The sequence below is a fragment of the Taudactylus pleione genome, unplaced genomic scaffold, assembly GCF_031769625.1.
Source record: "Taudactylus pleione unplaced genomic scaffold, aTauple2 ptg000054l, whole genome shotgun sequence".
Lineage (NCBI taxonomy): Eukaryota > Metazoa > Chordata > Amphibia > Anura > Myobatrachidae > Taudactylus > Taudactylus pleione.
The window spans coordinates 10363422-10507600 of record NW_028284456.1 but is presented as its reverse complement, the minus strand read 5'-3'; positions in this window follow the sequence as shown (position 1 = coordinate 10507600).

The following is a 144179-nucleotide window of genomic DNA, read 5'->3' as shown; positions in this document are numbered from 1 at the left end:
CCATAACCTTGGCCAAGATTATGCTAAAAACCTCTGTTGATTGCAAAATTGTATTGCATTTATATATTATTAATAATTTGGAGTTGTGCACCTGAGATTTGTCTGTTTTTGTGCCTGCAATTTGTCTCATCAGGTAGCACCTCCCATTATATATATATTCAGGGCGTGCAGTCCTGAAATCTTGCCCATATACTCTATTTAATGTGCTTTATTGCACACCTGAGGGAAAGGAGACGCCCTCAGTATGGATTAGCACCCCTACCTTATTGGTTTAAAAGCATGGAGTCTTGTAATGAATATGCACACTAGTAATAGGCACAATTCTAGGTAAGTCCTACAAGTTTTATATACTGTAGTGCAACTTTGGTTCATTTTTGGGGCGTGGGTCCCCCTGGATTGCCTTTGTTGATCTGTTTCAGGGTACCGCATTATAACACATTTTTCTTTTATAACACATTTTAACCCTTCACTGTTTGTTTATTATATATGTACCTCACTTTTTATTTTCATTCTTTATATGCAGCAGTAGCTGCTCCTAACTATCTCTTTCACACTGCACTTTTCTTACTATGGTGGTGCCCTGGGGTGGCTTAGCTGGGCTAGTTTGGGGGTGTCCTGCGCTCTGGATTTGAATCGTAGTATGTTAGGGACCTACCCTACAGAGGTTACCTGGATATGGTGGGTAGGCCCATAACCTTGGCCAAGATTATGCTAAAAACCTCTATTGATTGCAAAATTGTATTGCATTTATATATTATTAATAATTTGGAGTTGTGCACCTGAGATTTGTCTGTTTTTGTGCCTGCAATTTGTCTCATCAGGTAGCATCTCCCATTATATATATATTCAGGGTGTCCAGTCCAGAAATCTTTCCCATATACTCTATTTAATGTGCTTTATTGCACACCTGAGGGAAAGGAGACGCCCTCAGTCTGGATTAGCACCCCTACCTTATTGGTTTAAAAGCATGGAGTCTTGTAATGAATATGCACACTAGTAATAGGCACAATTCTAGGTAAGTCCTACAAGTTTTATATACTGTAGTGCAACTTTGGTTCATTTTTGGGGCGTGGGTCCCCCTGGATGGCCTTTGTTGATCTGTTTCAGGGCACCGCATTATAACACATTTTTCTTTTATAACACATTTTAACCCTTCACTGTTTGTTTATTATATATGTACCTCACTTTTTATTTTCATTCTTTATATGCAGCAGTTGCTGCTCCTAACTATCTCTTTCACACTGCACTTTTCTTACTGTGGTGGTGTCCTGGGGTGGCTTAGCTGGGCTAGTTTGGGGGTGTCCTGTGCTCTGGATTTGAATTGTAGTATGTTAGGGACCTACCCTACAGAGGTTACCTGGATATGGTGGGTAGGCCCATAACCTTGGCCAAGATTATGCTAAAAACCTCTATTGATTGCAAAATTGTATTGCATTTATATATTATTAATAATTTGGAGTTGTGCACCTGAGATTTGTCTGTTTTTGTACCTGCAATTTGTCTCATCAGGTAGCACCTCCCAATATATATATATTCAGGGTGTGCAGTCCAGAAATCTTTCCCATATACTCTATTTAATATGCATTATTGCACACCTGAGGGAAAGGAGACACCCTCAGTCTGGATTAGCACCCCTACCTTATTGGTTTAAAAGCATGGAGTCTTGTAATGAATATGCACACTAGTAATAGGCACAATTCTAGGTAAGTCCTACAAGTTTTATATACTGTAGTGCAACTTTGGTTCATTTTTGGGGCGTGGGTCCCCCTGGATTGCCTTTGTTGATCTGTTTCAGGGCACCGCATTATAACACATTTTTCTTTTATAACACATTTTAACCCTTCACTGTTTGTTTATTATATATGTACCTCACTTTTTATTTTCATTCTTTATATGCAGCAGTAGCTGCTCCTAACTATCTCTTTCACACTGCACTTTTCTTACTATGGCAGTGCCCTGGGGTGGCTTAGCTGGGCTAGTTTGGGGGTGTCCTGTGCTCTGGATTTGAATCGTAGTATGTTAGGGTCCTACCCTACAGAGGTTACCTGGATATGGTGGGTAGGCCCATAACCTTGGCCAAGATTATGCTAAAAACCTCTGTTGATTGCAAAATTGTATTGCATTTATATATTATTAATAATTTGGAGTTGTGCACCTGAGATTTGTCTGTTTTTGTGCCTGCAATTTGTCTCATCAGGTAGCATCTCCCATTATATATATATTCAGGGTGTCCAGTCCAGAAATCTTTCCCATATACTCTATTTAATGTGCTTTATTGCACACCTGAGGGAAAGGAGACGCCCTCAGTCTGGATTAGCACCCCTACCTTATTGGTTTAAAAGCATGGAGTCTTGTAATGAATATGCACACTAGTAATAGGCACAATTCTAGGTAAGTCCTACAAGTTTTATATACTGTAGTGCAACTTTGGTTCATTTTTGGGGCGTGGGTCCCCCTGGATGGCCTTTGTTGATCTGTTTCAGGGCACCGCATTATAACACATTTTTCTTTTATAACACATTTTAACCCTTCACTGTTTGTTTATTATATATGTACCTCACTTTTTATTTTCATTCTTTATATGCAGCAGTTGCTGCTCCTAACTATCTCTTTCACACTGCACTTTTCTTACTGTGGTGGTGTCCTGGGGTGGCTTAGCTGGGCTAGTTTGGGGGTGTCCTGTGCTCTGGATTTGAATTGTAGTATGTTAGGGACCTACCCTACAGAGGTTACCTGGATATGGTGGGTAGGCCCATAACCTTGGCCAAGATTATGCTAAAAACCTCTATTGATTGCAAAATTGTATTGCATTTATATATTATTAATAATTTGGAGTTGTGCACCTGAGATTTGTCTGTTTTTGTACCTGCAATTTGTCTCATCAGGTAGCACCTCCCAATATATATATATTCAGGGTGTGCAGTCCAGAAATCTTTCCCATATACTCTATTTAATATGCATTATTGCACACCTGAGGGAAAGGAGACACCCTCAGTCTGGAGTAGCACCCCTACCTTATTGGTTTAAAAGCATGGAGTCTTGTAATGAATATGCACACTAGTAATAGGCACAATTCTAGGTAAGTCCTACAAGTTTTATATACTGTAGTGCAACTTTGGTTCATTGTTGGGGCGTGGGTCCCCCTGGATTGCCTTTGTTGATCTGTTTCAGGGCACCGCATTATAACACATTTTTCTTTTATAACACATTTTAACCCTTCACTGTTTGTTTATTATATATGTACCTCACTTTTTATTTTCATTCTTTATATGCAGCAGTAGCTGCTCCTAACTATCTCTTTCACACTGCACTTTTCTTACTATGGCAGTGCCCTGGGGTGGCTTAGCTGGGCTAGTTTGGGGGTGTCCTGCGCTCTGGATTTGAATCGTAGTATGTTAGGGACCTACCCTACAGAGGTTACCTGGATATGGTGGGTAGGCCCATAACCTTGGCCAAGATTATGCTAAAAACCTCTGTTGATTGCAAAATTGTATTGCATTTATATATTATTAATAATTTGGAGTTGTGCACCTGAGATTTGTCTGTTTTTGTGCCTGCAATTTGTCTCATCAGGTAGCATCTCCCATTATATATATATTCAGGGTGTCCAGTCCAGAAATCTTTCCCATATACTCTATTTAATGTGCTTTATTGCACACCTGAGGGAAAGGAGACGCCCTCAGTCTGGATTAGCACCCCTACCTTATTGGTTTAAAAGCATGGAGTCTTGTAATGAATATGCACACTAGTAATAGGCACAATTCTAGGTAAGTCCTACAAGTTTTATATACTGTAGTGCAACTTTGGTTCATTTTTGGGGCGTGGGTCCCCCTGGATGGCCTTTGTTGATCTGTTTCAGGGCACCGCATTATAACACATTTTTCTTTTATAACACATTTTAACCCTTCATTGTTTGTTTATTATATATGTACCTCACTTTTTATTTTCATTCTTTATATGCAGCAGTTGCTGCTCCTAACTATCTCTTTCACACTGCACTTTTCTTACTGTGGTGGTGTCCTGGGGTGGCTTAGCTGGGCTAGTTTGGGGGTGTCCTGTGCTCTGGATTTGAATTGTAGTATGTTAGGGACCTACCCTACAGAGGTTACCTGGATATGGTGGGTAGGCCCATAACCTTGGCCAAGATTATGCTAAAAACCTCTATTGATTGCAAAATTGTATTGCATTTATATATTATTAATAATTTGGAGTTGTGCACCTGAGATTTGTCTGTTTTTGTACCTGCAATTTGTCTCATCAGGTAGCACCTCCCAATATATATATATTCAGGGTGTGCAGTCCAGAAATCTTTCCCATATACTCTATTTAATGTGCATTATTGCACACCTGAGGGAAAGGAGACACCCTCAGTCTGGATTAGCACCCCTACCTTATTGGTTTAAAAGCATGGAGTCTTGTAATGAATATGCACACTAGTAATAGGCACAATTCTAGGTAAGTCCTACAAGTTTTATATACTGTAGTGCAACTTTGGTTCATTTTTGGGGCGTGGGTCCCCCTGGATTGCCTTTGTTGATATGTTTCAGGGCACCGCATTATAACACATTTTTCTTTTATAACACATTTTAACCCTTCACTGTTTGTTTATTATATATGTACCTCACTTTTTATTTTCATTCTTTATATGCAGCAGTAGCTGCTCCTAACTATCTCTTTCACACTGCACTTTTCTTACTTTGAAGGTGCCCTGGGGTGGCTTAGCTGGGCTAGTTTGGGGGTGTCGTGCGCTCTGGATTTGAATCGTAGTATGTTAGGGACCTACCCTACAGAGGTTACCTGGATATGGTGGGTAGGCCCATAACCTTGGCCAAGATTATGCTAAAAACCTCTATTGATTGCAAAGTTGTATTGCATTTATATATTATTAATAATTTGGAGTTGTGCACCTGAGATTTGTCTGTTATTGTGCCTGCAATTTGTCTCATCAGGTAGCACCTCCCATTATATATATATTCAGGGTGTGCAGTCCAGAAATGTTTCCCATATACTCTATTTAATGTGCTTTATTGCACACCTGAGGGAAAGGAGACGCCCTCAGTCTGGATTAGCACCCCTACCTTATTGGTTTAAAAGCATGGAGTCTTGTAATGAATATGCACACTAGTAATAGGCACAATTCTAGGTAAGTCCTACAAGTTTTATATACTGTAGTGCAACTTTGGTTCATTTTTGGGGCGTGGGTCCCCCTGGATTGCCTTTGTTGATCTGTTTCAGGGCACCGCATTATAACACATTTTTCTTTTATAACACATTTTATCCCTTCACTGTTTGTTTATTATATATGTACCTCACTTTTTATTTTCATTCTTTATATGCAGCAGTAGCTGCTCCTAACTATCTCTTTCACACTGCACGTTTCTTACTATGGCAGTGCCCTGGGGTGGCTTAGCTGGGCTAGTTTGGGGGTGTCCTGCGCTCTGGATTTGAATCGTAGTATGTTAGGGACCTACCCTACAGAGGTTACCTGGATATGGTGGGTAGGCCCATAACCTTGGCCAAGATTATGCTAAAAACCTCTGTTGATTGCAAAATTGTATTGCATTTATATATTATTAATAATTTGGAGTTGTGCACCTGAGATTTGTCTGTTTTTGTGCCTGCAATTTGTCTCATCAGGTAGCACCTCCCATTATATATATATTCAGAGTGTGCAGTCCAGAAATCTTTCCCATATACTCTATTTAATGTGCTTTATTGCACACCTGAGGGAAAGGAGACGCCCTCAGTCTGGATTAGCACCCCTACCTTATAGGTTTAAAAGCATGGAGTCTTGTAATGAATATGCACACTAGTAATAGGCACAATTCTAGGTAAGTCCTACAAGTTTTATATACTGTAGTGCAACTTTGGTTCATTTTTGGGGCGTCGGTCCCCCTGGATTGCCTTTGTTGATCTGTTTCAGGGCACCGCATTATAACACATTTTTCTTTTATAACACATTTTAACCCTTCACTGTTTGTTTATTATATATGTACCTCACTTTTTATTTTCATTCTTTATATGCAGCAGTTGCTGCTCCTAACTATCTCTTTCACACTGCACTTTTCTTACTGTGGTGGTGTCCTGGGGTGGCTTAGCTGGGCTAGTTTGGGGGTGTCCTGTGCTCTGGATTTGAATCGTAGTATGTTAGGGACCTACCCTACAGAGGTTACCTGGATATGGTGGGTAGGCCCATAACCTTGGCCAAGATTATGCTAAAAACCTCTATTGATTGCAAAATTGTATTGCATTTATATATTATTAATAATTTGGAGTTGTGCACCTGAGATTTGTCTGTTTTTGTACCTGCAATTTGTCTCATCAGGTAGCACCTCCCAATATATATATATTCAGGGTGTGCAGTCCAGAAATCTTTCCCATATACTCTATTTAATGTGCTTTATTGCACACCTGAGGGAAAGGAGACACCCTCAGTCTGGATTAGCACCCCTACCTTATTGGTTTAAAAGCATGGAGTCTTGTAATGAATATGCACACTAGTAATAGGCACAATTCTAGGTAAGTCCTACAAGTTTTATATACTGTAGTGCAACTTTGGTTCATTTTTGGGGCGTGGGTCCCCCTGGATTGCCTTTGTTGATCTGTTTCAGGGCACCGCATTATAACACATTTTTCTTTTATAACACATTTTATCCCTTCACTGTTTGTTTATTATATATGTACCTCACTTTTTATTTTCATTCTTTATATGCAGCAGTAGCTGCTCCTAACTATCTCTTTCACACTGCACGTTTCTTACTATGGCAGTGCCCTGGGGTGGCTTAGCTGGGCTAGTTTGGGGGTGTCCTGCGCTCTGGATTTGAATCGTAGTATGTTAGGGACCTACCCTACAGAGGTTACCTGGATATGGTGGGTAGGCCCATAACCTTGGCCAAGATTATGCTAAAAACCTCTGTTGATTGCAAAATTGTATTGCATTTATATATTATTAATAATTTGGAGTTGTGCACCTGAGATTTGTCTGTTTTTGTGCCTGCAATTTGTCTCATCAGGTAGCACCTCCCATTATATATATATTCAGAGTGTGCAGTCCAGAAATCTTTCCCATATACTCTATTTAATGTGCTTTATTGCACACCTGAGGGAAAGGAGACGCCCTCAGTCTGGATTAGCACCCCTACCTTATTGGTTTAAAAGCATGGAGTCTTGTAATGAATATGCACACTAGTAATAGGCACAATTCTAGGTAAGTCCTACAAGTTTTATATACTGTAGTGCAACTTTGGTTCATTTTTGGGGCGTGGGTCCCCCTGGATTGCCTTTGTTGATCTGTTTCAGGGCACCGCATTATAACACATTTTTCTTTTATAACACATTTTAACCCTTCACTGTTTGTTTATTATATATGTACCTCACTTTTTATTTTCATTCTTTATATGCAGCAGTTGCTGCTCCTAACTATCTCTTTCACACTGCACTTTTCTTACTTTGAAGGTGCCCTGGGGTGGCTTAGCTGGGCTAGTTTGGGGGTGTCGTGCGCTCTGGATTTGAATCGTAGTATGTTAGGGACCTACCCTACAGAGGTTACCTGGATATGGTGGGTAGGCCCATAACCTTGGCCAAGATTATGCTAAAAACCTCTATTGATTGCAAAGTTGTATTGCATTTATATATTATTAATAATTTGGAGTTGTGCACCTGAGATTTGTCTGTTATTGTGCCTGCAATTTGTCTCATCAGGTAGCACCTCCCATTATATATATATTCAGGGTGTGCAGTCCAGAAATGTTTCCCATATACTCTATTTAATGTGCTTTATTGCACACCTGAGGGAAAGGAGACGCCCTCAGTCTGGATTAGCACCCCTACCTTATTGGTATAAAAGCATGGAGTCTTGTAATGAATATGCACACTAGTAATAGGCACAATTCTAGGTAAGTCCTACAAGTTTTATATACTGTAGTGCAACTTTGGTTCATTTTTGGGGCGTGGGTCCCCCTGGATTGCCTTTGTTGATCTGTTTCAGGGCACCGCATTATAACACATTTTTCTTTTATAACACATTTTATCCCTTCACTGTTTGTTTATTATATATGTACCTCACTTTTTATTTTCATTCTTTATATGCAGCAGTAGCTGCTCCTAACTATCTCTTTCACACTGCACGTTTCTTACTATGGCAGTGCCCTGGGGTGGCTTAGCTGGGCTAGTTTGGGGGTGTCCTGCGCTCTGGATTTGAATCGTAGTATGTTAGGGACCTACCCTACAGAGGTTACCTGGATATGGTGGGTAGGCCCATAACCTTGGCCAAGATTATGCTAAAAACCTCTGTTGATTGCAAAATTGTATTGCATTTATATATTATTAATAATTTGGAGTTGTGCACCTGAGATTTGTCTGTTTTTGTGCCTGCAATTTGTCTCATCAGGTAGCACCTCCCATTATATATATATTCAGGGTGTGCAGTCCAGAAATCTTTCCCATATACTCTATTTAATGTGCTTTATTGCACACCTGAGGGAAAGGAGACACCCTCAGTCTGGATTAGCACCCCTACCTTATTGGTTTAAAAGCATGGAGTCTTGTAATGAATATGCACACTAGTAATAGGCACAATTCTAGGTAAGTCCTACAAGTTTTATATACTGTAGTGCAACTTTGGTTCATTTTTGGGGCGTGGGTCCCCCTGGATTGCCTTTGTTGATCTGTTTCAGGGTACCGCATTATAACACATTTTTCTTTTATAACACATTTTAACCCTTCACTCTTTGTTTATTATATATGTACCTCACTTTTTATTTTCATTCTTTATATGCAGCAGTAGCTGCTCCTAACTATCTCTTTCACACTGCACTTTTCTTACTATGGTGGTGCCCTGGGGTGGCTTAGCTGGGCTAGTTTGGGGGTGTCCTGCGCTCTGGATTTGAATCGTAGTATGTTAGGGACCTACCCTACAGAGGTTACCTGGATATGGTGGGTAGGCCCATAACCTTGGCCAAGATTATGCTAAAAACCTCTATTGATTGCAAAATTGTATTGCATTTATATATTATTAATAATTTGGAGTTGTGCACCTGAGATTTGTCTGTTTTTGTGCCTGCAATTTGTCTCATCAGGTAGCATCTCCCATTATATATATATTCAGGGTGTCCAGTCCAGAAATCTTTCCCATATACTCTATTTAATGTGCTTTATTGCACACCTGAGGGAAAGGAGACGCCCTCAGTCTGGATTAGCACCCCTACCTTATTGGTTTAAAAGCATGGAGTCTTGTAATGAATATGCACACTAGTAATAGGCACAATTCTAGGTAAGTCCTACAAGTTTTATATACTGTAGTGCAACTTTGGTTCATTTTTGGGGCGTGGGTCCCCCTGGATGGCCTTTGTTGATCTGTTTCAGGGCACCGCATTATAACACATTTTTCTTTTATAACACATTTTAACCCTTCACTGTTTGTATATTATATATGTACCTCACTTTTTATTTTCATTCTTTATATGCAGCAGTTGCTGCTCCTAACTATCTCTTTCACACTGCACTTTTCTTACTGTGGTGGTGTCCTGGGGTGGCTTAGCTGGGCTAGTTTGGGGGTGTCCTGTGCTCTGGATTTGAATTGTAGTATGTTAGGGACCTACCCTACAGAGGTTACCTGGATATGGTGGGTAGGCCCATAACCTTGGCCAAGATTATGCTAAAAACCTCTATTGATTGCAAAATTGTATTGCATTTATATATTATTAATAATTTGGAGTTGTGCACCTGAGATTTGTCTGTTTTTGTACCTGCAATTTGTCTCATCAGGTAGCACCTCCCAATATATATATATTCAGGGTGTGCAGTCCAGAAATCTTTCCCATATACTCTATTTAATATGCATTATTGCACACCTGAGGGAAAGGAGACACCCTCAGTCTGGATTAGCACCCCTACCTTATTGGTTTAAAAGCATGGAGTCTTGTAATGAATATGCACACTAGTAATAGGCACAATTCTAGGTAAGTCCTACAAGTTTTATATACTGTAGTGCAACTTTGGTTCATTTTTGGGGCGTGGGTCCCCCTGGATTGCCTTTGTTGATCTGTTTCAGGGCACCGCATTATAACACATTTTTCTTTTATAACACATTTTAACCCTTCACTGTTTGTTTATTATATATGTACCTCACTTTTTATTTTCATTCTTTATATGCAGCAGTAGCTGCTCCTAACTATCTCTTTCACACTGCACTTTTCTTACTATGGCAGTGCCCTGGGGTGGCTTAGCTGGGCTAGTTTGGGGGTGTCCTGCGCTCTGGATTTGAATCGTAGTATGTTAGGGACCTACCCTACAGAGGTTACCTGGATATGGTGGGTAGGCCCATAACCTTGGCCAAGATTATGCTAAAAACCTCTGTTGATTGCAAAATTGTATTGCATTTATATATTATTAATAATTTGGAGTTGTGCACCTGAGATTTGTCTGTTTTTGTGCCTGCAATTTGTCTCATCAGGTAGCATCTCCCATTATATATATATTCAGGGTGTCCAGTCCAGAAATCTTTCCCATATACTCTATTTAATGTGCTTTATTGCACACCTGAGGGAAAGGAGACGCCCTCAGTCTGGATTAGCACCCCTACCTTATTGGTTTAAAAGCATGGAGTCTTGTAATGAATATGCACACTAGTAATAGGCACAATTCTAGGTAAGTCCTACAAGTTTTATATACTGTAGTGCAACTTTGGTTCATTTTTGGGGCGTGGGTCCCCCTGGATGGCCTTTGTTGATCTGTTTCAGGGCACCGCATTATAACACATTTTTCTTTTATAACACATTTTAACCCTTCATTGTTTGTTTATTATATATGTACCTCACTTTTTATTTTCATTCTTTATATGCAGCAGTTGCTGCTCCTAACTATCTCTTTCACACTGCACTTTTCTTACTGTGGTGGTGTCCTGGGGTGGCTTAGCTGGGCTAGTTTGGGGGTGTCCTGTGCTCTGGATTTGAATTGTAGTATGTTAGGGACCTACCCTACAGAGGTTACCTGGATATGGTGGGTAGGCCCATAACCTTGGCCAAGATTATGCTAAAAACCTCTATTGATTGCAAAATTGTATTGCATTTATATATTATTAATAATTTGGAGTTGTGCACCTGAGATTTGTCTGTTTTTGTACCTGCAATTTGTCTCATCAGGTAGCACCTCCCAATATATATATATTCAGGGTGTGCAGTCCAGAAATCTTTCCCATATACTCTATTTAATGTGCATTATTGCACACCTGAGGGAAAGGAGACACCCTCAGTCTGGATTAGCACCCCTACCTTATTGGTTTAAAAGCATGGAGTCTTGTAATGAATATGCACACTAGTAATAGGCACAATTCTAGGTAAGTCCTACAAGTTTTATATACTGTAGTGCAACTTTGGTTCATTTTTGGGGCGTGGGTCCCCCTGGATTGCCTTTGTTGATATGTTTCAGGGCACCGCATTATAACACATTTTTCTTTTATAACACATTTTAACCCTTCACTGTTTGTTTATTATATATGTACCTCACTTTTTATTTTCATTCTTTATATGCAGCAGTAGCTGCTCCTAACTATCTCTTTCACACTGCACTTTTCTTACTTTGAAGGTGCCCTGGGGTGGCTTAGCTGGGCTAGTTTGGGGGTGTCGTGCGCTCTGGATTTGAATCGTAGTATGTTAGGGACCTACCCTACAGAGGTTACCTGGATATGGTGGGTAGGCCCATAACCTTGGCCAAGATTATGCTAAAAACCTCTAATGATTGCAAAGTTGTATTGCATTTATATATTATTAATAATTTGGAGTTGTGCACCTGAGATTTGTCTGTTATTGTGCCTGCAATTTGTCTCATCAGGTAGCACCTCCCATTATATATATATTCAGGGTGTGCAGTCCAGAAATGTTTCCCATATACTCTATTTAATGTGCTTTATTGCACACCTGAGGGAAAGGAGACGCCCTCAGTCTGGATTAGCACCCCTACCTTATTGGTTTAAAAGCATGGAGTCTTGTAATGAATATGCACACTAGTAATAGGCACAATTCTAGGTAAGTCCTACAAGTTTTATATACTGTAGTGCAACTTTGGTTCATTTTTGGGGCGTGGGTCCCCCTGGATTGCCTTTGTTGATCTGTTTCAGGGCACCGCATTATAACACATTTTTCTTTTATAACACATTTTATCCCTTCACTGTTTGTTTATTATATATGTACCTCACTTTTTATTTTCATTCTTTATATGCAGCAGTAGCTGCTCCTAACTATCTCTTTCACACTGCACGTTTCTTACTATGGCAGTGCCCTGGGGTGGCTTAGCTGGGCTAGTTTGGGGGTGTCCTGCGCTCTGGATTTGAATCGTAGTATGTTAGGGACCTACCCTACAGAGGTTACCTGGATATGGTGGGTAGGCCCATAACCTTGGCCAAGATTATGCTAAAAACCTCTGTTGATTGCAAAATTGTATTGCATTTATATATTATTAATAATTTGGAGTTGTGCACCTGAGATTTGTCTGTTTTTGTGCCTGCAATTTGTCTCATCAGGTAGCACCTCCCATTATATATATATTCAGAGTGTGCAGTCCAGAAATCTTTCCCATATACTCTATTTAATGTGCTTTATTGCACACCTGAGGGAAAGGAGACGCCCTCAGTATGGATTAGCACCCCTACCTTATTGGTTTAAAAGCATGGAGTCTTGTAATGAATATGCACACTAGTAATAGGCACAATTCTAGGTAAGTCCTACAAGTTTTATATACTGTAGTGCAACTTTGGTTCATTTTTGGGGCGTGGGTCCCCCTGGATTGCCTTTGTTGATCTGTTTCAGGGCACCGCATTATAACACATTTTTCTTTTATAACACATTTTAACCCTTCACTGTTTGTTTATTATATATGTACCTCACTTTTTATTTTCATTCTTTATATGCAGCAGTTGCTGCTCCTAACTATCTCTTTCACACTGCACTTTTCTTACTGTGGTGGTGTCCTGGGGTGGCTTAGCTGGGCTAGTTTGGGGGTGTCCTGTGCTCTGGATTTGAATCGTAGTATGTTAGGGACCTACCCTACAGAGGTTACCTGGATATGGTGGGTAGGCCCATAACCTTGGCCAAGATTATGCTAAAAACCTCTATTGATTGCAAAATTGTATTGCATTTATATATTATTAATAATTTGGAGTTGTGCACCTGAGATTTGTCTGTTTTTGTACCTGCAATTTGTCTCATCAGGTAGCACCTCCCAATATATATATATTCAGGGTGTGCAGTCCAGAAATCTTTCCCATATACTCTATTTAATGTGCTTTATTGCACACCTGAGGGAAAGGAGACACCCTCAGTCTGGATTAGCACCCCTACCTTATTGGTTTAAAAGCATGGAGTCTTGTAATGAATATGCACACTAGTAATAGGCACAATTCTAGGTAAGTCCTACAAGTTTTATATACTGTAGTGCAACTTTGGTTCATTTTTGGGGCGTGGGTCCCCCTGGATTGCCTTTGTTGATCTGTTTCAGGGCACCGCATTATAACACATTTTTCTTTTATAACACATTTTATCCCTTCACTGTTTGTTTATTATATATGTACCTCACTTTTTATTTTCATTCTTTATATGCAGCAGTAGCTGCTCCTAACTATCTCTTTCACACTGCACGTTTCTTACTATGGCAGTGCCCTGGGGTGGCTTAGCTGGGCTAGTTTGGGGGTGTCCTGCGCTCTGGATTTGAATCGTAGTATGTTAGGGACCTACCCTACAGAGGTTACCTGGATATGGTGGGTAGGCCCATAACCTTGGCCAAGATTATGCTAAAAGCTCTGTTGATTGCAAAATTGTATTGCATTTATATATTATTAATAATTTGGAGTTGTGCACCTGAGATTTGTCTGTTTTTGTGCCTGCAATTTGTCTCATCAGGTAGCACCTCCCATTATATATATATTCAGGGTGTGCAGTCCAGAAATCTTTCCCATATACTCTATTTAATGTGCTTTATTGCACACCTGAGGGAAAGGAGACGCCCTCAGTCTGGATTAGCACCCCTACCTTATTGGTTTAAAAGCATGGAGTCTTGTAATGAATATGCACACTAGTAATAGGCACAATTCTAGGTAAGTCCTACAAGTTTTATATACTGTAGTGCAACTTTGGTTCATTTTTGGGGCGTGGGTCCCCCTGGATTGCCTTTGTTGATCTGTTTCAGGGCACCGCATTATAACACATTTTTCTTTTATAACACATTTTAACCCTTCACTGTTTGTTTATTATATATGTACCTCACTTTTTATTTTCATTCTTTATATGCAGCAGTTGCTGCTCCTAACTATCTCTTTCACACTGCACTTTTCTTACTTTGAAGGTGCCCTGGGGTGGCTTAGCTGGGCTAGTTTGGGGGTGTCGTGCGCTCTGGATTTGAATCGTAGTATGTTAGGGACCTACCCTACAGAGGTTACCTGGATATGGTGGGTAGGCCCATAACCTTGGCCAAGATTATGCTAAAAACCTCTATTGATTGCAAAGTTGTATTGCATTTATATATTATTAATAATTTGGAGTTGTGCACCTGAGATTTGTCTGTTATTGTGCCTGCAATTTGTCTCATCAGGTAGCACCTCCCATTATATATATATTCAGGGTGTGCAGTCCAGAAATGTTTCCCATATACTCTATTTAATGTGCTTTATTGCACACCTGAGGGAAAGGAGACGCCCTCAGTCTGGATTAGCACCCCTACCTTATTGGTTTAAAAGCATGGAGTCTTGTAATGAATATGCACACTAGTAATAGGCACAATTCTAGGTAAGTCCTACAAGTTTTATATACTGTAGTGCAACTTTGGTTCATTTTTGGGGCGTGGGTCCCCCTGGATTGCCTTTGTTGATCTGTTTCAGGGCACCGCATTATAACACATTTTTCTTTTATAACACATTTTATCCCTTCACTGTTTGTTTATTATATATGTACCTCACTTTTTATTTTCATTCTTTATATGCAGCAGTAGCTGCTCCTAACTATCTCTTTCACACTGCACGTTTCTTACTATGGCAGTGCCCTGGGGTGGCTTAGCTGGGCTAGTTTGGGGGTGTCCTGCGCTCTGGATTTGAATCGTAGTATGTTAGGGACCTACCCTACAGAGGTTACCTGGATATGGTGGGTAGGCCCATAACCTTGGCCAAGATTATGCTAAAAACCTCTGTTGATTGCAAAATTGTATTGCATTTATATATTATTAATAATTTGGAGTTGTGCACCTGAGATTTGTCTGTTTTTGTGCCTGCAATTTGTCTCATCAGGTAGCACCTCCCATTATATATATATTCAGGGTGTGCAGTCCAGAAATCTTTCCCATATACTCTATTTAATGTGCTTTATTGCACACCTGAGGGAAAGGAGACACCCTCAGTCTGGATTAGCACCCCTACCTTATTGGTTTAAAAGCATGGAGTCTTGTAATGAATATGCACACTAGTAATAGGCACAATTCTAGGTAAGTCCTACAAGTTTTATATACTGTAGTGCAACTTTGGTTCATTTTTGGGGCGTGGGTCCCCCTGGATTGCCTTTGTTGATCTGTTTCAGGGTACCGCATTATAACACATTTTTCTTTTATAACACATTTTAACCCTTCACTGTTTGTTTATTATATATGTACCTCACTTTTTATTTTCATTCTTTATATGCAGCAGTAGCTGCTCCTAACTATCTCTTTCACACTGCACTTTTCTTACTATGGCGGTGCCCTGGGGTGGCTAAGCTGGGCTAGTTTGGGGGTGTCCTGCGCTCTGGATTTGAATCGTAGTATGTTAGGGACCTACCCTACAGAGGTTACCTGGATATGGTGGGTAGGCCCATAACCTTGGCCAAGATTATGCTAAAAACCTCTATTGATTGCAAAATTGTATTGCATTTATATATTATTAATAATTTGGAGTTGTGCACCTGAGATTTGTCTGTTTTTGTGCCTGCAATTTGTCTCATCAGGTAGCACCTCCCATTATATATATATTCAGGGTGTGCAGTCCTGAAATCTTTCCCATATACTCTATTTAATGTGCTTTATTGCACACCTGAGGGAAAGGAGACGCCCTCAGTCTGGATTAGCACCCCTACCTTATTGGTTTAAAAGCATGGAGTCTTGTAATGAATATGCACACTAGTAATAGGCACAATTCTAGGTAAGTTCTACAAGATTTATATACTGTAGTGCAACTTTGGTTCATTTTTGGGGCGTGGGTCCCCCTGGATTGCCTTTGTTGATCTGTTTCAGGGCACTGCATTATAACACATTTTTCTTTTATAACACATTTTATCCCTTCACTGTTTGTTTATTATATATGTACCTCACTTTTTATTTTCATTCTTTATATGCAGCAGTAGCTGCTCCTAACTATCTCTTTCACACTGCACGTTTCTTACTATGGCAGTGCCCTGGGGTGGCTTAGCTGGGCTAGTTTGGGGGTGTCCTGCGCTCTGGATTTGAATCGTAGTATGTTAGGGACCTACCCTACAGAGGTTACCTGGATATGGTGGGTAGGCCCATAACCTTGGCCAAGATTATGCTAAAAACCTCTGTTGATTGCAAAATTGTATTGCATTTATATATTATTAATAATTTGGAGTTGTGCACCTGAGATTTGTCTGTTTTTGTGCCTGCAATTTGTCTCATCAGGTAGCACCTCCCATTATATATATATTCAGAGTGTGCAGTCCAGAAATCTTTCCCATATACTCTATTTAATGTGCTTTATTGCACACCTGAGGGAAAGGAGACGCCCTCAGTATGGATTAGCACCCCTACCTTATTGGTTTAAAAGCATGGAGTCTTGTAATGAATATGCACACTAGTAATAGGCACAATTCTAGGTAAGTCCTACAAGTTTTATATACTGTAGTGCAACTTTGGTTCATTTTTGGGGCGTGGGTCCCCCTGGATTGCCTTTGTTGATCTGTTTCAGGGCACCGCATTATAACACATTTTTCTTTTATAACACATTTTAACCCTTCACTGTTTGTTTATTATATATGTACCTCACTTTTTATTTTCATTCTTTATATGCAGCAGTTGCTGCTCCTAACTATCTCTTTCACACTGCACTTTTCTTACTGTGGTGGTGTCCTGGGGTGGCTTAGCTGGGCTAGTTTGGGGGTGTCCTGTGCTCTGGATTTGAATCGTAGTATGTTAGGGACCTACCCTACAGAGGTTACCTGGATATGGTGGGTAGGCCCATAACCTTGGCCAAGATTATGCTAAAAACCTCTATTGATTGCAAAATTGTATTGCATTTATATATTATTAATAATTTGGAGTTGTGCACCTGAGATTTGTCTGTTTTTGTACCTGCAATTTGTCTCATCAGGTAGCACCTCCCAATATATATATATTCAGGGTGTGCAGTCCAGAAATCTTTCCCATATACTCTATTTAATGTGCTTTATTGCACACCTGAGGGAAAGGAGACACCCTCAGTCTGGATTAGCACCCCTACCTTATTGGTTTAAAAGCATGGAGTCTTGTAATGAATATGCACACTAGTAATAGGCACAATTCTAGGTAAGTCCTACAAGTTTTATATACTGTAGTGCAACTTTGGTTCATTTTTGGGGCGTGGGTCCCCCTGGATTGCCTTTGTTGATCTGTTTCAGTGCACCGCATTATAACACATTTTTCTTTTATAACACATTTTATCCCTTCACTGTTTGTTTATTATATATGTACCTCACTTTTTATTTTCATTCTTTATATGCAGCAGTAGCTGCTCCTAACTATCTCTTTCACACTGCACGTTTCTTACTATGGCAGTGCCCTGGGGTGGCTTAGCTGGGCTAGTTTGGGGGTGTCCTGCGCTCTGGATTTGAATCGTAGTATGTTAGGGACCTACCCTACAGAGGTTACCTGGATATGGTGGGTAGGCCCATAACCTTGGCCAAGATTATGCTAAAAACCTCTGTTGATTGCAAAATTGTATTGCATTTATATATTATTAATAATTTGGAGTTGTGCACCTGAGATTTGTCTGTTTTTGTGCCTGCAATTTGTCTCATCAGGTAGCACCTCCCATTATATATATATTCAGAGTGTGCAGTCCAGAAATCTTTCCCATATACTCTATTTAATGTGCTTTATTGCACACCTGAGGGAAAGGAGACGCCCTCAGTCTGGATTAGCACCCCTACCTTATTGGTTTAAAAGCATGGAGTCTTGTAATGAATATGCACACTAGTAATAGGCACAATTCTAGGTAAGTCCTACAAGTTTTATATACTGTAGTGCAACTTTGGTTCATTTTTGGGGCGTGGGTCCCCCTGGATTGCCTTTGTTGATCTGTTTCAGGGCACCGCATTATAACACATTTTTCTTTTATAACACATTTTAACCCTTCACTGTTTGTTTATTATATATGTACCTCACTTTTTATTTTCATTCTTTATATGCAGCAGTTGCTGCTCCTAACTATCTCTTTCACACTGCACTTTTCTTACTTTGAAGGTGCCCTGGGGTGGCTTAGCTGGGCTAGTTTGGGGGTGTCGTGCGCTCTGGATTTGAATCGTAGTATGTTAGGGACCTACCCTACAGAGGTTACCTGGATATGGTGGGTAGGCCCATAACCTTGGCCAAGATTATGCTAAAAACCTCTATTGATTGCAAAGTTGTATTGCATTTATATATTATTAATAATTTGGAGTTGTGCACCTGAGATTTGTCTGTTATTGTGCCTGCAATTTGTCTCATCAGGTAGCACCTCCCATTATATATATATTCAGGGTGTGCAGTCCAGAAATGTTTCCCATATACTCTATTTAATGTGCTTTATTGCACACCTGAGGGAAAGGAGACGCCCTCAGTCTGGATTAGCACCCCTACCTTATTGGTTTAAAAGCATGGAGTCTTGTAATGAATATGCACACTAGTAATAGGCACAATTCTAGGTAAGTCCTACAAGTTTTATATACTGTAGTGCAACTTTGGTTCATTTTTGGGGCGTGGGTCCCCCTGGATTGCCTTTGTTGATCTGTTTCAGGGCACCGCATTATAACACATTTTTCTTTTATAACACATTTTATCCCTTCACTGTTTGTTTATTATATATGTACCTCACTTTTTATTTTCATTCTTTATATGCAGCAGTAGCTGCTCCTAACTATCTCTTTCACACTGCACGTTTCTTACTATGGCAGTGCCCTGGGGTGGCTTAGCTGGGCTAGTTTGGGGGTGTCCTGCGCTCTGGATTTGAATCGTAGTATGTTAGGGACCTACCCTACAGAGGTTACCTGGATATGGTGGGTAGGCCCATAACCTTGGCCAAGATTATGCTAAAAACCTCTGTTGATTGCAAAATTGTATTGCATTTATATATTATTAATAATTTGGAGTTGTGCACCTGAGATTTGTCTGTTTTTGTGCCTGCAATTTGTCTCATCAGGTAGCACCTCCCATTATATATATATTCAGGGTGTGCAGTCCAGAAATCTTTCCCATATACTCTATTTAATGTGCTTTATTGCACACCTGAGGGAAAGGAGACACCCTCAGTCTGGATTAGCACCCCTACCTTATTGGTTTAAAAGCATGGAGTCTTGTAATGAATATGCACACTAGTAATAGGCACAATTCTAGGTAAGTCCTACAAGTTTTATATACTGTAGTGCAACTTTGGTTCATTTTTGGGGCGTGGGTCCCCCTGGATTGCCTTTGTTGATCTGTTTCAGGGTACCGCATTATAACACATTTTTCTTTTATAACACATTTTAACCCTTCACTGTTTGTTTATTATATATGTACCTCACTTTTTATTTTCATTCTTTATATGCAGCAGTAGCTGCTCCTAACTATCTCTTTCACACTGCACTTTTCTTACTATGGCGGTGCCCTGGGGTGGCTTAGCTGGGCTAGTTTGGGGGTGTCCTGCGCTCTGGATTTGAATCGTAGTATGTTAGGGACCTACCCTACAGAGGTTACCTGGATATGGTGGGTAGGCCCATAACCTTGGCCAAGATTATGCTAAAAACCTCTATTGATTGCAAAATTGTATTGCATTTATATATTATTAATAATTTGGAGTTGTGCACCTGAGATTTGTCTGTTTTTGTGCCTGCAATTTGTCTCATCAGGTAGCACCTCCCATTATATATATATTCAGGGTGTGCAGTCCTGAAATCTTTCCCATATACTCTATTTAATGTGCTTTATTGCACACCTGAGGGAAAGGAGACGCCCTCAGTCTGGATTAGCACCCCTACCTTATTGGTTTAAAAGCATGGAGTCTTGTAATGAATATGCACACTAGTAATAGGCACAATTCTAGGTAAGTTCTACAAGATTTATATACTGTAGTGCAACTTTGGTTCATTTTTGGGGCGTGGGTCCCCCTGGATTGCCTTTGTTGATCTGTTTCAGGGCACTGCATTATAACACATTTTTCTTTTATAACACATTTTAACCCTTCACTGTTTGTTTATTATATATGTACCTCACTTTTTATTTTCATTCTTTATATGCAGCAGTTGCTGCTCCTAACTATCTCTTTCACACTGCACTTTTCTTACTATGGTGGTGCCCTGGGGTGGCTTAGCTGGGCTAGTTTGGGGGTGTCCTGCGCTCTGGATTTGAATCGTAGTATGTTAGGGACCTACCCTACAGAGGTTACCTGGATATGGTGGGTAGGCCCATAACCTTGGCCAAGATTATGCTAAAAACCTCTATTGATTGCAAAATTGTATTGCATTTATATATTATTAATAATTTGGAGTCGTGCACCTGAGATTTGTCTGTTTTTGTGCCTGCAATTTGTCTCATCAGGTAGCACCTCCCATTATATATATATTCAGGGTGTGCAGTCCAGAAATCTTTCCCATATACTCTATTTAATGTGCTTTATTGCACACCTGAGGGAAAGGAGACGCCCTCAGTCTGGATTAGCACCCCTACCTTATTGGTTTAAAAGCATGGAGTCTTGTAATGAATATGCACACTAGTAATAGGCACAATTCTAGGTAAGTCCTACAAGATTTATATACTGTAGTGCAACTTTGGTTCATTTTTGGGGCGTGGGTCCCCCTGGATTGCCTTTGTTGATCTGTTTCAGGGCACTGCATTATAACACATTTTTCTTTTATAACACATTTTAATCCCTTCACTGTTTGTTTATTATATATGTACCTCACTTTTTATTTTCATTCTTTATATGCAGCAGTAGCTGCTCCTAACTATCTCTTTCACACTGCACTTTTCTTACTATGGCGGTGCCCTGGGGTGGCTTAGCTGGGCTAGTTTGGGGGTGTCCTGGCCTCTGGATTTGAATCGTAGTATGTTACGGACCTACCCTACAGAGGTTACCTGGATATGGTGGGTAGGCCCATAACCTTGGCCAAGATTATGCTAAAAACCTCTATTGATTGCAAAATTGTATTGCATTTATATATTATTAATAATTTGCAGATGTGCACCTGAGATTTGTCTGTTTTTGTGCCTGCAATTTGTCTCATCAGGTAGCACCTTCCATTATATATATATTCAGGGTGTGCAGTCCAGAAATCTTTCCCATATACTCTATTTAATGTGCTTTATTGCACACCTGAGGGAAAGGAGACGCCCTCAGTCTGGATTAGCACCCCTACCTTATTGGTTTAAAAGCATGGAGTCTTGTAATGAATATGCACACTAGTAATAGGCACAATTCTAGGTAAGTCCTACAAGTTTTATATACTGTAGTGCAACTTTGGTTCATTTTTGGGGCGTGGGTCCCCCTGGATTGCCTTTGTTGATCTGTTTCAGGGCACCGCATTATAACACATTTTTCTTTTATAACACATTTTATCCCTTCACTGTTTGTTTATTATATATGTACCTCACTTTTTATTTTCATTCTTTATATGCAGCAGTAGCTGCTCCTAACTATCTCTTTCACACTGCACGTTTCTTACTATGGCAGTGCCCTGGGGTGACTTAGCTGGGCTAGTTTGGGGGTGTCCTGCGCTCTGGATTTGAATCGTAGTATGTTAGGGACCTACCCTACAGAGGTTACCTGGATATGGTGGGTAGGCCCATAACCTTGGCCAAGATTATGCTAAAAACCTCTGTTGATTGCAAAATTGTATTGCATTTATATATTATTAATAATTTGGAGTTGTGCACCTGAGATTTGTCTGTTTTTGTGCCTGCAATTTGTCTCATCAGGTAGCACCTCCCATTATATATATATTCAGAGTGTGCAGTCCAGAAATCTTTCCCATATACTCTATTTAATGTGCTTTATTGCACACCTGAGGGAAAGGAGACGCCCTCAGTCTGGATTAGCACCCCTACCTTATTGGTTTAAAAGCATGGAGTCTTGTAATGAATATGCACACTAGTAATAGGCACAATTCTAGGTAAGTCCTACAAGTTTTATATACTGTAGTGCAACTTTGGTTCATTTTTGGGGCGTGGGTCCCCCTGGATTGCCTTTGTTGATCTGTTTCAGGGCACCGCATTATAACACATTTTTCTTTTATAACACATTTTAACCCTTCACTGTTTGTTTATTATATATGTACCTCACTTTTTATTTTCATTCTTTACATGCAGCAGTTGCTGCTCCTAACTATCTCTTTCACACTGCACTTTTCTTACTTTGAAGGTGCCCTGGGGTGGCTTAGCTGGGCTAGTTTGGGGGTGTCGTGCGCTCTGGATTTGAATCGTAGTATGTTAGGGACCTACCCTACAGAGGTTACCTGGATATGGTGGGTAGGCCCATAACCTTGGCCAAGATTATGCTAAAAACCTCTATTGATTGCAAAGTTGTATTGCATTTATATATTATTAATAATTTGGAGTTGTGCACCTGAGATTTGTCTGTTATTGTGCCTGCAATTTGTCTCATCAGGTAGCACCTCCCATTATATATATATTCAGGGTGTGCAGTCCAGAAATCTTTCCCATATACTCTATTTAATGTGCTTTATTGCACACCTGAGGGAAAGGAGACGCCCTCAGTCTGGATTAGCACCCCTACCTTATTGGTTTAAAAGCATGGAGTCTTGTAATGAATATGCACACTAGTAATAGGCACAATTCTAGGTAAGTCCTACAAGTTTTATATACTGTAGTGCAACTTTGGTTCATTTTTGGGGCGTGGGTCCCCCTGGATTGCCTTTGTTGATCTGTTTCAGGGCACCGCATTATAACACATTTTTCTTTTATAACACATTTTATCCCTTCACTGTTTGTTTATTATATATGTACCTCACTTTTTATTTTCATTCTTTATATGCAGCAGTAGCTGCTCCTAACTATCTCTTTCACACTGCACGTTTCTTACTATGGCAGTGCCCTGGGGTGGCTTAGCTGGGCTAGTTTGGGGGTGTCCTGCGCTCTGGATTTGAATCGTAGTATGTTAGGGACCTACCCTACAGAGGTTACCTGGATATGGTGGGTAGGCCCATAACCTTGGCCAAGATTATGCTAAAAACCTCTGTTGATTGCAAAATTGTATTGCATTTATATATTATTAATAATTTGGAGTTGTGCACCTGAGATTTGTGTGTTTTTGTGCCTGCAATTTGTCTCATCAGGTAGCACCTCCCATTATATATATATTCAGGGTGTGCAGTCCAGAAATCTTTCCCATATACTCTATTTAATGTGCTTTATTGCACACCTGAGGGAAAGGAGACACCCTCAGTCTGGATTAGCACCCCTACCTTATTGGTTTAAAAGCATGGAGTCTTGTAATGAATATGCACACTAGTAATAGGCACAATTCTAGGTAAGTCCTACAAGTTTTATATACTGTAGTGCAACTTTGGTTCATTTTTGGGGCATGGGTCCCCCTGGATTGCCTTTGTTGATCTGTTTCAGGGTACCGCATTATAACACATTTTTCTTTTATAACACATTTTAACCCTTCACTGTTTGTTTATTATATATGTACCTCACTTTTTATTTTCATTCTTTATATGCAGCAGTAGCTGCTCCTAACTATCTCTTTCACACTGCACTTTTCTTACTATGGCGGTGCCCTGGGGTGGCTTAGCTGGGCTAGTTTGGGGGTGTCCTGCGCTCTGGATTTGAATCGTAGTATGTTAGGGACCTACCCTACAGAGGTTACCTGGATATGGTGGGTAGGCCCATAACCTTGGCCAAGATTATGCTAAAAACCTCTATTGATTGCAAAATTGTATTGCATTTATATATTATTAATAATTTGGAGTTGTGCACCTGAGATTTGTCTGTTTTTGTGCCTGCAATTTGTCTCATCAGGTAGCACCTCCCATTATATATATATTCAGGGTGTGCAGTCCTGAAATCTTTCCCATATACTCTATTTAATGTGCTTTATTGCACACCTGAGGGAAAGGAGACGCCCTCAGTCTGGATTAGCACCCCTACCTTATTGGTTTAAAAGCATGGAGTCTTGTAATGAATATGCACACTAGTAATAGGCACAATTCTAGGTAAGTTCTACAAGATTTATATACTGTAGTGCAACTTTGGTTCATTTTTGGGGCGTGGGTCCCCCTGGATTGCCTTTGTTGATCTGTTTCAGGGCACTGCATTATAACACATTTTTCTTTTATAACACATTTTAACCCTTCACTGTTTGTTTATTATATATGTACCTCACTTTTTATTTTCATTCTTTATATGCAGCAGTTGCTGCTCCTAACTATCTCTTTCACACTGCACTTTTCTTACTATGGTGGTGCCCTGGGGTGGCTTAGCTGGGCTAGTTTGGGGGTGTCCTGCGCTCTGGATTTGAATCGTAGTATGTTAGGGACCTACCCTACAGAGGTTACCTGGATATGGTGGGTAGGCCCATAACCTTGGCCAAGATTATGCTAAAAACCTCTATTGATTGCAAAATTGTATTGCATTTATATATTATTAATAATTTGGAGTCGTGCACCTGAGATTTGTCTGTTTTTGTGCCTGCAATTTGTCTCATCAGGTAGCACCTCCCATTATATATATATTCAGGGTGTGCAGTCCAGAAATCTTTCCCATATACTCTATTTAATGTGCTTTATTGCACACCTGAGGGAAAGGAGACGCCCTCAGTCTGGATTAGCACCCCTACCTTATTGGTTTAAAAGCATGGAGTCTTGTAATGAATATGCACACTAGTAATAGGCACAATTCTAGGTAAGTCCTACAAGATTTATATACTGTAGTGCAACTTTGGTTCATTTTTGGGGCGTGGGTCCCCCTGGATTGCCTTTGTTGATCTGTTTCAGGGCACTGCATTATAACACATTTTTCTTTTATAACACATTTTAATCCCTTCACTGTTTGTTTATTATATATGTACCTCACTTTTTATTTTCATTCTTTATATGCAGCAGTAGCTGCTCCTAACTATCTCTTTCACACTGCACTTTTCTTACTATGGCGGTGCCCTGGGGTGGCTTAGCTGGGCTAGTTTGGGGGTGTCCTGGCCTCTGGATTTGAATCGTAGTATGTTACGGACCTACCCTACAGAGGTTACCTGGATATGGTGGGTAGGCCCATAACCTTGGCCAAGATTATGCTAAAAACCTCTATTGATTGCAAAATTGTATTGCATTTATATATTATTAATAATTTGCAGATGTGCACCTGAGATTTGTCTGTTTTTGTGCCTGCAATTTGTCTCATCAGGTAGCACCTTCCATTATATATATATTCAGGGTGTGCAGTCCAGAAATCTTTCCCATATACTCTATTTAATGTGCTTTATTGCACACCTGAGGGAAAGGAGACGCCCTCAGTCTGGATTAGCACCCCTACCTTATTGGTTTAAAAGCATGGAGTCTTGTAATGAATATGCACACTAGTAATAGGCACAATTCTAGGTAAGTCCTACAAGTTTTATATACTGTAGTGCAACTTTGGTTCATTTTTGGGGCGTGGGTCCCCCTGGATTGCCTTTGTTGATCTGTTTCAGGGCACTGCATTATAACACATTTTTCTTTTATAACACATTTTAACCCTTCACTGTTTGTTTATTATATATGTACCTCACTTTTTATTTTCATTCTTTATATGCAGCAGTAGCTGCTCCTAACTATCTCTTTCACACTTCACTTTTCTTACTATGGCGGTGCCCTGGGGTGGCTTAGCTGGGCTAGTTTGGGGGTGTCCTGCGCTCTGGATTTGAATTGTAGTATGTTAGGGACCTACCCTACAGAGGTTACCTAGATATGGTGGGTAGGCCCATAACCTTGGCCAAGATTATGCTAAAAACCTCTATTGATTGCAAAATTGTATTGCATTTATATATTATTAATAATTTGCAGTTGTGCACCTGAGATTTGTCTGTTTTTGTGCCTGCAATTTGTCTCATCAGGTAGCACCTCCCATTATATATATATTCAGGGTGTGCAGTCCAGAAATCTTTCCCATATACTCTATTTAATGTGCTTTATTGCACACCTGAGGGAAAGGAGATGCCCTCAGTCTGGATTAGCACCCCTACCTTATTGGTTTAAAAGCATGGAGTCTTGTAATGAATATGCACACTAGTAATAGGCACAATTCTAGGTAAGTCCTACAAGTTTTATATACTGTAGTGCAACTTTGGTTCATTTTTGGGGCGTGGGTCCCCCTGGATTGCCTTTGTTGATCTGTTTCAGGGCACCACATTATAACACATTTTTCTTTTATAACACATTTTAACCCTTCACTGTTTGTTTATTATATATGTACCTCACTTTTTATTTTAATTCTTTATATGCAGCAGTTGCTGCTCCTAACTATCTCTTTCACACTGCACTTTTCTTACTATGGCGGTGCCCTGGGGTGGCTTAGCTGGGCTAGTTTGGGGGTGTCCTGCGCTCTGGATTTGAATCGTAGTATGTTAGGGACTTACCCTACAGAGGTTACCTGGATATGGTGGGTAGGCCCATAACCTTGGCCAAGATTATGCTAAAAACCTCTATTGATTGCAAAATTGTATTGCATTTATATATTACTAATAATTTGGAGTTGTGCACCTGAGATTTGTCTGTTTTTGTGCCTGCAATTTGTCTCATCAGGTAGCACCTCCCATTATATATATATTCAGGTTGTGCAGTCCAGAAATCCTTCCCATATACTTGCAGAATAGCCCTGAACCTATTTCCCTATTGTTTAACAATTTTTTCCCATTTTTTTTTGCACCCTAATTTTTAAATTAATTTTTTGGGGTGTCCCTAATTTTTTTTAAAACTTTTTTTGACACAGTTCTTTTTTAAATGTCAATCTCAGGGGTGCAGGCTATTTTTTTTAAGCCTGCACCCCTAAACCCCAATTCTGCACTTTTTTTCGACACCTATTCAGTGGTGAAAACTTATCACCGTTTTTTATCAAAGACTTGTCAAAACTGCGATAAGTCTTTGAAATTGAATAGGGTGTAAAAGTAAAACAAGTGATATTAACGCAAAAACGTTAAAAAGTGCGATATTAACGCAAAAAACGGTTATCGCACCCATATTGAATACCTCTAAAAGTGTTTTAAAGCTGATTTTATATTAAATCAATTGTTTTATATGGTGCTTGTGTCATTTTTCTATAGGTTTCTATTGTTAAACCACATGTTCCAAATGAGCCTGGTTGCCATTGGCATGATGGTGCTTGTAGTTCTACAAACATCATCACTTTCTAATAGCCACTGGCAGATATGGACATGCTGTCATATGTATTTCCATAAGCACCAGTGTTACTAACTAAAATAGTCAATGGCTGTCTTGTAATTCCACAATTGTATATTTAATCTATTTTTAATTGGCAGGGGTGCCAGAAAGAGCCTCATTGGTATACAGTATGGGACTTGTCCTCCTTAGGGAAAGAACCAACCCAGCCTAACAAACCCTGGAACTGGTTATGGAGTTTTTAGAGGGACACCAAGCTCATTTTCATCATTCTTTGCTGTAAACCAGCCAAGGCCGGACCTCTATCCAGATATTAATACATATTATGGAGTAATAATGTAGCTCCTTTTTCTGTTGAAAGTAGTAGTATGTAATTGAAGTGATATGTGGTGGGGGGAAGCCTATTGAAGCTTAATTCCCAGAGTAATAGGCAGGGGCTGGCTGGCAAAACTTAGCCTGGGGAGCAAGAACATAGCATGTCCCAGGAGCAGTGGTCAAGGTTGTTTAGGGGCATATTTATTAAACAATATTTGGGGGTACTCACAAATATTAATGAGCCAACCAATATACCATGGCTGTCCCCCCATTTCCAACTGCAAAACAGCAGCCTCCATAGGTTTCTATGGGACCTGCTATGCTGTCAGATTTACCAAGCTCCAGAATGCTTCACTTTCTGGAGCTTGGTCCTGGTAGCGAATGCCATCTGAAAATTACGTTAGCCTATAGTAGCCTATGGACTACTGTACTGCAAGTTTTTTCGGAGAGGGACCCCCATTGACGCAGGCACTGGCAGATGGACGCACATGCACAGTAAGTGCACAGATGCCAAATCCGGAAGAAGACGGGCTGTTATCAGAGGCTGTTTACTGGCAACAGATCTTTATTAAATTTTGGTGAAAATTTACATTTTCACTTTGCGAATTTTGGCATAACATATTTATCACATCCACATTATAAATGCAGATTGTGATAAATATTCCCCTTAATATATAAAACACATGGACTTTCTCTGGCTATGAGGACATTTTGTAATTACCACTTTTCGCCAACACAATTTCTCAATCAAATACTGCTAGGGCAGCTGTATACTGGCATTGAGTGGTACGTTAACTTGCCACTTCACCTAGCAAATCTCTGTAGATACAGTATGACAGTATGCACAATACATGAGCTTACTAGCCCACTAAAAGATTAGATTTTGGCTTTTGAGTTCTATAAAAAAAATAAATCAATCAATCGGATTAAATATATACAAGAAATTAACATATATATATATATATATATATATATAAACAAACCTTTAAATATAAACAGTATATATTTATATATATATATATAGAGAGAGAGAGAGACACAGGAAATCAGTAGGGGTACCAAGAGAGGGGGGTGTGGGTACTAATTAACCAGCTTGGGCCTGATGGAGGGACCCAGTGAGGGTCCAGATCAACTGTCCACCTCCCTCTCCCTTGTCAGCAGCAGTGCCTATGTCTCCCCAGCACACGTTGCTGTGTGCTGGGCTGCGGTGGGACCAGTGAGGCTGCTGCAGCAGATCAACAGCAGCAATCTCCTCTGGCTGCGCAGGGAGGGTTGGAGCGATCACACTGACCATTCCCCTGGATGTGCCTCTGACTGAGGGGCACACAGTGTCCCCCTGTAGAGGACAAAGAGGTGCAACATATACTATTTTTTTCAATTACTTTTGTAAGGTGGCTTTGGCCACACCTCCTTAGAATAGATTATGCCCCCAGGAAGTACCAGGGCATGGCACAGCTCTCTATGGCCCTGGCTGCGAGTAGTATTTGTAGTAAGACAAATGGCACGTGATAGTTGGGGGTAGTAGTACTGTCACACATGAGAGCTGGGGTTAGTAACAGGGACACAGATGGCAAGAAGGGTGTAGTAATAGGGACACACATGACAGCAGGGGTGTAATAATAGGGATACACATGAAAACATGAGTGTAGTACTAGTGACCAGGGGTGTCAGAACGATTTTATGTTTTATGATCTTATGTTCATACAATGAAATAATGCAATTTAGATTAAAAAAATTATATATTAATAAAATAGAAAAAAAATCAAAAAATTATTTAATAAAAATTATTTTATTTAAAAACAAAATACATAGTTCAGAAATGAAAAAGTGGAGAGAACCAATGGGCGGTTACCTAGCAACGCATTTCACAGAACCAAGGAAGCAGATGTCAATCTATAATTTTTTTAATCTAAATTGTCTTATTTCATTGTATTCATTTTTTTTCAATGTCATCTGGTGGAATTAGATAACACCATTATAGACTAATAAATTATAAATTATTTGATTACAGGATTTTTGTAAGCAAAGTCTTTTGGATTTGAATATCAACACAAAGATCAGCAAACTCTATATTAAACTGACGGACATTGATATTAAAATATAAATGTCCAAGGCTTCCATCACAACCCATTCAAGGTGAGTATACTACTTAACCCTGTAGGACCTTGTATTGGATTTACTGATTGCACTATGGAAGCTTGTCATATGTGTTTTCCCCCATCTATGGAGTGATCCAAAGGTATCCAGATCTACGTTGCATTTTGTAACCACCGCAGGACCATGGAAAATTGTGTCCAATGCCTATCACCCACCAGTAAATGGTGAGTGCGTTTATATTTCTTAAAAGTGTTATACGATATTACATATCTCTGAATACATTGAGAACACTATCAAACAAATTCGTAGGATAGATCATAGAAAGGGCTGGAACCATCCTGTATTTCCATAACTGTCTTTTGAGGGGCATTGTTGAAAGGCTCCTACCGTTCCAAGCTGCACATCTGGATCTAGTTTTGGATCTAACAGGAAAATTGGTGCCAGTCTCACGCATCCTTTACACATTATGCCACAGTTTGGCTCCTTACACATTATGCCACAGTAAGGCCTCTTTTACATTAAGCCACAGTAAGGCTCCATCTACCTTCTCTTACGTGTCAGGGCCATGCAGTGGGTAAGCTCGGGGCAGTGTGGGACAGGGCTGCCACATGCTGGGGAACTGTCAGTACTGCCGTCATTGTATTGTGGCACTGCTCGCGAACCAATTGGAGCTCATGGACCAGCAGCCTCTATTGATTGACTGCCAGACCGCGAGCACTGATTGGCTTGCGACTGGCACCACATTAGACTGACGGTGTTTCTGTGCCTCTTAAGGCCGGGAAGTGACTCCAAGAGCAACAACCTAGCCTCCCAACAGCCTCTCCCCTGCACCCCCTCAAGTCCAGTGCACAGGTCACATGCCCCATTAGCCCTCCTCTTTAGTTGCGGCCCTGTAGTACTAATAGTAGTAGTAACAGCAGTAGTAGTAGTTGCAGTAGTAGTAGTAGTAGCAGAAGTAGTTGTGGTAGTAGTAGTAGTAGCAGCAGCAGTAGTAGTAGTAGTAGTGGTAGTAGCAGTAGAAGTAACAGTAGTAGCAGCAGTAGTAGTAGTAGCAAAAGTAGTAGTAGTAATAGTAGTAGAAGCAGTAACAGTAGTAGTAGCAAAAGTAGTAGTAGCAGCAATAGCAGTAGTAATAGTAGTAGCAGTAGTAGTAGCTGTAGTAGTAGCAATAGTAGTAGTAGTAGAAGCGTAGTAGCAGCAGCAGTAGTAGTAGCAGTAGAAGTAGTAGTAATAGTAGTAGTAGCAGCAGTAGTAGTAGTTGCAGTAGTAGAAGCAGCACTAGTAGTAGCAGCAGCAGCAGTAGCAGTAGTAGTAGTAATAATAATATTAGTAGTAGCAGCAGTAGTAGCAGTCAGGGCCGCCATCAGGGGGGGGACTGCAGGGACTAGTGTCCTGGGCACGGACTCTGGCAGAACAGGAGGGGGCCAGCACCTGCTCCTCCCACCATTGCACATGCATAGCTCACAGTGCACTACCCACTCCCGCCAGGGACAGATACCACTATTCAATCCACGATCAAAATGGGGTTGGAGCCAAAGCGGCAAGACCCGCCCCATACATCTGCAAATCGCGTCATTGTAGAGGGGGCAGGGCCTAATGATGCAAGGTGCCCGTGGCTACCTGCTGTTGCATCATAAGAAGTAAGTATGTATGTGTTTCTGTATATGTTGGTGTGTATGTATTATAATGTATATATGTGTGTGAATGTTAGTGTGCATATGTGTATGTATTTGTTAGAGTGAATATATGTGTGTGTATGTTAGTGTGTATATATGTGTTTGTGTATACTGTATATGAGTTAGCGTGTGTATACTGTATATATGTATTAATGTGTATATATGTAGTAGTAGGAGAAGCAGCAGCAGTAGTAGCATAAGTAGTAATAATATTAGTAGTAGTAGCAGAACTGGTAGTAGTAATATTAGTAGTAGCAGCAGAAGTAGTAGTAGTAATAGTAGTAGGAGTAGCAGCATTAGCAGTAGAAGTAGCAGCAGCAGTAGTAATACTAGTAGCAGCAGCAGTAGATGTAGTGGTAGTAATAATAATGTTAGTAGTAGCAGGAGTAGTATTAGCAAAAGCAGCAGCAGTAGATGTAGCAGTAGTAGTAGTAATAATATTAGTAATAGCAGCAGTAGTAGAAATAATAATATTAGAAGTAGAAGCAGCAGTAGTAGTAATAATAATAGTAGTATCAGCAGCAGAAGTAGTAATATTATTAGTAGTAGTAGCAGTAGTGGTAGTAATAATAATAATATTAGTAGCAGTAGTAGTAGTAGTAAAGATATTAGTAGTAGTGGCAGTAGTAATAGTAGTAATAATAGTATTAGTAGTAGTAGTAAAAGTAATAATATGTGAAATAGTAGCAATGGTAGTGGTAATAGTAGTAGTAGCTGCAGTAGTACTAATATTAGTATTAGTAGTAGTAATAATATTAGTAGTAGCAGCAGTAGTAGTAATAGTAGTAGTAGTAGCATTAGTAGTTATATTATTAATAGTAGCAGTAGTAGTAATATTAGTAATATGCAGTAGTAGTAATATTAGTAGTAGCAGTAGTAGTAATAATATTAGTAGTAGCAGCAGTGGTAGTAATATTAGTAGTAGTAGTATTAATAATATTACTAGTAATATTAGCAGTAGTAGTAGCAATAGTAGTAATAATAGTAGTAGCAGTAGTAGTAATATTAGTAGTAGTAGTAGTAGCAGCAGCAATTTTAATAGTAGTAGCAGCAGTAGTAGTAGTAGTACAGCAGTAGAAGCAATATGACAAGTAGCAGCAGTAGTAGCAGTAGCAGTATAAGTAATAATATTAGTAATAGCAGCAGGAGTAGTAGCAGTAGTAGTAACAATATTAGTAGTAGAGGTAATCATAGTAGTAGTAGTAGTAGTAGTAGTAGTAGTAGTAGCAGAATTAGTAGTAGCAGTATTAGTAGTAGTAATAATATTAATAGTATTAGTAATATTAGTAGCAGAAGTAGTAGTAGCAGTAGTAGTAGTAGTAATAATATTAGTATTAGCAGCAGTAATAGTATTAGTAGTAGTAGTAATAATATTAGTAGTACAAGTAGTAGTAATATTAGTAGTAATAGCAATATTAGTAGTAGCAGTAGTATTAGTAGTAATATTAGTAGTGGCAATAGTAGTAGTGATAACATTAGTAGTAGTAAACTTAGTAGTAGTAGCAGTAATAATATTAGTAGAAGTAATAGCAGTAGAAGTAGCAGCAGTAGTAGAAATAATAGTAGTAGTAGTAATAGTAGTAGCAAAAGTAGTAGCAGCAGTAGTAGTAATTTTAGTAGTAGCAAAAGTAGTAGCAGCAGTAGTAATAATATTAGTAGTAGTAATATTAATATTAGTAGTAGTAATATTAGTAGTTGCCGTAGTAGTAATATTAGTAGTAGTAATATTAATAGTAGTAGTAGTAATAATATTAGTAGTAGTAATATTAGTAGTAGCAGTAGTAGTAGTAATATCAGTAGTAGTAGTAGTAGTAATATTAGTAGTAGCAGCAGTAGTAGCAGTAGTAGTAGTAATAATATTAGTAATAGCAGTAACAGTAGTAGTAACAGTAGTACTAGTAGTAATATAAGTAGTAGTAGCAGTAGTAGTAGCAGCAGTATTAGTAGTAGTAATAATAGCAGTAGCAGCAGCAGCTGTAGTAGTAATATTAGTAGTAGTAATAATATTAGTAGTAGCAGTTGTAGCAGCAGTAGTAGTAGTAGTAGTAATAATAGTAGTAGTAGCAGTAATATTAGTAGTAGCAGTATTAGTAGTAGTATTATTAGTAGCAGTAGTAGTAGTAATAATATTAGTAGTAGCAGCAGTGGTAGTAATATTAGTAGTAGTAGTAGTAATATTAGTAGTAGCAGTAGTAATAGTAATAATATTAGTAGTAGCAGTAATATTATTAGTAGCAGTAGTATTAGTAATAGTAGTAGCAGTAGTAGCAGTATTAGTAGTAATAATATTAGTAATATTAGTAGTAGTAGTAATATTAGTAGTAGTAATATTATTAGTAGCAGCATTAGTAGTAGTAGTAGTAGTAATAGCAGTAGTAGCAGTTGTAGTAGTAATAATAATAGTAGTAGTAGTAATAATATTAGTAGTATCAGTAGTAGTAGTAGTAATATTAGTAGTAGCAGCAGTAGGAGTAGTAGCAGTAGTAATAATATTAGTAGTAGTAGCCGTAGTAGTAATATTAGTAGTAGCAATATTAGTAGTAGTAGAAGTAATATTAGTAGTAGCAGTAGTAATAGTAATAATATTAGTAGTAGCAGCAATATTATTAGTAGCAGTAGCATTAGTAATATTAGTAATAGTAGTAGCAGTAGTAGAAGTATTAGTAGTAATAATATTAGTAAGAGCAGCAGTAGTAATAATATTAGTAGTAACAGTAGTAGTAGTAGTAGTAATATTATTAGTAGCAGTAGTTGTAATAATATTAGTAGTAGCAGTAATATTAGTAGTTTTAGTAATATTAGTAGTAGTGGTAATATTAGTAGTAGCAGTAGTAGGAGTAGTAGCATTAGTAGTAGTACTATTAGCAGCAGTAGTAGTAATAATATTAGAAGTAGTAGTAATAATAGTAGTAGTAGCAGCAGTATTAGGAGTAGTAGCATTTGTAGAAGTACTATTAGCAGCAGTAGTAGTAGTAATAATATTAGAAGTAGTAGTAGTAATAATATTAGTAGTAGCAGTAGTAGTAGTAGCAGTAGTAATTGTAGTAGTAGTAGCAGCAGTAGCAGTAGTAGTAGTAGTAATAATATCAGTAGTAGCAGTAATATTATTATTATTATTATTATTAGTAGTAGTAGTAGTAGTAGTAGTAATAGCAGTAGTAGCAGTTGTAGTAGTAATAATAGTAGTAGTAGTAATAATATTAGTAGTATCAGTAGTAGTAGTAGTAATATTAGTAGTAGCAGCAGTAGGAGTAGTAGCAGTAGTAATAATATTAGTAGTAGTAGCCGTAGTAGTAATATTAGTAGTAGCAATATTAGTAGTAGTAGAAGTAATATTAGTAGTAGCAGTAGTAATAGTAATAATATTAGTAGTAGCAGCAATATTATTAGTAGCAGTAGCATTAGTAATATTAGTAATAGTAGTAGCAGTAGTAGAAGTATTAGTAGTAATAATATTAGTAAGAGCAGCAGCAGTAGTAATAATATTAGTAGTAACAGTAGTAGTAGTAGTAATAATATTATTAGTAGCAGTAGTTGTAATAATATTAGTAGTAGCAGTAATATTAGTAGTTTTAGTAATATTAGTAGTAGTGGTAATATTAGTAGTAGCAGTAGTAGGAGTAGTAGCATTAGTAGTAGTACTATTAGCAGCAGTAGTAGTAATAATATTAGAAGTAGTAGTAGTAATAATATTAGTAGTAGCAGTATTAGGAGTAGTAGCATTTGTAGAAGTACTATTAGCAGCAGTAGTAGTAGTAATAATATTAGAAGTAGTAGTAATAATATTAGTAGTAGCAGTAGTAGTAGTAGCAGTAGTAATTGTAGTAGTAGTAGCAGCAGTAGCAGTAGTAGTAGTAGTAATAATATCAGTAGTAGCAGTAATATTATTATTAGTAGTAGTAGTAATAGTAGTAATATTAGTAGTAGTTGTTGTAGTAGTAATAGTTGTAGTGGCAGCAGTAGTAGTAGTAACAGTGGCAGGAGCAGTAGTACTACTAGTGGCAGCAGCAGTAGCAGTAGTAGTAGTAGTGGCAGTAGTAGAAGTAGTAGTGGAAGCAGCATTATTATTAGTAGTTGTAGGAGTGGCAGTAGTAGTAGTAGCAGTAGTAGCAGTAATATTTGTAGTAGTACTAATATTAGTAGTAGAAATATGTGTAGTAGTAGCAGTAGTAATAGCAGTATAGTAATAGTAATATTAGTAGTAGTAATATTAGGGCCCAGCGGGTAGTAGTTGCAGTAGCAGTAGTAGTAGTACTAGTAGCAGTTGTAGTAGTAATAGCTGTAGTGGCAGCAGTAGTAGTAGTAACAGTGGCAGCAGCAGTAGTACTACTAGTGGCAGCAGCAGTAGCAGTAGTAGTAGTAGTAGTAGTGGTAGAAGTAGTAGTGGAAGCAGCATTATTAGTAGTAGTAGTAGGAGTGGCAGCAGTAGTAGTACTAGTAGTGGCAGCAGCAGTAGTAGCAGTAGTAGTAGTATTGGCAGCAGTAGTAGTAGTAGTGGCAGAAGCAGTAGTAGTAGTAGAAGTAGTGTCAGTATTAGTGGCAGCAGTAGTTATAGCAGTAGTAGTAGTAGTAGTAGCAGCAATAGTAGTAGTAGTGGCAGCAGCAGTAGTAGTAGTGGCAGCAGTAGTAGTGGCAGCAGTAGTAGTAGCAGCAGTAGTTATAGTAGTAGCAGTAGTAGTAGTAGCAGCAATAGTAGTAGTAGCAGCAGCAGTAGTAGTAGTGGCAGCAGTAGTAGTGGCAGCAGTAGTAGTAGTAGTGGCAGCAGCAGTAGTAGTAGTAGTAGCAGTAGTAGTACTAGTAGTGGCAGCAGCAGTAGTAGCAGTAGTAGTAGTATTGGCAGCAGTAGTAGTAGTAGTGGAAGAAGCAGTAGTAGTAGTAGAAGTAGTGTCAGTATTAGTGGCAGCAGTAGTTATAGTAGTAGCAGTAGTAGTAGTAGCAGCAATAGTAGTAGTAGTGGCAGCAGCAGTAGTAGTAGTGGCAGCAGTAGTAGTGGCAGCAGTAGTAGTAGCAGTAGTAGTTATAGTAGTAGCAGTAGTAGTAGTAGTAGTAGCAGCAATAGTAGTAGTAGTGGCAGCAGCAGTAGTAGTAGTGGCAGCAGTAGTAGCAGTAGTAGTAGTAGTAGTGGTAGAAGTAGTAGTGGAAGCAGCATTATTAGTAGTAGTAGTAGGAGTGGCAGCAGTAGTAGTACTAGTAGTGGCATCAGCAGTAGTAGTAGTATTGGCAGCAGTAGTAGTAGTAGTGGCAGAAGCAGTAGTAGTAGTAGAAGTAGTGTCAGTATTAGTGGCAGCAGTAGTTATAGTAGTAGCAGTAGTAGTAGTAGTAGTAGCAGCAATAGTAGTAGTAGTGGCAGCAGCAGTAGTAGCAGTAGTAGTAGTATTGGCAGTAGTAGTAGTAGTGGAAGAAGCAGTAGTAGTAGTAGAAGTAGTGTCAGTATTAGTGGCAGCAGTAGTTATAGTAGTAGCAGTAGTAGTAGTAGCAGCAATAGTAGTAGTAGTGGCAGCAGTAGTAGTGGTAGTAGTGGAAGAAGCAGTAGTAGTAGTAGAAGTAGTGTCAGTATTAGTGGCAGCAGTAGTTATAGTAGTAGCAGTAGTAGTAGTAGCAGCAATAGTAGTAGTAGTGGCAGCAGTAGTAGTGGCAGCAGTAGTAGTAGCAGTAGTAGTTATAGTAGTAGCAGTAGTAGTAGTAGCAGCAATAGTAGTAGTAGTGGCAGCAGCAGTAGTAGTAGTGGCAGCAGTAGTAGCAGTAGTAGTAGTAGTAGTGGTAGAAGTAGTAGTGGAAGCAGCATTATTAGTAGTAGTAGGAGTGGCAGCAGTAGTAGTACTAGTAGTGGCAGCAGCAGTAGTAGCAGTAGTAGTAGTATTGGCAGCAGTAGTAGTATTAGTGGCAGAAGCAGTAGCAGTAGTAGAAGTAGTGTCAGTATTAGTGGCAGCAGTAGTTATAGTAGTAGCAGTAGTAGTAGTAGTAGTAGCAGCAATAGTAGTAGTAGTGGCAGCAGCAGTAGTAGCAGTAGTAGTAGTATTGACAGCAGTAGTAGTAGTAGTAGTGGTAGAAGTAGTAGTGGAAGCAGCATTATTAGTAGTAGTAGGAGTGGCAGCAGTAGTAGTACTAGTAGTGGCAGCAGCAGTAGTAGCAGTAGTAGTAGTATTGGCAGCAGTAGTAGTATTAGTGGCAGAAGCAGTAGCAGTAGTAGAAGTAGTGTCAGTATTAGTGGCAGCAGTAGTTATAGTAGTAGCAGTAGTAGTAGTAGTAGTAGCAGCAATAGTAGTAGTAGTGGCAGCAGCAGTAGTAGCAGTAGTAGTAGTATTGGCAGCAGTAGTAGTAGTGGAAGAAGCAGTAGTAGTAGTAGAAGTAGTGTCAGTATTAGTGGCAGCAGTAGTTATAGTAGTAGCAGTAGTAGTAGTAGCAGCAATAGTAGTAGTAGTGGCAGCAGCAGTAGTAGTAGTAGTGGCAGCAGTAGTAGTGGCAGCAGTAGTAGTAGCAGTAGTAGTTATAGTAGTAGCAGTAGTAGTAGTAGCAGCAATAGTAGTAGTAGTGGCAGCAGCAGTAGTAGTAGTGGCAGCAGTAGTAGTAGTAGTAGTAGTGGTAGAAGTAGTAGTGGAAGCAGCATTATTAGTAGTAGTAGGAGTGGCAGCAGTAGTAGTACTAGTAGTGGCAGCAGCAGTAGTAGCAGTAGTAGTAGTATTGGCAGCAGTAGTAGTAGTAGTGGCAGAAGCAGTAGTAGTAGTAGAAGTAGTGTCAGTATTAGTGGCAGCAGTAGTTATAGTAGTAGCAGTAGTAGTAGTAGTAGTAGCAGCAATAGTAGTAGTAGTGGCAGCAGCAGTAGTAGTAGTGGCAGCAGTAGTAGTGGCAGCAGTAGTAGTAGCAGCAGTAGTTATAGTAGTAGCAGTAGTTGTAGTAGCAGCAATAGTAGTAGTAGTGGCAGCAGCAGTAGTAGTAGTGGCAGTAGTAGTGGCAGCAGTAGTAGTAGTAGTGGCAGCAGCAGTAGTAGTAGTAGCAGTAGTAGTACTAGTAGTGGCAGCAGCAGTAGTAGCAGTAGTAGTAGTATTGGCAGCAGTAGTAGTAGTAGTGGAAGAAGCAGTAGTAGTAGTAGTAGTAGAAGTAGTGTCAGTATTAGTGGCAGCAGTAGTTATAGTAGTAGCAGTAGTAGTAGTAGCAGCAATAGTAGTAGTAGTGGCAGCAGCAGTAGTAGTAGTAGTGGCAGCAGTAGTAGTGGCAGCAGTAGTAGTAGCAGCAGTAGTAGTAGCAGCAGTAGTTATAGTAGTAGCAGTAGTAGTAGTAGCAGCAATAGTAGTAGTAGTGGCAGCAGCAGTAGTAGTAGTGGCAGCAGTAGTAGTGGCAGCAGTAGTAGTAGTAGTGGCAGCAGCAGTAGTAGTAGTAGCAGTAGTAGTAGTAGAAGCAGTAGTAGTAGCAGTAGCAATATTAGTAGTAGTAGTGGCAGCAGTAGTAGTAGTGGCAGCAGTAGAAGTAGTAGTGGCAGCAGTAGTAGTAGTGGCAGCAGTAGTAGTAGTAGTAGTAGTAGTAGTAGTCGCAGTAGTCAGAGGTGGATTTCCTGCTAGGCAACAAAGGCACCCGCCTAGAGCCCAGCAGGACCTAGGGGGTGCGTGGTCATGGCTGTATGCAGATCTTTTCCAGCGGATCATGAACTCACCTGTAAATGTCAATGTGCACGCTGTGCTGGCTGGCTTAATACTCTGGAAGCTAGCTACACTAACAGCCTGCCGAGCTGGCTCAGGGTGCGCATGCAAGTGTCTGTACTGTGTTGTGCATGTGACATCATGATGCATGAGCGTATGACGTCACATGCATGGAGAGCAGAACCAGTACCAGCTGCAAAGGATGAGCAGCAAGGTGAGTAAGATGCTGAAGGCTGCTGTTACATAATGCTTAGGAGATGGGGCCTGGTACTATATGAAAAGGATGAGGGGCGGCTGGGTGGCACTGATTGGCCTAGCTTTTATATACTACAGTATATAGATGATGGGGGCCTGTTTCTATATGATGGGGGCCACTCCTATATGATGGGTGCCACTCCTATATGTGGGGGGCCTGCTCCTATATGTGGGGGGTCTGCTCCTATATGATGGGGGCCAGCCCTATATCATGGGTGCCATTCCTATATGTTGGGGGGTTTGCTCCTATATGTGGGGGGCCTGCTCCTATATGATGGGGGCCTGCTCCTATATGTGGGGGGGGGTAAGCAGTGGCACCCATCCCTTAGTACTTATTGTTACACCCAGGGGCCAGGGCCATTAGTGACCATTGCCTGCTACAATTAGTGAGGGACACAGATATATTAGGTGATCACTAATGGCCCTGGGTGTAAGAACAAGTATTAAGGGATGGGTGCCAGTACAATCAGCACGACCCACTCGAGGGCAGTTCTTGTGGAGCATCCGAAACGGAGCACAGTGCGGCCACTGGGAAATATCTGGCAGACCACTGCTACACCAATGCCTCCATGCCCTCCAGAATCCGCAACCGCATTGCAGGTATCATGGCTGAGCCTGCCATTATACGAATTCCTGGCCACTGAAGCCCTGGGCTCTTCTGTCATAGGTCACACTGCCGCACGCTGTCCAGCACGCGCACGCAGTGCAAATGCAGCCAGTGAATTATAACTGAGGCTGCTGCTGTGTGCAGGTGCATGGTGGGCTTAAGGCAAATGAGGGCTTCGCTCGCTACAGGATTATATTCCCTCTCTATGCCCACGTAGATGGTAGGGAATGACGTTGGACAGTAACTGATGACGTCAGGGTATATCTACAGAAGGGGATCTATCCACAAGCGGCAAGTGATGGTCAGGATGGCTACTCACTGATTCTAATGGTGACTATGTAGCTGCTCCTGTAACTTTCCCTGCAGGTGAGGTGAGGTCACTCAGTTTTCTGGGAGGGGTGGGGGTCCAAGAATTAATGTATATATTTTTTTCCCTGTGGCGGACAATGTGTGTGGCTTTTTTTTCCTATGCCGTACAATGTGTGTATTTCTTTCCCTGTGGCAGACAATTTGTCTTGACTTCTCTGTATTTCTTTACTTGTCTTTTGTGGAATAATGTGTTAAATTAAAAACTAGGGAATATCTTTTCTAGTTAATAAAAGTGTTCACTAGGAAAATAGCTGGATTTGGGTGGAGGGGAGGGGTGCCCCAAAATTTCTCGCACAAGGTGCAAGTAGACCTGGGGACGGCCCTGACAATCATTAACGGGGGCACTGATATATAGAGCAGTCACTAATGGCCATGGGTGTAACAATAAGTATTAAGGGATGGGTGCCACTGCCTGCACAATCAGTGGGGGGGTGACACATATATAAAGAGGTTACTAATAGGTGCAATAATTAGTATTATAAGGGTTAGGTGCCTGCTAAAATCAGTGGGGGATTGGTAGACTGATATATAAAGAGGTTACTAATGGGTGCAATAATTAGTATTATAAGGGATGGGTGCCTGCTAAAATCAGTGGGGGAGGGGTAGACTGATATATAAAGCAGTCATTAATGGGTGTAATAAGTATTTTAAGGGATGAGTGCCTGCTACAATCAGTGAGGGAGAGTCACTGATCTAAAATATGGCAACTGAGTGGTATAATAATAGAAAATAGAGTGAAATGGTGCAATCAGTGAAGGAGAAAGTAATATAATAGTAGGGGACATAGGGGGTCATTCAGACTCACTCGCAAGCGGCAGTACGCTCGCAAGTGGGTCGATGTTCCCCACTGCGCATGCGCACGACGGAGGGTGCTCCGTCGTGCGCATGCGCGAGACCCGGACTGCGACAGCCAAGCTGTCGCTCCGGGTCTCGCACCAAAGGGGGCGTGCTGTCGATGGTGACTGACAGCACGCCCCCTGAAGCCTGAAGCCGGCCCCACTGACATCACTAGTGATGTCAGTGGGAGTGATTTTGGCTCTGATAGAGCCAAAATCACTCCAGGGCTTGTGGCTGGGAAACCCGACCGCAGGGTTTCCATCGCAAGTCCGATGGTCGCGATGGTCAAGACCATCGCGACCATCTTTTTGGATGCTCGTATATGCTGTGGGTGGTGACCCACAGCTATACGAGCGTCCAGGAGGACGCTCCATTTTAATGGAGGAGGGCCCTGATTCAGAGCGAGCGCTCTGGTCAGAGCGTCCGGCTCTGAATCAGGGCCATGGTGCAATCAGTGAAGGAGAAAGTAATATAATAGAGTCTATGAGTGAGGTGTTTAATAATGGGAAGGCGTGCAGTCAAGCGCGGACTAATGTAGGTGGGCTGTGAACCCTAATTAAGTACAGTAAATGATCAATTCACATGAAGCCTGGCTCTGATGAGTTGTGAATCTTATAGTGTAGCCTGGCCTGTATCTATGAGAAACACAAATGTGAATCCTTGGTATTTTATTTCTACTATTTTGGAGAGAGCAAACTGAATAGGATAGCTATGGATCAGGGCTCTTTAAAGGTGGCGATTTTTACATACATTGATTGCACTTTCTGTGATATCAGGAATAAAATTTTAAAATATTATGTTTTATATTTGCACTGTGTTTTTATGTGCCTTTTTAATGTTTCTAATGTTTGCAATCTTTGTAATGTTTAAAGCTTTAAAAAGAGGATAAACAACAAATAATATAAGGGGCATGAATAAGGAACAAAATTATAGTGCCATGGATTGTTTGAGGGAGGGGGGCCCCAAACCAGTATCTTGCCTAGGGCCCCAAGAGGTCTAAATCCGGCTCTGGCAGTAGTAGTAGTAGTGGTAGTAGTAGTGGCAGTAGAAGTAGTAGCAGTAGTAGTAGCAGCAGTAGTAGTGGTAGTAGTGGCAGCAGCAGTAATAGTAGTAGTAGCAGCAGTAGTAGTAGTGGCAGCAGTAGTAGTAGTAACAGTAGTAGCAGTAGTAGTAGTAGCAGCAGCAGTAGTAGTAATAGTAGTAGTAGTAGTAGAAGTAGTAGTAGTAGTAGCAGTAGCAGCAGTAGTAGTGGCAGTAGTAGTAGCAGTAGTCGTAGCAGTAGTAGTAGTAGTAGTGGCAGCAGTAGTAATAGTAGTAGTAGCAGCAGTAGTAGTAGTAGTAGTAGTGGCAGCAGTAGTAGTAGTAATAGTAGTAGCAGTAGCAGTAGCAGCAGCAGCAGTAGTAGTAATAGTAGTAGTAGTAGTAGTAGTAGTAGTAGTAGTAGTAGTAGTAGTAGTAGTAGTACTAATAGTAGTAGTAGTAATAATAATTATTTTTGGCTGGGGACAATTATGTAGACCCTATTCCTCATTAAGCTCCAGATATATGGGGATAGGGTTTACAGCATTAGATTGTAGGCTGTCAATTTCATCCTGTGCCAATATAGTAGTCCTCCATCTGGAAGTTGGCTTCATGGTGTGGAATGTAACTCTGCACCACCCAAAACCATTAAGATGGGTAGAGTCTCAGTGCTAGAAGGGTGTATAGCCCCTAGCCTCACCCTGTTTCATGTGATAGTTAAAGCAGCTGGTGATATTTACATATATCACTGTCCCCAAATAAACCATTAAAAAAAGTTAAAACAATGTTTTTGAATTCTATTGTTTAATTCGTTTTCTAAGAATTAATAAAACACAGTTTAATGGCATGACATTTCACTTTTTAATCAATTGTTTTAACTGTTTCAATTAGAAGTATAGTGGGGAATTCCAATTAAATGAAGAGTCTGGTGCTCTTCTTATAATGCAGTCTCCAAACAAACTGTTTCATTAAGTGGAAACTGTGTTTTACATTTAAGTATCATACTTGAAACCTCTTTTTTATAATTATGGGGTACAAACGCTAATAAAACATTTGATGAATGTTTGGCCTAGAGTTATTCTAAACATGGTCTTTAATAGGCATCTGACCAAGATTTTGCAATAATTATCCAATTTCCTGAGTGTTTTAGCAAATGTTCTATTCTTCAACATCTTATTACACTACTCAGCGTGAAGTTATCTAAAGCAGAAAAATTGAAAATGAAGAAAAAATGACATCCTGCGGAAAATAACAATCATTGTCAGAAAGAGGGACTTCGAGTTCAGATTTTGTTCTGTACATATGGTCATTTATCACGATGATATCACCATAACCTGGTCGATATGGAACATGATAAACTGCACAACATGTTCAGCAGATATTTATTGGCTCTGTTTAACTGACATGTAACTACTCTGTCACTATTGGACATTGCACTCCCTCCTATACATCATATGCTTCTGGTTTTCTTCCCATGCTCTAGAAAGTAAGACTAAGCAGAAATCACAATGGGAGGAAAGGCTGAACGCAGGAGAAAGTGCACAATGAGTCGTACTGGGAAAGCAAACAGTAAACCAGACAAGTGATGCTTTGAGAGAAAATTATTATTTATGACAAAAATGTACTATGGAAATATTGATCCAAAACTTATGCAAGGGAAAATAATTGCTAGATCAGCAAAGCCAATGAAATAACTATGTAAAAGCAAATTTGTAATGCACATATAAAATGTCGGAGATGTATGTTCATTTGCATTAAAAACTTGATATAATGTTTTTCCTATCTATATTATTGGATCTTAAAAAAGATATTTTAACCAATGATATTAACACAGACATACAGTAGGTTAATGTATTGTTTGCCACATCTACAGATGCTGGAAAATATTAAACTGGTTTCGATCACATTTCACCTGGTTGAGGTTCTTTTTTTGCAGTACAATCTTCAATATTCAATGTACTCTTGTTCAATTTAGTGGTTTAAATTTTGCGGGTTACATTTATTGTTCTTAGGAGCTCATTCAGACCCGGACGCTAAGCTGCTCTCTCACGCAGCTAAAAGGGGCCGGGTATGCAAATGCTGCGTTCGCACTGTCTGGTGAAATGACGCCCTCTATTACTTAGAGAGCGACGGCAGTGAGCGATCGCCGGAGTACAATGACGCCCACCTTTCTCTCATAGCACACATCATCTCCAGGAAGTGTGCGATTAATCGGTGACATCGAGAGCCATCGGAGCTGCACGCAGCGCTTGAGGTAGACCCTACCCCACCGCAAGCACTGCGACCACTGCAGACTGAAATACAACCAAGTGACGTTTACAATGACGCTTCTTTGCTAATTATGCACACCCATAAAACTCAATTTTGACAGCCAGACACGCCTGCATTCGCAGCCCCGCTCCCCCGTTCACAAGCACCTTCCCATGTTACCACCCACAAACGGCACTGTCACTCAAAGTAGCGTCCAGTCTGTGTACTACGAGCGCACGATTCCCGGCCGCAGTGACTGGTTCGCTCATTCATACTTTGATGCATACGCATGCGTAAATGTGCTATAATCGCCCCTAGCGAGCGAGCGCAGCTTAGCGAACAGGTCTCAATCAGGCCCTTAGTTCACAGGTTCACTTTTTGCATTTGAAATTTACAGTTCACATAAAAAAAAGGTTTAAATTGATAAGTTTATGTAACTTTTTAATTTGAACAGAGATCATTACTGTTCCCTACAGCTAGTTTGTAATCTACAGTATCTTAAATAAAGTAGCAGTAAGTATTAGGCACTGTGCAAAGGGTCAGATTTGCAGCCATTTTTCTCTGTCTGTCTGTTTATGTACATAACAGTTATGCTCCACATTGTCTTTTACTAATTAATGTTAGAAATGCTTCCGAATACTTGAATAAGTTTGAGGATAGATAAGCATCCTGTTTGATATGTAATTTTGTTAGGTAAATTAAGGGTTAAAAGCTGGGGGGGTGCGGTTAGTTATTGGTCACTTGAGGAGTATAAGCCTATTGTAGGATTTAGGGGAGGGCTTAGAGGTCCCATATAAATAGCCTGGTGAGGGGAGCCATCTTCCTCTTTCCAGTTTATTCAACCCCACCCACCCACCCGTTTTAGCTGGTTTGTATAATTTTTCTTTTGTTGGATTGTGAATTTGTCTGTGGTTTCTCCCAGCAGGTAGAGGTGCAGCCTGGCAGGAAGCAGTGCTCCTGGATGGCCTATTATTAACACAGGAGTGCCTGGGGTAACATCTTTCCTTTGAGAGCTGCCAGCTTGTCACAGCCTAAAGCGGGGACATGCTCTCCGTACCAAGGGAGGGGCCAAGGCTGTGCCAATTAGGGGAGGATGGTACTGCCCCAGGTCAGTCTGTGCAGGATGGGGATCAGCCCGATGTATACTAATATTTAGTATTAGTATACATCGGGCTGTGGCCTCGGAGCACTGCTTTCTTCTTGCCACCTATTCTAAAATTTCAATATGATCAATAAATTCTGTCTGTGACCTCTTTAATTTCATATACATGTGTCAGTGCGTTTATTCCAAGGTCCAGGATTAAGTTAAATTAACAAAAGGGAAACAATAATTAATAAAACAGATGGGTGACTTATATTAAAGCTGCTTGAAAGGCCAGTTCTATAAATGTTTGCAATATGTGCAACATTAGTATCTTCTGAGTGTGTCTTCTTTTATATAAGGCTGTCATTTGTCCTGCTTTGCAATTGAATAACTAATTAATATCACCAGTTGTCATCAGTGATGGAACTACCAACACTGTTGGGCTTGCAGTCGCCTGCAGAGTAGGATTAAGAGGGGGGGGGAAGCAGGGGGCAAGATCCCCTGGGCCCGTGTCTCTCAGGGGGGCCCCCAATCCTTTCATCAGCTGCAGTTCAGCGTTGTGCTGCACTGGCAGCTGTAGAGCAGAAGGGAGGTGGAGTCTAAGAAGGGGGCGGAGCTACATGGCACTGTACAATCAGTGCCTGCTGAGTGGAAGAGAGGAAGGGAGGAGACCTGACTATCCAGCAGCCTATATGGTAAGCCTGACCCCGGGGAGGGCAATTTACTGTATGAATGTATGTATGTTAGTGACTATGCATGTGTATATATGTTTAACTATGTATGTATGTTTGTATGTATGTGTGTGACTATGTATGTCTATATATGTAACTGTATGTATGTGTGTGAATATGTATGTGTATGACTGTATGTATATATATTTGACTATATATGTGTGCAACTATGTTTGTGACTATGTATATGTATACATGTATGTATATAGTTGTGATTATGTATGTATATGTGTATGACAGTATGTACATGTATTAGTGAGTGATTTTATGTATGTGTGGCTATATGTATGTGTATATGTGTGTGACTGTATGTCGGCATGCATTGTAAAGGTATGTATATATTTATATATGTGTGTGACTGTATGTGTTTAAGTATGACTATGTATGTATGCATACCACCCCCCCAACTATCTCAATTTTGGTGGGACAGTCCTGCTTTTCAAGTACCCCCCCTTGGGCTACATTGTCCTGTGGGGAGGAAAAGGCTCTCACCAGCTGTGTGCAAAGGGAGGGGGCAGCCCAACAGCTGAGGAAGCGATATATATGCACAGAGCCGGCCCTAGGCATAGACAAACTAAGCAAATGCCTAGGGTATTTGGAATGCCTAGGGGCACCGAAGCCCATCTGGGGCCAGCAGCGGTTTATGGCATGCACGGCCGGGGCACCTCCTGCTGGCTGGGCAGATACTATGGCAGCTGCTACTGTCACTGTGCAGCGTCCATGTTCGGAGGTCATCTGACAGCTCCAATCTGGCCTCACAGCAGCACACTGTGAGCGGGCAGTGGCAGTTTGCGGGGATGAGGCACCTGGATAATGGATAGTGGTTAGCGCGGGTGCTGTACAGGTAGAGGGGTGCTGTGCTGGGATGGGTGCTGGGTAAGGGGTACTGTGCTGGTAGAAGGGTGCTGTGAAGTGTGCTGTCCTGTGATCTGTGCTGGGTGAGGGGTGCTGGGAGCACAGCACAATGGGAAGGGGCCACAGCACATTGAGACAATGCCCCTTCTGTGAGGCCACACACTTTTTTGGGATCCTATGGTGGGGCACCACCCAAAACTTTGCCTAGGGCACTAATTTGGCTAGGGCTGGCTCTGTATATGCACCCTGAGTGACATCAATTGGGGGCGTGATGTGTTAATTCTTCCTTTTCATGTACGTACCAAAGGCTTGCGCACAAAACCCCGATTTCTGCGTCCCAAATTTTGCTCATTAGGCCCCCCCCCCAGTCTTGAGTGCCCCGGGCCTCCCAAAGTCTTATTCCAGCTCTGCCCACCTGAGACCCCCTCTTTGCTATTCGGAGCATGAGTATGGGCCAGTGTATGTGCAAAGAATGTGCCGTTTTGCCCTTCTCCAAATTTTTCAGTGGAACAATATGTGTCCCACTCTTAGTTATCAATTACAGGTCTTATTGCCAAAAAGCAGCCGAGGTCTTAAACATTTATACTACAGTACATAGACAAGTGACTGTAATTATTACTGTGAAAGGCAAAAACTGATAATTTTCTTAAAACCAGTCACTAACTAAAAACTAGAGATGAGCGTTCGGTTTTGCTGAAAACCGAACACACATGAACTTTGGGATTTCTGAGTCGAAACTGAGGGCCTGATTCAGAGCCGGACGCTATTTGCGCTCGCTCGTCCAGAAAAAGGGGCTGGCTATTTAAATTGACCGTACGCTCTTTGCGGTCTGTTGACGCCTCTATGTCTGAGCGAGCGAACAAAACATACGGACGTTTTTTCGTAAAAAACGCCCCCTGGCCGCTCGCATCATACGTCATCTCCGCTATTTATTAGATTAATTGAGTACATCGAAAGGCGAATGAACTGCTCGCTATTCTTGTGGTTGCATTTTCCTACCGCAATCATGCGAGCAGTTCTGGCTAAAGACACCCAACTGACGTGGTCGATGACACTGCTTTGTTAATTATGCACACCCTTAAAACCCCCGTTTTGACCTTTTGGCACGCCTGCGTTCGGATCTCCACTCCCCGTTTTCAAGCACCTTCCCCTGTTACCACCCACAAACGCCTCATCCTGTCACTCAAATTAGCAGGCATTTGCTATTTTGCGAGCACACGATTTTCGGCCGCACTGACTGGTTCGCGCATGCGTACTAAAACCCATACGCATGCGCAGATGTGCGAACATCGCTCGGAGCGAACGAGCGGCCGCTTACGAGCGGCTCTGAATCAGGCCCTGAATCCCAAATTGGGTCTTCTCGCAAGTTTGGAATTCAAATATGATTTTAGCTGTTTTTATAAATTTTGAAAGAAATCTGAAACCGAACCAAAACACTTGAGGGTGGTTTTGCAAAAACCGAAACACAACTATGATTTAGGGGTCTATTTACTAAACAGTGTTAGGAGACAAAGTGAAAAGTGATAAGAAAGTGAAAGTGATAAGGTGCCAGCCAATCAGCTCCCAACTGTCATCTCACAGGCAGTGTTTGAAAAATTACAGTTGGGCGCTGATTGGCTGGCACCTTATCACTTTCTTATCACTTTTCACTCTGCCTCCTAACACTGCTTAGTAAATAGACCCTTTGGAACCAAAAGCAAAAGACGGGGGTCGGCACAAATAACTACTACTAACTAGTAGTGAGAGAGATTTCAATCTGTTTCATCCTTATTAATTGCAGGGCATTAAACTGAGTGTGTGTGTCATTATAATCCTTAGCAGTTATAGAAAAGGTATCCCATGCAGGAACTGAGAGGTCTGTAATAATAAATATCCACAGAACTATTAACACGTAGAAAGTGTCGGACTGGGGCATGAAGGACCCACCAGGGAAATGCAGGGTAGGGGCCCATGCTTAAGAGGAGTGGTCACCCAGCAATCTGAAACCTGACCCATAGAGCATTGTGTGGGGCCCTCAGGCATTGGGGCCCACTGGGGATTTCCCCTGTACCCCTGTGGCCCAGTCCAACCTTGATGTGCTCCCCACCTTTGGAACTCTCTTCCTCTCCCCATCAGACTCTTTGCCTCTCTACAATCCTTCAAATGGGCTCTAAAGACGGGATGCAGTCAGGAAGCCGACAGTCGAAATGCCGACCGGCGGCTTCCCGACTGTCTAATCCCGGCAGGGGTCTAATGACAGGCATCTAAATCCCGACGCCTGTCATTTTACTGACGCTGGCAGCCCGATGCCGGGCATACTGATTGAAGGTAAGCCGGCCGCCGGCCGGGGACGGCAGCAGAGGGGGGGTTAGATTAGGAGCTTCCGGTGAAAACTTAGGGTTAGGCACCCTCCCAGGAGGGTTAGGTTCAGGCTAGGGGAAGGGGGGTTACGGTCAGGCACCCCGGGGGGAGATTAGGGTTAGGCACCCTCCCGGGAGACTTAGGTTTAGGCTGTGGGGAAGGGGGGGTTAGGTTTAGGCACTTTAAGGAGGGGTTAGGGTTAGGCACTTGGGGGGAGGTTAGGGTTAGGCACCCCAAATGGAGGATTAGGGGGAGAGGGTTAGGTTAGTGATAGATAAAATACTTACCTGTCGGGATCTTCACTGACGGTCTTCCGCCGTCATGATTAAAACCGATCCCCCCCAAGACCCACTACTATATCAATGCTCTCCATCTCTCATCCTAACTTGCTGTTACATGCTTCCTCCTCTCTGTCTACCCCATCTGTATCATGCCTGTCTGTCTGCCCCTCCCTTTGAGAATGTAAGCTCTTGCGAGCAGGACCCTCTACCCTCTTGTGCTTTTCCTAACTTTATTTTCATCTACTTCTTATTCACCGCTAGGACACGTAACATTTGTTTGCTTATGCTCTGTTGCTTATTTGGGTGTTATGGCCACCAATCTATTGATGTATATTATCCATGTCCTTGTCCTGCATTGTATTGTACTGTAAGTCACTTTTTTGGTTATGTACTTTGTAAGGCGCTGCGGAACACTTGTGGCGCTATATAAATAAACAATAATAATAATAAATGTTAACAAACTGAACAATGATTACTAAGAACACCATGGACACCACTAGAGCTGGTTACATCCACCACTGCCGCTTAAAACGAACATTGCCATTATTTTTTTACTCTGTGGTTATATTTGGTTAATCTATTTGATCCCATCATTACATACATCTGGTTATTTTGTTTGACCTTATAAGCTATCTGCATTGGCTCATTTAATGAACATGATCTACTTACATATGAATCAGAAGGCTATTGGTACTAATATTGTATTTCCTGTTGTTATTATTATAGCATGATTTTTATACAACAAAATTATTTTATATTCATGAGAGACATTTTATATTATTTATGTATTTATTTATATTCATTAAAAATATTTGTGATTTATCATATTTACACTTCTGATCTATGGCCCTGATTCAGAGCCGGACGCTACGACCAGAGCGCTCGCTCTGAATCAGGGCCCACCTCCATAAATATGGAGCGTCCTCCTGGACGCTCGTATAGCTGTGGGTCACCACCCACAGCCTATACGAGCGTGCAGGATGATGGTCGCGATGGTCTTGACCATCGCGACCATCGCCACTGCGAGCAGAAGCCTGTGGTTGAGTTTTTCAACCACAGGGCCAGGAGTGATTTTGGCTCTATCAGAGCCAAAATCACTCCCACTGACATCACTAGTGATGTCAGTGGGGCCGGCTTCTGACGGTAGGCGTTCCCTTGGGAACGCCTCCGTCTGGCAGGCACGCCCCGGGCACGCCCACCAAAGGGGGCGTGCTGTCAATCAACATCGACAGCACGCCCCCTTTGATCAGACACTACGAGCGAAGGAAAGTCCTTCGCTCGTCGCGCTCCCTCCGTCGTGCGCATGCGTAGTGCAGACCATCGGCCACTTGCGAGCGGACAGCCGCTCGCGAGTGGGTCTGAATCAGGGCCTATGTCTTTATTACAATATTAATTTACTGTTTATACACCGGTTCTCATACAAGCGCAGTTTCCTTGTAATTGTTGTGATCCATTGTTTAAGGTAAACAGCCTCACTTTTGTTACTGCTATTTGGGTTTCCTCATATTAACATTATATTTTCCTCATAGCGCCATCATAGGTCTTTTCTGATGATCATGGGATCATGTTTGATGCACTGCTGTATTTGTCAGCACCTGACTGGCAGTGCTAGAAAACAAAAGTGTTCCTACACACATAATAAACAACCCCTGGGCAGTGTATTAAAGAATGCCCTGACCCTAACCCCCCATCTCCTCCCGCAGCCTAGACCTCCCCCTAGTGCTTAACTCTAACCCCTAACCGTAAACCTAACCCTAGTGTCGGGATCTCAACCGTCGGGATTCCACCACCAGGATTTTGTCCGCCGGCATCTTCTCTGCCAGGGTGGTCACTACATCCCATTCCAAATAAACACATAGGTTCATGTAGACTTAAGGCGCGTATCCGCTAGCGATAAAATGAACGATAACTATATTGTTATCGTTCAATCGTTCATTATATTGTGCAGTGGACATTGAGCCCACACTGAACAATAACTCATTCAGTGCCGGCACCCTCCCTCATCCCCGAACCTGCAGCAGGTTCGGGCAACGCGCGATGTCATAAATGACTAGCGGGAGCATGCATCGCTGGTCATTGACGGCATATCCACTGGCCGATGTAATGAACGATAACAATATCGGCAAGTGCATACACCCCTATAGGGGCATATTTGCACTACAAGCATTAACAGGAAACACTAGCATATGCCAGGATCATGCCAAGAGCAGTGCTAGTAGCAACTTTACAAGTCACATTTTGGCCTATTCATCATCACAAAAACAGGTGAAAATGAACATTTTCATCAGCAATTGTAGAAATTAAGTTATCGGGCCAATCATTAAGACGGTAATGCAGGAGATATCACAGATATCTCCTACTTACCTTCTTTTTGCGGAATGGCCTGCTGTCCCCATACACTAGTATGGGGACAGTGGGGGTCATTCAGACCCGCTCGCGAGCGGCAGGATGCTCGCAAGCGCGTCGATGTTCCCCACTACGCATGCGCACGACGGAGGGAGCTCCATCATGTGCATGCGCGAGACCCGGCGAGCGACGGGCTCACCATCGCTCCGGGTCTCGCACCAAAGGGGGCGTGCTGTTGATGTTGATTGACAGCACGCCCCCTTTGGTGGGCGTGCCGGGGGTGTGCCTGCCAGATGGAGGCGTTCCCATGGGAACGCCTACCGTCTGAAGCCGGCCCCACTGACATCACTAGTGATGTCAGTGGGAGTGATTTTGGCTCTGATAAAGCCAAAATCACTCCAGGACTTGCGGCAGCGAGACCCTACAGCAGGGTCTCCGTCGCAAGCCCGATGGTCACGATGGTCAAGACCATCGCGACCATCATCATGGATGCTCACTATAGCTGTGGGTGGTAACCCACAGCTATGCGAGCGTCCATGAGGACGCTCCAAAAAAAGGTAAGAGGGCCCTGATTCAGAGCGAGTGCTCTGGCCAGAGCGTTCAGCTCTGAATCTTGCCCAGTATTCATCAAGCTTCGAAAATACAATATTTTCAGAGCTTCAGTGCGGGAGCATTCGCCATCTTCAGATGGTGAATGCTTTCGCTTGTGGATCTCAACCCACTCCTTCCCTATAGGGAAGAGGTCCGGGTCTTTTCAGATCCCTCAGCCCCTGTCCAGCTCCTTCCTACATGAATAGAAGAGCAGAGGAAAAGTATGGGTGCAGCAACTGTCTATATAATGATCTTCTGCTGTCAGTACTGAGTAGCAAAAGGATGTCTCTTTCAGAGACTTCTTTAATTTTTGTGCTGGCGACCTCAGTCACTTCAATGGTGCCTCTCAGGAGCTGATGCCCTTAGGTAGCTGCCTAAAGCTGGGTACACACTGACAGATGCATTGGTCGATCAATTGATTGGCCAATGCATCTGCTGCCAGTCAGCCAGTGTGTACCCGCGATATGTCAGTGAACGTCGCCGTTCACCGACATATCGCATTGGCTGTGCTGCACAGCCGATGGATAGATATGTAGTCAAAAGGTCGACAATCGTCATATCGAAACCACAATGTCAACAGCTATGATGTCAACACTGTAAATGATGTCAACATTTGATGGTCATTTGATGGCCAGTAGCATAGCTAGGGTGGGGCGAGCAGGGCACGTGCCCTGGGTGCGGTGGCAGGCCCAGCAGAGGGGGTCGCCACTGGCCAGGACAGCGTACCCTACCGCCTGCCACAATCTCGCCATTGCACCACCGAACAAGATCCATGGTGCTCATGGTCATAACTGTTGTCAAAGCGTCAAATGCAGCGTGTCGACATGCTCGCAATGTTGACATTGGGCCTGATACAGACCCTGACGATAAGCAGCGATCGCTCGCTATGGGCAATTGTCGCCCATCTGCGCATGTGTATGCATCGCATTGCGCGTGCGCGAGCCAGTCACTGCGATCGGGAATCGTGCACTCATAGCACAAAGACTGAGCGCTACCATGAGTGACAAATACTGCCGTTTGTGGGTGGTAACAGGGGAAGGTGCTTGTGAATGGGGGAGTGGTGGTGCGAACGCAGGCATATCTGGGTGTCAAAACGGCGTTTAAAGGCATAATTAGCATGGAGGCGCCATTGTACACGTCACCTGGTTGTATTTTAGTCAGCACTGATCGCAGTGCTTGCAGCGGGGTAGGGTCTATCTCAAGCGCTGCGTGCAGCTCCAATGGCTCTCGATGTTACCGATTAATCATACACTTCCTGGAGATGACGTGTGTTAAGAAAGGAAAGTGGGCGACTTTATACACCAGCGTTCGCTCACTGCTGTCGCTCTCTAAGACATAGAGGGCGTCCTTACGCCACGCAGTGCATTTACTGAAATTGGCATACCCGGCCCCTTGTGGCAGCGAGCGATCGTGGCTTAGCGTCCGGGTCTGAATCAGGCCCATTGTCAGAATGTCAACATTAGGGTTAGGTAGCAGCAGGAAGGGGGGTTAGAGTTAGGCACTCACCCTAATCTTTAACCCTAATGCCTAGCCCTAGGGATTAGAGTTAGGGATAGGTGAGAAATACTCCAGAAGAGCGGAGGTCTGAATAGGAGGTGAAAGTCACATGATTGCTGGAACCTGGAAGCCACTGCAGCTGCCCGGAGCAGGACCTCCGCTAGATACATTGTCCCCTGCCGCAGCCGCTGTAGGTCCCCCGCCGCGGCTGTCGGATCCCGTGCGCTCCCGCTGAGACCTGCTGACCGAGTAGAGCCCCCACCGCTGCTGCTGTGCGAGGGACTTACTCGGCCAAGCTGCTGCTGGAGACATGGCCCGCCCCCCATCATACCAGGTAAGAGAACACAGCAGAGAGGGATCCCTCTGCTGTATCGGATGCTGAATGCCACCACTGAGTGGCGTTCAGCATCACTGTCAAGTTCTGAAAAAAATGCTTTTTCGGAACTTGATGAATTTCATAATTTCGACATCCCTATACAATAGTATGGGGACTGTGGAAATTATCAATGCACATTTGTAAGCAGGACATATCTGTGAATGATGAATAGCCCTGACACTTAAATTATACAAAATTAGGTGAAAATGTTATTTGTCACCTGCTTTTGTATAAATTAAGTAATGATGAATAGGCCCCTATGACTGTAGACATATACCACACCCACCCAGTGTACATGTTACTATTTCCTACAAGATAAGATGGAGACAATGAGACAAGTTACTTACAAGTTTAGAATGTGTGTAGTTTCACAAGTTTATGTAATCTGGCCCTGATTCAGAGCCGGACGCTCTGACACAGCGCTCACTCTGAATCAGGGCCGTCCTTCTTGTTTTTCAGAGCGGCCTCCTGGATGGTCGCGATGGTCAAGACAATCGTGACCATCGGGCTTGTGACGAGACCCTTGTGGTAGGGTCTCGTTGCCACAAGCCCCAGAGTGCTTTCAGCTCTAACAGAGCCGAAAGCACTCCCACTGACATCACTTGTGATGTCAGTAGGGCCGGCCCCAGATGGTAGGCGTTCCCATGGGAACGCCTCCGTCTGGGCAACCATGCCCCCGGCCCGCCCACCAAAGGGGGTGTGCTGTCACTCAACATCGACAGCACGCCCCCTTTGGTACGAGACCCGGAGCGACAGATTGCCAGCGCTATCCGAGTCTCGCGCATGCACACAACGGAGCCGGCTCCGTCGTGCGCGTGCACACTGGGCCACCATCGACCCGCTTGCGAGCGCTCAGCACTTGCGAGCGGGTCTGAATCAGGCACTCTGTTCTTTCTCTTTTTCATGTATGATGTTGTTTATGATGTCCCACAAAACAGTGCTGTAGGAGGCATGTCATATTTATACCTTACAATTGTTACAAATGATTTTTTGTAGTTCTCAAATTGAGAACTGAAATTAATCTTTTCAATCTACTCCAATGCCAAACTGCATGTTAACAAGAATATTAGTTTGCAGTTACTGTGCCAACTTTATAAAGCACATCAGGATGTAATAAAATGAATTATTGATTATTTTAGTGATTATAGCTTCTATGAGAATTAATAAACCATGTGTTCAATAGTTCAGGAAGGACAAAAAAGTCTATCTGATATATAAACCGCATACTCATGTACCATCTGCAAAATGATGTCATTATGAGTATATTACAGAAACATGCAAGACGTAGAAAGTAACTGCAAGATTAATAATATTTCAGTTTATGGGACTGAAACTGGCATCAACTTTGTAATATATAAAATCTTTACTTTTTTCTCAAAATGCTCCTCGGCTGTAGACAATTCCTAAAACTGTACATATTACATAAACAGGTTACTTATACAGCATTGGGCCCTTTAGAGGCCTGTAAACAATAGCTTTGAGTCTGATTATAAGTATTAGATCATGTGTAGACAATGGTGGTAGTATAGAGCGGGATAATTACTGGTCTTTGGTAAATATCCAGTCTCACAGATAGTGGAAGAGAGATGGAAATAATGACTATCACCCTACAACCGATGCACCGATCTTCTCAATACTGTAAAGGAAAGCATGGTTTTGCCAATAGCAATCAATTTGGGCCGAATTCAATTCAATGCGATGATGAATAGCCGCGGGACGGAGCTCCCACAGCTATTCAATACACTGTGCTGTTTGCCTGGTTGGGAATTGGTTAAGTCAGAGAATGCTGGTTCTCGCAACTTAACCTGGGTGTTTAGGTGCACTAAGCCGGCAAACAGCTGCATGCCCGGCCAAAGGGGGTGCGAGAAGAAATCCTTTAGCCCGCCCAAACAGTTTGGTGAATTGAATAGTTGCGGGAGCTCTCCGCGGCTATTCATCTTCGCATTGAATTGAATTCGGACCAAAGCGTGACGTTTAGAAAATGCTGAAAAAATAGTGGATTTATCTACTAAACCAGAACTTTCACTACCTAATTATTATGTGCAAATCCCAATATCACATTCTAGGTTTATGTTACCACATTGTGAACCTGAGTCCTGCACCTGCGCCCACTTTGCTTTTCTGTCACATTAGCCTACTCATGTACACTAATAATCTATGCATTTGGAAGCCTATCTCACCCTTACGCCATCATCACTAGTATCTGGCGCAGAAGCCAGAATACACACCCACAACATGTCATATGACTCTCAGTGCCTGATTCAGAGATGGATGCTAATGCAGGGAGCGTATCTACAACAATATTCTAATAGTTCCAAAGCTTACCAGAGCATAAGGATGCCCTCCACTGCCTTCTCATCTGCGTATGACGTTGCTTACCTGCGTAAATATGGGTAACATTGACGCACATCGAGCAGCCATCTTAGCCTTGCAGCAGGTCTGACCAGCCTGACTCAGCAACTCTCCAGACACGCAGAGGGCTCTCATGATGCTAACGATACTGCCTTTGAATCTCTATACACTCCTGCCTATACCTTCTGATATCCTGCCTATAAACCTCTAAGGATGACGCTATTTTGCGTAGGCAGTTATACAGTAAATAAAGACTCCAGACCTAGAACCTGTGGTTCCAAAGCACAAAGTATTATTCAAGTAAAAGTACAGTCAGTTACACACTAGTTATAAGTACAATTTAGCGCAAAGGAATTATACAGACCCAAGTACAGTTATACATACAGAGCGCTCTGGACCAGATGTAGGCATCAGCAAGAAACCCCTCGTCAATCAGCATTCAGCACGAAGACTAGAAACCCAGGGTCAGAGCACACATATTTATACCCCCCCAGAAATAGACAACACAATAGAGAAGTTTGTTGCTAATACCATTGGTCCTAAAGGAGAGGGCATATGTTACAAGGCATTTAACAGGTTGGTTCAAATAGACACAGTCCAGCCTCTAACAACTGGTGGTCTCTGGTTTCCCGCCTCATGCAAATCCTAACAGTTGTTCATATAATGTAAATTTTGTTGCTTGAAGTCTCTGCGGTCCATAAATTGAGAATGCCTGTTGCGATTTCTACATCGATGTTACCGGAATACTGTTGAGAGGGTACGCATCAGTACAATACCAAACATGGCTTACTTATCACATATAAAACCTTAGTTACAAAATAATCTTTATTTCATAGCAATTATAGTAAATGTGCATACTTGAATCTTATACCTTAAAGCTTATGGAACCTTGTATGTGAATATGTAATGTGTGAGTATGTGGGGTTTGATGTAAAGACGCTAGTTAACTTGGGGCAGATGCGTGTGCATGATGCTAATATTCGGCGTTTTCATACAGGATCTTATGTATTTGCAAATATGCGACTAGTTAACTGCACAATTGTGCGTATTAATGTGTGTATGAGAAATGGTGTAAGATGCAATCGCATTATGCTAATAGTAATATCGCCACATGTACTAAAGTGTGAGTTTATCTAAAATGGCGCTTGGGCGGCCATTCACAAAATGGCATCTTGTGATTTAATTTCCAAGATGGCGTCTTGCGCCCAGATGCAAGATGACGTCACTGCGATTCAATTTTAAACTGATCTTGTCTCAGCCAATAATCCAGCTTCGATGGTCCACCCTTTGATAGCGAACAACATGCTATCACAATCTGATTTTAAAATATAATCTGTAGGCTTACATTTATATACTATTTAGTGTTATTATGGGATGGCACAAGGTGGTTCTTAATCCATCAATAATGTGTCTCTGAGTGGGGACATAAAACTACCATTATACGCACACCGTGGATTTTGGAAGATCATGTGAAAGGTGTGGGGATACACCAGTCCTATAAAGGCAGTCTTGAAGGGGAAATTTGAGACTTTACATTATCTGAGGTGTTTTAAAATAACATTTCAATAATACATTCTTTGCATGTCTAAATATAATACATTAAATGATGGTATTTCCTAGTTCAGGGTTGTAATGCAATTCTGTATTTACCTCAGTATTCATACTGACTACCATCATAATTTTGTTCTTTCATTTTACTCTATTTTTAAATTTTCCACACTCCAACACAATAAGAACACACCGGACACATATGCCAATTATTATGATGATAATCAGTATAAGGATTAAGAATTTGCCTATGCTGGCGATCACTTCTTGGACCCATTCCCCTAGACCTGTGAACCATCTCACTGGGTTCAGCCATGAAACCTATCCTTCTATCTTCTCCCCTACTTCAGCCACTGAAGCATTATGGTTCTTACGAAATTCCCATTTTAGCTGCAGAATTTCATCCATCTTCCGGTCTATCACTTTCTTAGGGTCACTGGTATCATTGGTGACATAGATGCAACATTTTACTCCAAATTGGGTGGCCAACATTACGCAATACCCTCCAGTAACAGCAGTTAAATAATTTAACACTAGCCTGTGTTGCACCAGTTCTTTCTTGTACGCTTGCAATTCTCTCCCTGCATACCTGAATGTGTCATCATACATCTCGGTGATATTATCTATTAATTTAGCAAGTTCCTTTTATGTACCCCGAGCAATCCTGGTGGGATCCAATGCAACTAAAACTTGAAAGCCAGTTGTCTCACTAATTAACTGAGTGGCTTTGTGCATGTCACCGGGTATCATATTTCGTTTGCCTCTGTGTTCATATTGCGTGTGATATGGTGATGGTGTGTTTTTATGTATACCAAGCATTTCAACATGTGTGAGGGTCATAACTTCTGGGACTACTCTTCCCAGGTAACACAAACCTTCGGAACTCGGGGAGAGACACTTATACGCTTTTCTTCCACATATAAAATATACATTATCAGGGAGAACATAAGGAATGGTATGCATTATTATCATTAAGCACATTTCCCTTGCAAACAATCCTATTTCTGGGTCTTCCATCTGGTACATGCAAGTCTCTGGCTGTATTATTTTAGCACAATAACCATCTGGCACCTTACCAATAATTTCTTTGGTGTAACTCAATGCATACCGGTACCTAAAATGTCTCCCACTAGATTTAATCGAGCGTAACAGATCATGGTTTATGGACTCATTATCAGCTCTTTGTGAGAAGGTCATCGTCTGATTATTCCCTGTCACTTCTCAACTCCCGGGTTTATTGGGGTTGGTTATGTTTAAACACAAAAGTGATCTATCTACTTGGAATTGATAGAGTTTGAAATAAGGTGGTTTGGATGAGAGGAATTTTCCATCCAATGTCTTCCCTTTCTATAATTCTAAAATTTCCGTGATATTCAGTGGAAATGGCAACAACCCTACATTATGCTGTCCCTGTGGCACATGTGAACACACCCAGCAATCAGGTTGATTTAACACTTTGCCTACCATACTATGATAATCCTCTAAAGGATACCCACCCCAGTACGGATTATATTTAGGCTGGCACCATTGGATACAATTCTCATCAACTAGGGACCCACAAAGCTCACAAATACAGGAATCTTCAGACGATAAACCTCCACACCGTCCCCGAGTATCCGGGATAACAGCTCTCTTAACAATAACAGTACTAAGATTGGTCAGACACTCCCCTGATTGGCATTGCACTCCTTCCGACTCCACTCCATCAGCACTCCCATCAACTCCCCTCTCCACAATCGGTACCCCTTCACAGAAACTGGACATTCCCGAACCGACCAGGATGGTGAACACTCTAAAAGAGAACAGGAAAATGAACACAGCAGGCCTGTCCATTGCCACAACAAGACCTGCAGATTTCATTTAGTTCAGGTATCTCACTACGACCTTTTCAATCCTCCCGGAACAAGCTCACGAGCGACAGGTCCATGCTATCAGCCTTGTCTCCGACTCGTTTCTCCACTGGTTGGTTGACCTTTTTGCAGTGAGTGGAATGGACCCAGGTATCTCTCTCAGCCACCTTCAAAGATGTAGTACTTGTCAGCAGCACCTGGTCCGGACCTTCCCACCGATCAGTCAAACAACCTGAACGCAAGAAATTTCTGATCATAACATATTCTCCTGGTTCAACATCATGACAGTTAGTTTCAGGCATATCATTGGACAACAATTTCAGTTTCTGCTGCTGTTGTTTTAACTGCTTACTCATTGATATAAGATACTTTACAGTTACCTCGTTGTTACCCTTCAAGTCTTCCTGTGGACTTATAATCAAATGAGGTTGTCTACCGAACAGTATTTCAAATGGGGACAGATTTAGAGGGGATCTAGGAGTGGTCCTTATACTATGTAGGACCAAAGGTAATGCTTCTGGCCATCCTAGTCCAGTCTCTGCCATGATTTTACTCAACTTATTTTTAATAGTCCCGTTCATCCTCTCTACCTTGGCACTGGCTTGCGGTCGGTAGGGGGTGTGAAGTCGACTATTAATACCCATCAGCTTACACATATTTTGAAAAACATCACCTGTGAAATGAGTACCCCTGTCACTCTCAATGATTTTAGGGATACCGTACCTGCATACAAATTCCTGAACTATTTTCTTGGCAGTAAACGCAGCAGTATTAGTGGACGCTGGGTAGGCCTCAACCCAATTAGAAAATACATCAGTGCACACTAATACATACTTAAGATTCCTGCAGGGTGGTAATTGGATGAAATCAATTTGTATCACCTGGAAAGGTCCATCAGTCGGTGGAATGTGGGACGGTTCGGTAGGGATCGCTTTCCCTATGTTCTTCCTCAAGCAGGTCAGACAGGACATTGCTATCTTTTCTGCTTGTGAAGAAAAACCTTGTGCGCACCAGTATGCTCTCACCAACTTGCACATACCTTGCTTTCCCAGATGAGTCAGATCGTGTGCTGCATCAGCCAGGCGGGGGTAATATGCCTTGGGGGCTATTGGCTTACCTTGTCCATCCCTCCAGAGCCCAGAGAACTCTTGCCCACATCCCTTGGACTTCCACATGGACTTTTCCTGAATTGAACACAAATTTTGCGTCTCATATAATTTCAGCATATCAATTGTTTGGAAGACATAATTTTTTCAGTGGGAGAAAACATTTTTAACCCCGCCGCCCATTTTGTAGCTTCATCGGCTCTGTTGTTGCCCAATGACACCGGATCATCCTCACATGTATGGGCTTTACACTTGATTACTGCCACCGCTTTGGGCAGTTGGATTGCTTCTAAAAGGTGCTTTATGTGTCGGGAATGTGCAACTGGTGTGCCTGCTGCTGTCATAAAATTTCTCAGATGCCATAGAGCCCCGAAATTGTGCACCACCCCGAACGTGTACCTCGAGTCAGTGTAAATGTTAGCAGATTTGCCTGCTGCCAGTTCACACGCTCTAGTTAGTGATACTAACTCTGCCACCTGGGCTGAGTGAGGAAGACCAAGAGGTTTAGCTTCTATGATGTCTGTGTCATTTACAACAGCATAACCTGTACATAATTAACTTATGTCTGTTTGTCTATGACAACTCCCATCCATGTAAAAAGTCACTTCTACATTCTCTGAAGGTGTGTCGTGTATGTCAGGTCTAGCAGTAAAGGTCTGATTCAGATATTCCATACAATCGTGTGTATCATTATGTCCGCTGAACTCACCCCTCGCCAGCAACTCGTCTCCTTCCACCCTTTGTACATCATGTTGTACATATGGTAAATACGTTGCTGGATTCAGTGTGCTGCAACGTTTAACAGTGATGTTTGCAGGTGCGATTAGAGCTAGTTCCCATTTGGTAAACCTAGCCAAAGAGATGTGTCTGGTTTGAGCAGAATTCAGCAGAGCAGATACAGTGTGGGGAGTGTATACAATCATATCATGACCCAATACTATGTCCTCACTTTTACTCACCAATAGAGCGGTAGCTGCTACACTTCTCAAACAGGTGGGGAGTGATCTCACCACAGTGTCCAATTGCGCACTGTGGTATGCTTGTGTAAGGACACCTGCAGCACAACCATCGGCTTCCGTACAATACAAATCAAAAGGTTTTTCATAATCAGGTATTCCCAATGCAGGTGCTTTTGTCAGACTATCTCTAAGATTAAGGAAAGCCTGCTCTGATTCCTCTGTGTGTATGACATGATCGGGCTTTGAGGAAGCGATTAAGTCCTGTAAAGGCTAGACCAAAATAGAGAAACCTGGGATCCACATTCTACAGTATCCACACATTCCCAAGAAGGTATGAATTTGCTGTTGATTCTGCAGCAGTGTCATGTTCTGTATGGCCTGGATTCTATAATTTGTGAGATGTCTTAACCCCTGGGTTAGGCAGTGTCCCAAATATTTTACTCTGGATTGGCATGGCTGTAGTTTGTCCTTAGCCACCTTGTGTCCTGTATGCGAGAGATGAAGCAACAAAAGTTTAGTATCATTCAAACATGACATAAATGAATCAGAACACAGCAATAAATCATCCACATATTGAATTACAACAGATCCATTGGCAGGTTGAAAAGATTGTAAACAGTCGTGCAATGCCTGGGAAAAGATACTGGGGCTGTCTATGAAACCTTGGGGCAACCGTGTCCATGCATATTGCACACCTCTGTATGTAAATGCGAATAGAAACTGACAGTCAGGGTGGAGAGGCACAGAGAAGAAAGCAGAACAGAGGTCAATGACAGTGAAATGGGTTGCATTTGGTGGGATCTGCATCAGGATGACAGCTGGATTTGGCACTACAGGTAAATTGGCTCTCTACAACCTTATTAACACCTCTAACCCTCCCACCGCTCTTTTTCACCGGAAAGATGGGACTGTTGGCTACACTAGCTGTACGGACTAAAATTCCCTGTTGCAATAGTCGCTCAATTATTGGAAAAACCCCTAATTCTACCTCCTGTTTTAGTGGGTACTGGGGAATTTTTGGAGCTTGCCTACCGCTTTTTAAATTTGCCATTACGGGGCTTACGTTTGCCATTAATCCAGTGTCCTGTCCATCCTTAGTCCAAAGGGAATCTGGAATTTGGGACAACATTTGATCTACCTGGGATGGATTTTCATTTAAACTGGTAGAGTGATACATTATCCTTTGGGGAGTGTCCAACATATCCCGCACCTCGTGCGCAACTCTCTCAGGGATATCTAAAAATACACCATCAGGGGTGCAATATATAACACATCCCATCTTACAAAACAAGTCTCTGCCCAGCAGGTTAGTAGGAGGCAGCAGCCAAAAGAAAAGAATGCCTGATATGCAACGGCTCAATAGTAACCTCTGTGGACTTTGATAAAGGAAAATGTTCCACTTTACCTGTTGCACCCATTGTTGGTACTGTCTCATTGGTCACCTGTAAATTAATGGGAGATTTTATCACTGACCTGGTCGCCCCTGTGTCTACAAGAAAAGGATATTCAGTACCAGCTACATCAACCATCATGACCGGTTCTTCCCTAGTAATTCCCGTTAACCTGACTATCTGTAGACTTCAGGTATGACCTGACCCCTAGTGTTGGCTACCATTCTCCAATAATGCATTAACGGCCACAATTGGAGCTGGTGCCTGCTGGACATTTGCTGTTCTCTGTGCATATCCCTTATGGGGATATCCAGGTACTCTCTGGTTTGGGGGTCCTACCCTTTTTACTCTGCAGTTTTTAATTAAATGTCCTGGCTGGTTACAATTAAAACATATTCATGGATCGGATGAAGACACAGCTTGTTGTGAGGTTTGAGCAGGGGGAAAAGGTGGTGGATATGGGTAGGGATATGGAGGATAAGGGTATTGTGGGGGATATGAAGTTTGTGAGTAGTGTGGGACCTGTGGTTGTGTAGGGTATGTAGAATAGAGCTGTGTTTGCTGTTGTGTGGGATAAGTGAGGGCATATAACTGTTCAGGTGTAGGAGTGTGTAGATGCAAGTGTGTCTGTTCGCTGTGATGTTACCGTCATTTTCAGAGCTTGAATACTAACAGCCATTCGTTTTTCGCTCTGGGTGTCTCTCTTCTTTGAGATGTTCTTATCATATTCTATGGCAGATTCTATGAGTGTATCTATTGAGACTCCCCTCCTGCCAGGTTGTGAGGTCTGAACCCGGATCTTTAAGTTTTCCTTAAGACCATCCATGAGCACCGTGACTATCATTCCCCTGTGGTGAGTGCTATCTTTAATATCTTCTATCCCAGTGTACTGGGTGATAGCCTGCAGAGCCCAGTTGCAATACTCTTCTGCAGATTCACTCTCCTTTTGCTTATGATGAAAATTTTGTTCCAGTTAACTACTACCGAAAAATATATACTCAATTGAGTTACAATGCGGGAAACGTTACCTTGGTTTATTTGGTCTGTTAAGGGAACGTCACCATCCAATACACAATCCATGATAAATTTTGTCACATCGGTATTGCATGGTAGACAGGCCCTTAACACCACCCACCAATCTTTATTAGTTGGCTCATGAGAACTACCCAAATTCCTCAAAAATCTTTGACATTTGGCTAGTTCCTTTTTGGGATTGGGGAAATCATTTATGATGGAATTTAGTTCTGCTCTTGTCCAAGGACAATGCATTACCACTTCCCTCGTGGGCACTACACCGTTTGCATCTGCATTTCCATTCGGAACAGTTATTGTCCGAATGGGATGCAGACCGGTAGCGCTGCTACCTTTGACCTTGTTACCTTGCTGGGGGTCTAATCTGTTGCTGCTATGTATGGTATTAACAACTTCCTCTACGGGTGCAGAGGGTGTTAGTACTTCCCTTGCTGTTACCGATGGAGATGGCGGCACCACTCGTGATTGTCGTGGCATAGCATCTATCATTTGTACAGCATGGGAAATGGCAGACTCTACAATAGGCTCATCATCCACATCATGAACATTTTCTTTATAGTTGCTTAAGAGAGGGTACAAATTGCTTGTTACATTTTTATGGGTATTTTTGATAACTGTACTTGCACCTCCATCCACATAAGGTGGGGGTGGTGAGCGTGAACTACTGGCAATACCTTCCGCAATGCTACCTTGCTGCACATGCGCACAATTTTGCGGCTCGCCCGTATTGCAATTCAGTGTCGCAGATGTATTCTCTGGCAATGCGCTCGCAACGCTAGTTTGCGTCGCTTGCGCATTTTTAATCCTCGCATCCCCTTCATGCTGCCACAACTTTAAACATTCATAATATTTGACCTTTTTCTCTCGTGAGCGCATCAGACTGATGTGATCCCGGACATTATCCAATGCATCTTTATAAAAACTACCAATTCTGGGAAACGGTCTAACACTCTTCATCATCATTTTAAACCATACATCACAATACCTTATTGCATAAGTACCATACTTAGTATGCATAATATGATTGGCCAATCCAAGCGGCGCTTCCATTAGCAGCACATCATTGTCTAACATCTCTATTGTTTGCGTGGCTCCCATTCTGAGACAACTCCTACGTTTTTCAATAAAGATTTAAACTGGTGAAAGACAGTCAAGATACTTTCACTTACCTGCGAACGTCTTGGAAAAAAGGTGTATTCGCAAACCTTATGGAGGACCTCTAGACGCTTCCACTCACCTACGGAAGTAAAGGCCGCTTCCGCTCAGCAATCCCTTTTTGACTACTTCTCAACTGCTAGGGGGCAGCAAAGTATACCCTTTGTGTTCCAGTTGATTTCGTCCACTCTCCCAGCAGCTCACAATCACAATCTAGCCAAAATTATGTGGTTCAATTATAGTGTTCAAATAAGCCTAACAGATCACACACATTGATTACTGAACGCTATAATCATGCTGGGGGCTGAACCCTAACAAAAATAACAAACCATACACCTGCTTTGTGTAAAATAAATGGTAAGCTACTACCGAGTCACTAGGCCAACTCCTGCGCCTAGCACTTAATGGTCCTACGATACCCTTAACATTTAGGTCCCATGTTACACCCTAAACAAACACTCACAGTTACACACCTTCTTCCTGCGCAGAAAAATACACGTTAACCCAGATATTTAGCAACAATTGATAATGTAAACTCAATGGCTTTGTTTAAACATGTGGCAGCACAACTGGAAGTACGTATACGCTATTGTGCGACCAGTCGCATACACAATAATGCGACTACCACACAACTGTATGACAGCCTTTAGCTTCGTACACAAAAGTGCGTCTTTACTGTGCGCAAAACTGCGACTCAGCCGCGTGTTTAATACTGCGGCACCCCTTTAAATGTTAGGTTCTATCAACAAAGGCAAACAAACTTTTTCCTCTCTTTTCCCTGGATTCTAGTCAGCGTCCCTGGCTCACACGAAAACGGGTAGCAATCTCTCAGCACCAAGCGGTTGAAGGTAAACCCTGCATGTGGCCACTCCACCCTTTGGTGAGATATCGATAACCGTATGTGCCGTGTGAGTGGCTAAGTGACTTCACTATGAGCCCCCAAATAACGATACTGCCTTTGAACCTCTATACACCCCTGCCTATACCTTCTGATATCCTGCCTATAAACCTCTAAGGATGATGCTATTTTGCGTACGCAGTTATACAGTAAATAAAGACTCCAGACCTAGAACCTGTGGTTCCAAAGCACAAAGTATTATTCAAGTAAAAGTACAGTCAGTTACACACTAGTTATAAGTACAATTTAGCGCAAAGGAATTATACAGACCCAAGTACAGTTATACATATGCAGCGCTCTGGACCAGATGTAGGCATCAGCAAGAAACCCCTCGTCAATCAGCATTCAACACGAAGACTAGAAACCCAGGGTCAGAGCACACATTTTTATAGCCCCCCAGAAATAGACAACACAATAGAGAAGTTTGTTGCTAATACCATTGGTCCTAAAGGAGAGGGCATATGTTAACAGGTTGGTTCAAATAGACACAGTCCAGCCTGGTGTCTCTGGTTTCCCACCTCATGCAAATCCTAACAGTTGGTCATATAATGTACATTTTGTTGCTTGAAGTCTCTGCGGTCTATAAGTTGAGAATGCCTGTTGCGATCTCTACATCGATGTTACCGGAATACTGTTGAGAGAGTATGCATCAGTACAATACCAAACATGGCTTACTTATCACATATAAATCCTTAGTTACAAAATAATCTTTATTTCATAGCAATTATAGTAAATGTGCATACTTGAATCTTATACCTTAAAGCTTATGGAACCTTGTATGTGAATATGTAATGTGTGAGTATGTGGGGTTTGATGTAAAGATGCTAGTTAACTAGGGGCAGATGCATGTGCATGAAGCTAATATTCGGCGTTTTCATACAGGATCTTATGTATTCGCTAATATGCGACTAGTTAACTGCGCAATTGTGTGTATGAGAAATGGTGTAAGATGCAATCGCATGATGCTAATAGTAATATCGCCACATGTACTAAAGTGTGAGTTTATCTAAAATGGCGCTTGGGCGGCCATTCACAAAATGGCGTCTTGCAATTTAATTTCCAAGATGGCGTCTTGCGGCCAGACGCAAGATGGCGTCGCTGCGATTCAATTTTAAACTGATCTTGTCTCAGCCAATAATCCAGCTTCGACACTGTGTATGAAATCACAATGGCTAATTTATGCACGCACAAGTAACGGCGTTTAAACGGTCAGACACGCCTGCGTTTTTCTGACTTTTATCCTCGTTACTTCCCCCAAATGCTGACTAGCTGTCACTTACTTTGCGAATCTCTGTGCATGCAGAATCGCATGAGAGGCCATGTGTGCATGTGAATGAAGAGTACCTGAGACTGGGTATCCTCTGCACTAGTATTTCCATGCTTATTTCAGGCATGTGAGCGAAAGTGCAGTAATAATATCTAGAAGGCTAAAGGTAAAATCAAAAAGTCAATAGAGTCAAACATTGTTAAGTGTTGTCAACAATCCCAAAATTTCCTTGTTGATAAAAAGAAAATTGTGTATACAGCACCTATAGCAGATAATGGTGCGTATCCACTTACAGACATAGAAACGAGTGCACGATTACGACATTGTAATGGTGTAGTCATTTCACAGTCTGTGATGTGCCTAAACTGAATGTTCAGTTGTTCAGTGTAGGCACATCAATCATCCCCGAACATTGGCAACATGACTACGTCGCAAGGTTGACCAGCATGTTCGGGCGATGATAGATGTCAAAAACGACCAGCGGGCGCGCGCATCGCTGGTCGTTTTTGACATTTACATGGCCGATTTGCGAACAATTAACAAGCGATTGAACGATAAATGTCATTATCCTTCAATCGGCCTGTTTAATGGCTAAGTGGATACGCACCTTAAGATCGAGGTTCTGCACTCCTGTTCTGATTTAAGTTTCACTTGGAAAGCTTGGTCACAGTTGATTCATCAACTGATAAATGTTTTAAAATAAAAGTAACCAATCAAATACTTAATCGACCTGAGTAAAATCAAATCTAATCATGGTATATGAGGTTCAGACTAGGGGTGTGCACCGGCCACTTTTCGTGTTTTGTGTTTTGGTTTTGGATCTGGATCTTTCTTCGTGTTTTGGATCTGGATTGGTTTTGCCAAAACCACCCTTCCGTGTTTTGGGTTCTGGGTTTTGTGTTTTGGATCTGTATTTTTTTGAAAAAAAGCATAAAAACAGCTAAAATCACAGAATTTGTAGGTTTTTCTGCTCCTATGCTATTATTAACCTCAATAACCTTAATTTCCACTCATTTCCAGTCTATTCTGAACACCTCACACCTCACAATAGTGTTTTTATGTCCAAAAGGTTGCACCGAGGTAGCTGGATGACTATGCTAAGCGACACGAGTGGGCGGCACAAACACGTGACCCATCTAGGCGTGATACTGCAGTGGCAGACAGGATGGCAGTTTGAAAAACTAGGCCCCAAACTGTACATAATGCAAAGAAAAAAAAGAGGTGCAAGATGGAATTGTCCTTGGGCCCTCCCACCCACCCTTATGTTGTATAAACAGGACATGCACACTTTAACAAACCAATCATTTCAGCGCCAGGGTCTGCCACACAACTGTGGCTGAAATGATTGGTTCGTTTGGGCCCCCACAAAACAAGCTGGCAATTAATCTGTCCCTGCACAAACTGACTCTATGGAGGCAAGATGTCATCCTCATCCTCCTCATCCACCGATTCCTCACCCTCTTCAGTGTGTACATCCTCATCCTCACAAAGTATTAACTCGTCCCCACTTGAATCCACCACCACAGGTCCCTCTGTATGATCTGGAGGCTGGTCTCCCTGGAAGAGCTGATAATCATTTTGATGAACATCATCTTCTCCACATTCTGTGGAAGCAACCTCCTACGCCTTTTGCTGACAAGGTTCCCGGCTGCACTAAACACTCTTTCGGAGTACACACTGGAGGGGGGGCAACTCAGGTAAAATAGAGCCAGTTTGTACAGGGGCCTCCAAATTGCCTCTTTTTCCTGCCAGTACAGGTATGGACTGTCTGACATGCCTACTTGGATGCTGTCACCGATGTAATCCTCCACCATTCTGTCAATGGTGACAGTATCATATGCAGTGACAGTAGACATGTCAGAAATTGTTGCCAGGTCCTTCAGTCCGGACCAGATGTCCAAACTTGGTCCTGCCTGCCCTGCATCACCGCCAGTGGGTTGCTTAGGATACCTAAGTTTTTTCCTGGCAGCCCCAGTTGCGGGAGAAAATGAAGAAGGAGCTGTTGACATGTCACGTTCCGCTTCAGCTGACAGTGTGTTCACCAGCAGGTCTTTGCACCTCTGCAGGCTTGTGTCGGCCGGAAAGAGAGACACCACATAGGCTTTAAACCTAGGATCGAGCACGGTGGCCATAATGTAGTGGTCTGATTTCAACAGATTGACCACCCTGGAATCCTGGCAAAGCGAATGAAGGGCTTCATCCACAAGTCCCACATGCCGAGCGGAATCGCTCCGTCTTAGCTCCTCCTTCACTTTCTCCAGCTGCTTCTGCAAAAGCCTGATGAGGGGAATGACCTGACTCAAGCTGGCAGTGTCTGAACTGACTTCAAGTGTGGCAAGTTCGAAGGGCTGGAGAACCTTGCACAACACGGAAATCATTCTCCACTGCGCTTGAGTCAGGTGCATAACCCCTCCTTTGCCTATGTCATAGGTGGATGTATAGGCTTGAATGGCCTTTTGCTGCTCCTCCATCCTCTGAAGCATATAGAGGGTTGAGTTCCACCGCGTCACAACCTCTTGCTTCAGGTGATGGCGGGGCAGGTTCAAGAGTGTTTGCTGGCGCTCCAGTCTTCGGCACGCAGTCGCTGAATGGCGAAAGTGGCCTGAAATTTTTCGGGCCACCCAAAGCGTCTCCTGCACGCCCCTGTCGCTTTTCAGAAAATTCTGCACCACCAAGTTTATTGTGTGAGCAAAACATGGGACGTGCTGGAATTTGCCCAGATGTAATGCCCGCACAATATTGGTGGCGTTGTCAGAAATCACAAATCCCCAGGAGAGTCTAAGTGGGGTAAGCCACTGGGCGATGATTTCCCTCAGTTTCTCTAAGAGGTTGTCGGCGGTGTGCCTCTTACTGAAACCGGTGATACACAGCGTAGCCTGCCTTGGAACGAGCTGGCGTTTCTGAGATGCTGCGACTGGTGACGCTGCTGCTGTTGCTGCGTAAGGTGATACATCTACCCAGTGGGCTGTCACAGTCATATAGTCCTTAGTCTGCCCTGTTCCACTTGTCCACATGTCCGTGGTTAAGTGGACATTGGGTACAACGGCATTTTTCAGGACACTGAGGACACTTTTTCTGACGTTTCTGTACAGTCTCGGTATCGCCTGCCTAGTGAAGTGGAATCTAGACGGGAATTGGAACCGGGGACACACTACCTCCATCAATTGTCTAAATCCCACTGCACTAATGGCGGATACCGGACGCACGTCTAACACCAACATAGCAGTCAAGGCCTCAGTTATACGTTTTGCTTCAGGATGACTGCTGTCGTACTTCATCCTCCTTGCTAAGGACTGTTGGAGGGTCAATTGTTTAGTAAAAGTAGTGGTGTTCCTACTTCCTCTCTGGGATGATGAACGACTCCCAGCAGCAGCAACAGCGGCAGCAGGAGGCGTAGCAATGCAGGATCCTCTGGAGGAATCTGGGATAGGAGAGTCAGTCATGCCAGTGACATGGCCTGCAGGACTACTTCCGATCCTGACTAAGGAGGAAATTGATGAGGAGGGAGTTGACGGTGTGGTTTGCAGGCGCTTGGATACAACAGAACAACGAGATTTAGGTGTCCCTGGACTGCTTACGGTCTTAGCCAAAGTTTCTGAACTTGACAGTAACTTATTATGAACGCGCTGCAGGTGCCGTATAAGGGAGGATGTTCCTATTCCACCTTTACATAAGGTACATATGGCAAGACAGTTGTTGTCCAGATTTGGATAGAAATATTGCCAGACCAAAGAGGTGGAATGTTTGGTCTTCTGCCCAGGCATGACCGTGATGGGCTTTTTCATCCCACGGACAACAACTGTCTCCCCCGAAGCCAGATTTAAACAAACCACATCACCATCAGAATCCTCCTCGCCAACTTCCTCCTCAGCGCCAGCTACACCAGTATCCTCATCCTGTTGTACTTCAACAGTGACATCTTCAATTTGCATATCAGCAGGTAGACTGTGGGTGCTCCTTTCAGCACTTGCAGGGGGCATGCAAATGGTGGAAAGAGCCACCTCTTCCCGTCCAGTGCTGGGAAGGTCAGGCATCGCAACCGCCACCACACTTGGACTCTACTTGGGGATTTGTGATATCTTCTTAGAATGCACAGTTCTTCACTGTGCTTTTGCCAGCTTAACTCGTTTGATTTTTTTAGTGGGAGGAGGGCTTCCATTGTCATGTGAAGCTGAACCACTAGTCATGAACATAGGGAAAGACCTTAGCCGTTCCTTGCCACTCCGTGTCGTAAATGGCATATTGGCAAGTTTACGTTTCTCCTCAGATGATTTAAATGTTTTTTTCAAGGTCATTTTCCTGAACTTTGTCATTTGGGATTGTATGTGCCCTTTACTATGACATTGGGCATCGGCCTTGGCAGATGACGTTGATGGCATGTTATCGTCTATGTCATGACTAGTGGCAGCAGCTTCAGCACTAGGAGGAAGTGGTTCTTGATCTTTCCCTATTTTATTTTTATCGGAGAAAGTTTGGTCCTCCATTTATGTTATATTGATATATACGTGCGGCTAAGGCGCACACAAACAGAAAATTATTTTTTATTTTTGTTGGAGACTAGTGCACTTTGTGGGTTACACCACCCTTTAAGAAATGAGCCAGCCGGCTCTTTACTTATGGGACACAGGCGCACGCTTGGCGCTGCTCCTTTGTTGATACACATGCAGCTACAGCCCACACAATTCACAAAGACAGAATAAAAAAGAAGAGTTTTATTTTTGTTGGAGTGCACTTTGGGGGTTACACCACCCTTTAACAGACAGACGCACGCTTGGCGCTGCTCCTTTGTTGATGCACGTGCAGCCACAGTGCACACAATTCACAAACACAGAAAATATTTTTTTATTTTATTTGGAGTGTACTTTGGTGGACACTTGGACTCTACTTGGGGATTTGTGATATCTTCTTAGAAAGCACAGTTCTTCGCTGTGCTTTTGCCAGCTTAACTCTTTTGATTTTTTTAGTGGGAGGAGGGCTTCCATCGTCATGTGAAGCTGAACCACTAGTCATGAACATACTAGGGATCGACCTTAGCCGTTCCTTGCCACTCCGTGTCGTAAATGGCATATTGGCAAGTTTACGTATCTCTTCAACTGATTTAAATGTTTTTTTCAAGGTCATTTTCCTGAACTTTGGGCCTGATTCAGACCCACTCGCGAGCGGCTGTCCGCTCGCAAGTGGGTCGATGTTCTGGACTGAGCATGCGCACGACGGAGGGAGCTCCGTCGTGCGCATGCGCCAGACGCGACGAGCGAAGGACTTTCCTTCGCTCGTTGTGTCTGATCAAAGGGGGCGTGCTGTCGATGTTGATTGACAGCACGCCCCCTTTGGTAGGCGTGCCGGGGGCGTGCCTCCCTGACGGGGGCGTTCCCACGGGAACGCCTCCCGTCAGAAGCTGGCCCACTGACATCACTAGTGATGTCAGTGGGAGTGATTTTGGCTCTGATAGAGCCAAAATCACTCCGGAGCTTGCGGTTGAAAACCTCAACCGCAGGCTCCAGCTCGCAGATTCGATGGTCGCGATGGTCACGACCATCGCGGCCATCAAAATGCACGCTCGTATAGCCTGTGGGTGGTGACCCACAGCTATACGAGCGTCCAGGAGGACGCTCCATTTTCATGGAGGCCGGCCCTCATTCAGAGCGTGTGCTCTGCTCAGAGCGTACGGCTCTGAATGAGGGCCTTTGTCATTTGGGATTGTATGTGCCCTCTATTATGACATTGGGCATCGGCCTTGGCAGACGACGTTGATGGCATGTTATCGTCTATGTCATGACTAGTGGCAGCAGCTTCAGCACTAGGAGGAAGTGGTTCTTGATCTTTCTCTATTTTATTTTTATCGGAGAAAGTTTGGTCCTCCATTTATGTTATATCGATTTGATATATACGTGCGGCTAAACACAGAAAATATTTTTATATTTTTGCTGGAGAGTAGTGCACTTTCTGGGTTACACCAGCCTTTAAGAAATGAGCCAGCCGGCTCTTTACTTATGGGACACAGGCGCACGCTTGGTGCTGCTCCTTTGTTGATGCACGTGCGGCTACTGTGCACACAATTCACAAACACAGAAAATAATTTTTTTTTTGGTTTGGACTGGAGTGTACTTTGGGGGTTACAGCACCCTTTAACGGTCAAGCCAGCCGGCCCTATACTTATGACACAGGCGCATGCTTGGCACTACTTTGTTGATGCACGTGCGGCTACTGCGCACACAATTCACAAACACAGAAAATAATTTTTTTTTTGGTTTGGACTGGAGTGTACTTTGGGGGTTACAGCACCCTTTAACGGTCAAGCCAGATGGCCCTTTACTTATGACACAGGCGCACGCTTGGCACTACTTTGTTGATGCACGTGCGGCTACTGCGCACACAATTCACAAACACAGAAAATAATTATTTTTTTTTGGTTTGGACTGGAGTGTACTTTGGGGGTTACAGCACCCTTTAACGGTCAAGCCATCCGGCCCTTTACTTATGACACAGGCGCACGCTTGGCACTACTTTGTTGATGCACGTGCGGCTACTGCGCACACAATTCACAAACACAGAAAATAATTTTTTTTTTGGTTTGGACTGGAGTGTACTTTTTGGGTTACAGCACCCTTTAACGGTCATGCCAGCCGTCCCTTTACTTATGACACAGGTGCACGCTTGGCACTACTTTGTTGATGCACGTGCTGCTACTGCGCACACAATTCACAAACACAGAAAATAATTTTTTTTTTGGTTTGGACTGGAGTGTACTTTGGGGGTTACAGCACCCTTTAACGGTCAAGCCAGCCGGCCCTTTACTTATGACACAGGCGCACGCTTGGCACTACTTTGTTGATGCACGTGCGGCTACTGCGCACACAATTCACAAACACAGAAAATAATTTTTTTTTTGGTTTGGACTGGAGTGTACTTTGGGGGTTACAGCACCCTTTAACGGTCAAGCCAGCCGGCCCTTTACTTATGACACAGGCGCACGCTTGGCACTACTTTGTTGATGCACGTGCGGCTACTGCGCACACAATTCACAAACACAGAAAATAATTTTTTTTTTGGTTTGGACTGGAGTGTACTTTGGGGGTTACAGCACCCTTTAACGGTCAAGCCAGCCGGCCCCTTACTTATGACACAGGCGCACGCTTGGCACTACTTTGTTGATGCACGTGCGGCTACTGCGCACACAATTCACAAACACAGAAAATAATTTTTTTTTTGGTTTGGACTGGAGTGTACTTTGGGGGTTACAGCACCCTTTAACGGTCAAGCCAGCCGGCCCTATACTTATGACACAGGCGCATGCTTGGCACTACTTTGTTGATGCACGTGCGGCTACTGCGCACACAATTCACAAACACAGAAAATAATTTTTTTTTTGGTTTGGACTGGAGTGTACTTTGGGGGTTACAGCACCCTTTAACGGTCAAGCCAGATGGCCCTTTACTTATGACACAGGCGCACGCTTGGCACTACTTTGTTGATGCACGTGCGGCTACTGCGCACACAATTCACAAACACAGAAAATAATTATTTTTTTTTGGTTTGGACTGGAGTGTACTTTGGGGGTTACAGCACCCTTTAATGGTCAAGCCAGCCGGCCCTTTACTTATGACACAGGCGCACGCTTGGCACTACTTTGTTGATGCACGTGCGGCTACTGCGCACACAATTCACAAACACAGAAAATAATTTTTTTTTTGGTTTGGACTGGAGTGTACTTTTTGGGTTACAGCACCCTTTAACGGTCATGCCAGCCGTCCCTTTACTTATGACACAGGTGCACGCTTGGCACTACTTTGTTGATGCACGTGCTGCTACTGCGCACACAATTCACAAACACAGAAAATAATTTTTTTTTTGGTTTGGACTGGAGTGTACTTTGGGGGTTACAGCACCCTTTAACGGTCAAGCCAGCCGGCCCTTTACTTATGACACAGGCGCACGCTTGGCACTACTTTGTTGATGCACGTGCGGCTACTGCGCACACAATTCACAAACACAGAAAATAATTTTTTTTTTGGTTTGGACTGGAGTGTACTTTGGGGGTTACAGCACCCTTTAACGGTCAAGCCAGCCGGCCCTTTACTTATGACACAGGCGCACGCTTGGCACTACTTTGTTGATGCACGTGCGGCTACTGCGCACACAATTCACAAACACAGAAAATAATTTTTTTTTTGGTTTGGACTGGAGTGTACTTTGGGGGTTACAGCACCCTTTAACGGTCAAGCCAGCCGGCCCCTTACTTATGACACAGGCGCACGCTTGGCACTACTTTGTTGATGCACGTGCGGCTACTGCGCACACAATTCACAAACACAGAAAATAATTTTTTTTTTGGTTTGGACTGGAGTGTACTTTGGGGGTTACAGCACCCTTTAACGGTCAAGCCAGCCGGCCCTTTACTTATGACACAGGCGCACGCTTGGCACTACTTTGTTGATGCACGTGCGGCTACTGCGCACACAATTCACAAACACAGAAAATAATATTTTTTTTGGTTTGGACTGGAGTGTACTTTGGGGGTTACTGCACCCTTTAATGGTCAAGCCAGCCGGCCCTTTACTTATGACACAGGCGCACGCTTGGCACTACTTTGCTGATGCACGTGCGGCTACTGCGCACACAATTCACAAACACAGAAAATAATATTTTTTTTGGTTTGGACTGGAGTGTACTTTGGGGGTTACTGCACCCTTTAATGGTCAAGCCAGCCGGCCCTTTACTTATGACACAGGCGCACGCTTGGCACTACTTTGTTGATGCACGTGCGGCTACTGTGCACACAATTCACAAACACAGAAAATTATTTTTTTTTTTGGTTTGGACTGGAGTGTACTTTGGGGGTTACAGCACCCTTTAATGGTCAAGCCAGCCGGCCCTTTACTTATGACACAGGCGCAAGCTTGGCACTACTTTGTTGATGCACGTGCGGCTACTGCGCACACAATTCACAAACACAGAATATAATTTTTTTTGGTTTGGACTGGAGTGTACTTTGGGGGTTACAGCACCCTTTAATGGTCAAGCCAGCCGGCCCTTTACTTATGACACAGGCGCACGCTTGGCACTACTTTGTTGATGCACGTGCGGCTACTGCGCACACAATTCACAAACACAGAAAATATTTTTTTTTTTGTTTGGACTGGAGTGTACTTTGGGGGTTACAGCACCCTATAACGGTCAAGCCAGCCGGCCCTTTACTTATGACACAGGCGCACGCTTGGCACTACTTTGTTGATGCACGTGCGGCTACTGCGCACACAATTCACAAACACAGAAAATAATTTTTTTTTTGGTTTGGACTGGAGTGTACTTTGAGGGTTACAGCACCCTTTAATGGTCAAGCCAGCCGGCCCTTTACTTATGACACAGGCGCACGCTTGGCACTACTTTGTTGATGCACGTGCGGCTACTGCGCACACAATTCACAAACACAGAAAATATTTTTTTTTTTGGCTTGGACTGGAGTGTACTTTGGGGCTTACAGGACCCTATAATGGTCAAGCCAGCCGGCCCTTTACTTATGACACAGGCGCACGCTTGGCACTACTTTGTTGATGCACGTGAGGCTACTGCGCACACAATTCACAAACACAGAAAATAATATTTTTTTTGGTTTGGACTGGAGAGTACTTTTGGGGTTACAGCACCCTTTAACTGTCAAGCCAGCCGGCCCTTTACTTATGACACAGGCGCACGCTTGGCACTACTTTGTTGATGCACGTGCGGCTACTGCGCACACAATTCACAAACACAGAAAATAATTTTTTTTTTGGCTTGGACTGGAGTGTACTTTGGGGCTTACAGGACCCTATAATGGTCAAGCCAGCTGGCCCTTTACTTATGACACAGGCGCACGCTTGGCACTACTTTGTTGATGCACGAGCGGCTACTGCGCATACAATTCACAAACACAGTAAATAATTTTTTTTTTGGTTTGGACTGGAGTGTACTTTGGGGGTTACAGCACCCTTTAACGGTCAAGCCAGCCGGCCCTTTCTTATGACACAGGCGCACGCTTGGCACTACTTTGTTGATGCACGTGCGGCTACTGCGCACACAATTCACAAACACAGAAAATAATTTTTTTTTGGTTTGGACTGGAGTGTACTTTGGGGGTTACAGCACCCTTTAATGGTCAAGCCAGCCGGCCCTTTACTTATGACACAGGCGCACGCTTGGCACTACTTTGTTGATGCACGTGCGGCTTCTGCGCACACAATTCACAAACACAGAAAATTATGTTTTTTTTGGTTTGGACAGGAGTGTACTTTGGGGCTTACAGGACCCTATAATGGTCAAGACAGCCGGCCCTTTACTTATGACACAGGCGCACGCTTGGCACTACTTTGTTGATGCACGTGCGGCTACTGCGCACACAATTCACAAACACAGAAAATAATATTTTTTTTGGTTTGGACTGGAGTGTACTTTGGGGGTTACAGCACCCTTTAACGGTCAAGCCAGCCGGCCCTTTACTTATGACACAGGCGCACGCTTGGCACTACTTTGTTGATGCACGTGCGGCTTCTGCGCACACAATTCACAAACACAGAAAATTATTTTTTTTTTGGTTTGGACAGGAGTGTACTTTGGGGCTTACAGGACCCTATAATGGTCAAGCCAGCCGGCCCTTTACTTATGACACAGGCGCACGCTTGGCACTACTTTGTTGATGCACGTGAGGCTACTGCGCACACAATTCACAAACACAGAAAATAATATTTTTTTTGGTTTCGACTGGAGTGGACTTTGGGTGTTACAGCACCCTTTAACGGTCAAGCCAGCCGGCCCTTTACTTATGACACAGGCGCACGCTTGGCACTACTTTGTTGATGCACGTGCGGCTACTGCGCACACAATTCACAAACACAGAAAATAATTTTTTTTTTGGCTTGGACTGGAGTGTACTTTGGGGCTTACAGGACCCTATAATGGTCAAGCCAGCTGGCCCTTTACTTATGACACAGGTGCACGCTTGCCACTACTTTGTTGATGCACGTGCGGCTACTGCGCACACAATTCACAAACACAGTAAATAACTTTTTTTTTGGTTTGGACAGGAGTGTACTTTGGGGGTTACAGCACCCTTTAACGGTCAAGCCAGCCGGCCCTTTCTTATGACACAGGCGCACGCTTGGCACTACTTTGTTGATGCACGTGCGGCTACTGCGCACACAATTCACAAACACAGAAAATATTTTTTTTTTGGTTTGGACTGGAGTGTACTTTGGGGGTTACAGCACAATTTAACAGTCAAGCCAGCCGGCCCTTTACTTATGACACAGGCGCACGCTTGGCACTACTTTGTTGATGCACTTGCGGCTACTGCGCACACAATTCACAAACACAGAAAATTATTTTTTTTTTGGTTTGGACTGGAGTGTACTTTGGGGGTTACAGCACCCTTTAACGGTCAAGCCAGCCGGCCCTTTACTTATGACACAGACGCACGCTTGGCACTACTTTGTTGATGCACGTGCGGCTACTGCGCACTCAATTCACAAACACAGAAAATAATTTTTTTTTTGGTTTGGACTGGAGTGTACTTTGGGGGTTACAGCACCCTTTAACAATCAAGCCAGCTGGCCCTTTACTTATGACACAGGTGCACGCTTGGCACTACTTTGTTGATGCACGTGCGGCTGCTGCGCACACAATTCACAAACACAGAAAATAATTTTTTGGGGGGTTTGGACTGGAGTGTACTTTGGGGGTTACAGCACCCTTTAACTGTCAAGCCAGCCGGCCCTTTACTTATGACACAGGCGCACGCTTGGCACTACTTTGTTGATGCAAGTGCGGCTACTGCGCACACAATTCACAAACACAGAAAATTATTTTTTTTTTGGCTTGGACTGGAGTGTACTTTGGGGCTTACAGGACCCTATAATGGTCAAGCCAGCTGGCCCTTTACTTATGACACAGGCGCACGCTTGGCACTACTTTGTTGATGCACGTGCGGCTACTGCGCACACAATTCACAAGCACAGTAAATAATTTTTTTTTTGGTTTGGACTGGAGTGTACTTTGGGGGTTACAGCACCCTATAACGGTCAAGCCAGCCGGCCCTTTACTTATGACACAGGCGCACGCTTGGCACTACTTTGTTGATGCACGTGCGGCTACTGCGCACACAATTCACAAACACAGAAAATATTTTTTTTTTTGGTTTGGACTGGAGTGTTCTTTGGGGGTTACAGCACCCTTTAACGGTCAAGCCAGCCGGCCCTTTACTTATGACACAGGCGCACGCTTGGCACTACTTTGTTGATGCACGTGCGGCTACTGCGCACACAATTCACAAACACAGAAAATATTTTTTTTTTTGGTTTGGACTGGAGTGTACTTTGGGGGTTACAGCACCCTTTAACGGTCAAGCCAGCCGGCCCTTTACTTATGACACAGGCGCACGCTTGGCACTACTTTGTTGATGCACGTGCGGCTACTGCGCACACAATTCACAAACACAGAAAATAATATTTTTTTTGGTTTGGACTGGAGTGTACTTTGGGGGTTACTGCACCCTTTAATGTTCAAGCCAGCCGGCCCTTTACTTATGACACAGGCGCACGCTTGGCACTACTTTGCTGATGCACGTGCGGCTACTGCGCACACAATTCACAAACACAGAAAATAATATTTTTTTTGGTTTGGACTGGAGTGTACTTTGGGGGTTACAGCACCCTTTAATGGTCAAGCCAGCCGGCCCTTTACTTATGACACAGGCGCACGCTTGGCACTACTTTGTTGATGCACGTGCGGCTACTGTGCACACAATTCACAAACACAGAAAATTATTTTTTTTTTTGGTTTGGACTGGAGTGTACTTTGGGGGTTACAGCACCCTTTAACGGTCAAGCCAGCCGGCCCTTTACTTATGACACAGGCGCAAGCTTGGCACTACTTTGTTGATGCACGTGCGGCTACTGCGCACACAATTCACAAACACAGAATATAATTTTTTTTGGTTTGGACTGGAGTGTACTTTGGGGGTTACAGCACCCTTTAATGGTCAAGCCAGCCGGCCCTTTACTTATGACACAGGCGCACGCTTGGCACTAAATTGTTGATGCACGTGCGGCTACTGCGCACACAATTCACAAACACAGAAAATATTTTTTTTTTTGTTTGGACTGGAGTGTACTTTGGGGGTTACAGCACCCTATAACGGTCAAGCCAGCCGGCCCTTTACTTATGACACAGGCGCACGCTTGGCACTACTTTGTTGATGCACGTGCGGCTACTGCGCACACAATTCACAAACACAGAAAATAATTTTTTTTTTGGTTTGGACTGGAGTGTACTTTGAGGGTTACAGCACCCTTTAATGGTCAAGCCAGCCGGCCCTTTACTTATGACACAGGCGCACGCTTGGCACTACTTTGTTGATGCACGTGCGGCTACTGCGCACACAATTCACAAACACAGAAAATATTTTTTTTTTTGGCTTGGACTGGAGTGTACTTTGGGGCTTACAGGACCCTATAATGGTCAAGCCAGCCGGCCCTTTACTTATGACACAGGCGCACGCTTGGCACTACTTTGTTGATGCACGTGAGGCTACTGCGCACACAATTCACAAACACAGAAAATAATATTTTTTTTGGTTTGGACTGGAGAGTACTTTGGGGGTTACAGCACCCTTTAACTGTCAAGCCAGCCGGCCCTTTACTTATGACACAGGCGCACGCTTGGCACTACTTTGTTGATGCACGTGCGGCTACTGCGCACACAATTCACAAACACAGAAAATAATTTTTTTTTTGGCTTGGACTGGAGTGTACTTTGGGGCTTACAGGACCCTATAATGGTCAAGCCAGCTGGCCCTTTACTTATGACACAGGCGCACGCTTGGCACTACTTTGTTGATGCACGTGCGGCTACTGCGCATACAATTCACAAACACAGTAAATAATTTTTTTTTGGTTTGGACTGGAGTGTACTTTGGGGGTTACAGCACCCTTTAACGGTCAAGCCAGCCGGCCCTTTCTTATGACACAGGCGCACGCTTGGCACTACTTTGTTGATGCACGTGCGGCTACTGCGCACACAATTCACAAACACAGAAAATAATTTTTTTTTGGTTTGGACTGGAGTGTACTTTGGGGGTTACAGCACCCTTTAACGGTCAAGACAGCCGGCCCTTTACTTATGACACAGGCGCACGCTTGGCACTACTTTGTTGATGCACGTGCGGCTACTGCGCACACAATTCACAAACACAGAAAATAATATTTTTTTTGGTTTGGACTGGAGTGTACTTTGGGGGTTACAGCACCCTTTAACGGTCATGCCAGCCGGCCCTTTACTTATGACACAGACGCACGCTTGGCACTACTTTGTTGATGCACGTGCGGCTACTGCGCACTCAATTCACAAACACAGAAAATAATTTTTTTTTTGGTTTGGACTGGAGTGTACTTTGGGGGTTACAGCACCCTTTAACAATCAAGCCAGCTGGCCCTTTACTTATGACACAGGTGCACGCTTGGCACTACTTTGTTGATGCACGTGCGGCTGCTGCGCACACAATTCACAAACACAGAAAATAATTTTTTGGGGGGTTTGGACTGGAGTGTACTTTGGGGGTTACAGCACCCTTTAACTGTCAAGCCAGCCGGCCCTTTACTTATGACACAGGCGCACGCTTGGCACTACTTTGTTGATGCAAGTGCGGCTACTGCGCACACAATTCACAAACACAGAAAATTATTTTTTTTTTGGCTTGGACTGGAGTGTACTTTGGGGCTTACAGGACCCTATAATGGTCAAGCCAGCTGGCCCTTTACTTATGACACAGGCGCACGCTTGGCACTACTTTGTTGATGCACGTGCGGCTACTGCGCACACAATTCACAAGCACAGTAAATAATTTTTTTTTTGGTTTGGACTGGAGTGTACTTTGGGGGTTACAGCACCCTATAACGGTCAAGCCAGCCGGCCCTTTACTTATGACACAGGCGCACGCTTGGCACTACTTTGTTGATGCACGTGCGGCTACTGCGCACACAATTCACAAACACAGAAAATATTTTTTTTTTTGGTTTGGACTGGAGTGTTCTTTGGGGGTTACAGCACCCTTTAACGGTCAAGCCAGCCGGCCCTTTACTTATGACACAGGCGCACGCTTGACACTACTTTGTTGATGCACGTGCGGCTACTGCGCACACAATTCACAAACACAGAAAATAATTTTTTTTTTGGTTTGGACTGGAGTGTACTTTGGGGGTTACAGCACCCTTTAATGGTCAAGCCAGCCGGCCCTTTACTTATGACACAGGCGCACGCTTGGCACTACTTTGTTGATGCACGTGCGGCTACTGCGCACACAATTCACAAACACAGAAAATAATTTTTTTTTTGGTTTGGACTGGAGTGTACTTTGGGGGTTACAGCACCCTTTAACGGTCAAGCCAGCCGGCCCTTTACTTATGACACAGGCGCACGCTTGGCACTACTTTGTTGATGCACGTGCGGCTACTGCGCACACAATTCACAAACACAGAAAATAATTTTTTTTTTGGTTTGGACTGGAGTGTACTTAGGGGGTTACAGCACCCTTTAACGGTCAAGCCAGCCGGCCCTTTACTTATGACACAGGCGCACGCTTGGCACTACTTTGTTGATGCACGTGAGGCTACTGCGCACACAATTCACAAACACAGAAAATAATTTTTTTTTTGGTTTGGACTGGAGTGTACTTTGAGGGTTACAGCACCCTTTAATGGTCAAGCCAGCCGGCCCTTTACTTATGACACAGGCGCACGCTTGGCACTACTTTGTTGATGCACGTGCGGCTACTGCGCACACAATTCACAAACACAGAAAATATTTTTTTTTTTGGCTTGGACTGGAGTGTACTTTGGGGCTTACAGGACCATATAATTGTCAAGCCAGCCGGCCCTTTACTTATGACACAGGCACACGCTTGGCACTACTTTGTTGATGCACGTGCGGCTACTGCGCACACAATTCACAAACACAGAAAATAATTTTTTTTTTGGTTTGGACTGGAGTGTACTTTGGGGGTTACAGCACCCTTTAACGGTCAAGCCAGCCGGCCCTTTACTTATGACACAGGCGCACGCTTGGCACTACTTTGTTGATGCACGTGCGTCTTCTGCGCACACAATTCACAAACACAGAAAAATTTTTTTTTTTTGGTTTGGACAGGAGTGTACTTTGGGGCTTACAGGACCCTATAATGGTCAAGCCAGCCGGCCCTTTACTTATGACACAGGCGCACGCTTGGCACTACTTTGTTGATGCACGTGCGGCTACTGCGCACACAATTCACAAACACAGAAAATATTTTTTTTTTTGGCTTGGACTGGAGTGTACTTTGGGGCTTACAGGACCCTATAATGGTCAAGCCAGCCGGCCCTTTACTTATGACACAGGCGCACGCTTGGCACTACTTTGTTGATGCACGTGAGGCTACTGCGCACACAATTCACAAACACAGAAAATAATATTTTTTTTGGTTTGGACTGGAGAGTACTTTGGGGGTTACAGCACCCTTTAACTGTCAAGCCAGCCGGCCCTTTACTTATGACACAGGCGCACGCTTGGCACTACTTTGTTGATGCACGTGCGGCTACTGCGCACACAATTCACAAACACAGAAAATAATTTTTTTTTTGGCTTGGACTGGAGTGTACTTTGGGGCTTACAGGACCCTATAATGGTCAAGCCAGCTGGCCCTTTACTTATGACACAGGCGCACGCTTGGCACTACTTTGTTGATACACGTGCGGCTACTGCGCATACAATTCACAAACACAGTAAATAATTTTTTTTTTGGTTTGGACTGGAGTGTACTTTGGGGGTTACAGCACCCTTTAACGGTCAAGCCAGCCGGCCCTTTCTTATGACACAGGCGCACGCTTGGCACTACTTTGTTGATGCACGTGCGGCTACTGCGCACACAATTCACAAACACAGAAAATAATTTTTTTTTGGTTTGGACTGGAGTGTACTTTGGGGGTTACAGCACCCTTTAACGGTCAAGCCAGCCGGCCCTTTACTTATGACACAGGCGCACGCTTGGCACTACTTTGTTGATGCACGTGCGGCTTCTGCGCACACAATTCACAAACACAGAAAATTATGTTTTTTTTGGTTTGGACAGGAGTGTACTTTGGGGCTTACAGGACCCTATAATGGTCAAGACAGCCGGCCCTTTACTTATGACACAGGCGCACGCTTGGCACTACTTTGTTGATGCACGTGCGGCTACTGTGCACACAATTCACAAACACAGAAAATAATATTTTTTTTGGTTTGGACTGGAGTGTACTTTGGGGGTTACAGCACCCTTTAACGGTCATGCCAGCCGGCCCTTTACTTATGACACAGGCGCACGCTTGGCACTACTTTGTTGATGCACGTGCGGCTTCTGCGCACACAATTCACAAACACAGAAAATTATTTTTTTTTTGGTTTGGACAGGAGTGTACTTTGGGGCTTACAGGACCCTATAATGGTCAAGCCAGCCGGCCCTTTACTTATGACACAGGCGCACGCTTGGCACTACTTTGTTGATGCACGTGAGGCTACTGCGCACACAATTCACAAACACAGAAAATAATATTTTTTTTGGTTTCGACTGGAGTGGACTTTGGGTGTTACAGCACCCTTTAACGGTCAAGCCAGCCGGCCCTTTACTTATGACACAGGCGCACGCTTGGCACTACTTTGTTGATGCACGTGCGGCTACTGCGCACACAATTCACAAACACAGAAAATAATTTTTTTTTTGGCTTGGACTGGAGTGTACTTTGGGGCTTACAGGACCCTATAATGGTCAAGCCAGCTGGCCCTTTACTTATGACACAGGTGCACGCTTGCCACTACTTTGTTGATGCACGTGCGGCTACTGCGCACACAATTCACAAACACAGTAAATAATTTTTTTTTTGGTTTGGACAGGAGTGTACTTTGGGGGTTACAGCACCCTTTAACGGTCAAGCCAGCCGGCCCTTTCTTATGACACAGGCGCACGCTTGGCACTACTTTGTTGATGCACTTGCGGCTACTGCGCACACAATTCACAAACACAGAAAATTATTTTTTTTTTGGTTTGGACTGGAGTGTACTTTGGGGGTTACAGCACCCTTTAACGGTCAAGCCAGCCGGCCCTTTACTTATGACACAGACGCACGCTTGGCACTACTTTGTTGATGCACGTGCGGCTAGTGCGCACTCAATTCACAAACACAGAAAATAATTTTTTTTTTGGTTTGGACTGGAGTGTACTTTGGGGGTTACAGCACCCTTTAACAATCAAGCCAGCTGGCCCTTTACTTATGACACAGGTGCACGCTTGGCACTACTTTGTTGATGCACGTGCGGCTGCTGCGCACACAATTCACAAACACAGAAAATAATTTTTTGGGGGGTTTGGACTGGAGTGTACTTTGGGGGTTACAGCACCCTTTAACTGTCAAGCCAGCCGGCCCTTTACTTATGACACAGGCGCACGCTTGGCACTACTTTGTTGATGCAAGTGCGGCTACTGCGCACACAATTCACAAACACAGAAAATTATTTTTTTTTTGGCTTGGACTGGAGTGTACTTTGGGGCTTACAGGACCCTATAATGGTCAAGCCAGCTGGCCCTTTACTTATGACACAGGCGCACGCTTGGCACTACTTTGTTGATGCACGTGCGGCTACTGCGCACACAATTCACAAGCACAGTAAATAATTTTTTTTTTGGTTTGGACTGGAGTGTACTTTGGGGGTTACAGCACCCTATAACGGTCAAGCCAGCCGGCCCTTTACTTATGACACAGGCGCACGCTTGGCACTACTTTGTTGATGCACGTGCGGCTACTGCGCACACAATTCACAAACACAGAAAATATATTTTTTTTTGGTTTGGACTGGAGTGTTCTTTGGGGGTTACAGCACCCTTTAACGGTCAAGCCAGCCGGCCCTTTACTTATGACACAGGCGCACGCTTGACACTACTTTGTTGATGCACGTGCGGCTACTGCGCACACAATTCACAAACACAGAAAATAATTTTTTTTTTGGTTTGGACTGGAGTGTACTTTGGGGGTTACAGCACCCTTTAATGGTCAAGCCAGCCGGCCCTTTACTTATGACACAGGCGCACGCTTGGCACTACTTTGTTGATGCACGTGCGGCTACTGCGCACACAATTCACAAACACAGAAAATAATTTTTTTTTTGGTTTGGACTGGAGTGTACTTTGGGGGTTACAGCACCCTTTAACGGTCAAGCCAGCCGGCCCTTTACTTATGACACAGGCGCACGCTTGGCACTACTTTGTTGATGCACGTGCGGCTACTGCGCACACAATTCACAAACACAGAAAATAATTTTTTTTTTGGTTTGGACTCTAGTGTACTTAGGGGGTTACAGCACCCTTTAACGGTCAAGCCAGCCGGCCCTTTACTTATGACACAGGCGCACGCTTGGCACTACTTTGTTGATGCACGTGAGGCTACTGCGCACACAATTCACAAACACAGAAAATAATTTTTTTTTTGGTTTGGACTGGAGTGTACTTTGAGGGTTACAGCACCCTTTAATGGTCAAGCCAGCCGGCCCTTTACTTATGACACAGGCGCACGCTTGGCACTACTTTGTTGATGCACGTGCGGCTACTGCGCACACAATTCACAAACACAGAAAATATTTTTTTTTTTGGCTTGGACTGGAGTGTACTTTGGGGCTTACAGGACCATATAATTGTCAAGCCAGCCGGCCCTTTACTTATGACACAGGCACACGCTTGGCACTACTTTGTTGATGCACGTGCGGCTACTGCGCACACAATTCACAAACACAGAAAATAATTTTTTTTTGGTTTGGACTGGAGTGTACTTTGGGGGTTACAGCACCCTTTAACGGTCAAGCCAGCCGGCCCTTTACTTATGACACAGGCGCACGCTTGGCACTACTTTGTTGATGCACGTGCGTCTTCTGCGCACACAATTCACAAACACAGAAAAAATTTTTTTTTTTGGTTTGGACAGGAGTGTACTTTGGGGCTTACAGGACCCTATAATGGTCAAGCCAGCCGGCCCTTTACTTATGACACAGGCGCACACTTGGCACTACTTTGTTGATGCACGAGAGGCTATTGCGCACACAATTCACAAACACAGAAAATAATATTTTTTTTGGTTTGGACTGGAGTGTACTTTGGGGGTTACAGCACCCTTTAACGGTCAAGCCAGCCGGCCCTTTACTTATGACCCAGGCGCACGCTTGGCACTACTTTGTTGATGCACGTGCGGCTACTGCGCACACAATTCACAAACACAGAAAATAATTTTTTTTTTGGTTTGGACTGGAGTGTAGTTTGGGGGTTACAGCACCCTTTAACGGTCAAGCCAGCCGGCCCTTTACTTATGACACAGGCGCACGCTTGGCACTACTTTGTTGATGCACGTGCGGCTACTGCGCACACAATTCACAAACACAGAAAATTATTTTTTTTTGGTTAGGACAGGAGTGTACTTTGGGGCTTACAGGACCCTATAATGGTCAAGCCAGCCGGCCCTTTACTTATGACACAGGCGCACGCTTGGCACTACTTTGTTGATGCACGAGAGGCTACTGCGCACACAATTCACAAACACAGAAAATAATATTTTTTTTGGTTTGGACTGGAGTGTACTTTGGGGGTTACAGCACCCTTTAATGGTCAAGCCAGCTGGCCCTTTACTTATGACACAGGTGCACGCTTGGCACTACTTTGTTGATGCACGTGCGGCTACTGCGCACACAATTCACAAACACAGAAAATAATTTTTTTTTTGGCTTGGACTGGAGTGTACTTTGGGGCTTACAGGACCCTATAATGGTCAAGCCAGCTGGCCCTTTACTTATGACACAGGCGCACGCTTGGCACTACTTTGTTGATGCACGTGCGGCTACTGCGCACACAATTCACAAACACAGTAAATAATTTTTTTTTTGGTTTGGACTGGAGTGTACTTTGGGGGTTACAGCACCCTTTAACGGTCAAGCCAGCCGGCCCTTTCTTATGACACAGGCGCACGCTTGGCACTACTTTGTTGATGCACGTGCGGCTACTGCGCACACAATTCACAAACACAGAAAATAATTTTTTTTTAGTTTGGACTGGAGTGTACTTTGGGGGTTACAGCACCCTTTAACGGTCAAGCCAGCCGGCCCTTTACTTATGACACAGGCGCACGCTTGGCACTACTTTGTTGATGCACGTGCGGCTTCTGCGCACACAATTCACAAACACAGAAAATTATTTTTTTTTTGGTTTGGACAGGAGTGTACTTTGGGGCTTACAGGACCCTATAATGGTCAAGCCAGCCGGCCCTTTACTTATGACACAGGCGCACGCTTGGCACTACTTTGTTGATGCACGTGCGGTTACTGCGCACACAATTCACAAACACAGAAAATAATTTTTTTTTTTGGTTTGGACTGGAGTGTACTTTGGGGGTTACAGCACCCTTTAACGGTCAAGCCAGCTGGCCCTCTACTTATGACACAGGCGCACGCTTGGCACTACTTTGTTGATGCACGTGCGGCTACTGCGCACACAATTCACAAACACAGAAAATAATTTTTTTTTTGGTTTGGACTGGAGTGTACTTTGGGGCTTACAGGACCCTATAATGGTCAAGCCAGCCGGCCCTTTACTTATGACACAGGCGCACGCTTGGCACTACTTTGTTGATGCACGTGCGGCTACTGCGCACACAATTCACAAACACAGAAAATATTTTTTTTTTTGGTTTGGACTGGAGTGTACTTTGGGGGTTACAGCACCCTTTAACGGTCAAGCCAGCCGGCCCTTTACTTATGACACAGGCGCATGCTTGGCACTACTTTGTTGATGCACTTGCGGCTACTGCGCACACAATTCACAAACACAGAAAATAATTTTTTTTTTGGTTTGGACTGGAGTGTACTTTGGGGGTTACAGCACCCTTTAACGGTCAAGCCAGCTGGCCCTTTACTTATGACACAGGCGCACGCTTGGCACTACTTTGTTGATGCACGTGCGGTTACTGCGCACACAATTCACAAACACAGAAAATAATTTTTTTTTTGGTTTGGACTGGAGTGTACTTTGGGGGTTACAGCACCCTTTAACGGTCAAGCCAGCCGGCCCTTTACTTATGACACAGGCGAACGCTTTGCACTACTTTGTTGATGCACGTGCGGCTACTGCGCACACAATTCACAAACACAGAAAATATTTTTTTTTTTGGTTTGGACTGGAGTGTACTTTGGGGGTTACAGCACCCTTTAATGGTCAAGCCAGCCGGCCCTTTACTTATGACACCGGCGCACGCTTGGCACTACTTTGTTGATGCACGTGCGGCTACTGCGCTCACAATTCACAAACACAGCAAATAATTTATTTTTTGGTTTGGACTGGAGTGTACTTTGGGGCTTACAGGACCCTATAATGGTCAAGCCAGCCGGCCCTTTACTTATGACACAGGCGCACGCTTTGCACTACTTTGTTGATGCACGTGCGGCTACTGCGCACACAATTCACAAACACAGTAAATAATTTTTTTTTTGGTTTGGACAGGAGTGTACTTTGGGGGTTACAGCACCCTTTAACGGTCAAGCCAGCCGGCCCTTTCTTATGACACAGGCGCACGCTTGGCACTACTTTGTTGATGCACGTGCGGCTACTGCGCACACAATTCACAAACACAGAATATAATTTTTTTTTGGTTTGGACTGGAGTGTACTTTGGGGGTTACAGCACCCTTTAACAGTCAAGCCAGCCGGCCCTTTACTTATGACACAGGCGCACGCTTGGCACTACTTTGTTGATGCACGTGCGGCTACTGCGCACACAATTCACAAACACAGAAAATTATTTTTTTTTTGGTTTGGACTGGAGTGTACTTTGGGGGTTACAGCACCCTTTAATGGTCAAGCCAGCTGGCCCTTTACTTATGACACAGACGCACGCTTGGCACTACTTTGTTGATGCACGTGCGGCTACTGCGCACTCAATTCACAAACACAGAAAATAATTTTTTTTTGGTTTGGACTGGAGTGTACTTTGGGGGTTACAGCACCCTTTAACAGTCAAGCCAGCTGGCCCTTTACTTATGACACAGGCGCACGCTTTGCACTACTTTGTTGATGCACGTGCGGCTGCTGCGCACACAATTCACAAACACAGAAAATAATTTTTTTTGGGTTTGGACTGGAGTGTACTTTGGGGGTTACAGCACCCTTTAACTGTCAAGCCAGCCGGCCCTTTACTTATGACACAGGCGCACGCTTGGCACTACATTGTTGATGCACGTGCGGCTACTGCGCACACAATTCACAAACACAGAAAATAATTTTTTTTTTGTTTGGACAGGAGTGTACTTTGGGACTTACAGGACCCTATAACGGTCAAGCTAGCCGGCCCTTTACTTATGACACAGGCGCACGCTTGGCACTACTTTGTTGATGCACGTGCGGCTACTGCGCACACAATTCACAAACACAGAAAATAATTTTTTTTTTGGTTTGGACTGGAGTGTTCTTTGGGGGTTACAGCACCCTTTAACGGTCAAGCCGGCTTTACTTATGACACAGACGCACGCTTGGCACTAATTTGTTGATGCACGTGCGGCTACTGCGCACACAATTCACAAACATAGAAAATAATTTTTTTTTTAGTTTGGACTCGAGTGTACTTTGGGGGTTACAGCACCCTTTAATGGTCAAGCCAGCCGGCCCTTTACTTATGACACAGGCGCACGCTTGGCACTACTTTGTTGATGCACGTGCGGCTACTGCGCACACAATTCACAAACACAGAAAATAATTTTTTTTTTGGTTTGGACTGGAGTGTACTTTGGGGGTTACAGCACCCTTTAATGGTCAAGCCAGCTGGCCCTTTACTTATGACACAGGCGCACGCTTGGCACTACTTTGTTGATGCACGTGCGGCTACTGCGCACACAATTCACAAACACAGAAAATAATTTTTTTTTTGGTTTGGACTGGAGTGTACTTTGGGGGTTACAGCACCCTTTAACGGTCAAGCCAGCCGGCCCTTTACTTATGACACAGGTGCACGCTTGGCACTACTTTGTTGATGCACGTGCGGCTTCTGCGCACACAATTCACAAACACAGAAAATAATATTTTTTTTGGTTTGGACTGGAGTGTACTTTGGGGGTTACAGCACCCTTTAACGGTCAAGCCAGCCGGCCCTTTACTTATGACACAGGCGCACGCTTGGCACTACTTTGTTGATGCACGTGCGGCTACTGCGCACACAATTCACAAACACAGAAAATAATTTTTTGGGGGGTTTGGACTGGAGTGTACTTTGGGGCTTACAGGACCCTATAATGGTCAAGCCAGCCGGCCCTTTACTTATGACACAGGCGCACGCTTGGCACTACTTTGTTGATGCACGTGCGGCTACTGCGCACACAATTCACAAACACAGAAAATAATTTTTTTTTTGGTTTGGACTGGAGTGTACTTTGGGGGTTACAGCACCCTTTAAGGGTCAAGCCAGCCTGCCCTTTACTTATGACACAGGCGCACGCTTGGCACTACTTTGTTGATGCACGTGCGGCTACTGTGCACACAATTCACAAACACAGAAATTAATTTTTTTTTTGTTTGGACTGGAGTGTACTTTGGGGGTTATAGTAGCCTTTAACGGTCAAGCCAGCCGGCCCTTTACTTATGACACAGGCGCACGCTTGGCACTAGTTTGTTGATGCACGTGCAGCTACTGCGCACACAATTCACAAACACAGAAAATAATATTTTTTTTGGTTTGGACTGGAGTGTACTTTGGGGGTTACAGCACCCTTTAACGGTCAAGCCAGCCGGCCCTTTACTTATGACACAGGCGCACGCTTGGCACTACTTTGTTGATGCACGTGCGGCTACTGCGCACACAATTCACAAACACAGAAAATATTTTTTTTTTTGGTTTGGACTGGAGTGTACTTTGGGGGTTACAGCACCCTTTAACGGTCAAGCCAGCCGGCCCTTTACTTATGACACAGGCGCACGCTTGGCACTACTTTGTTGATGCACGTGATGCTACTGCGCACACAATTCACAAACACAGAAAATATTTTTTTTTTTGGTTTGGACTGGAGTGTACTTTGGGGGTTACAGCACCCTTTAACGGTCAAGCCAGCCGGCCCTTTACTTATGACACAGGCGCACGCTTGGCACTACTTTGTTGATGCACGTGCGGCTACTGCGCTCACAATTCACAAACACAGCAAATAATTTATTTTTTGGTTTGGACAGGAGTGTACTTTGGGGGTTACAGCACCCTTTAACGGTCAAGCCAGCCGGCCCTTTACTTATGACACAGGCGAACGCTTTGCACTACTTTGTTGATGCACGTGCGGCTACTGCGCACACAATTCACAAACACAGAAAATATTTTTTTTTTTGGTTTGGACTGGAGTGTACTTTGGGGGTTACAGCACCCTTTAACGGTCAAGCCAGCCGGCCCTTTACTTATGACACAGGCGCACGCTTGGCACTACTTTGTTGATGCACGTGCGGCTAATGCACACACAATTCACAAACACAGAAAATAATTTTTTTTTTGGTTTGGACTGGAGTGTACTTTGGGGGTTACAGCACCCTTTAACGGTCAAGCCAGCCGGCCCTTTACTTATGACACAGGCGCACGCTTGGCACTACTTTGTTGATGCACGTGCGGCTACTGCGCACACAATTCACAAACACAGAAAATAATATTTTTTTTGGTTTGGACTGGAGTGTACTTTGGGGGTTACAGCACCCTTTAACGGTCAAGCCAGCCGGCCCTTTACTTATGACACAGGCGCACGCTTGGCACTACTTTGTTGATGCACGTGCGGCTACTGCGCACACAATTCACAAACACAGAAAATAATTTTTTTTTTGGTTTGGACTGGAGTGTACTTTGGGGCTTACAGGACCCTATAATGGTCAAGCCAGCCAGCCCTTTACTTATGACACAGGCGCACGCTTGGCACTACTTTGTTGATGCACGTGCGGCTACTGTGCACACAATTCACAAACATAGAAATTAATTTTTTTTTTGGTTTGGACTGGAGTGTACTTTGGGGGTTACAGCACCCTTTAAGGGTCAAGCCAGCCTGCCCTTTACTTATGACACAGGCGCACGCTTGGCACTACTTTGTTGATGCACGTGCGGCTACTGTGCACACAATTCACAAACACAGAAATTATTTTTTTTTTTGTTTGGACTGGAGTGTACTTTGGGGGTTACAGTAGCCTTTAACGGTCAAGCCAGCTGGCCCTTTACTTATGACACAGGCGCACGCTTGGCACTAGTTTGTTGATGCACGTGCAGCTACTGCGCACACAATTCACAAACACAGAAAATATTTTTTTTTTTGGTTTGGACTGGAGTGTACTTTGGGGGTTACAGCACCCTTTAACGGTCAAGCCAGCCGGCCCTTTACTTATGACACAGGCGCACGCTTGGCACTACTTTGTTGATGCACGTGATGCTACTGCGCACACAATTCACAAACACAGAAAATATATTTTTTTTGGTTTGGACTGGAGTGTACTTTGGGGGTTACAGCACCCTTTAACGGTCAAGCCAGCCGGCCCTTTACTTATGACACAGGCGCACGCTTGGCACTACTTTGTTGATGCACGTGCGGCTACTGCGCACACAATTCACAAACACAGAAAATAATATTTTTTTTGGCTTGGACTGGAGTGTACTTTGGGGCTTACAGGCCCCTATAATGGTCAAGCCAGCCGGCCCTTTACTTATGACACAGGCGCACGCTTGGCACTACTTTGTTGATGCACGTGCGGCTACTGCGCTCACAATTCACAAACACAGCAAATAATTTATTTTTTGGTTTGGACAGGAGTGTACTTTGGGGGTTACAGCACCCTTTAACGGTCAAGCCAGCCGGCCCTTTACTTATGACACAGGCGAACGCTTTGCACTACTTTGTTGATGCACGTGCGGCTACTGCGCACACAATTCACAAACACAGAAAATATTTTTTTTTTTGGTTTGGACTGGAGTGTACTTTGGGGGTTACAGCACCCTTTAACGGTCAAGCCAGCCGGCCCTTTACTTATGACACCGGCGCACGCTTGGCACTACTTTGTTGATGCACGTGCGGCTACTGTGCTCACAATTCACAAACACAGCAAATAATTTATTTTTTGGTTTGGACTGGAGTGTACTTTGGGGCTTACAGGACCCTATAATGGTCAAGCCAGCCGGCCCTTTACTTATGACACAGGCGCACGCTTTGCACTACTTTGTTGATGCACGTGCGGCTACTGCGCACACAATTCACAAACACAGTAAATAATTTTTTTTTTGGTTTGGACAGGAGTGTACTTTGGGGGTTACAGCACCCTTTAACGGTCAAGCCAGCCGGCCCTTTCTTATGACACAGGCGCACGCTTGGCACTACTTTGTTGATGCACGTGCGGCTACTGCGCACACAATTCACAAACACAGAAAATAATTTTTTTTTGGTTTGGACTGGAGTGTACTTTGGGGGTTACAGCACCCTTTAACAGTCAAGCCAGCCGGCCCTTTACTTATGACACAGGCGCACGCTTGGCACTACTTTGTTGATGCACGTGCGGCTACTGCGCACACAATTCACAAACACAGAAAATTATTTTTTTTTTGGTTTGGACTGGAGTGTACTTTGGGGGTTACAGCACCCTTTAATGGTCAAGCCAGCTGGCCCTTTACTTATGACACAGACGCACGCTTGGCACTACTTTGTTGATGCACGTGCGGCTACTGCGCACTCAATTCACAAACACAGAAAATAATTTTTTTTTGGTTTGGACTGGAGTGTACTTTGGGGGTTACAGCACCCTTTAACAGTCAAGCCAGCTGGCCCTTTACTTATGACACAGGCGCACGCTTTGCACTACTTTGTTGATGCACGTGCGGCTGCTGCGCACACAATTCACAAACACAGAAAATAATTTTTTTGGGGTTTGGACTGGAGTGTACTTTGGGGGTTACAGCACCCTTTAACTGTCAAGCCAGCCGGCCCTTTACTTATGACACAGGCGCACGCTTGGCACTACATTGTTGATGCACGTGCGGCTACTGCGCACACAATTCACAAACACAGAAAATAATTTTTTTTTTGTTTGGACAGGAGTGTACTTTGGGACTTACAGGACCCTATAACGGTCAAGCTAGCCGGCCCTTTACTTATGACACAGGCGCACGCTTGGCACTACTTTGTTGATGCACGTGCGGCTACTGCGCACACAATTCACAAACACAGAAAATAATTTTTTTTTTGGTTTGGACTGGAGTGTTCTTTGGGGGTTACAGCACCCTTTAACGGTCAAGCCGGCTTTACTTATGACACAGACGCACGCTTGGCACTAATTTGTTGATGCACGTGCGGCTACTGCGCACACAATTCACAAACATAGAAAATAATTTTTTTTTTAGTTTGGACTCGAGTGTACTTTGGGGGTTACAGCACCCTTTAATGGTCAAGCCAGCCGGCCCTTTACTTATGACACAGGCGCACGCTTGGCACTACTTTGTTGATGCACGTGCGGCTACTGCGCACACAATTCACAAACACAGAAAATAATTTTTTTTTTGGTTTGGACTGGAGTGTACTTTGGGGGTTACAGCACCCTTTAATGGTCAAGCCAGCTGGCCCTTTACTTATGACACAGGCGCACGCTTGGCACTACTTTGTTGATGCACGTGCGGCTACTGCGCACACAATTCACAAACACAGAAAATAATTTTTTTTTTGGTTTGGACTGGAGTGTACTTTGGGGGTTACAGCACCCTTTAACGGTCAAGCCAGCCGGCCCTTTACTTATGACACAGGTGCACGCTTGGCACTACTTTGTTGATGCACGTGCGGCTACTGCGCACACAATTCACAAACACAGAAAATAATATTTTTTTTGGTTTGGACTGGAGTGTACTTTGGGGGTTACAGCACCCTTTAACGGTCAAGCCAGCTGGCCCTTTACTTATGACACAGGCGCACGCTTGGCACTAGTTTGTTGATGCACGTGCAGCTACTGCGCACACAATTCACAAACACAGAAAATATTTTTTTTTTTGGTTTGGACTGGAGTGTACTTTGGGGGTTACAGCACCCTTTAACGGTCAAGCCAGCCGGCCCTTTACTTATGACACAGGCGCACGCTTGGCACTACTTTGTTGATGCACGTGATGCTACTGCGCACACAATTCACAAACACAGAAAATATATTTTTTTTGGTTTGGACTGGAGTGTACTTTGGGGGTTACAGCACCCTTTAACGGTCAAGCCAGCCGGCCCTTTACTTATGACACAGGCGTACGCTTGGCACTACTTTGTTGATGCACGTGCGGCTACTGCGCACACAATTCACAAACACAGAAAATAATATTTTTTTTGGCTTGGACTGGAGTGTACTTTGGGGCTTACAGGCCCCTATAATGGTCAAGCCAGCCGGCCCTTTACTTATGACACAGGCGCACGCTTGGCACTACTTTGTTGATGCACGTGCGGCTACTGCGCTCACAATTCACAAACACAGCAAATAATTTATTTTTTGGTTTGGACAGGAGTGTACTTTGGGGGTTACAGCACCCTTTAACGGTCAAGCCAGCCGGCCCTTTACTTATGACACAGGCGAACGCTTTGCACTACTTTGTTGATGCACGTGCGGCTACTGCGCACACAATTCACAAACACAGAAAATATTTTTTTTTTTGGTTTGGACTGGAGTGTACTTTGGGGGTTACAGCACCCTTTAACGGTCAAGCCAGCCGGCCCTTTACTTATGACACCGGCGCACGCTTGGCACTACTTTGTTGATGCACGTGCGGCTACTGCGCTCACAATTCACAAACACAGCAAATAATTTATTTTTTGGTTTGGACAGGAGTGTACTTTGGGGGTTACAGCACCCTTTAACGGTCAAGCCAGCCGGCCCTTTACTTATGACACAGGCGAACGCTTTGCACTACTTTGTTGATGCACGTGCGGATACTGCGCACACAATTCACAAACACAGAAAATATTTTTTTTTTTGGTTTGGACTGGAGTGTACTTTGGGGGTTACAGCACCCTTTAACGGTCAAGCCAGCCGACCCTTTACTTATGACACAGGCGCACGCTTGGCACTACTTTGTTGATGCACGTGCGGCTAATGCACACACAATTCACAAACACAGAAAATAATTTTTTTTTTGGTTTGGACTGGAGTGTACTTTGGGGGTTACAGCACCCTTTAATGGTCAAGCCAGCCGGCCCTTTACTTATGACACAGGCGCACGCTTGGCACTACTTTGTTGATGCACGTGCGGCTACTGCGCACACAATTCACAAACACAGAAAATAATATTTTTTTTGGTTTGGACTGGAGTGTACTTTGGGGGTTACAGCACCCTTTAACGGTCAAGCCAGCCGGCCCTTTACTTATGACACAGGCGCACGCTTGGCACTACTTTGTTGATGCACGTGCGGCTACTGCGCACACAATTCACAAACACAGAAAATAATTTTTTTTTTGGTTTGGACTGGAGTGTACTTTGAGGGTTACAGCACCCTTTAATGGTCAAGCCAGCCGGCCCTTTACTTATGACACAGGCGCACGCTTGGCACTACTTTGTTGATGCACGTGCGGCTACTGCGCACACAATTCACAAACACAGAAAATATTTTTTTTTTTGGCTTGGACTGGAGTGTACTTTGGGGCTTACAGGACCCTATAATGGTCAAGCCAGCCGGCCCTTTACTTATGACACAGGCGCACGCTTGGCACTACTTTGTTGATGCACGTGAGGCTACTGCGCACACCATTCACAAACACAGAAAATAATATTTTTTTTGGTTTGGACTGGAGAGTACTTTGGGGGTTACAGCACCCTTTAACTGTCAAGCCAGCCGGCCCTTTACTTATGACACAGGCGCACGCTTGGCACTACTTTGTTGATGCACGTGCGGCTACTGCGCACACAATTCACAAACACAGAAAATAATTTTTTTTTTGGCTTGGACTGGAGTGTACTTTGGGGCTTACAGGACCCTATAATGGTCAAGCCAGCTGGCCCTTTACTTATGACACAGGCGCACGCTTGGCACTACTTTGTTGATGCACGTGCGGCTACTGCGCATACAATTCACAAACACAGTAAATAATTTTTTTTTTGGTTTGGACTGGAGTGTACTTTGGGGGTTACAGCACCCTTTAACGGTCAAGCCAGCCGGCCCTTTCTTATGACACAGGCGCACACTTGGCACTACTTTGTTGATGCACGTGCGGCTACTGCGCACACAATTCACAAACACAGAAAATAATTTTTTTTTGGTTTGGACTGGAGTGTACTTTGGGGGTTACAGCACCCTTTAACGGTCAAGCCAGCCGGCCCTTTACTTATGACACAGGCGCACGCTTGGCACTACTTTGTTGATGCACGTGCGGCTTCTGCGCACACAATTCACAAACACAGAAAATTATTTTTTTTTTGGTTTGGACAGGAGTGTACTTTGGGGCTTACAGGACCCTATAATGGTCAAGACAGCCGGCCCTTTACTTATGACACAGGCGCACGCTTGGCACTACTTTGTTGATGCACGTGCGGCTACTGCGCACACAATTCACAAACACAGAAAATAATATTTTTTTTGGTTTGGACTGGAGTGTACTTTGGGGGTTACAGCACCCTTTAACGGTCAAGCCAGCCGGCCCTTTACTTATGACACAGGCGCACGCTTGGCACTACTTTGTTGATGCACGTGCGGCTTCTGCGCACACAATTCACAAACACAGAAAATTATTTTTTTTTTGGTTTGGACTGGAGTGTACTTTGGGGCTTACAGGACCCTATAATGGTCAAGCCAGCCGGCCCTTTACTTATGACACAGGCGCACGCTTGGCACTACTTTGTTGATGCACGTGAGGCTACTGCGCACACAATTCACAAACACAGAAAATAATATTTTTTTTGGTTTCGACTGGAGTGGACTTTGGGTGTTACAGCACCCTTTAACGGTCAAGCCAGCCGGCCCTTTACTTATGACACAGGCACACGCTTGGCACTACTTTGTTGATGCACGTGCGGCTACTGCGCACACAATTCACAAACACAGAAAATAATTTTTTTTTTGGCTTGGACTGGAGTGTACTTTGGGGCTTACAGGACCCTATAATGGTCAAGCCAGCTGGCCCTTTACTTATGACACAGGTGCACGCTTGCCACTACTTTGTTGATGCACGTGCGGCTACTGCGCACACAATTCACAAACACAGTAAATAATTTTTTTTTTGGTTTGGACAGGAGTGTACTTTGGGGGTTACAGCACCCTTTAACGGTCAAGCCAGCCGGCCCTTTCTTATGACACAGGCGCACGCTTGGCACTACTTTGTTGACGCACGTGCGGCTACTGCGCACACAATTCACAAACACAGAAAATATTTTTTTTTTGGTTTGGACTGGAGTGTACTTTGGGGGTTACAGCACCCTTTAACGGTCAAGCCAGCCGGCCCTTTACTTATGACACAGGCGCACGCTTGGCACTACTTTGTTGATGCACGTGATGCTACTGCGCACACAATTCACAAACACAGAAAATATTTTTTTTTTTGGTTTGGACTGGAGTGTACTTTGGGGGTTACAGCACCCTTTAACGGTCAAGCCAGCCGGCCCTTTACTTATGACACAGGCGCACGCTTGGCACTACTTTGTTGATGCACGTGCGGCTACTGCGCTCACAATTCACAAACACAGCAAATAATTTATTTTTTGGTTTGGACAGGAGTGTACTTTGGGGGTTACAGCACCCTTTAACGGTCAAGCCAGCCGGCCCTTTACTTATGACACAGGCGAACGCTTTGCACTACTTTGTTGATGCACGTGCGGCTACTGCGCACACAATTCACAAACACAGAAAATATTTTTTTTTTTGGTTTGGACTGGAGTGTACTTTGGGGGTTACAGCACCCTTTAACGGTCAAGCCAGCCGGCCCTTTACTTATGACACAGGCGCACGCTTGGCACTACTTTGTTGATGCACGTGCGGCTAATGCACACACAATTCACAAACACAGAAAATAATTTTTTTTTTGGTTTGGACTGGAGTGTACTTTGGGGGTTACAGCACCCTTTAACGGTCAAGCCAGCCGGCCCTTTACTTATGACACAGGCGCACGCTTGGCACTACTTTGTTGATGCACGTGCGGCTACTGCGCACACAATTCACAAACACAGAAAATAATATTTTTTTTGGTTTGGACTGGAGTGTACTTTGGGGGTTACAGCACCCTTTAACGGTCAAGCCAGCCGGCCCTTTACTTATGACACAGGCGCACGCTTGGCACTACTTTGTTGATGCACGTGCGGCTACTGCGCACACAATTCACAAACACAGAAAATAATTTTTTTTTTGGTTTGGACTGGAGTGTACTTTGGGGCTTACAGGACCCTATAATGGTCAAGCCAGCCGGCCCTTTACTTATGACACAGGCGCACGCTTGGCACTACTTTGTTGATGCACGTGCGGCTACTGTGCACACAATTCACAAACATAGAAATTAATTTTTTTTTTGGTTTGGACTGGAGTGTACTTTGGGGGTTACAGCACCCTTTAAGGGTCAAGCCAGCCTGCCCTTTACTTATGACACAGGCGCACGCTTGGCACTACTTTGTTGATGCACGTGCGGCTACTGTGCACACAATTCACAAACACAGAAATTAATTTTTTTTTTGTTTGGACTGGAGTGTACTTTGGGGGTTACAGTAGCCTTTAACGGTCAAGCCAGCTGGCCCTTTACTTATGACACAGGCGCACGCTTGGCACTAGTTTGTTGATGCACGTGCAGCTACTGCGCACACAATTCACAAACACAGAAAATATTTTTTTTTTTGGTTTGGACTGGAGTGTACTTTGGGGGTTACAGCACCCTTTAACGGTCAAGCCAGCCGGCCCTTTACTTATGACACAGGCGCACGCTTGGCACTACTTTGTTGATGCACGTGATGCTACTGCGCACACAATTCACAAACACAGAAAATATATTTTTTTTGGTTTGGACTGGAGTGTACTTTGGGGGTTACAGCACCCTTTAACGGTCAAGCCAGCCGGCCCTTTACTTATGACACAGGCGCACGCTTGGCACTACTTTGTTGATGCACGTGCGGCTACTGCGCACACAATTCACAAACACAGAAAATAATATTTTTTTTGGCTTGGACTGGAGTGTACTTTGGGGCTTACAGGCCCCTATAATGGTCAAGCCAGCCGGCCCTTTACTTATGACACAGGCGCACGCTTGGCACTACTTTGTTGATGCACGTGCGGCTACTGCGCTCACAATTCACAAACACAGCAAATAATTTATTTTTTGGTTTGGACAGGAGTGTACTTTGGGGGTTACAGCACCCTTTAACGGTCAAGCCAGCCGGCCCTTTACTTATGACACAGGCGAACGCTTTGCACTACTTTGTTGATGCACGTGCGGCTACTGCGCACACAATTCACAAACACAGAAAATATTTTTTTTTTTGGTTTGGACTGGAGTGTACTTTGGGGGTTACAGCACCCTTTAACGGTCAAGCCAGCCGGCCCTTTACTTATGACACCGGCGCACGCTTGGCACTACTTTGTTGATGCACGTGCGGCTACTGCGCTCACAATTCACAAACACAGCAAATAATTTATTTTTTGGTTTGGACTGGAGTGTACTTTGGGGCTTACAGGACCCTATAATGGTCAAGCCAGCCGGCCCTTCACTTATGACACAGGCGCACGCTTTGCACTACTTTGTTGATGCACGTGCGGCTACTGCGCACACAATTCACAAACACAGTAAATAATTTTTTTTTTGGTTTGGACAGGAGTGTACTTTGGGGGTTACAGCACCCTTTAACGGTCAAGCCAGCCGGCCCTTTCTTATGACACAGGCGCACGCTTGGCACTACTTTGTTGATGCACGTGCGGCTACTGCGCACACAATTCACAAACACAGAAAATAATTTTTTTTTGGTTTGGACTGGAGTGTACTTTGGGGGTTACAGCACCCTTTAACAGTCAAGCCAGCCGGCCCTTTACTTATGACACAGGCGCACGCTTGGCACTACTTTGTTGATGCACGTGCGGCTACTGCGCACACAATTCACAAACACAGAAAATTATTTTTTTTTTGGTTTGGACTGGAGTGTACTTTGGGGGTTACAGCACCCTTTAATGGTCAAGCCAGCTGGCCCTTTACTTATGACACAGACGCACGCTTGGCACTACTTTGTTGATGCACGTGCGGCTACTGCGCACTCAATTCACAAACACAGAAAATAATTTTTTTTTGGTTTGGACTGGAGTGTACTTTGGGGGTTACAGCACCCTTTAACAGTCAAGCCAGCTGGCCCTTTACTTATGACACAGGCGCACGCTTTGCACTACTTTGTTGATGCACGTGCGGCTGCTGCGCACACAATTCACAAACACAGAAAATAATTTTTTGGGGGTTTGGACTGGAGTGTACTTTGGGGGTTACAGCACCCTTTAACTGTCAAGCCAGCCGGCCCTTTACTTATGACACAGGCGCACGCTTGGCACTACATTGTTGATGCACGTGCGGCTACTGCGCACACAATTCACAAACACAGAAAATAATTTTTTTTTTGTTTGGACAGGAGTGTACTTTGGGACTTACAGGACCCTATAACGGTCAAGCTAGCCGGCCCTTTACTTATGACACAGGCGCACGCTTGGCACTACTTTGTTGATGCACGTGCGGCTACTGCGCACACAATTCACAAACACAGAAAATAATTTTTTTTTTGGTTTGGACTGGAGTGTTCTTTGGGGGTTACAGCACCCTTTAACGGTCAAGCCGGCTTTACTTATGACACAGACGCACGCTTGGCACTAATTTGTTGATGCACGTGCGGCTACTGCGCACACAATTCACAAACATAGAAAATAATTTTTTTTTTAGTTTGGACTCGAGTGTACTTTGGTGGTTACAGCACCCTTTAATGGTCAAGCCAGCCGGCCCTTTACTTATGACACAGGCGCACGCTTGGCACTACTTTGTTGATGCACGTGCGGCTACTGCGCACACAATTCACAAACACAGAAAATAATTTTTTTTTTGGTTTGGACTGGAGTGTACTTTGGGGGTTACAGCACCCTTTAATGGTCAAGCCAGCTGGCCCTTTACTTATGACACAGGCGCACGCTTGGCACTACTTTGTTGATGCACGTGCGGCTACTGCGCACACAATTCACAAACACAGAAAATAATTTTTTTTTTGGTTTGGACTGGAGTGTACTTTGGGGGTTACAGCACCCTTTAACGGTCAAGCCAGCCGGCCCTTTACTTATGACACAGGTGCACGCTTGGCACTACTTTGTTGATGCACGTGCGGCTACTGCGCACACAATTCACAAACACAGAAAATAATATTTTTTTTGGTTTGGACTGGAGTGTACTTTGGGGGTTACAGCACCCTTTAACGGTCAAGCCAGCTGGCCCTTTACTTATGACACAGGCGCACGCTTGGCACTAGTTTGTTGATGCACGTGCAGCTACTGCGCACACAATTCACAAACACAGAAAATATTTTTTTTTTTGGTTTGGACTGGAGTGTACTTTGGGGGTTACAGCACCCTTTAACGGTCAAGCCAGCCGGCCCTTTACTTATGACACAGGCGCACGCTTGGCACTACTTTGTTGATGCACGTGATGCTACTGCGCACACAATTCACAAACACAGAAAATATATTTTTTTTGGTTTGGACTGGAGTGTACTTTGGGGGTTACAGCACCCTTTAACGGTCAAGCCAGCCGGCCCTTTACTTATGACACAGGCGCACGCTTGGCACTACTTTGTTGATGCACGTGCGGCTACTGCGCACACAATTCACAAACACAGAAAATAATATTTTTTTTGGCTTGGACTGGAGTGTACTTTGGGGCTTACAGGCCCCTATAATGGTCAAGCCAGCCGGCCCTTTACTTATGAAACAGGCGCACGCTTGGCACTACTTTGTTGATGCACGTGCGGCTACTGCGCTCACAATTCACAAACACAGCAAATAATTTATTTTTTGGTTTGGACAGGAGTGTACTTTGGGGGTTACAGCACCCTTTAACGGTCAAGCCAGCCGGCCCTTTACTTATGACACAGGCGAACGCTTTGCACTACTTTGTTGATGCACGTGCGGCTACTGCGCACACAATTCACAAACACAGAAAATATTTTTTTTTTTGGTTTGGACTGGAGTGTACTTTGGGGGTTACAGCACCCTTTAACGGTCAAGCCAGCCGGCCCTTTACTTATGACACCGGCGCACGCTTGGCACTACTTTGTTGATGCACGTGCATCTACTGCGCTCACAATTCACAAACACAGCAAATAATTTATTTTTTGGTTTGGACAGGAGTGTACTTTGGGGGTTACAGCACCCTTTAACGGTCAAGCCAGCCGGCCCTTTACTTATGACACAGGCGAACGCTTTGCACTACTTTGTTGATGCACGTGCGGATACTGCGCACACAATTCACAAACACAGAAAATATTTTTTTTTTTGGTTTGGACTGGAGTGTACTTTGGGGGTTACAGCACCCTTTAACGGTCAAGCCAGCCGGCCCTTTACTTATGACACAGGCGCACGCTTGGCACTACTTTGTTGATGCACGTGCGGCTAATGCACACACAATTCACAAACACAGAAAATAATTTTTTTTTTGGTTTGGACTGGAGTGTACTTTGGGGGTTACAGCACCCTTTAATGGTCAAGCCAGCCGGCCCTTTACTTATGACACAGGCGCACGCTTGGCACTACTTTGTTGATGCACGTGCGGCTACTGCGCACACAATTCACAAACACAGAAAATAATATTTTTTTTGGTTTGGACTGGAGTGTACTTTGGGGGTTACAGCACCCTTTAACGGTCAAGCCAGCCGGCCCTTTACTTATGACACAGGCGCACGCTTGGCACTACTTTGTTGATGCACGTGCGGCTACTGCGCACACAATTCACAAACACAGAAAATAATTTTTTTTTTGGTTTGGACTGGAGTGTACTTTGAGGGTTACAGCACCCTTTAATGGTCAAGCCAGCCGGCCCTTTACTTATGACACAGGCGCACGCTTGGCACTACTTTGTTGATGCACGTGCGGCTACTGCGCACACAATTCACAAACACAGAAAATATTTTTTTTTTTGGCTTGGACTGGAGTGTACTTTGGGGCTTACAGGACCCTATAATGGTCAAGCCAGCCGGCCCTTTACTTATGACACAGGCGCACGCTTGGCACTACTTTGTTGATGCACGTGAGGCTACTGCGCACACCATTCACAAACACAGAAAATAATATTTTTTTTGGTTTGGACTGGAGAGTACTTTGGGGGTTACAGCACCCTTTAACTGTCAAGCCAGCCGGCCCTTTACTTATGACACAGGCGCACGCTTGGCACTACTTTGTTGATGCACGTGCGGCTACTGCGCACACAATTCACAAACACAGAAAATAATTTTTTTTTTGGCTTGGACTGGAGTGTACTTTGGGGCTTACAGGACCCTATAATGGTCAAGCCAGCTGGCCCTTTACTTATGACACAGGCGCACGCTTGGCACTACTTTGTTGATGCACGTGCGGCTACTGCGCATACAATTCACAAACACAGTAAATAATTTTTTTTTTGGTTTGGACTGGAGTGTACTTTGGGGGTTACAGCACCCTTTAACGGTCAAGCCAGCCGGCCCTTTCTTATGACACAGGCGCACGCTTGGCACTACTTTGTTGATGCACGTGCGGCTACTGCGCACACAATTCACAAACACAGAAAATAATTTTTTTTTGGTTTGGACTGGAGTGTACTTTGGGGGTTACAGCACCCTTTAACGGTCAAGCCAGCCGGCCCTTTACTTATGACACAGGCGCACGCTTGGCACTACTTTGTTGATGCACGTGCGGCTTCTGCGCACACAATTCACAAACACAGAAAATTATTTTTTTTTTGGTTTGGACAGGAGTGTACTTTGGGGCTTACAGGACCCTATAATGGTCAAGACAGCCGGCCCTTTACTTATGACACAGGCGCACGCTTGGCACTACTTTGTTGATGCACGTGCGGCTACTGCGCACACAATTCACAAACACAGAAAATAATATTTTTTTTGGTTTGGACTGGAGTGTACTTTGGGGGTTACAGCACCCTTTAACGGTCAAGCCAGCCGGCCCTTTACTTATGACACAGGCGCACGCTTGGCACTACTTTGTTGATGCACGTGCGGCTTCTGCGCACACAATTCACAAACACAGAAAATTATTTTTTTTTTGGTTTGGACAGGAGTGTACTTTGGGGCTTACAGGACCCTATAATGGTCAAGCCAGCCGGCCCTTTACTTATGACACAGGCGCACGCTTGGCACTACTTTGTTGATGCACGTGAGGCTACTGCGCACACAATTCACAAACACAGAAAATAATATTTTTTTTGGTTTCGACTGGAGTGGACTTTGGGTGTTACAGCACCCTTTAACGGTCAAGCCAGCCGGCCCTTTACTTATGACACAGGCGCACGCTTGGCACTACTTTGTTGATGCACGTGCGGCTACTGCGCACACAATTCACAAACACAGAAAATAATTTTTTTTTTGGCTTGGACTGGAGTGTACTTTGGGGCTTACAGGACCCTATAATGGTCAAGCCAGCTGGCCCTTTACTTATGACACAGGTGCACGCTTGCCACTACTTTGTTGATGCACGTGCGGCTACTGCGCACACAATTCACAAACACAGTAAATAATTTTTTTTTTGGTTTGGACAGGAGTGTACTTTGGGGGTTACAGCACCCTTTAACGGTCAAGCCAGCCAGCCCTTTCTTATGACACAGGCGCACGCTTGGCACTACTTTGTTGACGCACGTGCGGCTACTGCGCACACAATTCACAAACACAGAAAATATTTTTTTTTTGGTTTGGACTGGAGTGTACTTTGGGGGTTACAGCACAATTTAACAGTCAAGCCAGCCGGCCCTTTACTTATGACACAGGCGCACGCTTGGCACTACTTTGTTGATGCACTTGCGGCTACTGCGCACACAATTCACAAACACAGAAAATTATTTTTTTTTTGGTTTGGACTGGAGTGTACTTTGGGGGTTACAGCACCCTTTAACGGTCAAGCCAGCCGGCCCTTTACTTATGACACAGACGCACGCTTGGCACTACTTTGTTGATGCACGTGCGGCTACTGCGCACTCAATTCACAAACACAGAAAATAATTTTTTTTTTGGTTTGGACTGGAGTGTACTTTGGGGGTTACAGCACCCTTTAACAATCAAGCCAGCTGGCCCTTTACTTATGACACAGGTGCACGCTTGGCACTACTTTGTTGATGCACGTGCGGCTGCTGCGCACACAATTCACAAACACAGAAAATAATTTTTTGGGGGGTTTGGACTGGAGTGTACTTTGGGGGTTACAGCACCCTTTAACTGTCAAGCCAGCCGGCCCTTTACTTATGACACAGGCGCACGCTTGGCACTACTTTGTTGATGCAAGTGCGGCTACTGCGCACACAATTCACAAACACAGAAAATTATTTTTTTTTTGGCTTGGACTGGAGTGTACTTTGGGGCTTACAGGACCCTATAATGGTCAAGCCAGCTGGCCCTTTACTTATGACACAGGCGCACGCTTGGCACTACTTTGTTGATGCACGTGTGGCTACTGCGCACACAATTCACAAGCACAGTAAATAATTTTTTTTTTGGTTTGGACTGGAGTGTACTTTGGGGGTTACAGCACCCTATAACGGTCAAGCCAGCCGGCCCTTTACTTATGACACAGGCGCACGCTTGGCACTACTTTGTTGATGCACGTGCGGCTACTGCGCACACAATTCACAAACACAGAAAATATTTTTTTTTTTGGTTTGGACTGGAGTGTTCTTTGGGGGTTACAGCACCCTTTAACGGTCAAGCCAGCCGGCCCTTTACTTATGACACAGGCGCACGCTTGGCACTACTTTGTTGATGCACGTGCGGCTACTGCGCACACAATTCACAAACACAGAAAATAATTTTTTTTTTGGTTTGGACTGGAGTGTACTTTGGGGGTTACAGCACCCTTTAATGGTCAAGCCAGCCGGCCCTTTACTTATGACACAGGCGCACGCTTGGCACTACTTTGTTGATGCACGTGCGGCTACTGCGCACACAATTCACAAACACAGAAAATAATTTTTTTTTTGGTTTGGACTGGAGTGTACTTTGGGGGTTACAGCACCCTTTAACGGTCAAGCCAGCCGGCCCTTTACTTATGACACAGGCGCACGCTTGGCACTACTTTGTTGATGCACGTGCGGCTACTGCGCACACAATTCACAAACACAGAAAATAATTTTTTTTTTGGTTTGGACTGGAGTGTACTTAGGGGGTTACAGCACCCTTTAACGGTCAAGCCAGCCGGCCCTTTACTTATGACACAGGCGCACGCTTGGCACTACTTTGTTGATGCACGTGAGGCTACTGCGCACACAATTCACAAACACAGAAAATAATTTTTTTTTTGGTTTGGACTGGAGTGTACTTTGAGGGTTACAGCACCCTTTAATGGTCAAGCCAGCCGGCCCTTTACTTATGACACAGGCGCACGCTTGGCACTACTTTGTTGATGCACGTGCGGCTACTGCGCACACAATTCATAAACACAGAAAATATTTTTTTTTTTGGCTTGGACTGGAGTGTACTTTGGGGCTTACAGGACCATATAATTGTCAAGCCAGCCGGCCCTTTACTTATGACACAGGCACACGCTTGGCACTACTTTGTTGATGCACGTGCGGCTACTGCGCACACAATTCACAAACACAGAAAATAATTTTTTTTTTGGTTTGGACTGGAGTGTACTTTGGGGGTTACAGCACCCTTTAACGGTCAAGCCAGCCGGCCCTTTACTTATGACACAGGCGCACGCTTGGCACTACTTTGTTGATGCACGTGCGTCTTCTGCGCACACAATTCACAAACACAGAAATTTTTTTTTTTTTTGGTTTGGACAGGAGTGTACTTTGGGGCTTACAGGACCCTATAATGGTCAAGCCAGCCGGCCCTTTACTTATGACACAGGCGCACACTTGGCACTACTTTGTTGATGCACGAGAGGCTATTGCGCACACAATTCACAAACACAGAAAATAATATTTTTTTTGGTTTGGACTGGAGTGTACTTTGGGGGTTACAGCACCCTTTAACGGTCAAGCCAGCCGGCCCTTTACTTATGACCCAGGCGCACGCTTGGCACTACTTTGTTGATGCACGTGCGGCTACTGCGCACACAATTCACAAACACAGAAAATAATTTTTTTTTTGGTTTGGACTGGAGTGTAGTTTGGGGGTTACAGCACCCTTTAACGGTCAAGCCAGCCGGCCCTTTACTTATGACACAGGCGCACGCTTGGCACTACTTTGTTGATGCACGTGCGGCTACTGCGCACACAATTCACAAACACAGAAAATTATTTTTTTTTGGTTAGGACAGGAGTGTACTTTGGGGCTTACAGGACCCTATAATGGTCAAGCCAGCCGGCCCTTTACTTATGACACAGGCGCACGCTTGGCACTACTTTGTTGATGCACGTGAGGCTACTGCGCACACAATTCACAAACACAGAAAATAATATTTTTTTTGGTTTGGACTGGAGTGTACTTTGGGGGTTACAACACCCTTTAATGGTCAAGCCAGCCAGCCCTTTACTTATGACACAGGCGCACGCTTGGCACTACTTTGTTGATGCACGTGCGGCTACTGCGCACACAATTCACAAACACAGAAAATAATTTTTTTTTTGGCTTGGACTGGAGTGTACTTTGGGGCTTACAGGACCCTATAATGGTCAAGCCAGCTGGCCCATTACTTATGACACAGGCGCACGCTTGGCACTACTTTGTTGATGCACGTGCGGCTACTGCGCACACAATTCACAAACACAGTAAATAATTTTTTTTTTGGTTTGGACTGGAGTGTACTTTGGGGGTTACAGCACCCTTTAACGGTCAAGCCAGCCGGCCCTTTCTTATGACACAGGCGCACGCTTGGCACTACTTTGTTGATGCACGTGCGGCTACTGCGCACACAATTCACAAACACAGAAAATAATTTTTTTTTAGTTTGGACTGGAGTGTACTTTGGGGGTTACAGCACCCTTTAACAGTCAAGCCAGCCGGCCCTTTACTTATGACACAGGCGCACGCTTGGCACTACTTTGTTGATGCACGTGCGGCTTCTGTGCACACAATTCACAAACACAGAAAATTATTTTTTTTTTGGTTTGGACAGGAGTGTACTTTGGGGCTTACAGGACCCTATAATGGTCAAGCCAGCCGGCCCTTTACTTATGACACAGGCGCACGCTTGGCACTACTTTGTTGATGCACGTGCGGCTACTGCGCACACAATTCACAAACACAGAAAATAATTTTTTTTTTGGTTTGGACTGGAGTGTACTTTGGGGGTTACAGCACCCTTTAACGGTCAAGCCAGCTGGCCCTTTACTTATGACACAGGCGCACGCTTGGCACTACTTTGTTGATGCACGTGCGGCTACTGCGCACACAATTCACAAACACAGAAAATAATTTTTTTTTTGGTTTGGACTGGAGTGTACTTTGGGGGTTACAGCACCCTTTAACGGTCAAGCCAGCCGGCCCTTTACTTATGACACAGGTGCACGCTTGGCACTACTTTGTTGATGCACGTGCGGCTACTGCGCACACAATTCACAAACACAGAAAATAATATTTTTTTTGGTTTGGACTGGAGTGTACTTTGGGGGTTACAGCACCCTTTAACGGTCAAGCCAGCCGGCCCTTTACTTATGACACAGGCGCACGCTTGGCACTACTTTGTTGATGCACGTGCGGCTACTGCGCACACAATTCACAAACACAGAAAATAATTTTTTTGGGGGTTTGGACTGGAGTGTACTTTGGGGCTTACAGGACCCTATAATGGTCAAGCCAGCCGGCCCTTTACTTATGACACAGGCGCACGCTTGGCACTACTTTGTTGATGCACGTGCGGCTACTGCGCACACAATTCACAAACACAGAAAATAATTTTTTTTTTGGTTTGGACTGGAGTGTACTTTGGGGGTTACAGCACCCTTTAAGGGTCAAGCCAGCCTGCCCTTTACTTATGACACAGGCGCACGCTTGGCACTACTTTGTTGATGCACGTGCGGCTACTGTGCACACAATTCACAAACACAGAAATTAATTTTTTTTTGTTTGGACTGGAGTGTACTTTGGGGGTTACAGTAGCCTTTAACGGTCAAGCCAGCCGGCCCTTTACTTATGACACAGGCGCACGCTTGGCACTAGTTTGTTGATGCACGTGCAGCTACTGCGCACACAATTCACAAACACAGAAAATAATATTTTTTTTGGTTTGGACTGGAGTGTACTTTGGGGGTTACAGCACCCTTTAACGGTCAAGCCAGCCGGCCCTTTACTTATGACACAGGCGCACGCTTGGCACTACTTTGTTGATGCACGTGCGGCTACTGCGCACACAATTCACAAACACAGAAAATATTTTTTTTTTTGGTTTGGACTGGAGTGTACTTTGGGGGTTACAGCACCCTTTAACGGTCAAGCCAGCCGGCCCTTTACTTATGACACAGGCGCACGCTTGGCACTACTTTGTTGATGCACGTGATGCTACTGCGCACACAATTCACAAACACAGAAAATATTTTTTTTTTTGGTTTGGACTGGAGTGTACTTTGGGGGTTACAGCACCCTTTAACGGTCAAGCCAGCCGGCCCTTTACTTATGACACAGGCGCACGCTTGGCACTACTTTGTTGATGCACGTGCGGCTACTGCGCTCACAATTCACAAACACAGCAAATAATTTATTTTTTGGTTTGGACAGGAGTGTACTTTGGGGGTTACAGCACCCTTTAACGGTCAAGCCAGCCGGCCCTTTACTTATGACACAGGCGAACGCTTTGCACTACTTTGTTGATGCACGTGCGGCTACTGCGCACACAATTCACAAACACAGAAAATATTTTTTTTTTTGGTTTGGACTGGAGTGTACTTTGGGGGTTACAGCACCCTTTAACGGTCAAGCCAGCCGGCCCTTTACTTATGACACAGGCGCACGCTTGGCACTACTTTGTTGATGCACGTGCGGCTAATGCACACACAATTCACAAACACAGAAAATAATTTTTTTTTTGGTTTGGACTGGAGTGTACTTTGGGGGTTACAGCACCCTTTAACGGTCAAGCCAGCCGGCCCTTTACTTATGACACAGGCGCACGCTTGGCACTACTTTGTTGATGCACGTGCGGCTACTGCGCACACAATTCACAAACACAGAAAATAATATTTTTTTTGGTTTGGACTGGAGTGTACTTTGGGGGTTACAGCACCCTTTAACGGTCAAGCCAGCCGGCCCTTTACTTATGACACAGGCGCACGCTTGGCACTACTTTGTTGATGCACGTGCGGCTACTGCGCACACAATTCACAAACACAGAAAATAATTTTTTTTTGGGTTTGGACTGGAGTGTACTTTGGGGCTTACAGGACCCTATAATGGTCAAGCCAGCCGGCCCTTTACTTATGACACAGGCGCACGCTTGGCACTACTTTGTTGATGCACGTGCGGCTACTGTGCACACAATTCACAAACATAGAAATTAATTTTTTTTTTGGTTTGGACTGGAGTGTACTTTGGGGGTTACAGCACCCTTTAAGGGTCAAGCCAGCCTGCCCTTTACTTATGACACAGGCGCACGCTTGGCACTACTTTGTTGATGCACGTGCGGCTACTGTGCACACAATTCACAAACACAGAAATTAATTTTTTTTTTGTTTGGACTGGAGTGTACTTTGGGGGTTACAGTAGCCTTTAACGGTCAAGCCAGCTGGCCCTTTACTTATGACACAGGTGCACGCTTGGCACTAGTTTGTTGATGCACGTGCAGCTACTGCGCACACAATTCACAAACACAGAAAATATTTTTTTTTTTGGTTTGGACTGGAGTGTACTTTGGGGGTTACAGCACCCTTTAACGGTCAAGCCAGCCGGCCCTTTACTTATGACACAGGCGCACGCTTGGCACCACTTTGTTGATGCACGTGATGCTACTGCGCACACAATTCACAAACACAGAAAATATTTTTTTTTTGGTTTGGACTGGAGTGTACTTTGGGGGTTACAGCACCCTTTAACGGTCAAGCCAGCCGGCCCTTTACTTATGACACAGGCGCAAGCTTGGCACTACTTTGTTGATGCACGTGCGGCTACTGCGCACACAATTCACAAACACAGAAAATAATATTTTTTTTGGCTTGGACTGGAGTGTACTTTGGGGCTTACAGGCCCCTATAATGGTCAAGCCAGCCGGCCCTTTACTTATGACACAGGCGCACGCTTGGCACTACTTTGTTGATGCACGTGCGGCTACTGCGCTCACAATTCACAAACAGCAAATAATTTATTTTTTGGTTTGGACAGGAGTGTACTTTGGGGGTTACAGCACCCTTTAACGGTCAAGCCAGCCGGCCCTTTACTTATGACACAGGCGAACGCTTTGCACTACTTTGTTGATGCACGTGCGGCTACTGCGCACACAATTCACAAACACAGAAAATATTTTTTTTTTTGGTTTGGACTGGAGTGTACTTTGGGGGTTACAGCACCCTTTAACGGTCAAGCCAGCCGGCCCTTTACTTATGACACCGGCGCACGCTTGGCACTACTTTGTTGATGCACGTGCGGCTACTGCGCTCACAATTCACAAACACAGCAAATAATTTATTTTTTGGTTTGGACAGGAGTGTACTTTGGGGGTTACAGCACCCTTTAACGGTCAAGCCAGCCGGCCCTTTACTTATGACACAGGCGAACGCTTTGCACTACTTTGTTGATGCACGTGCGGATACTGCGCACACAATTCACAAACACAGAAAATATTTTTTTTTTTGGTTTGGACTGGAGTGTACTTTGGGGGTTACAGCACCCTTTAACGGTCAAGCCAGCCGGCCCTTTACTTATGACACAGGCGCACGCTTGGCACTACTTTGTTGATGCACGTGCGGCTAATGCACACACAATTCACAAACACAGAAAATAATTTTTTTTTTGGTTTGGACTGGAGTGTACTTTGGGGGTTACAGCACCCTTTAATGGTCAAGCCAGCCGGCCCTTTACTTATGACACAGGCGCACGCTTGGCACTACTTTGTTGATGCACGTGCGGCTACTGCGCACACAATTCACAAACACAGAAAATAATATTTTTTTTGGTTTGGACTGGAGTGTACTTTGGGGGTTACAGCACCCTTTAACGGTCAAGCCAGCCGGCCCTTTACTTATGACACAGGCGCACGCTTGGCACTACTTTGTTGATGCACGTGCGGCTACTGCGCACACAATTCACAAACACAGAAAATAATTTTTTTTTGGGTTTGGACTGGAGTGTACTTTGGGGCTTACAGGACCCTATAATGGTCAAGCCAGCCGGCCCTTTACTTATGACACAGGCGCACGCTTGGCACTACTTTGTTGATGCACGTGCGGCTACTGCGCACACAATTCACAAACACAGAAAATAATTTTTTTTTTGGTTTGGACTGGAGTGTACTTTGGGGGTTACAGCACCCTTTAAGGGTCAAGCCAGCCTGCCCTTTACTTATGACACAGGCGCACGCTTGGCACTACTTTGTTGATGCACGTGCGGCTACTGTGCACACAATTCACAAACACAGAAATTAATTTTTTTTTTGTTTGGACTGGAGTGTACTTTGGGGGTTACAGTAGCCTTTAACGGTCAAGCCAGCCGGCCCTTTACTTATGACACAGGCGCACGCTTGGCACTAGTTTGTTGATGCACGTGCAGCTACTGCGCACACAATTCACAAACACAGAAAATATTTTTTTTTTTGGTTTGGACTGGAGTGTACTTTGGGGGTTACAGCACCCTTTAACGGTCAAGCCAGCCGGCCCTTTACTTATGACACAGGCGCACGCTTGGCACTACTTTGTTGATGCACGTGCGGCTACTGCGCACACAATTCACAAACACAGAAAATATTTTTATTTTTGGTTTGGACTGGAGTGTACTTTGGGGGTTACAGCACCCTTTAACGGTCAAGCCAGCCGGCCCTTTACTTATGACACAGGCGCATGCTTGGCACTACTTTGTTGATGCACGTGCGGCTACTGCGCACACAATTCACAAACACAGAAAATAATTTTTTTTTTGGTTTGGACTGGAGTGTACTTTGGGGGTTACAGCACCCTTTAACGGTCAAGCCAGCCGGCCCTTTACTTATGACACAGGCGCATGCTTGGCACTACTATGTTGATGCACGTGCGGCTACTGCGCACACAATTCACAAACACAGAAAATATTTTTTTTTTTGGTTTGGACTGGAGTGTACTTTGGGGGTTACAGCACCCTTTAATGGTCAAGCCAGCCGGCCCTTTATTTATGACACAGGCGCACGCTTGGCACTACTTTGTTGATGCACGTGCGGTTACTGCGCACACAATTCACAAACACAGAAAATAATTTTTTTTTTGGTTTGGACTGGAGTGTACTTTGGGGGTTACAGCACCCTTTAACGGTCAAGCCAGCCTGCCCTTTACTTATGACACAGGCGCACGCTTGGCACTACTTTGTTGATACACGTGCGGCTACTGCGCACACAATTCACAAACACAGAAAATAATTTTTTTTGGTTTGGACTGGAGTGTACTTTGGGGCTTACAGGACCCTATAATAGTCAAGCCAGCCGGCCCTTTACTTATGACACAGGCGCACGCTTGGCACTACTTTGTTGCTGCACGTGCGGCTACTGCGCACACAATTCACAAACACAGAAAATAATTTTTTTTGGTTTGGACTGTAGTGTACTTTGCTGGTTAAAGCACCCTTTACCGGTCAAGCCAGCCAGCCCTTTACTTATGATACAGGCGCATGCTTGGCACTACTTTGTTGATGCACCTGCGGCTACTGCGCACACAATTAACAAACACAGAAAATAATTTTTTTTTTGGTTTGGACTGGAGTGTACTTTGGGGGTTACAGCACCCTTTAACGATCAAGCCAGCCAGCCCTTTACTTATGACACAGGAGCATGCTTGCCACTACTTTGTTGATGCACGTGCGGCTACTGCGCACACAATTCACAAACACAGAAAATAATTTTTTTTTGGTTTGGACTGGAGTGTACTTTGGGGGTTACAGCACCCTTTAACGGTCAAGCCAGCCAGCCCTTTACTTATGACACAGGTGCACGCTTGGCACTACTTTGTTGATGCACGTGCGGCTACTGCGCACACAATTCACAAACACAGAAAATAATTTTTTTTTTGGTTTGGACTGGAGTGTACTTTGGGGGTTACAGCACCCTTTAACAGTCAAGCCAGCCGGCCCTTTACTTATGACACAGGCGCACGCTTGCCACTACTTTGTTGATGCACGTGCGGCTACTGCGCACACAATTCACAAACACAGAAAATAATTTTTTTTTGGTTTGGACTGGAGTGTACTTTGGGGGATACAGCACCCTTTAAGGGTCAAGCCAGCCGGCCCTTTACTTATGACACAGGCGCACGCTTGGCACTACTTTGTTGATGCACGTGCGGCTACTGCGCACACAATTCACAAACACAGAAATTAATTTTTTTTTTGTTTGGACTGGAGTGTACTTTGGGGGTTACAGTACCCTTTAACGGTCAAGCCAGCCGGCCCTTTACTTATGACACAGGCGCACGCTTGGCACTACTTTGTTGATGCACGTGCGGCTACTGCGCACACAATTCACAAACACAGAAAATATTTTTTTTTTGGGTTTGGACTGGAGTGTACTTTGGGGGTTACAGCACCCTTTAACGGTCAAGCCAGCCGGCCCTTTACTTATGACACAGGCGCACGCTTGGCACTACTTTGTTGATGCACGTGCGGCTACTGCGCACACAATTCACAAACACAGAAAATATTTTTTTTTTTGGTTTGGACTGGAGTGTACTTTGGGGGTTACAGCACCCTTTAACGGTCAAGCCAGCCGGCCCTTTACTTATGACACAGGCGCACACTTGGCACTACATTGTTGATGCACGTGAGGCTACTGCGCACACAATTCACAAACACAGAAAATAATTTTTTTTATGGTTTGGACTGGAGTGTACTTTGGGGGTTACAGCACCCTTTAACGGTCAAGCCAGCCGGCCCTTTACTTATGACACAGGCGCACGCTTGGCACTACTTTGTTGATGCACGTGCGGCTACTGCGCACACAATTCACAAACACAGAAAATAATATTTTTTTTGGCTTGGACTGGAGTGTACTTTGGGGCTTACAGGCCCCTATAATGGTCAAGCCAGCCGGCCCTTTACTTATGACACAGGCGCACGCTTGGCACTACTTTGTTGATGCACGTGCGGCTACTGCGCTCACAATTCACAAACACAGCAAATAATTTATTTTTTGGTTTGGACTGGAGTGTACTTTGGGGGTTACAGCACCCTTTAACGGTCAAGCCAGCCGGCCCTTTACTTATGACACAGGCGCACGCTTGGCACTACTTTGTTGATGCACGTGCGGCTACTGCGCACACAATTCACAAACACAGAAAATAATATTTTTTTTGGTTTGGACTGGAGTGTACTTTGGGGGTTACAGCACCCTTTAACGGTCAAGCCAGCCGGCCCTTTACTTATGACACAGGCGCACGCTTGGCACTACTTTGTTGATGCACGTGCGGTTAATGCGCACACAATTCACAAACACAGAAAATAATTTTTTTTTGGGTTTGGACTGGAGTGTACTTTGGGGCTTACAGGACCCTATAATGGTCAAGCCAGCCGGCCCTTTACTTATGACACAGGCGCACGCTTGGCACTACTTTGTTGATGCACGTGCGGCTACTGTGCACACAATTCACAAACATAGAAATTAATTTTTTTTTTGGTTTGGACTGGAGTGTACTTTGGGGGTTACAGCACCCTTTAAGGGTCAAGCCAGCCTGCCCTTTACTTATGACACAGGCGCACGCTTGGCACTACTTTGTTGATGCACGTGCGGCTACTGTGCACACAATTCACAAACACAGAAATTAATTTTTTTTTTGTTTGGACTGGAGTGTACTTTGGGGGTTACAGTAGCCTTTAACGGTCAAGCCAGCTGGCCCTTTACTTATGACACAGGCGCACGCTTGGCACTAGTTTGTTGATGCACGTGCAGCTACTGCGCACACAATTCACAAACACAGAAAATATTTTTTTTTTTGGTTTGGACTGGAGTGTACTTTGGGGGTTACAGCACCCTTTAACGGTCAAGCCAGCCGGCCCTTTACTTATGACACAGGCGCACGCTTGGCACTACTTTGTTGATGCACGTGATGCTACTGCGCACACAATTCACAAACACAGAAAATATTTTTTTTTTGGTTTGGACTGGAGTGTACTTTGGGGGTTACAGCACCCTTTAACGGTCAAGCCAGCCGGCCCTTTACTTATGACACAGGCGCACGCTTGGCACTACTTTGTTGATGCACGTGCGGCTACTGCGCACACAATTCACAAACACAGAAAATAATATTTTTTTTGGCTTGGACTGGAGTGTACTTTGGGGCTTACAGGCCCCTATAATGGTCAAGCCAGCCGGCCCTTTACTTATGACACAGGCGCACGCTTGGCACTACTTTGTTGATGCACGTGCGGCTACTGCGCTCACAATTCACAAACACAGCAAATAATTTATTTTTTGGTTTGGACAGGAGTGTACTTTGGGGGTTACAGCACCCTTTAACGGTCAAGCCAGCCGGCCCTTTACTTATGACACAGGCGAACGCTTTGCACTACTTTGTTGATGCACGTGCGGCTACTGCGCACACAATTCACAAACACAGAAAATATTTTTTTTTTTGGTTTGGACTGGAGTGTACTTTGGGGGTTACAGCACCCTTTAACGGTCAAGCCAGCCGGCCCTTTACTTATGACACCGGCGCACGCTTGGCACTACTTTGTTGATGCACGTGCGGCTACTGCGCTCACAATTCACAAACACAGCAAATAATTTATTTTTTGGTTTGGACAGGAGTGTACTTTGGGGGTTACAGCACCCTTTAACAGTCAAGCCAGCCGGCCCTTTACTTATGACACAGGCGAACGCTTTGCACTACTTTGTTGATGCACGTGCGGATACTGCGCACACAATTCACAAACACAGAAAATATTTTTTTTTTTGGTTTGGACTGGAGTGTACTTTGGGGGTTACAGCACCCTTTAACGGTCAAGCCAGCCGGCCCTTTACTTATGACACAGGCGCACGCTTGGCACTACTTTGTTGATGCACGTGCGGCTAATGCACACACAATTCACAAACACAGAAAATAATTTTTTTTTTGGTTTGGACTGGAGTGTACTTTGGGGGTTACAGCACCCTTTAATGGTCAAGCCAGCCGGCCCTTTACTTATGACACAGGCGCACGCTTGGCACTACTTTGTTGATGCACGTGCGGCTACTGCGCACACAATTCACAAACACAGAAAATAATATTTTTTTTGGTTTGGACTGGAGTGTACTTTGGGGGTTACAGCACCCTTTAACGGTCAAGCCAGCCGGCCCTTTACTTATGACACAGGCGCACGCTTGGCACTACTTTGTTGATGCACGTGCGGCTACTGCGCACACAATTCACAAACACAGAAAATAATTTTTTTTTGGGTTTGGACTGGAGTGTACTTTGGGGCTTACAGGACCCTATAATGGTCAAGCCAGCCGGCCCTTTACTTATGACACAGGCGCACGCTTGGCACTACTTTGTTGATGCACGTGCGGCTACTGCGCACACAATTCACAAACACAGAAAATAATTTTTTTTTTGGTTTGGACTGGAGTGTACTTTGGGGGTTACAGCACCCTTTAAGGGTCAAGCCAGCCTGCCCTTTACTTATGACACAGGCGCACGCTTGGCACTACTTTGTTGATGCACGTGCGGCTACTGTGCACACAATTCACAAACACAGAAATTAATTTTTTTTTTGTTTGGACTGGAGTGTACTTTGGGGGTTACAGTAGCCTTTAACGGTCAAGCCAGCCGGCCCTTTACTTATGACACAGGCGCACGCTTGGCACTAGTTTGTTGATGCACGTGCAGCTACTGCGCACACAATTCACAAACACAGAAAATATTTTTTTTTTTGGTTTGGACTGGAGTGTACTTTGGGGGTTACAGCACCCTTTAACGGTCAAGCCAGCCGGCCCTTTACTTATGACACAGGCGCACGCTTGGCACTACTTTGTTGATGCACGTGCGGCTACTGCGCACACAATTCACAAACACAGAAAATATTTTTATTTTTGGTTTGGACTGGAGTGTACTTTGGGGGTTACAGCACCCTTTAACGGTCAAGCCAGCCGGCCCTTTACTTATGACACAGGCGCATGCTTGGCACTACTTTGTTGATGCACGTGCGGCTACTGCGCACACAATTCACAAACACAGAAAATAATTTTTTTTTTGGTTTGGACTGGAGTGTACTTTGGGGGTTACAGCACCCTTTAACGGTCAAGCCAGCCGGCCCTTTACTTATGACACAGGCGCATGCTTGGCACTACTTTGTTGATGCACGTGCGGCTACTGCGCACACAATTCACAAACACAGAAAATATTTTTTTTTTTGGTTTGGACTGGAGTGTACTTTGGGGGTTACAGCACCCTTTAATGGTCAAGCCAGCCGGCCCTTTATTTATGACACAGGCGCACGCTTGGCACTACTTTGTTGATGCACGTGCGGTTACTGCGCACACAATTCACAAACACAGAAAATAATTTTTTTTTTGGTTTGGACTGGAGTGTACTTTGGGGGTTACAGCACCCTTTAACGGTCAAGCCAGCCTGCCCTTTACTTATGACACAGGCGCACGCTTGGCACTACTTTGTTGATACACGTGCGGCTACTGCGCACACAATTCACAAACACAGAAAATAATTTTTTTTGGTTTGGACTGGAGTGTACTTTGGGGCTTACAGGACCCTATAATAGTCAAGCCAGCCGGCCCTTTACTTATGACACAGGCGCACGCTTGGCACTACTTTGTTGCTGCACGTGCGGCTACTGCGCACACAATTCACAAACACAGAAAATAATTTTTTTTGGTTTGGACTGTAGTGTACTTTGCTGGTTAAAGCACCCTTTACCGGTCAAGCCAGCCAGCCCTTTACTTATGATACAGGCGCACGCTTGGCACTACTTTGTTGATGCACCTGCGGCTACTGCGCACACAATTAACAAACACAGAAAATAATTTTTTTTTTGGTTTGGACTGGAGTGTACTTTGGGGGTTACAGCACCCTTTAACGATCAAGCCAGCCAGCCCTTTACTTATGACACAGGAGCATGCTTGCCACTACTTTGTTGATGCACGTGCGGCTACTGCGCACACAATTCACAAACACAGAAAATAATTTTTTTTTGGGTTTGGACTGGAGTGTACTTTGGGGGTTACAGCACCCTTTAACGGTCAAGCCAGCCAGCCCTTTACTTATGACACAGGTGCACGCTTGGCACTACTTTGTTGATGCACGTGCGGCTACTGCGCACACAATTCACAAACACAGAAAATAATTTTTTTTTTGGTTTGGACTGGAGTGTACTTTGGGGGTTACAGCACCCTTTAACAGTCAAGCCAGCCGGCCCTTTACTTATGACACAGGCGCACGCTTGCCACTACTTTGTTGTAGCACGTGCGGCTACTGCGCACACAATTCACAAACACAGAAAATAATTTTTTTTTGGTTTGGACTGGAGTGTACTTTGGGGGATACAGCACCCTTTAAGGGTCAAGCCAGCCGGCCCTTTACTTATGACACAGGCGCACGCTTGGCACTACTTTGTTGATGCACGTGCGGCTACTGCGCACACAATTCACAAACACAGAAATTAATTTTTTTTTTGTTTGGACTGGAGTGTACTTTGGGGGTTACAGTACCCTTTAACGGTCAAGCCAGCCGGCCCTTTACTTATGACACAGGCGCACGCTTGGCACTACGTTGTTGATGCACGTGCGGCTACTGCGCACACAATTCACAAACACAGAAAATATTTTTTTTTGGGGTTTGGACTGGAGTGTACTTTGGGGGTTACAGCACCCTTTAACGGTCAAGCCAGCCGGCCCTTTACTTATGACACAGGCGCACGCTTGGCACTACTTTGTTGATGCACGTGCGGCTACTGCGCTCACAATTCACAAACACAGCAAATAATTTATTTTTTGGTTTGGACAGGAGTGTACTTTGGGGGTTACAGCACCCTTTAACGGTCAAGCCAGCCGGCCCTTTACTTATGACACAGGCGAACGCTTTGCACTACTTTGTTGATGCACGTGCGGCTACTGCGCACACAATTCACAAACACAGAAAATATTTTTTTTTTTGGTTTGGACTGGAGTGTACTTTGGGGGTTACAGCACCCTTTAACGGTCAAGCCAGCCGGCCCTTTACTTATGACACCGGCGCACGCTTGGCACTACTTTGTTGATGCACGTGCGGCTACTGCGCTCACAATTCACAAACACAGCAAATAATTTATTTTTTGGTTTGGACAGGAGTGTACTTTGGGGGTTACAGCACCCTTTAACGGTCAAGCCAGCCGGCCCTTTACTTATGACACAGGCGAACGCTTTGCACTACTTTGTTGATGCACGTGCGGATACTGCGCACACAATTCACAAACACAGAAAATATTTTTTTTTTTGGTTTGGACTGGAGTGTACTTTGGGGGTTACAGCACCCTTTAACGGTCAAGCCAGCCGGCCCTTTACTTATGACACAGGCGCACGCTTGGCACTACTTTGTTGATGCACGTGCGGCTAATGCACACACAATTCACAAACACAGAAAATAATTTTTTTTTTGGTTTGGACTGGAGTGTACTTTGGGGGTTACAGCACCCTTTAATGGTCAAGCCAGCCGGCCCTTTACTTATGACACAGGCGCACGCTTGGCACTACTTTGTTGATGCACGTGCGGCTACTGCGCACACAATTCACAAACACAGAAAATAATATTTTTTTTGGTTTGGACTGGAGTGTACTTTGGGGGTTACAGCACCCTTTAACGGTCAAGCCAGCCGGCCCTTTACTTATGACACAGGCGCACGCTTGGCACTACTTTGTTGATGCACGTGCGGCTACTGCGCACACAATTCACAAACACAGAAAATAATTTTTTTTTGGGTTTGGACTGGAGTGTACTTTGGGGCTTACAGGACCCTATAATGGTCAAGCCAGCCGGCCCTTTACTTATGACACAGGCGCACGCTTGGCACTACTTTGTTGATGCACGTGCGGCTACTGCGCACACAATTCACAAACACAGAAAATAATTTTTTTTTTGGTTTGGACTGGAGTGTACTTTGGGGGTTACAGCACCCTTTAAGGGTCAAGCCAGCCTGCCCTTTACTTATGACACAGGCGCACGCTTGGCACTACTTTGTTGATGCACGTGCGGCTACTGTGCACACAATTCACAAACACAGAAATTAATTTTTTTTTTGTTTGGACTGGAGTGTACTTTGGGGGTTACAGTAGCCTTTAACGGTCAAGCCAGCCGGCCCTTTACTTATGACACAGGCGCACGCTTGGCACTAGTTTGTTGATGCACGTGCAGCTACTGCGCACACAATTCACAAACACAGAAAATATTTTTTTTTTTGGTTTGGACTGGAGTGTACTTTGGGGGTTACAGCACCCTTTAACGGTCAAGCCAGCCGGCCCTTTACTTATGACACAGGCGCACGCTTGGCACTACTTTGTTGATGCACGTGCGGCTACTGCGCACACAATTCACAAACACAGAAAATATTTTTATTTTTGGTTTGGACTGGAGTGTACTTTGGGGGTTACAGCACCCTTTAACGGTCAAGCCAGCCGGCCCTTTACTTATGACACAGGCGCATGCTTGGCACTACTTTGTTGATGCACGTGCGGCTACTGCGCACACAATTCACAAACACAGAAAATAATTTTTTTTTTGGTTTGGACTGGAGTGTACTTTGGGGGTTACAGCACCCTTTAACGGTCAAGCCAGCCGGCCCTTTACTTATGACACAGGCGCATGCTTGGCACTACTTTGTTGATGCACGTGCGGCTACTGCGCACACAATTCACAAACACAGAAAATATTTTTTTTTTTGGTTTGGACTGGAGTGTACTTTGGGGGTTACAGCACCCTTTAATGGTCAAGCCAGCCGGCCCTTTATTTATGACACAGGCGCACGCTTGGCACTACTTTGTTGATGCACGTGCGGTTACTGCGCACACAATTCACAAACACAGAAAATAATTTTTTTTTTGGTTTGGACTGGAGTGTACTTTGGGGGTTACAGCACCCTTTAACGGTCAAGCCAGCCTGCCCTTTACTTATGACACAGGCGCACGCTTGGCACTACTTTGTTGATACACGTGCGGCTACTGCGCACACAATTCACAAACACAGAAAATAATTTTTTTTGGTTTGGACTGGAGTGTACTTTGGGGCTTACAGGACCCTATAATAGTCAAGCCAGCCGGCCCTTTACTTATGACACAGGCGCACGCTTGGCACTACTTTGTTGCTGCACGTGCGGCTACTGCGCACACAATTCACAAACACAGAAAATAATTTTTTTTGGTTTGGACTGTAGTGTACTTTGCTGGTTAAAGCACCCTTTACCGGTCAAGCCAGCCAGCCCTTTACTTATGATACAGGCGCACGCTTGGCACTACTTTGTTGATGCACCTGCGGCTACTGCGCACACAATTAACAAACACAGAAAATAATTTTTTTTTTGGTTTGGACTGGAGTGTACTTTGGGGGTTACAGCACCCTTTAACGATCAAGCCAGCCAGCCCTTTACTTATGACACAGGAGCATGCTTGCCACTACTTTGTTGATGCACGTGCGGCTACTGCGCACACAATTCACAAACACAGAAAATAATTTTTTTTTGGGTTTGGACTGGAGTGTACTTTGGGGGTTACAGCACCCTTTAACGGTCAAGCCAGCCAGCCCTTTACTTATGACACAGGTGCACGCTTGGCACTACTTTGTTGATGCACGTGCGGCTACTGCGCACACAATTCACAAACACAGAAAATAATTTTTTTTTTGGTTTGGACTGGAGTGTACTTTGGGGGTTACAGCACCCTTTAACAGTCAAGCCAGCCGGCCCTTTACTTATGACACAGGCGCACGCTTGCCACTACTTTGTTGTAGCACGTGCGGCTACTGCGCACACAATTCACAAACACAGAAAATAATTTTTTTTTGGTTTGGACTGGAGTGTACTTTGGGGGATACAGCACCCTTTAAGGGTCAAGCCAGCCGGCCCTTTACTTATGACACAGGCGCACGCTTGGCACTACTTTGTTGATGCACGTGCGGCTACTGCGCACACAATTCACAAACACAGAAATTAATTTTTTTTTTGTTTGGACTGGAGTGTACTTTGGGGGTTACAGTACCCTTTAACGGTCAAGCCAGCCGGCCCTTTACTTATGACACAGGCGCACGCTTGGCACTACGTTGTTGATGCACGTGCGGCTACTGCGCACACAATTCACAAACACAGAAAATATTTTTTTTTGGGGTTTGGACTGGAGTGTACTTTGGGGGTTACAGCACCCTTTAACGGTCAAGCCAGCCGGCCCTTTACTTATGACACAGGCGCACGCTTGGCACTACTTTGTTGATGCACGTGCGGCTACTGCGCACACAATTCACAAACACAGAAAATATTTTTTTTTTTGGTTTGGACTGGAGTGTACTTTGGGGGTTACAGCACCCTTTAACGGTCAAGCCAGCCGGCCCTTTACTTATGACACAGGCGCACACTTGGCACTACATTGTTGATGCACGTGAGGCTACTGCGCACACAATTCACAAACACAGAAAATAATTTTTTTTATGGTTTGGACTGGAGTGTACTTTGGGGGTTACAGCACCCTTTAACGGTCAAGCCAGCCGGCCCTTTACTTATGACACAGGCGCACGCTTGGCACTACTTTGTTGATGCACGTGCGGCTACTGCGCACACAATTCACAAACACAGAAAATAATATTTTTTTTGGCTTGGACTGGAGTGTACTTTGGGGCTTACAGGCCCCTATAATGGTCAAGCCAGCCGGCCCTTTACTTATGACACAGGCGCACGCTTGGCACTACTTTGTTGATGCACGTGCGGCTACTGCGCTCACAATTCACAAACACAGCAAATAATTTATTTTTTGGTTTGGACAGGAGTGTACTTTGGGGGTTACAGCACCCTTTAACGGTCAAGCCAGCCGGCCCTTTACTTATGACACAGGCGAACGCTTTGCACTACTTTGTTGATGCACGTGCGGCTACTGCGCACACAATTCACAAACACAGAAAATATTTTTTTTTTTGGTTTGGACTGGAGTGTACTTTGGGGGTTACAGCACCCTTTAACGGTCAAGCCACCCGGCCCTTTACTTATGACACCGGCGCACGCTTGGCACTACTTTGTTGATGCACGTGCGGCTACTGCGCACACAATTCACAAACACAGAAAATAATATTTTTTTTGGTTTGGACTGGAGTGTACTTTGGGGGTTACAGCACCCTTTAACGGTCAAGCCAGCCGGCCCTTTACTTATGACACAGGCGCACGCTTGGCACTACTTTGTTGATGCACGTGCGGCTAATGCACACACAATTCACAAACACAGAAAATAATTTTTTTTTTGGTTTGGACTGGAGTGTACTTTGGGGGTTACAGCACCCTTTAACGGTCAAGCCAGCCGGCCCTTTACTTATGACACAGGCGCACGCTTGGCACTACTTTGTTGATGCACGTGCGGCTACTGCGCACACAATTCACAAACACAGAAAATAATATTTTTTTTGGTTTGGACTGGAGTGTACTTTGGGGGTTACAGCACCCTTTAACGGTCAAGCCAGCCGGCCCTTTACTTATGACACAGGCGCACGCTTGGCACTACTTTGTTGATGCACGTGCGGCTACTGCGCACACAATTCACAAACACAGAAAATAATTTTTTTTTGGGTTTGGACTGGAGTGTACTTTGGGGCTTACAGGACCCTATAATGGTCAAGCCAGCCGGCCCTTTACTTATGACACAGGCGCACGCTTGGCACTACTTTGTTGATGCACGTGCGGCTACTGCGCACACAATTCACAAACACAGAAAATAATTTTTTTTTTGGTTTGGACTGGAGTGTACTTTGGGGGTTACAGCACCCTTTAAGGGTCAAGCCAGCCTGCCCTTTACTTATGACACAGGCGCACGCTTGGCACTACTTTGTTGATGCACGTGCGGCTACTGTGCACACAATTCACAAACACAGAAATTAATTTTTTTTTTGTTTGGACTGGAGTGTACTTTGGGGGTTACAGTAGCCTTTAACGGTCAAGCCAGCCGGCCCTTTACTTATGACACAGGCGCACGCTTGGCACTAGTTTGTTGATGCACGTGCAGCTACTGCGCACACAATTCACAAACACAGAAAATATTTTTTTTTTTGGTTTGGACTGGAGTGTACTTTGGGGGTTACAGCACCCTTTAACGGTCAAGCCAGCCGGCCCTTTACTTATGACACAGGCGCACGCTTGGCACTACTTTGTTGATGCACGTGCGGCTACTGCGCACACAATTCACAAACACAGAAAATATTTTTTTTTTGGTTTGGACTGGAGTGTACTTTGGGGGTTACAGCACCCTTTAACGGTCAAGCCAGCCGGCCCTTTACTTATGACACAGGCGCATGCTTGGCACTACTTTGTTGATGCACGTGCAGCTACTGCGCACACAATTCACAAACACAGAAAATAATTTTTTTTTTGGTTTGGACTGGAGTGTACTTTGGGGGTTACAGCACCCTTTAACGGTCAAGCCAGCCGGCCCTTTACTTATGACACAGGCGCATGCTTGGCACTACTTTGTTGATGCACGTGCGGCTACTGCGCACACAATTCACAAACACAGAAAATATTTTTTTTTTTGGTTTGGACTGGAGTGTACTTTGGGGGTTACAGCACCCTTTAACGGTCAAGCCAGCCGGCCCTTTACTTATGACACAGGCGCACGCTTGGCACTACTTTGTTGATGCACGTGCGGTTACTGCGCACACAATTCACAAACACAGAAAATAATTTTTTTTTTGGTTTGGACTGGAGTGTACTTTGGGGGTTACAGCACCCTTTAACGGTCAAGCCAGCCGGCCCTTTACTTATGACACAGGCGCACGCTTGGCACTACTTTGTTGATGCACGTGCGGCTACTGCGCACACAATTCACAAACACAGAAAATAATTTTTTTTTTGGTTTGGACTGGAGTGTACTTTGGGGCTTACAGGACCCTATAATGGTCAAGCCAGCCGGCCCTTTACTTATGACACAGGCGCACGCTTGGCACTACTTTGTTGCTGCACGTGCGGCTACTGCGCACACAATTCACAAACACAGAAAATAATTTTTTTTTTGGTTTGGACTGTAGTGTACTTTGCTGGTTACAGCACCCTTTACTGGTCAAGCCAGCCGGCCCTTTACTTATGATACAGGCGCACACTTGGCACTACTTTGTTGATGCACCTGCGGCTACTGCGCACACAATTAACAAACACAGAAAATAATTTTTTTTTTGGTTTGGACTGGAGTGTACTTTGGGGGTTACAGCACCCTTTAACGATCAAGCCAGCCGGCCCTTTACTTATGACACAGGCGCATGCTTGCCACTACTTTGTTGATGCACGTGCGGCTACTGCGCACACAATTCACAAACACAGAAAATAATTTTTTTTTTGGTTTGGACTGGAGTGTACTTTGGGGGTTACAGCACCCTTTAACGGTCAAGCCAGCCGGCCCTTTACTTATGACACAGGCGCACGCTTGGCACTACTTTGTTGATGCACGTGCGGCTACTGCGCACACAATTCACAAACACAGAAAATAATTTATTTTTTGGTTTGGACTGGAGTGTACTTTGGGGGTTACAGCACCCTTTAACAGTCAAGCCAGCCGGCCCTTTACTTATGACACAGGCGCACGCTTGCCACTACTTTGTTGATGCACGTGCGGCTACTGCGCACACAATTCACAAACACAGAAAATAATTTTTTTTTTGGTTTGGACTGGAGTGTACTTTGGGGGTTACAGCACCCTTTAAGGGTCAAGCCAGCCGGCCCTTTACTTATGACACAGGCGCACGCTTGGCACTACTTTGTTGATGCACGTGCGGCTACTGCGCACACAATTCACAAACACAGAAATTAATTTTTTTTTTGTTTGGACTGGAGTGTACTTTGGGGGTTACAGTACCCTTTAACGGTCAAGCCAGCCAGCCCTTTACTTATGACACAGGCGCACGCTTGGCACTACTTTGTTGATGCACGTGCAGCTACTGCGCACACAATTCACAAACACAGAAAATAATTTTTTTTTGGGTTTGGACTGGAGTGTACTTTGGGGGTTACAGAACCCTTTAACGGTCAAGCCAGCTGGCCCTTTACTTATGACACAGGCGCACGCTTGGCACTACTTTGTTGATGCACGTGCGGCTACTGCGCACACAATTCACAAACACAGAAAATATATTTTTTTTTGGTTTGGACTGGAGTGTACTTTGGGGGTTACAGCACCCTTTAATGGTCAAGCCAGCCGGCCCTTTACTTATGACACAGGCGCATGCTTGGCACTACTTTGTTGATGCACGTGCGGCTACTGCGCACACAATTCACAAACACAGAAAATAATTTTTTTTTTGGTTTGGACTGGAGTGTACTTTGGGGGTTACAGCACCCTTTAACGATCAAGCCAGCCGGCCCTTTACTTATGACACAGGCGCACGCTTGGCACTACTTTGTTGATGCACGTGCGGCTACTGCGCACACAATTCACAAACACAGAAAATAATTTTTTTTTTGGTTTGGACTGGAGTGTACTTTGGGGCTTACAGGACCCTATAATGGTCAAGCCAGCCGGCCCTTTACTTATGACACAGGCGCACGCTTGGCACTACTTTGTTGCTGCACGTGCGGCTACTGCGCACACAATTCACAAACACAGAAAATAATTTTTTTTTTGGTTTGGACTGGAGTGTACTTTGGGGGTTACAGCACGCTTTACCGGTCAAGCCAGCCGGCCCTTTTACTTATGACACAGGCGCACGCTTGGCACTACTTTGTTGATGCACCTGCGGCTACTGCGCACACAATTAACAAACACAGAATATAATTTTTTTTTTGGTTTGGACTGGAGTGTACTTTGGGGGTTACAGCACCCTTTAACGGTCAAGCCAGCCGGCCCTTTACTTATGACACAGGCGCACGCTTGGCACTACTTTGTTGATGCACGTGCGGCTACTGCGCACACAATTCACAAACACAGAAAATAATTTTTTTTTTGGTTTGGACTGGAGTGTACTTTGGGAGTTACAGCACCCTTTAACGGTCAAGCCTGCTGGCCCTTTACTTATGACACAGGTGCACGCTTGGCACTACTTTGTTGATGCACGTGCGTCTACTGCGCACACAATTCACAAACATAGAAAATATATATTTTTTTGGTTTGGACTGGAGTGTACTTTGGGGGTTACAGCACCCTTTAACGGTCAAGCCAGCCGGCCCTTTACTTATGACACAGGCGCACGCTTGCCACTACTTTGTTGATGCACGTGCGGCTACTGCGCACACAATTCACAAACACAGAAAATAATTTTTTTTTTGGTTTGGACTGGAGTGTACTTTGGGGGTTACAGCACCCTTTAACGGTCAAGCCAGCTGGCCCTTTACTTATGACACAGTTGCACGCTTGGCACTACTTTGTTGATGCACGTGCGGCTACTGCGCACACAATTCACAAACACAGGAAATAATATTTTTTTTGGTTTGGACTGGAGTGTACTTTGGGGTTTACAGCACCCTTTAACAGTCAAGCCAGCCGGCCCTTTACTTATGACACAGGCGCATGCTTGCCACTACTTTGTTGATGCACGTGCGGCTACTGCGCACACAATTCACAAACACAGAAAATAATTTTTTTTTTGGTTTGGACTGGAGTGTACTTTGGGGGTTACAGCACCCTTTAACGGTCAAGCCAGCCGGCCCTTTACTTATGACACAGGCGCACGCTTGGCACTACTTTGTTGATGCACGTGCGGCTACTGCGCACACAATTCACAAACACAGAAAATAATTCTTTTTTTGGTTTGGACTGGAGTGTACTTTGGGGGTTACAGCACCCTTTAATGGTCAAGCCAGCCGGCCCTTTACTTATGACACAGGCGCACGCTTGGCACTACTTTGTTGATGCACGTGCGGCTACTGCGCACACAATTCACAAACACAGAAAATAATTTTTTTTTTGGTTTGGACTGGAGTGTACTTTGGGGGTTACAGCACCCTTTAATGGTCAAGCCAGCCGGCCCTTTACTTATGACACAGGCGCACGCTTGGCACTACTTTGTTGATGCACGTGCGGCTACTGCGCACACAATTCACAAACACAGAAAATATTTTTTTTTTTGGTTTGGACTGGAGTGTACTTTGGGGGTTACAGCACCCTTTAACGGTCAAGCCAGCCGGCCCTTTACTTATGACACAGGCGCATGCTTGGCACTACTTTGTTGATGCACGTGCGGCTACTGCGCACACAATTCACAAACACAGAAAATATATATTTTTTTGGTTTGGCGTGGAGTGTACTTTTGGGGTTACAGCACCCTTTAACGGTCAAGCCAGCCGGCCCTTTACTTATGACACAGGCGCACGCTTGGCACTACTTTGTTGATGCACGTGCGGCTACTGCGCACACAATTCACAAACACAGAAAATAATATTTTTTTTGGTTTGGACTGGAGTGTACTTTGGGGCTTACAGGACCCTATAATGGTCAAGCCAGCCGGCCCTTTACTTATGACACAGGCGCACGCTTGGCACTACTTTGTTGATGCACGTGCAGCTACTGCGCACACAATTCACAAACACAGAAAATAATTTTTTTTTGGGTTTGGACTGGAGTGTACTTTGGGGGTTACAGCACCCTTTAACGGTCAAGCCAGCCGGCCCTTTACTTATGACACAGGCGCACGCTTGGCACTACTTTGTTGATGCACGTGCGGCTACTGCGCACACAATTCACAAACACAGAAAATATTTTTTTTTTTGGTTTGGACTGGAGTGTACTTTGGGGGTTACAGCACCCTTTAACGGTCAAGCCAGCCGGCCCTTTACTTATGACACAGGCGCATGCTTGGCACTACTTTGTTGATGCACGTGCGGCTACTGCGCACACAATTCACAAACACAGAAAATAATTTTTTTTTTGGTTTGGACTGGAGTGTACTTTGGGGGTTACAGCACCCTTTAACGATCAAGCCAGCCGGCCCTTTACTTATGACACAGGCGCACGCTTGGCACTACTTTGTTGATGCACGTGCGGTTACTGCGCACACAATTCACAAACACAGAAAATAATTTTTTTTTTGGTTTGGACTGGAGTGTACTTTGGGGGTTACAGCACCCTTTAATGGTCAAGCCAGCCGGCCCTTTACTTATGACACAGGCGCACGCTTGGCACTACTTTGTTGATGCACCTGCGGCTACTGCGCACACAATTAACAAACACAGAAAATAATTTTTTTTTTGGTTTGGACTGGAGTGTACTTTGGGGGTTACAGCACCCTTTAACGGTCAAGCCAGCCGGCCCTTTACTTATGACACAGGCGCACGCTTGGCACTACTTTGTTGATGCACGTGCGGCTACTGCGCACACAATTCACAAACACAGAAAATAATTTTTTTTTTGGTTTGGACTGGAGTGTACTTTGGGAGTTACAGCACCCTTTAACGGTCAAGCCTGCTGGCCCTTTACTTATGACACAGGTGCACGCTTGGCACTACTTTGTTGATGCACGTGCGTCTACTGCGCACACAATTCACAAACATAGAAAATATATATTTTTTTGGTTTGGACTGGAGTGTACTTTGGGGGTTACAGCACCCTTTAACGGTCAAGCCAGCCGGCCCTTTACTTATGACACAGGCGCACGCTTGCCACTACTTTGTTGATGCACGTGCGGCTACTGCGCACACAATTCACAAACACAGAAAATAATTTTTTTTTTGGTTTGGACTGGAGTGTACTTTGGGGGTTACAGCACCCTTTAACGGTCAAGCCAGCTGGCCCTTTACTTATGACACAGGCGCACGCTTGGCACTACTTTGTTGATGCACGTGCGGCTACTGCGCACACAATTCACAAACACAGAAAATAATATTTTTTTTGGTTTGGACTGGAGTGTACTTTGGGGTTTACAGCACCCTTTAACAGTCAAGCATGCCGGCCCTTTACTTATGACACAGGCGCACGCTTGCCACTACTTTGTTGATGCACGTGCGGCTACTGCGCACACAATTCACAAACACAGAAAATATTTTTTTTTTTGGTTTGGACTGGAGTGTACTTTGGGGGTTACAGCACCCTTTAACGGTCAAGCCAGCCGGCCCTTTACTTATGACACAGGCGCACGCTTGGCACTACTTTGTTGATGCACGTGCGGCTACTGCGCACACAATTCACAAACACAGAAAATAATTCTTTTTTTGGTTTGGACTGGAGTGTACTTTGGGGGTTACAGCACCCTTTAATGGTCAAGCCAGCCGGCCCTTTACTTATGACACAGGCGCACGCTTGGCACTACTTTGTTGATGCACGTGCGGCTACTGCGCACACAATTCACAAACACAGAAAATAATTTTTTTTTTGGTTTGGACTGGAGTGTACTTTGGGGGTTACAGCACCCTTTAATGGTCAAGCCAGCCGGCCCTTTACTTATGACACAGGCGCACGCTTGGCACTACTTTGTTGATGCACGTGCGGCTACTGCGCACACAATTCACAAACACAGAAAATAATTTTTTTTTTGGTTTGGACTGGAGTGTACTTTGGGGGTTACAGCACCCTTTAACGGTCAAGCCAGCCGGCCCTTTACTTATGACACAGGCGCACGCTTGGCACTACTTTGTTGATGCACGTGCGGCTACTGCGCACACAATTCACAAACACAGAAAATATATATTTTTTTGGTTTGGCGTGGAGTGTACTTTTGGGGTTACAGCACCCTTTAACGGTCAAGCCAGCCGGCCCTTTACTTATGACACAGGCGCACGCTTGGCACTACTTTGTTGATGCACGTGCGGCTACTGCGCACACAATTCACAAACACAGAAAATATTTTTTTTTTTGGTTTGGACTGGAGTGTACTTTGGGGCTTACAGGACCCTATAATGGTCAAGCCAGCCGGCCCTTTACTTATGACACAGGCGCACGCTTGGCACTACTTTGTTGATGCACGTGCAGCTACTGCGCACACAATTCACAAACACAGAAAATAATTTTTTTTTGGGTTTGGACTGGAGTGTACTTTGGGGGTTACAGCACCCTTTAACGGTCAAGCCAGCCGGCCCTTTACTTATGACACAGGCGCACGCTTGGCACTACTTTGTTGATGCACGTGCGGCTACTGCGCACACAATTCACAAACACAGAAAATATATATTTTTTTTTTTTGGACTGGAGTGTACTTTGGGGGTTACAGCACCCTTTAACGGTCAAGCCAGCCGGCCCTTTACTTATGACACAGGCGCATGCTTGGCACTACTTTGTTGATGCACGTGCGGCTACTGCGCACACAATTCACAAACATAGAAAATAATTTTTTTTTTGGTTTGGACTGGAGTGTACTTTGGGGGTTACAGCACCCTTTAAAGATCAAGCCAGCCGGCCCTTTACTTATGACCCAGGCGCACGCTTGGCACTACTTTGTTGATGCACGTGCGGTTACTGCGCACACAATTCACAAACACAGAAAATAATTTTTTTTTTGGTTTGGACTGGAGTGTACTTTGGGGGTTACAGCACCCTTTAATGGTCAAGCCAGCCGGCCCTTTACTTATGACACAGGCGCACGCTTGGCACTACTTTGTTGATGCACGTGCGGCTACTGCGCACACAATTCACAAACACAGAAAATAATTTTTTTTTTGGTTTGGACTGGAGTGTACTTTGGGGCTTACAGGACCCTATAATGGTCAAGCCAGCCGGCCCTTTACTTATGACACAGGCGCACGCTTGGCACTACTTTGTTGCTGCACGTGCGGCTACTGCGCACACAATTCACAAACACAGAAAATAATTTTTTTTTTGGTTTGGACTGGAGTGTACTTTGGGGGTTACAGGACGCTTTACCGGTCAAGCCAGCCGGCCCTTTACTTATGACACAGGCGCACGCTTGGCACTACTTTGTTGATGCACCTGCGGCTACTGCGCACACAATTAACAAACACAGAAAATAATTTTTTTTTTGGTTTGGACTGGAGTGTACTTTGGGGGTTACAGCACCCTTTAACGGTCAAGCCAGCCGGCCCTTTACTTATGACACAGGCGCACGCTTGGCACTACTTTGTTGATGCACGTGCGGCTACTGCGCACACAATTCACAAACACAGAAAATAATTTTTTTTTTGGTTTGGACTGGAGTGTACTTTGGGGGTTACAGCACCCTTTAATGGTCAAGCCAGCCGGCCCTTTACTTATGACACAGGCGCACGCTTGGCACTACTTTGTTGATGCACGTGCGGCTACTGCGCACACAATTCACAAACACAGAAAATATTTTTTATTTTGGTTTGGACTGGAGTGTACTTTGGGGGTTACAGCACCCTTTAACGGTCAAGCCAGCCGGCCCTTTACTTATGACACAGGCGCATGCTTGGCACTACTTTGTTGATGCACGTGCGGCTACTGCGCACACAATTCACAAACACAGAAAATATATATTTTTTTGGTTTGGCGTGGAGTGTACTTTTGGGGTTACAGCACCCTTTAACGGTCAAGCCAGCCGGCCCTTTACTTATGACACAGGCGCACGCTTGCCACTACTTTGTTGATGCACGTGCGGCTACTGCGCACACAATTCACAAACACAGAAAATAATATTTTTTTTGGTTTGGACTGGAGTGTACTTTGGGGCTTACAGGACCCTATAATGGTCAAGCCAGCCGGCCCTTTACTTATGACACAGGCGCACGCTTGGCACTACTTTGTTGATGCACGTGCAGCTACTGCGCACACAATTCACAAACACAGAAAATAATTTTTTTTTGGGTTTGGACTGGAGTGTACTTTGGGGGTTACAGCACCCTTTAACGGTCAAGCCAGCCGGCCCTTTACTTATGACACAGGCGCACGCTTGGCACTACTTTGTTGATGCACGTGCGGCTACTGCGCACACAATTCACAAACACAGAAAATATTTTTTTTTTTGGTTTGGACTGGAGTGTACTTTGGGGGTTACAGCACCCTTTAACGGTCAAGCCAGCCGGCCCTTTACTTATGACACAGGCGCATGCTTGGCACTACTTTGTTGATGCACGTGCGGCTACTGCGCACACAATTCACAAACACAGAAAATAATTTTTTTTTTGGTTTGGACTGGAGTGTACTTTGGGGGTTACAGCACCCTTTAACGATCAAGCCAGCCGGCCCTTTACTTATGACACAGGCGCACGCTTGGCACTACTTTGTTGATGCACGTGCGGTTACTGCGCACACAATTCACAAACACAGAAAATAATTTTTTTTTTGGTTTGGACTGGAGTGTACTTTGGGGGTTACAGCACCCTTTAATGGTCAAGCCAGCCGGCCCTTTACTTATGACACAGGTGCACGCTTGGCACTACTTTGTTGATGCACGTGCGGCTACTGCGCACACAATTCACAAACACAGAAAATAATTTTTTTTTTGGTTTGGACTGGAGTGTACTTTGGGGCTTACAGGACCCTATAATGGTCAAGCCAGCCGGCCCTTTACTTATGACACATGCGCACGCTTGGCACTACTTTGTTGATGCACGTGCGGCTACTGCGCACACAATTCACAAACACAGAAAATAATTTTTTTTTTGGTTTGGACTGGAGTGTACTTTGGGGGTTACAGCACCCTTTAACGGTCAAGCCAGCCGGCCCTTTACTTATGACACAGGCGCACGCTTGGCACTACTTTGTTGATGCACGTGCGGCTACTGCGCACACAATTCACAAACACAGAAAATATTTTTTTTTTTGGTTTGGACTGCAGTGTACTTTGGGGGTTACAGGACGCTTTACCGGTCAAGCCAGCCGGCCCTTTACTTATGACACAGGCGCACGCTTGGCACTACTTTGTTGATGCACCTGCGGCTACTGCGCACACAATTAACAAACACAGAAAATAATTTTTTTTTTGGTTTGGACTGGAGTGTACTTTGGGGGTTACAGCACCCTTTAACGGTCAAGCCAGCCGGCCCTTTACTTATGACACAGGCGCACGCTTGGCACTACTTTGTTGATGCACGTGCGGCTACTGCGCACACAATTCACAAACACAGAAAATAATTTTTTTTTTGGTTTGGACTGGAGTGTACTTTGGGAGTTACAGCACCCTTTAACGGTCAAGCCTGCTGGCCCTTTACTTATGACACAGGTGCACGCTTGGCACTACTTTGTTGATGCACGTGCGTCTACTGCGCACACAATTCACAAACATATAAAATATATATTTTTTTGGTTTGGACTGGAGTGTACTTTGGGGGTTACAGCACCCTTTAACGGTCAAGCCAGCCGGCCCTTTACTTATGACACAGGCGCACGCTTGCCACTACTTTGTTGATGCACGTGCGGCTACTGCGCACACAATTCACAAACACAGAAAATAATTTTTTTTTTGGTTTGGACTGGAGAGTACTTTGGGGGTTACAGCACCCTTTAACGGTCAAGCCAGCTGGCCCTTTACTTATGACACAGGCGCACGCTTGGCACTACTTTGTTGATGCACGTGCGGCTACTGCGCACACAATTCACAAACACAGAAAATAATATTTTTTTTGGTTTGGACTGGAGTGTACTTTGGGGTTTACAGCACCCTTTAACAGTCAAGCATGCCGGCCCTTTACTTATGACACAGGCGTACGCTTGCCACTACTTTGTTGATGCACGTGCGGCTACTGCGCACACAATTCACAAACACAGAAAATATTTTTTTTTTTGGTTTGGACTGGAGTGTACTTTGGGGGTTACAGCACCCTTTAACGGTCAAGCCAGCCGGCCCTTTACTTATGACACAGGCGCACGCTTGGCACTACTTTGTTGATGCACGTGCGGCTACTGCGCACACAATTCACAAACACAGAAAATAATTCTTTTTTTGGTTTGGACTGGAGTGTACTTTGGGGGTTACAGCACCCTTTAATGGTCAAGCCAGCCGGCCCTTTACTTATGACACAGGCGCACGCTTGGCACTACTTTGTTGATGCACGTGCGGCTACTGCGCACACAATTCACAAACACAGAAAATAATTTTTTTTTTGGTTTGGACTGGAGTGTACTTTGGGGGTTACAGCACCCTTTAATGGTCAAGCCAGCCGGCCCTTTACTTATGACACAGGCGCACGCTTGGCACTACTTTGTTGATGCACGTGCGGCTACTGCGCACACAATTCACAAACACAGAAAATAATTTTTTTTTTGGTTTGGACTGGAGTGTACTTTGGGGGTTACAGCACCCTTTAACGGTCAAGCCAGCCGGCCCTTTACTTATGACACAGGCGCACGCTTGGCACTACTTTGTTGATGCACGTGCGGCTACTGCGCACACAATTCACAAACACAGAAAATATATATTTTTTTGGTTTGGCGTGGAGTGTACTTTTGGGGTTACAGCACCCTTTAACGGTCAAGCCAGCTGGCCCTTTACTTATGACACAGGCGCACGCTTGGCACTACTTTGTTGATGCACGTGCGGCTACTGCGCACACAATTCACAAACACAGAAAATATTTTTTTTTTTGGTTTGGACTGGAGTGTACTTTGGGGCTTACAGGACCCTATAATGGTCAAGCCAGCCGGCCCTTTACTTATGACACAGGCGCACGCTTGGCACTACTTTGTTGATGCACGTGCAGCTACTGCGCACACAATTCACAAACACAGAAAATAATTTTTTTTTGGGTTTGGACTGGAGTGTACTTTGGGGGTTACAGCACCCTTTAACGGTCAAGCCAGCCGGCCCTTTACTTATGAAACAGGCGCACGCTTGGCACTACTTTGTTGATGCACGTGCGGCTACTGCGCACACAATTCACAAACACAGAAAATATTTTTATTTTTTTTTTGGACTGGAGTGTACTTTGGGGGTTACAGCACCCTTTAACGGTCAAGCCAGCCGGCCCTTTACTTATGACACAGGCGCATGCTTGGCACTACTTTGTTGATGCACGTGCGGCTACTGCGCACACAATTCACAAACATAGAAAATAATTTTTTTTTTGGTTTGGACTGGAGTGTACTTTGGGGGTTACAGCACCCTTTAACGATCAAGCCAGCCGGCCCTTTACTTATGACCCAGGCGCACGCTTGGCACTACTTTGTTGATGCACGTGCGGTTACTGCGCACACAATTCACAAACACAGAAAATAATTTTTTTTTTGGTTTGGACTGGAGTGTACTTTGGGGGTTACAGCACCCTTTAATGGTCAAGCCAGCCGGCCCTTTACTTATGACACAGGCGCACGCTTGGCACTACTTTGTTGATGCACGTGCGGCTACTGCGCACACAATTCACAAACACAGAAAATAATTTTTTTTTTGGTTTGGACTGGAGTGTACTTTGGGGCTTACAGGACCCTATAATGGTCAAGCCAGCCGGCCCTTTACTTATGACACAGGCGCACGCTTGGCACTACTTTGTTGCTGCACGTGCGGCTACTGCGCACACAATTCACAAACACAGAAAATAATTTTTTTTTTGGTTTGGACTGGAGTGTACTTTGGGGGTTACAGGACGCTTTACCGGTCAAGCCAGCCAGCCCTTTACTTATGACACAGGCGCACGCTTGGCACTACTTTGTTGATGCACCTGCGGCTACTGCGCACACAATTAACAAACACAGAAAATAATTTTTTTTTTGGTTTGGACTGGAGTGTACTTTGGGGGTTACAGCACCCTTTAACGGTCAAGCCAGCCGGCCCTTTACTTATGACACAGGCGCACGCTTGGCACTACTTTGTTGATGCACGTGCGGCTACTGCGCACACAATTCACAAACACAGAAAATAATTTTTTTTTTGGTTTGGACTGGAGTGTACTTTGGGAGTTACAGCACCCTTTAACGGTCAAGCCTGCTGGCCCTTTACTTATGACACAGGTGCACGCTTGGCACTACTTTGTTGATGCACGTGCGTCTACTGCGCACACAATTCACAAACATAGAAAATATATTTTTTTGGGTTTGGACTGGAGTGTACTTTGGGGGTTACAGCACCCTTTAACGGTCAAGCCAGCCGGCCCTTTACTTATGACACAGGCGCACGCTTGCCACTACTTTGTTGATGCACGTGCGGCTCCTGCGCACACAATTCACAAACACAGAAAATAATTTTTTTTTTGGTTTGGACTGGAGTGTACTTTGGGGGTTACAGCACCCTTTAACGGTCAAGCCAGCTGGCCCTTTACTTATGACACAGGCGCACGCTTGGCACTACTTTGTTGATGCACGTGCGGCTACTGCGCACACAATTCACAAACACAGAAAATAATATTTTTTTTGGTTTGGACTGGAGTGTACTTTGGGGTTTACAGCACCCTTTAACAGTCAAGCCAGCCGGCCCTTTACTTATGACACAGGCGCACGCTTGCCACTACTTTGTTGATGCACGTGCGGCTACTGCGCACACAATTCACAAACACAGAAAATAATTTTTTTTTTGGTTTGGACTGGAGTGTACTTTGGGGTTTACAGCACCCTTTAACGGTCAAGCCAGCCGGCCCTTTACTTATGACACAGGCGCACGCTTGGCACTACTTTGTTGATGCACGTGCGGCTACTGCGCACACAATTCACAAACACAGAAAATAATTCTTTTTTTGGTTTGGACTGGAGTGTACTTTGGGGGTTACAGCACCCTTTAATGGTCAAGCCAGCTGGCCCTTTACTTATGACACAGGCGCACGCTTGGCACTACTTTGTTGATACACGTGCGGCTACTGCGCACACAATTCACAAACACAGAAAATAATATTTTTTTTGGTTTGGACTGGAGTGTACTTTGGGGGTTACAGCACCCTTTAATGGTCAAGCCAGCCGGCCCTTTACTTATGACACAGGCGCACGCTTGGCACTACTTTGTTGATGCACGTGCGGCTACTGCGCACACAATTCACAAACACAGAAAATATTTTTTTTTTTGGTTTGGACTGGAGTGTACTTTGGGGGTTACAGCACCCTTTAACGGTCAAGCCAGCCGGCCCTTTACTTATGACACAGGCGCACGCTTGGCACTACTTTGTTGATGCACGTGCGGCTACTGCGCACACAATTCACAAACACAGAAAATATATATTTTTTTGGTTTGGCGTGGAGTGTACTTTTGGGGTTACAGCACCCTTTAACGGTCAAGCCAGCCGGCCCTTTACTTATGACACAGGCGCACGCTTGGCACTACTTTGTTGATGCACGTGCGGCTACTGCGCACACAATTCACAAACACAGAAAATAATATTTTTTTTGGTTTGGACTGGAGTGTACTTTGGGGCTTACAGGACCCTATAATGGTCAAGCCAGCCGGCCCTTTACTTATGACACAGGCGCACGCTTGCCACTACTTTGTTGATGCACGTGCGGCTACTGCGCACACAATTCACAAACACAGAAAATAATTTTTTTTTTGGTTTGGACTGGAGTGTACTTTGGGGGTTACAGCACCCTTTAAGGGTCAAGCCAGCCGGCCCTTTACTTATGACACAGGCGCACGCTTGGCACTACTTTGTTGATGCACGTGCGGCTACTGCGCACACAATTCACAAACACAGAAATTAATTTTTTTTTTGTTTAGACTGGAGTGTACTTTGGGGGTTACAGCACCCTTTAACGGTCAAGCCAGCCGGCCCTTTACTTATGACACAGGCGCACGCTTGGCACTACTTTGTTGATGCACGTGCAGCTACTGCGCACACAATTCACAAACACAGAAAATAATTTTTTTTTGGGTTTGGACTGGAGTGTACTTTGGGGGTTACAGCAACCTTTAACGGTCAAGCCAGCCGGCCCTTTACTTATGACACAGGCGCACGCTTGGCACTACTTTGTTGATGCACGTGCGGCTACTGCGCACACAATTCACAAACACAGAAAATATATTTTTTTTTGGTTTGGACTGGAGTGTACTTTGGGGGTTACAGCACCCTTTAACGGTCAAGCCAGCCGGCCCTTTACTTATGACACAGGCGCATGCTTGGCACTACTTTGTTGATGCACGTGCGGCTACTGCGCACACAATTCACAAACACAGAAAATAATTTTTTTTTTGGTTTGGACTGGAGTGTACTTTGGGGGTTACAGCACCCTTTAACGATCAAGCCAGCCGGCCCTTTACTTATGACACATGCGCACGCTTGGCACTACTTTGTTGATGCACGTGCGGTTACTGCGCACACAATTCACAAACACAGAAAATAATTTTTTTTTTGGTTTGGACTGGAGTGTACTTTGGGGGTTACAGCACCCTTTAATGGTCAAGCCAGCCGGCCCTTTACTTATGACACAGGCGCACGCTTGGCACTACTTTGTTGATGCACGTGCGGCTACTGCGCACACAATTCACAAACACAGAAAATAATTTTTTTTTTGGTTTGGACTGGAGTGTACTTTGGGGCTTACAGGACCCTATAATGGTCAAGCCAGCCGGCCCTTTACTTATGACACAGGTGCACGCTTGGCACTACTTTGTTGATGCACGTGCGTCTACTGCGCACACAATTCACAAACATAGAAAATATAT